The sequence below is a fragment of the Hemicordylus capensis genome, chromosome 1 (genome assembly GCF_027244095.1).
Source record: "Hemicordylus capensis ecotype Gifberg chromosome 1, rHemCap1.1.pri, whole genome shotgun sequence".
In the NCBI taxonomy this organism is placed as follows: domain Eukaryota; kingdom Metazoa; phylum Chordata; class Lepidosauria; order Squamata; family Cordylidae; genus Hemicordylus; species Hemicordylus capensis.
Window position 1 is genome coordinate 440,936,382 of NC_069657.1, and position 144,179 is coordinate 441,080,560.

The window sequence follows — 144,179 nt, forward strand, 5'->3', positions numbered from 1 at the left end:
CTATCATCCTGGTTTTCTGCTTTGCAGCATGCTAGAGCAACAGGAGGGGGAAGAGAAGGAAAACTCACAATTGTCCTCATTACTACAGCCAGGGACTGTCAAGAAAAGGGAAAGTGGAAGTATATTTTGAGGACTGGAAGCTGGCACAGAGGGTGTTTGGAGGACAAGGTAGCTAGCAGGGATGGAGGAGTGACCCAATGAATATCTCCAAAGAAGATTGAAGAGCATGCTTTTCCTTTGATATGGGTTCTTCTCCAAGTGCATGCTTGTGGAAAGTTCATCATCATGTCTAATCTATGATTCTCAAATTGCACTGGCCTAGAGTAGATACTCAAGGAACCAACTTCTGTGCACTCATCTTCATTTCACCCCAGTCTGTATATAAAGAATTATATACATCGAAAAGGAAAAACAACCTTGAATCATTTTATTAAAATTGGGGTTTTTAAAATTAACTTTTGGGCTGAGAAGCCAATTATTTCATTGCAAATCAATGTTGTGACATGTCACAACAATGGTTGTAATTTTAAAAAATAAGGTGGGGGAGGGATGTAGGGGAAATTCTGAGGGGCAAATTGCTTTCCCATCTCCTTTGTAGCCATATAGAATCCTAGCTCTAAACCTCCGCTATAACGGAGAAGAACTAGGGCATTTTACAATGTAATTTTGTTGGGAAATAGTTTCTTCAGCAAATAGGTCCCAAGCATTTGAACCTGATATGAGTGGTTTAATCCTATTAAGCTTGTTTCCCACATTTATAGCAACAGCAGCAGCAAACAGAACAGGGAACTTGTGTCATTAAAGTTCCATGGATGCATTCAGTGCTGGAATCTTCACAGACTTTGCTATTAAGGATCCCAGAGAGACAGGTCACAGAAGAGAAAGCGTGCTCTGTTTTTTCTCTCTCTTTCTCTTTCTCCTCCTGATGTCCTTATAAGGCTGAATATGAAATTAGACATATTGTTTGGAAGCAAACCTTGCACATAATCAGCCAATAAGTAATAGGCCTCAACTGTGAAACTACCTTTGGGAGAAACACACAACGCCATGGCTATGAAGGCTGAAGCTTATAAAGGCAAAGAGCTTCTCTCTCAGACAAACCATAAAACCACCAGCAAAGCACAAAACTAGTGATACCAGTCAGGAAGGATGGGGAAGTTTCCTCTCATCTGAAAATAGTTTATTTATTTAAAATATTGATTTTCCACCATTCTGCCAGACAGATTTCTGTAGATGCTAACAACATGATTAAAAAACAATCAATTAAAACAAATATAAATAATTACACAAATTGAGAACCACCAGCCAATAATACAAAGAGAGACTGGCAAAAGAGTTAGTCAGTCAGGTCAAACACTGTCCAAAGCCTGAGCAAACAGCAATGTTTTTCATTTATGCCTTCTAGAACTTAATAATATAGGCACCTGATGGATGAATTTAGGAAGAGCATTCCAAAGTCTGGGATCCATAACAAAAGAGACCCTGTTTTCATAGCCATTCACTTATGGAGAAGTTGGAGGATTGGCACACTGCCACTGTTGAAGGCCTTAATATACAGGAAGGTTTGAACTTATTGGATTATTTTTCAGAGTGCGGACCTTCTTCCCCTCCATAGGGGTGGTGGCAGCAATATTACTATATGAAACATGGAGAGGAGAGCTGGTCTTGTGGTAGCAAGCATGACTTGTCCCCTTAGCTAAGCAGGGTCTACACTGGTTGCATCTGAATGGGAGACCAGATGTGAGCACTGCAAGATATTCCCCTTAGGGGATGGAGCCAATCTGGGAAGAGCAGAAGATTCCAAGTTCCCTCCCTGGCTTCTCCAAGAGGCCTAAGAGAGACTCTTGCCTGGAACCTTGGAGAAGCTGCTGCCAGTCTGTGAAGACAATACTGGGCTATATAGACCAATGGCCTGACTCACTGACTCAGTATATGGCAGCTTCCTATGTTCTTAAACATCACTAGATCCAGTTGAAGGTCTGTCATGCCAATGCTGGTTAATGATGAAATCAATCTGTACTGATGTACTTCAGAATGGATGTATTAAGGCACATTATAGACAAACCTACCTATGTCTGTCTTACCAGCATCCTGACTGGCAAGCGGATGCCACATCTCCCTTGGGGTTGGCCTCAGAGTAGCCACTGCCAGATTACGACACCGAAAGCTTGATGGACTGCCACTAATTCCGGCTAGCCCAGGGCTTCTCAACTTCATCCCTCCTGCAGATTTTGGCTCGCAGTTCCCATAATCCCTGGCTATTGACTGTTGTGGCTGGGGATTATGGGAGTTTTAGTCCAAAAACAGCTGGAGGGTTGAAGCTGAGCAGCCTTGGCCTAGCCTCTCTCCAGTGGTCCTAGGCTCTGCTCTCTCGCTCTCTCTGCAGCCCTTATCCTTGGCCGCCGCCATCTTAAGTAGGGAAGGCTTCTATCTCTGTCCTGCTGGACTCCACCCTTTCCCCATCACCGAAGCCTTTATTACCTCCTCATACAAACCCGTTCCTTTCCCCCATGTTCCTGAAGGGATGACTGCTTCTTGCCTGCACTGCCCCAGCTCCCTGTCTCCTCCTTCTGTTCCTGCCCATCCACTGTCTTCAGGCCTGGGCCAATTATCCTTGCCACACTGAGAGTGTCTGATGCAGCTTGGCCCATGTCGTCAGGCACCACCAGCATGGACTCCTTTGGGCTGTTTGGGAAAGTGTCCTCCACACCTGTCACCGCTGCCGGGGCTGCTTGTCCCAGATCTCGGACCTTCCGCTCTCGCTCCCTGCTTGGCTTTAGCTCCTTCTTCCTGAGCAATCCAAGAAACAGGGCACCTGGAGAGGAGGCTGGTCTTCACGACTTACTAGGCCTTTCTGGACCTGCATCAAATTTCAATAAGTTTTCTCCTTCAGCAATCCTCCCCAAAATCTGTAGGGACAGACACTTAGACACTTAGAACATAGTCTACTTATGTTCAGCATCTGTTGGCAGGTCTAAGGAGGTGTGTGTTTCAGTGTAATGAAGGGCTGGCCTTTCCAGGAAGTGGGCTTGCGGGGATAATAATGCCACCCTCCACCCCCGCTAGTGCCAACGCACCTGCCTGCCTCAAATAATCAACTGATTGACAATTTGTTTATAACCCACTTTTCAGCCAAGCTTGGCTTGCAAAACAGCTCACAATTGAATGGCACACTATAATGGCACAAATGTACGATAAAGGTGCATGGAGATATTTATGGCAGTCTTCTGGTTCCCAGTAATTAGAATTAAAGAATCTTTGAGTTGGAAGTGACCTAGGGGGTCTTCTAGTCCCACCTACTGCTCACTATGGAATCTGCTACAGCATCCCTTACAGTTGACCATCCAGCCTCTGTTTGAAAACCTTCGGTGAAGGAGACCCTATCAATTGATAATAAAGTCCAGAGTAGGGAATGTGCATTTCGATTCGGGTACAAAATGTTTTGTGTCCGGAAATGGCACTTTCGGACATTTTGTATACATACCGAAAATGAAAAATGCCATAACAATGATTTTTGTACCCAAATCAAAACAACTCCATTTCAGAAACGAAGATTTGTATTTCATTTTAAAAAATTGCAAGGGCTAGCAGTTTCCAAGAGTCTCCCTTTAGTTCTTCTGCTGATGTCTGTTTGAATTTCCCGCCCTTCAGGCCTGCAGATTGGCAGGCAAAAGCAGGGCCGGATGCGGCAGGGAGGAGTTTCTGGAGCGGCAGGGACAGGGACTCAAGGAGCTTGCCGGCCAGAGCCTGAAGAACTCCTTGCTTGTGTGGGCGGCAGTGGTGGGCACGGCAGCAGCAGAGGAAGTGGATGGCGGGGTGAGGAGCCATGGGCCTTGGCAGAGGAGGCGGGCAGGCAAAAATGGAGGGGAGGGGATGAGGGAGCCCAGTGCCAGGGTGGCTGCTCAGTTCCTACTTTTGTGCTTGGTGGGGGGGAAGAGTGCAATAGTTTGATACTGTTAAGAAATGGACCTGGGGAAGGAGAACAGAGGGAACACTGCTGGGACCCATGTCTGAGAATTTGGCCGCAATTCGGTTTCGGATTCCGAATAAGTCGGTTCCGAAACTGAAAACTGGTGGGTTCAGGGGGCTGCATTTTGGACCCTGGCCGAATTGGGGGGAGACTTCGAATTCGGCCGAAAATGTAATGAAAAAAATCTGAAATGCACAACCCTATTCCAGAGCTCACGTTCTTTCCTTAGATGAAGGGGCAGAAGGAGCAATCAATGGGATATAGAAGCTGGATGCACACAACCCATCATTGATCTACCACGTCTTCTAAATGTAGAAAATTACATACAATTTTATCCTCAAACTTGGCTGTACAATAAGCCAAGAGTGAAACAGGTGGTGCACTAGAGAAAAGCAAACAGTCTCCCAGCTTTCGAGTTTTCTTTTTAAAATGGAAAACAACCATGGGAGGCTACTAGTTTGAGTGGAGAAACAGCCGGTGGGGAGGTTGCTTAGCTTAATGCTTTCCCTTCCCACCATGTTGCCTCAAAATCACCCTCCTCAACTGCTTTTCTCCTTACAATAGGGGGGAAATGGAGAGCTCATATCTCTCCCCACCTCCTCACCATATAATACCTGTAATGTGGGAGTTGGTGCAACATAGGAAGGGGAATGGGGATGTTGCTCAGTGGTAAGTTCAACCCATGGAAGGTAAGGCCTCAGAGACCCTTGTCTGAATCACTGGAGAGCTACTGTAGGTCAGTATAGACAATAATGGTGAGGTAGCTGGACCAATGATCTGACTTAGCATAAAGAAGCTTCATATGTTCAGGAAAAGAATCCATGTATTAGATCTTCTCTCCTTATAAATGGAACAGTTAGTTAGTTAGTTAGTTAGTTATCAAATTTGTAGATCCTCCCCCAAACTGCCATCTGTGGGCAGTTTACAACAATATATAACAGATTAAAAATGAAAACCTTGAAACTATTTTAATTTTTTTTTAAACCACTCAGGTTTAAAAGCTTGGGTGGAAAAATAAGTCTTTAGGGACTTTTTAAAAGAGATGGGGGGGCTCTTATTTCAGCAGGGAGCACATTCCAGAATCTCGGGGCCACAACAGAGAAGGTATGTCCCTGTGTGTAGCCCTCAGATGAGCTGGGGGCAACTGCAGAAAGACCCCTCCAGATGGACGGCAGGACTCAAGGTGAAGAAGATGTTCTCTTCAGTACCCAGCACCTAAGCTGTTTAGGGCTTTATAGGTAATAACAAGCACCTTGCATTTTGCCCAGAAACTTATTGGCATCCAGTGTAGCTCTTTCAACACAGGAGTAATATGGTCTTTCCAAGAGGACCCAGAGACCAACCTGGCTGCCACATTCTATACCAACAGCAGTTTCTGGACTACATCCAAAGGCAGCCCCACATAGAGCACACTACAGTAGTCATGTCTGGAGCTTACCAGCATATGTACTACTGTTCTGAAGTTGTTTATCTCAAGAAATGGACACAGCTGGCATATCAGTCAAAGCTGATAGAAAGCATCTCTGGCCACCATTTCAGCCTGGGACACCAGGGAGAGGTATGGATCCAAAAGCACTCCCAGGCTGCGTACTAGTTCTTTCTGGGGAAGTGTGACCCCATCCAGAACTGGCAGATCAAAATTGTCTCCCGAGTTCCAACCCCACACAATAGGTACCTCCGTCTTACTTGGATTCAGCCCTAAATCATTCCTCCAAAACCATAAAGGGTGTCTGTTGAGACTGAAGGAGTGTCAGCAGAGAAATTTTGGAGCCTGGACCTAAAGGCCTTTGGAGCCCCTCTCCCACTGCAAGTTAAGCATCATCCCTCAAAACACACACATACACACACACCATGACAAACACAGTATTTTTAACGCATGGGGTATATTTATGCAAATATACAGTAGCGGAAACATTTCAACGCACAATGGAACATATTACCATCCTCCAATTTTCTTTCCCCACTCCCCGCTCTGTCTCTAAAGCACCCGGCACAGTCAGAGGTCCACCTAGGTAATTTTGGAGCCTGGACCTAAAAGCCTTTGGAGGCACCCTACCCCTGTAAATTAAGCATCATCATGTTCAGCCGGGCAACCACACCACCTGGGACAGACTAAAGAGGATTTGGGAGGCCCCAGGGGCTGTGGAGGCCCTGGACTTCGGCCCCAAAGTCCAGGGGTAAGAGTGCCTCTGAGTGTCAGTGCTTTCCTAATTAGATACTTTATAAGTTATAAGTTTATACTCATGATTCAGTTAAAACCTGTGACATGTGATGGGAGGACACATTTAACATCAGATGGAATACAGAAAACAGATTGCACAAATACATCTTTCAGTTTGTTTATACATTTTTGCTTACAAAAAAAATTAGCTGTGGACAGATTTATACCTGACTTGAACTGAGAAAAATCCATAAGTTTGTATTAATGATTCATTCTCCAAAAGTTCCTTTCAGTCAACTGATAACACATTCCACCTAAAAGAACCATTTAGGTAATCTCTCATATACCACAGTCAATATTTTAATCCAATTTTACTCTAATCCAATTATTGGATTCAAATAATTGAAATATATAAATGTATTCCCATCATTCTGGTTAGATCCCAGTTTCAAAAGAGAAAAGAGCTGTAATGTAGCACTGTCCCCTTTAAAAATGAAGAAATGTGTTGTTGAGGCAAATTCTGTCTCACAATAATTTGAGACAGACTTGGTTTGCATGCATGAAGCATGTAGACAAAATATAGAATCCTTTCCCAAATCCTGCCAAGGTCATTCACACAATCAAAAACTGTGTTCTACTGGGTTTGGGAGCTGTGTGTGCTCCCAATTTTTAGTTGTGTAGAAGCAAGGGGGGAGGAAAAGCTACCCAGGTTTTCCTCCTATCTTGCTTCCACACAAACAAAAATTGGGAGCACACACAGCTCCCAAACCAGGGTAGAACACAGGTGTAATTGTGTGAATGACCTCACTACATTGTTCTATGCAAGAGGCTTTCTTATATGGCTGAGAATCAACTGCAGTCTGAAGAATCCAGGAATAGCTGCATTGAAATATTCTATTGATCACATAGCTCAGCTCTAATGATTGCATTGAATGGTTCTGTATTGAAAGATTCTGCTGATCACATAGCTCAGTTCTAATGATTGCATTGAATGATTCTGCATCAAATGATTCTCTTGATTACATAACTTCTGCTTCCTTCTTCAATAACTTGCGTACTTGAGACAGTCACTCAACCTGAAGGGAGAAGAAAAGTTTGGAATTCATGAGACAGTAACTATTGTTTCCCTAGAAAATTTATGATTGGATAAAACCTATTTGTCATTACTCGTTGTCAAAAAAAAGACGTGAGGGAAAAGGCATGGAACCAGATGTTATTCTCCAAAAATATAAACAACTATAGATTTTCCAGACTGTCACACAGAGGAATTGTGAAGGCTCTTCTATATCTATCACAAATACTGGCACAACCTGCCAGCACCAATGGAGATGGCAATTAAGTGCTAGCTAAATGAAGAAGCACCCAGTTCCTCTCACTGATGCATAATTTAAACCATTAGAAAGTAAGATTGTCATTACCCAATTTTTAAATAAAATGACTTGCTCAGACAGATGGATTTTGTTCAGCAAATTAGCCTGAGGTTCATCTTTGTCACTCTTATAATGGTGACAGCAGCATATCCCAGCTTCCAACAGATATAGTTAGAGTAGTTTTGGGAAGGCAGATTATTTTTAGCAGACTTTTGTGCATCATCATCATCATCATCATCATCATCATCATCATCATGCATTTAGCATAGTAAGTTCCAAGGCAGAGATGAATACTAGGGGGTCAATCAATCATTTTATTTACGGCCGTAAGCCAAACAAAATTAAAACTTTAGACAGTTACCATAGATAAATATACAGCTTAAAATAACTAAGAGATGAATACTAGGGGTGTGCATTTCGTCTTTTTATTATTTCATTTTCTGCCAAATCCAAAGGGCCCCCCCCAATTCAGTGAGAGTCTGAAATCAGCCCTCCCGAAATGCCCCATTTTTTGTTTCAGAGCTGACTTGCTCCAAATCCGAAACTGAATTGCAAGCTATCATTTTCCCCACCACTTCCCCACTCCCTTCCACCCCAGTCCATTCCCCATCATTCCGGAGGCCCCCGTCCTCCTCCCACCAGCTGCTGCGCTTTTTCTCCCCGCCATTTTCACCCGCCCACCCGCCTCCTCTGCCAGGGCCTGTCGCCACCTCCTCACCCAGCTGTCCTCCTCCTCCGCCACCTCTCCACCAGGGGTGTGCCTGCTGCCGCCACCTCACCATCCAAAGTAAGGAACTCTCGGCAAGCTCCCTGCCATTCTGGAAACTCCCTGCCACTCTGCCACACACCCGGCCCTGCTTCCGCATGCCAATCTGCAGGCCTGAAGGGCAGGAAATTAAAACAGCCATCAGGACTCAAAATTCAGACTGAGGAGAAAGACTTTGCTCGATTGCAAAATGGAGGTACAAAACATTTTTCGAAAAGCAAAACTTTCGGTTCCGACGCAGGGTCCTTTCAGTTCGGATACAAAGATTATCATTATTGCATTTTTAATTTTCAGAAGGTATACAAAACATCCAAAATAGCCATTTTCAGTCACAAAACATTTTGTTGCCAAATCGAAATGCACAAGCCTAATAGATACTGCCTTTCTTTCTTCAGCAAAGTTACTGCTGTAGTAACTGTAGGGACTCTGCCTGGAGGCACAACTTATGAACTACTCATGAGGTTATTCAACATATCTTGCAGTGGCATGCCCACACCACTCTGTACAAGGCACATTATGCACAGAAATATTATATCCTGCTCAGGGCTGCACTACAAGCTTCTCAAAGGCCAGAGACGCCTCAGGCCCAGGACAGCTCCCAGGATAAGCAGTTAGCACCATGGACAGAGATCACCAGGAGCTGTGTAATGCAAGAGGGGGATGTTGCTGCAGCAGTATCTCTCAGGAGACTGCTGGGTTGGTTAGACTGCTGCTAAGGCAGGGTGATTCAGCCTGCCCCTTCCACTGGCAAGCCTTAGTGTTAAAGGGACTTTTCCTGATTTTGCAGGCGCATGCTCTTGTGATGTTGGGGGGGCCTCTGCCACGAACATGAGTCCTCAGAGGAACTTAGAGCACATGGCAGTGTTCTTTGGTTTTGGTGGGGTGCTGTTTGGAGATTCTCTGGTTCAGCCAGTGTGGGGATCCCAGTGGTGGGGAGTCACTTTAGCATCATTCAGATGTTAAGAAAAAGAGGTACTGTACTTGTACAGTATCTCAAATGGGGCCAGAACTCACGCTTACAGGGGTGCTTGCCTGAAGAGGTAAATGAAGAGGAAAATGGGAAGCAATGACCATCATAGAAGTAGTGTTTGCCCCTTCAGATGAATGCTGCTGTAAGCATGAATGGTGGGCTCAGGGTGGGTGGGGGTGAGTGATGGGACTGGGGCAGGATTTCTGGCCCCATTTGACATGCTGTAACAGGTAAAGCATCTCTTTTTCTTACCATCTGAATGAGGCTTTGGGACCAGGTGGCTTATGTTTCCCATTTGGTTTCTTCCTCTGGATTCTCCATCCCATCCCCCGCCTGGGGGTTTCTGGGGTCCAGGATTATGGCAGATTATGAATGAGCAGGAGCCTGGGCTAGATTGTGGAGAAATTTCTCCTCAGTAACAATTTCCCTGAACATCAGGGTTTTCAGGTTTCCCCCAAAGAGTAACTGGATTTTTCTCCAAATTTCAGAGATCCTTTCCACTGAGAAATTGACATTTTCTCCACGTTTCAGATTGCCCACCCCCACCCCCACCCAGGAAATATCAGAGAATTTCCTCTGGTAGTTTCTCTATATCACCTGGCTTAGGACTCTGAAGGAAAAGGCAGGTGATGGGCCAGAAGCCCAGCTTGAAGGAAATGGTGGAATTAAGAGCAGGAATTAAGAAACAAACAAAAATCAGGCAAGGATTGCAGGGGTATGCTAGCGAACAGATGAATGGAGGCACCACACTCTTTGTTTACAGAATAGTGGATGTCAAGTGGTTTGTGAGAGTGCTGTATTTTCTGGGGAAATATCTTGTTTTCTTCTTGGGTGAATCCCTTATTGTTCCAAGGTCACACACACACAGAACTTGTAACATCTGGTGGATGGACAGGTTCAGTCATCATGCTCAATGGTAGCACACATTCTGCACCATCTGTGGTTCATCTCCTACCTACTTGTAAGTATTTACAGGTAGTTGTATGAATCTGCCCATTGTTCCCATGCACACCTAGTGGGAGGAATATGGGCAAATATTCTGCACAAACAGCAGGGAGGATAGTGAGAAGCGTAGTCTGCTTTTTCACCTGACTCAATTCTTTAAAGCAGGGGTTCCCACCCGTGGCCATTGTGGCTGAGGTTAATAGAAATTATAGTCCAACATCTGGGCCTCCCTGGTTTAAACAATGGAAAAGCAACCATTTCTTCACACCAGTTATACAAAGTCTCCATGTGATAAAGCTTGTCTACTGCCCCTAAATTTTGACAATATGTGCTTTAGCAACAGATTTGAAAGTTGCCCATTCAGACGCCAGCATTTTGCAAGTTTATATCCATCTAGGCATTTGATAAAGTTTTCAGGAGCTGCATAAATCTCAGTTCCTTGTTCAGTCTTCTTTGCTCCACACTACAGCGATCAATGTTCCCTCTAACAGGGATTCCCAGATGTTGTTGACTACAACTTTCATAATCCCCAAACACAAGCCAATGCAACTGGGCTCACAGGGCTGTTGTGGAGGATAAAAGGTAGTCCCACATATGGCACTCCATTTGTTGCTGCTGCCAGTTTCATGGCACCAGAAGTTCTGCTGGGGAGGCACCATTCTCCCCAGAGTGTCTCCTGGAAATGAAGTGACATGGTGATGTACTGTTGTTTACTGCAAGAATTCTGGAGGGAAAATTATTTATTATTTATTAATATTTTCTTATATACTGCCTCCTCCAAAGACTCTAGGCGGTGAACAACAATACCAATAACAATTAATTAAAATAAGGAGGAGGAGGAGGAGGAGGAGGAGGCCTGGTGAAACAGGTGAAACAGGTGGGTCTTAAGAAGGGCCTCAAAATCAGCCAGGGAGGGGGCTGAATGAGGGGGGAAATGGCAGCAGTCACCAGGAGAAGTTACCAGTAAGCCCCTAATTTCACTGAAAATCACCAAAACACCCCCAACACCATTTCATTGATGGGGTTGGCTTAGCACTAGCTCATGCTAAGTAGGTTATGAGGCACCTTTTGAATGGATGATTCTTTTATATTTAGCAAGAGGCAAGAGCGGGATATAAAATGTAATAAGTAAACAAATAAACAAACAAATGGAAATATTCATCCCCACATACAGCATTTCTCCAGTTGTTGTGGTTGGTGTCTTTCTTCTGTTTCTTTTCAGAATGTGAGCCCTTTGGACAGGGAATCATTTTCTTATATTTATTTGAGATGTGCAAATCAATTTGATTTTGAATTGGCCATTTCTATTGTTTTGAGCTCAAAACAAATCACCTTTAGAATGAAGGGCCTGTTTCAAGCTCGAAACAAATCTACTCCATTTCAATCTAATCAATTTGAGTGTTTTGAGCACCATTTTGAGGCCCTTTTTCTGGGGAGTGCTGGTCTACCAGTTGAAGTCAGCAGATATACCAGTCTTCCAAAGTGGGCCAACACACTAAGTCTAGAGTGGAGGGCTGGTCTACCTGCCAATCAGTAGACTAGCTATACCTGGAAAAATAAGATCATTGGTCTACAAATTAGGGTCCAGCAGGTAGACCAGCCCTTCGTTCCAGACAGCATGTCAGCCTGCTTCGGAGGGCTAGTCTACCCACTGGCCCCAATTGGTAGACCAGCTCTCCCCAGAAAAATGGACCTCAAAATGGTGCTCGAAACACACAAATTGATTTGAGTGATTCAAGGTCTTGTGGTAGCAAGCATGACTTGTCCCCATAGCTAAGCAGGGTCTGTCCTGGTTGCATATGAATGGGAGACCTAATGTGTGAGCACTGCAAGATATTCCCCTCAGGGAATGAAGCTGCTCTGGGAAGAGCAGAAGGTTTCAAGTTCCCTTCCTGGCTTCTCCTAGATAGGGCTGAGAGAGAGATTCCTGCCTGCAGCCTTGGAGAAGCCGCTGCCAGTCTGTGAAGACAATGCTGAGCTAGATAGACCAATGGTCTGACTCAGTATATGGCAGTTTCCTATGTTCCTATGTTCCTATGATCCATCAAAACAGACAGCATTGGCTACTGTTTCAACGAATTGATTTGAGGATTTTGTAATTCATTTCGAGCTCGAAACGAATAGCAAAATTCATTCCATGCACACCTCTAATCTTTATTCATTTTGCTATGCAAACCACATTTGAGAAGTTTTTGTTCTTCATCATAACTGGTTGCTGCAGGAATCAGCAGAGATTACCTTTTCATTTAAAAAGAAAAAGAAAATTGGAATTATTTAGCCACCAATTTCCAAAAAGGTTACTTTAAAAAATGCTATTATTTTGGAAATATTTTCTTGCCCTTGAAACTCCTATGATATTTCTCCATAGTAGGAACCTCTGATTGTACCTCAACATTTTGTCCCAGCAGGTAATGTTTGGTGGGAACTCAATCCCATTATAATCTTAATTTTTGCCTATGAATAATGCTGATTTTAGTGCATCCTGGTCTTTTCATACTTGTGGCAAAGCAGAATGTGAACCAGGGGGCATAACTTTAATAGGGCAAGGGGAGACAGTTGTCTGGGGGCCCACTGCCTTGCCCCTCCCGGAGGCAGATCACATGACTGACTCCCCCAGCCACACGCGCGCCCGGGCTACCTTCAGTTGTATTCATCCTCTGAAATTGATGTGAATGTTAAGACTTGGAGCTACCAGAACAGCACGTCTTTCTCTAGTACCATTAAATGACTTGCATCATCTACAACGTACAAAACCTTTTTGAAAATAATTTAGGATGATCTTCTATTGTGGCACATAGATTATATAAGGGGCCCATTTTAAAATCTTGTCTCTGGGCCCACTCCAACCTTGCTATGGCCCTGGCTGTGGGCCACCTCCAGCTTCAAAGCCAGGATGCCTCTGAGTACCAGTTGCAGGGGAGTAACAGCAGGAGAGAGGGCATGCCCCCTCAACTCCTGCCTGTGGCTTCCGGTGGCATCTGGTGGGCCACTGTGTGAAACAGGATGCTGGACTAGATGGGTCTTGGGCCTGACCCAGCAGGGCTGTTCTTAACATAGGAAGCTGCCTTCTACTGAGTCAGACCATTGGTCCATCTAGCTCAGTACTGTCTACACTCACTGGCAGTGGCTCTTGGCCCTATCTTTGAAATGCCAGGGAGGGAACTTGGAACCTTCTGCTCTTCCCAGAGTGGCCCCATCCTCTAAAGGGAATATCTTACAGTGCTCACACATGTACTCTCCCATTCAGATGGAAACTAGGGAAGACTCTATGTAGAAAAGAGGACAATTAAGAACATAAGAATAGCCCTGCTGGATCAGGCCTAAGGCCCATCTAGTCCAGCATCCCATTTCACACAGTGGCCCACCAGATGCCTCTGAGGAGCCCACAGACAAGAGGTATGTGCATGTCCGCTCTCCTGCTATTGCTCCCCTGCTACTGGTATTGAGAGGCATAGTGCCTCTGAGGCTGGAGATGGCCAACAGCCATCAGACTAGTAGCCATTGATAGACCCGTCCACCATGAATCTGTCTAAGCTCCTTTTAAAGCCATCCAAGCTGGTGGTCATCACCACATCCCATGGCAAGGAATTCTATAAATTAATTATGCACTGTGTGAAAAAGTACTTCCACTCGTCGGCCCTCAATTTCCTGACCCTTTTCCGCAGGTAGGTCAGCAACATTTCCTCTCAGCTAGTGTTTCAGAATGGGGGCATAGCTATAGGCAGATTATGGGAGAGCCAGTGGAGGTGGATGCCTATGGCAGCAAATATGCCCCCAGCACTGTTTTTTTAAATCAATAAATATATTTACATTTGTGTTTTTTGTTCCTTGACTCTTACTCGTGGGCACCAAGGGACAGGGACGGTAGCAGCAGCTGGAAGCAGCTGGCGACCACTTCAGTTTCATGGGGTGACCCTTGGTTCTAGTGTTGTGTGAGAGAAGAAAATTTCTCTCTGTCCACCCTCTCCACTCCATGCATAATGTTATACGCTTCGATCATGTCTCCTCTTAGTTGCCTCTTTTCCAAGGTAAAGAGCCCCAGATGCTGTAGCCTAGCCTCATAAGGAAGGTGCTCCAGGTCCCTGATCATTTTGGTTGCCCTCTTCTGCACCTTTTCCAGTTCTACAATATCCTTAAGATATGGTGATCAAAGCTGTACACAGTACTCCAGATGTGGCCACATCATAGATTCGTATAAGGGAAGTATAATATTCCTGGCTTCCTGAGCCAGCTCGGAAGGGCAGTATAAAAATCGAATGAATGAATGAATGAATGAATAAAATTATCATTTTTATTTTCAATCCTCTTCCTAATGATTCCTAGCATGGAATTAGCTTTTTTCACAGCTGCCATAAGAACATAAGAACATAAGAACAGCCCTGCTGGATCAGGCCCAAGGCCCATCTAGTCCAGCATCCTGTTTCTCACTGTGGCCCACCAGATGCTGCTGGAAGCCACAGGCAGGAGTTGAGGGCGTGCCCTCTCTCCTGCCATTTCTCCCCTGCAACTGGTTCTCAGAGCCATCCTGCCTTTTGAGACTGGAGGTGGCCCACAGCCCTCTGACTAGTAGCCACGCACTGAGACAACACTTTCAACTAGCTGTCCACCACAACCCCAAGATCTCTCTCCTGGTTAGTCACCAACAGCTCAGATCGCATCAGCGTATATTTGAAGTTGATGTTTTTTGCCCCAATGTGCACCACTTTACACTTGCTGACATTGAACCTCATTTGCCATTTTGTCGCCCCCAGTTTGGACAGATCTTTTTGTTTGTTTTTACATTTTATATCCCGCTCTTCCTCCAAGGAGCCCAGAGCGGTGTACTACATACTTAGGTTTCTCTTCACAATAACCCTGTCAAGTAGGTTAGGCTGAGAGAGAAGTGACTGGCCCAGAGTCACTCAGCAAGTCTCATGGCTGAATGGGGACTTCATCATCAATTTTATTACAGCCATTGGCCAGCAGAAATAGAAATAACAAACATATCCAATACAACAATGCTAAAACACAACAAAACAAAATACAGTCATTCATAAAAAATTAGTTTAAAAAGCATAAACAGCTCCCACAGTTAAGCACTTAATTGAGACCTTAACCTAATGGCAATATAAAAAAAAATTGCTACAATTTTTGTAATAGAATGGGGACTTGAACTCGGGTCTCACCGGTCCTAGTCCAGCACTCTAACCACTACACCACACTGGCTGTTCCTCACAATCTGTTGTGGATTTCACTACCCTAAATAGTTTAGTGTCATCTGCAAATTTGGCCACTTCGCTGGTCACCCCAACTTCTAGATCATTTATGAACAAGTTAAAGAGCTCTGGTCCCAGTACCGATTCCTGTGGGACCCCACTTCCTACCTACCTCCATTGTGAAAACTGTCCATTTATTCCTATTCTCTGTTTCATATCATTCAACCAGTTACTGATCCACACATGAACCTGTCCCCTTATTCCATGACTGCTAAGTTTACTCAAGAGTCCAAACCAGATCTGAACTGGACCAGTTCGGCCAGCACCCTTTTGAACGCCGCCCCCCCCCCGCCTCAAACCCAGGCCACACAGAGGCCTAGCAACCTCCCAAATGGCCGCCATGCTGGGGTGGGGGGAAAGGCCAAACTCCCAATGGGCCAGTTTGGGACAGGAGGGAGGGAGGGAGGCAGGGGGAGGGGAAACCTCCATTGACAACACCACCACCACTGCCTCGGAGAACACCCCCAGAGGAGGTTAGTTGTTGTTGTTGTTGTTGTTGTTTTAAATTGAATTTTTAAAAAACCCGTGAACCCCCCGAACGGGCTGGTGGGGGGAATATGCTCCGGTCCAGGGTCAGACTGAACAGGGGGTGGTTCGGTTCAACCGCGAACCATCGAACTGAACTGGTCTGACATCGAACACGTTTGCCCACCCCTACTGTTTGCAACACACCTTTTCTGCCACTGAGCTATGGCCCATCCCTAAGTAATAAGCAAGTGTAACATTTGCTATCCCCTCATACCCCCAGGCTCCTGGAAATGAAGAATCCATCTGGAGGGAAGAGAGAGCAGCGAAAACCACTCACAACCTTCACTGGCATGGGGGCTGCAGGGGACGGCTGGAGTACAGTAGTTAAACTCCAGCCTATTTATTTATCTATTTTACATTTCTATTCCACTCGCCCTCCAAGGAGACACATAGATATGTTTATCCTCACAACAACCCTGTGAGGGAGGTTAGGCTGAGAGATAAGTGACTGGCCTTGAGTCACCCAGTCAGTTTCATGGCTGAATGGGGAGCTGAACTCCGGTCTCTCCAGTCCTAGCCCAACACACTAACTACTACAGCATACTGGCTCTCTATTTGCATCTCATGGCCCTGCAGATAATGTCAGCCAGCATCAGCATCATCACCACCACCATCAGCATCTAATTCCATAATACAAATACATAAAAAAGAACAGTAAAACATGAGAATGGTAGGAAAGGATAAGAGCACAAACAGCTGTCAAAAAGTAATCAACAGGGGAAGACCAACCTACATAAAAACATGTCTTCACTTAAGGCCAAAAGTGGGGAAATGGTGGACTTCTTGATGGGGCATTCCATAAACTAGGGGCTATGGCAGAAAAGACCCTGTCTTGGGTCACTGCCAATCAAAGTTTTGAAAAAGATGGAACCCTGCTGACAATCTCATAGCTCAGACAGGTTCATAATTAGATTTTTATCCCATTTTTCTTCCAAGGATCTCAGGGTGGGATACATAATACCTGCTTGCAACCCCATGAGTTGGTGATGGGTCTAAGGTTACACACGAGTTTCATGGTGAGTGGGGATTTGAACCCAGGTCTCCCTGGTGCTAGTCCGAATAATACATCACACTGGGTCATGTCCTCTTTCCAGTCCTTAATATGAAGACCTTCACAATGGATACATAACTATTTCAGTTCCCTCTGAACACTCTCCTCTCACACATACTGAAACTAATACAATAAAAAATGCATAACTGCTAAATTACTGAGCTCTCATTTAAAGCTTTTGGTCTTACTGCAGCTTGGATCATTTAAGCTTTATTAAATAATTTCGAAAGTTGGAGCTATTGACATGAGAAAATAATTGGGCCCAAGGCGAAAAGGAAATTAAAAGGACAGAGACAGGCACACCAATAAAAGGCTATGAAGTCTTTGGCAATCTGGAACAAAAGAGAAATTTCCAGCCTGGATGTTCAAAATTCATGTCTTATTAGCAAGGAGAAACAGGGAGGTAGTCAGAGGAGATAAATGTCTCTGAATTTGTGGAGTAAGGAGAGGGATTTGTGGAGTAAGGAGGGCTATTAAATATCAAGTGAGTAAACCAGGGGTTAAGAACATAAGAACAGCCCTGCTGGATCAGGCCCAAGGACCATCTAGTTCAACACTCTATTTCACATAGCGGCCCACCAGATGCCACTGGAAGCCTACAGGCAGGAGTTGAAGGAATGCCCTCTCTCCTGCTGTTACTCCCCTGCAACTGGTACTCAGAGGCATCCTGTCTTTGAGGCTTGAGGTGGCCTATAGCCCTCTAACTAGTAGCCATTGATAGACCTCTCCTCCATGAAGTTATCCAAACCCCTCTTAAAGCCATCCAGGTTGTTGGCTGTCACCACATCTTGTGGCAGAGAATTCCACAAGTTGATTATGCGTTGTGTGAAAAAGTACTTCCGTTTGTTGGTCCTAAATTTCATGGCAATCAATTTCATGGGATGACCCCTGGTTCTAGTGTTGTGTGAGAGGGAGAAAAATTTCTCTCTATCCACTTTCTCCACACATGCATGATTTTATAGACTTCTACAATGTCTCCCAGCAGTCGTCTTTTTTCTAAACTAAAAAGCCCCAGGTGTTGTAGCCTTGCCTCATAAGAAATGTGCTCTAGGCCCCTGATCATCTTGGTTGTCCTCTTCTGCACCTTTTCCAGTTCTACCATGTCCTTTTTTAGATGTGGTGACCAGAATTCTACATAGTACTCCAAGTGTGGCCGCACCATAGTTTTGTCCCCAGATGTTGTTGGACTGCAACTCCCATTGTCCCCTGCCACAATGTTTGAAAGTCATTGTGGCGGGAGTTGTAGTCCAACAGCATTTTGGGACTGAAGTTTGAGAACCCCTGGGTTACAACTCTCGGCCAATGCTATCATGAAACAGGATGAAGCAAGATGCTGTAGGTGGTATATGGTGGGCCCGTCCTCAGGGGCAGTATGGTAACCCACCCTGAACTCCCTCAATAAATTCAGAGGAAGGAGGTTGAAGCAGCACCAACCATCTTCCCCAGTGGTGATTACAGAGGGGGCCAAGGGAGGCAATTGTCCTATTAAAGTAGCTTCATTCATTCATTTATCAATCATATTTCTCATATTTCTGTACTGCCTGATATATACATCTCTAGGCAGTGTACAAAATCTAAAAACAGGACAAATGTAAAACAATATAAAAACAGTTAAATTCACAAAACAAAATCATCTCAGAAGACAAAAACTCATTGAATAGTTTTAAAATTCCAGTTAAAAGCCTGAGAAAACAGGTATGTCTTGAGGGTCTTCCTAAAAGCAGAGAAGGAGATGCTCCCATTTCCACAGGGAGCATATTCCAGAGCCATTTTTCTTTCAGAAATGTCACATATTGGATTTACTGTAGCTTGTCCCTTCTGTGTCCCCCTCATTTCCCCTCCATGCCACCACTGTCTAGTAGGTGATAGGTTATGGGAACTGTATTGCTTTTTTAGCTTTTGGTTTTTAAAGTGAATACACTAAGGTTTACTAGCACACTGTTTTCTCCAGAACATTGCCACTCCTGCTTTCACACCTGATGGGTTGACTATTCTTGTCTCATTTACAGAAAAAGAAATGTTAGAGCTGCAACATTTGATTGATTAATAGTCTAAATGAACTGAACAAAAACCTTTTGATCAGTTAAAGGTAAAGTGTGCCATTGAGTCAGTGTCAACTCCTGGCGACCACAGAACTCTGAGGTTGTCTTTGGTAGAATACAGGAGGGGTTTACCATTGCCTCCTCCCACACAGTATGAGATGATGCCTTTCAGCATCTCATCTTCCTATATTGCTGCTGCCTGATATAGGTGTTTCCCATAGTCTGGGAAACATACCAGCAAGGATTCGAACCAGCAACCTCTAGCTTGGTAGTCAAGCCATCTCCACGCTGTGGGTGACCTAATTCACTGATAGTGCTTTTGTTTGTTTTAAGTACGTGTTTTTAATACATGTTCTTATGAAAACTGTAGATATTACATTCTTTGAGAGGCACCCCACTTTTCCTACCACACAGGAAGGACTACCTCTTCTAAGATGGTCCCTGCTACATCGGGGCATCCATCTAAAAGTAAAGAGAGTGGCTGATATTCCCTGCAAGATTCCAGCACCCTGCCGGGATGCAAAGAGCTTTGAGATGAGTTTCATTTCTTCATAGGAACACAGAAAACTGTGACCATTGGTCCATCAAAGTCAGACCATTAGTCCATCAAGCCCAGTATTGTCTTCCCAAGTTGGCTTCTCCAAGGATACAGGCAGGAATCTCTCCCAGCCCTGTCTTGAGATGCCAAGGAGGGAACTTGCAACCTTCTCTTCCAAGAACATCCCGATACTCATTGCAGGGGAGCAACAGCAGTAGAGAGGGCATGCACATACCTCTTGCCTGTGGGCTCCCCAGAGGCATCTGGTGGGCCACCATGCGAAACAGGATGCTGGACTAGATGGGCTTTGTGCCTGATCCAGCAGGGATGTTCTTCTCCCCTAAGGGCATATCTTACAGTGCTCACATGCAGGGTCCAATTCAAATGTAAACCATGGTAGGCCATGCTTAGCAAAGGGGACCATCCATGCCACCACAAGACCAGCTCTCCTCCCTAGACCAGCTGGGTAAGAGACGTTTTCATCCTACCTCAATCAGCAGCCCCTCCTCCTGTTAACAAGCAGTAACTTGCAATGGCTCTGCAAGGTTTCAGGCCATAGTCTTTCCCAGCCTTGTCTGGAGATGCCAGGGATTGAAACTGGGACTTCCTCCGTGCAAAGCTGATGTTCCACCATTGAGCTACAATCCCATTCCCAACATGATCTGTCCAGGTTAAACACTTAATTGCCCTTCATTTCAATGGGAGACTTAAATATATTGTCAGATTTCTCCCACTGACATCCATGGGACTTGAAAGTGCTTAATACTGACTCAGTGTTCCTACAATAATCTTTGTTAAAGCTACAGTGATGATTCTTTCTTTAATTCCAGTGGTTCTTGTACACTGAGCCAACTGTCTCCCAGCCTTTTATTATATTAGAATTGAGCTACTTTTTACACATTAATCCATATTTTCTCTGCTTGAGAAATGCCCTTAGAAATAAGAATCTTTGTCTCAAATTGCTGCTACCCTAGATGAAATCACAACACTTGATACATTTTTTTAATGCTCTACATATTTTAATAGGTTTCTGACTATGGAAAAAAAAATTAATCTCCTCTACCAAACACCTTTTTACTGCTGTTTCACTTTTTCTTGCAATATGTTTAATTTCCCAGTAGCAATTCTGCTTAGTTAATATACTACCAGTGTAGAATTTATATTATAGCTCTGGAGTGGCTCTTTGCCAGCAAAATAATTTCTCTGCTAAAAATCAGCTAACGTGGCTTGACAAAAGGAATGAGATGATGGCTTTGGTTTTTTAAAGGGATTTCTTTTGTGTATATAGTTGGGTTGAGTTTAGAATACTTATATACTGGATCCTGTAAAGTTCTGTACTGAGTAGGGCTGTCACTTTACTAAAGAAATCTTAATTTCATTTTTGGACAAGTTTAAGTCAATTCACCGGTTTATAGATTACATTTGCAAAAGATTTCATACCAGTAAAAATAATTATTCTGAAGGAAAAAAGATGGTGGCTGACACTCCCTACAATCCTCTGACAATGGAAGGTGCTCTGTGGGGGTGCAAAAAGCTTGGAAATTAACAGTGTTGCTTGCTTCTTTCACAGCCCATTAGCAGTATGAGGGGTGCTTTTTACTGCTTTCCCCTTTCTCCTAAAGAATTATTCACTTACAGGAATGTGTCCCTAAGCACAATGTGACCCTCAAGGACACATTCCTGCAAGCCAGAGTTGTACAATGCAAGCCGTGGACTACAGCTCCCATCATCCCCAGCCACATTGGTTGATGGTCAGGTATGATGGGAGTTGTAGCCCAGCAACAGCTGGAGGGCCGAATTATGCAACTCTGCTACAAAAGAATAAACCTTTGAGGGAGGTAATCACAGCTACCTCTCCCTCTGTTGCTGCTGGCCTGTGGAAGAAGGAAGGGAGGAAAGCTGGTCTTTGGTAGCAAGCATGGATTGCTCCCTTTGCTAAGCAGGGTCTGCTCTGGTTTGCATTTGAATGCAAGTTCAAATGCCCTGGCATCTCCAGAATAAGGCTAAGAGAAACTCCTATCTGTAAACTTGGAGAAGCTGCTGCCAGACTGTGTAGACAATACTGAGCTAGATGGATCAATGGTCTGACTCAGTAGAAGGCAGCTTCCTATGTTCCTATGTTCCAGCTGCTGCTTCCCACATGATCACTTCCTCCCCCTCCGAACTTGGCTTTAAGCTGTAGACTATCAGCAAAAGGAAACATGCACTGCTCCTGATAATCATATGAACCAGCCTAGTGCATTCTGAACTAGATGGACCAATGATCTGACTTGGTATAAGGCAGCTTCTTATGTTCCTAAACCTTAGACTAAAGGTAAAGGTAAAGTGTGCAATCAAGTCGATTTTGACTCCTGGTGTCCACAGAGCCCTGTGGTTTTCTTTGCTAGAATACAGGAGGGGTTTACCATTGTCTCCTCCCGTGTAGTATGAGAAGATGCTTTTCAGCATCTTCCTATATTGCTGATGCCCAATATAGTACCAGCAGGGATTCGAACCGGCAACCTGCTGCTTGTTCGTCAAGCATTTCCCCGCTGTGCCATTAGGTGGCTTAATCCAATCCTTAGACTAGAGACTGCTATTAAGTGCTCTTAGTGGGACTGCTCAGAAGAGAAGAGCCCAGTGGGGCACCTAGGTAATTTTGGGCACCCGGATCTGAAGGGCTTTGAAGGGGCCCCCCTCGCCACGAGGTCCCCCCCCCACTTAATTTTTTTTAAAAAAAACAAACCTCCATCCTGGGGGGACTCCTGGGGGGACTTTGTCCTGGGGAGCTGTGACACTCCTTTCCATTTTCACTGCCACCGTGTGCACAGCTGGGGGGTGGAAGGGGTAAGCCGAGCAGGCTATGTTCACTGATGGCTGAAGAGATACCTGTACACTCGTCCATACCTGCATTCAGTATAATATATGAATATGAACTGTACCTGTGTACAGATCCGTACCTCTGTGTACTCTGTACACTCATTGTTTGGATGTCAAATATTTGAGTTAACCCCTGCTAACCCCATGTTAACCCCTGCTAACTTGGCAAAGAGGCACCTTTTAACATGGTGATTCTCTTTTATTAAGCAGGGGGAGAGTAACTGACCCTATCCACCCCCAGCACAGTACCTCCAGTGACTGTTGCTGGTGTCTATCTTTTTAAAAAAAAAAAAAAAGATTGTGAGCCCTTTGGGGACAGGGATCCATCTTATTTATTTATTTATTATTTCTCTGTGTAAACCACCCTGAGCCATTTTTGGAAGGGCGGTACAGAAATCTAATAAATAAATAAATAAACATAACACATGCATAGGGTTCCAATGGCTGCTGTTTGTCCCAAGAGAAAAGCTCCTATTAGAACCAAGAAGTTGTCCTCCTTTTCCAGGCCAAAGTGCAACTGTGAGGGCTCTCAATGTGAATCTGATCCATTGTGAGGACAAAAGGCTCAAGCTCCCTTACCACAGGCCCAATCCAGATTGGTACTTCCTGAGATGTTCCAGTATCACAGTTGAGTTCCAGTCTAATGCAGTAACGTCACTCACAGGAGGTCAAATTTGATTACCTTCCCTACCCCGGAAGGCCTCCATGTCACTTAAAAATATGTGCCTGATGGTTTCAAGACCGTCAGGGGCGTATTCTCAGGTGGCACAGAGAAGCTCTGCGGGGAGTGTTGGGCACTGAAGTTTGCCCCTCCCCTGTAAGCCTGGAATACATCTGCAGCACTTGCACTTCCCAGGAAGTACCAGTTAGTCAGGATGTCCACCACTTTTAACATTTGGAACATAGGAAGCTGACATATACTGAATCAGACCATTGGTCTATCTAGCTCAGTATTGTCTTCACAGACTGGCAGAGACTTCTCCAAGCTTGCAGGCAGGAGTCTCTCTCAGCCCTATCTTGAAGAAGCCACAGAGGGAGCTTGAAACCTAGATGCTCTTCCCAGAGTGGCTGCATCCCCTGAGGGGAATATCTTGCAGTGCTCACACTTTTTGTCTCCCATTCATTTGCAAACAGGGCAGATCCTGCTTAGCTAAGGGGACAAGTCATGCTTGCTACCACAAGACCAGCTCTCCTCTCCATGTTTGAAACATCCATTGTGCAGGCCACAGCGTGCCAATAGCTGCCTCATAGTTTGCATATATTTGCCCAGCTTTTTCAATGACTTTTAATGCGCAATAAAAGTTGCTAGTGCTAACCTGAGGATGATGTCTTACATCGAAACGTTTGCTAGAGATATACATATCATGCAGTATACAAATATGATAAATAAATAAATAAATTTTGTTACATCTGTGGTTTAGTTTTTAAGTTTTAAACTTTTGAATGTTTTTAAACTTTTAACTTTTATTGTGCATTAAAGAAGGTCATTAAAAAAGCTTTGTGGTGTGGAAATGTGTATGGAAATGCATATTTCATCGCCCTTATACCTTCTTATATTTGCAGGTTCAATTTTCTGGAAACTCTTATTTCCAATACCTTTTGTTAATGACTAAAGTTAGTTTAGCTACTTAAAGCCTGAGGTCTTCCTTCTGGCTGGAACCAATTTTTTTTTTTTTAAGCTGTGGGCTCTTCTTCTCTTGTTTTCTGCCAGTCAACAGTGATCTATGATCCTCATGATGAGGTGACCCGTTTCCTTTGCCTGCAACCGTTCTTCAGTCTCAGTTCATTTGAAGACTTTTACCTCAAGGGTATGTTCGGCATTAGCTTTACAGTTTAACGATTACCGCACTTGGTCTCCATTTCCATTAGGTGTGTTCAATGAGTTTCAAAAGCCGAGTTGTCATCGTGCAGAATGCTATCTAGAGCTCCAAAAGCCATTAAGAAAACTCAGAGCAATGCTTTCCAAGTCCGGATTTCCAGAGGCAGTGAACTAATTCCCCTCTTTTTGACTGAAAAACACTTAACTGCCACAGATCATAGAATTAGATTCAAACTTCTGCTCCTTTGAAATTTAATCATAGCAATATACAGTGGAGTCTGAGAAAGTCCTCTTTGGAAACTGTCACAGCGAGCAGTAGATGCATGGCAGGTGGGCAATTCAGATCAGGACCATAACGCTGACAGCATTCCTTCCATCTAGCAAGTGAGCAGATATAGAGAAGGCTAGGCTAGACCAGGGATTCTCAGTGTTGGGTCTCCAGATGTTATTGGACTTCAACTCCCATAATCCTCAATGAAAGGCCACTGGGGCTAGGGATTATGAGAGTTGAAGTCCAATAACATCTGGGGACCCAACGTTGAGAATCCCTTGGCTAGACTCTTCTGCCCAGATTGCTGGGCCCTTGTAAGTTGTCCAAGGGTGACTTGCACTAATGATGACCTTGGGGAGAGCATTTAAAGCACAGGCAACCCACCACCAACACTTTTATTCTTTGCATTCTATGGCTATTTGTTTAGCATATGTATATATGATCCAAAACTCACATCTCTGGTCAGTTTACAGTAGAGCAACACATATTAAAACAAATTTAAAACATTAAAACAATTTAAAAACAATGATTGTTTATTACTTATTATTTATTTATTTATTTATTTATTTATTCATTCATTCATTCATTCATTCATTCATTCGATCTATATGCCGCCCTTCCAAAATGGCTCAGGGCAGTTTACAACAGGATAAAAACAATTAAAACCAGTTAACAATTAAAACCAAAACTATAACAGAATAAAACCGATTTAAACATTCAAACAGCTAAAAACTCTGGAAAACCAGGGCAACCATTTAAAACAATTTAAAACAGTTTACAGTAGTTTAAAAACCCTGGAAGGCCAGGCCAAACAGATAGATTTTAAGGGCTCTCCTGAAAGACAGTAATGAACTCAAATTATGGATTTCTGCTGGGAGTGCATTCCACAGCCCAGGAGCAGTTACAGAGAATGCCCGCCTCTGAGTCACCACCAGACGAACCGGTGGTAATTGGAGATGGACCTCCTCAGATGGCTTTAACGTGTGGTGGGGATCATGCAGAAGAAGGCACTCTCTAAGATGAATTCTATGGACCGGGTCTCACGATCAGTGAGACCCGGTTTAGGGCGCTGAGCGGGCATGGAGCCCTGGGAGGCTGGATTGTCCGCCCACACAATGGCCAGCTCTGAGACGGAGCCGGCGGGGGCTGGGGAGCTCAGGGGCCGCGCGGCCCCCGGAAGCCCCAGTATGCCCTGCGCGAGCGCGCAGGGCATACTGGGGAGACCCCTGAGCCAGGAGGCTGCTTTTAAGCCTCTCAGTCAGGGGTCTACTCACAAGTAGCCATGGCACGGAGCTGCGCCGCAGCTACTCACAAGCAGATAGTCCGGTTTTGCGGAGTGCTCGCTCCACAAACCCGGGCTAAGGGGCGGGCTACAGGAGCAGGTTTGCCGCTCCAGAACCACTGGGCTCAGCTGCGAGCCCGGTGGTTCTTACAATCACAAAAATCGGGCTAGGAAGCCCGATTTTTGTGATCGTAAGAATAATCCCTATGAGTCCAATTAGAAGCCTGGATGAACAAATGTGTCTTAACAACTCTTTTAAAAGCTGTCAAAGATGGGGAGGCTCTTATTTCAGCAGGGTGCATTCTCAAGCCACAGGACAGCAATGGAGAAGGCCCATCCCTGAGTAGCCACCAGATAAGCTGGTGGCAACTGCAGATGGAATTCCTCTGATTACTTCAATAGGTGGTGGGGCTCATAACAGAGAAGAAGCAGCCAAGTTGTAGAAGCCATGTTCTCACAACATATCCAGGGTGGGTGAGCAAACGCACAAAGGGAAGAGCAGAATCATGCAGACAGCCCCCTTAAGTACACATGTTTACTTGGAAAACATGCATGGCATCAAAGCGTGGACAACTTCATAGATGTACAGCTCTCTACATGATAAAGCAGAGTTCCCAAGGTCAAGAAAAGAATCTTGTATGCATACAATTTACACTGAAAGGTGCCTCCCGCCGCCACCCTCAGCGGCGCCCAGACCATTCGCCACGGCCATCCACTGAATGCACACACATCTCCCCTCTGCACCCCTTCTCTCACTCTGGACACATTGTGGGATTAGGGCCTATGTCCTAGAAGGGCTTTGCCAAGTCTTGGTTTAGCATATAGATCAGCAGTGAAAAAGTAGATTGAAAAGTCTGAAATCTAACCTGGAGAATCTCTTCAAAGGGTTACATAGTTTAGCAAAGCAAGGTAAACTTCATATTTCATAAAAAGCATGTTCTAAATTGTATTTTAAAAGCCTATGAAGAATTGTATTTTAAAAGCCTATGAACCTCAGACTGCCAATGGTTACAAATTATGAGTCTTCCATGATTCCACACGTTCAGTGCTAGTAAGCCTTTAAACAGCCATGATTCTGAGGAGTTAAAACCAACCCTATTCACTATACAAAGTTTGCAGCTCACAAGATGTCCACAATGCCCTGCAAATGTGTAATACGCAGTGCATACACAAGGCAAGACCATCTTGTTCACATCCATCACTTTTATGTACTTTTTTTAAAGAAAAGAATCGTCATCTTTTAACTGATGCCAGGTCTCTTACAGCTGATGTGAATGGGCAAAGTAAGCAAAAGGCTTCAACTCCCACCATGCATGCATCATAAATTCCTAATGACTAGGAACTAAATAAATCCCATCGTGCATGCAACATAAATCAGGAGTCTGTGCGTGTGAGCCATCCAAATCTCCAGGCTGCTGACATGCAACAACGCCTATTTGGAACGCTCCTCCAACAAGAATTCATAAATGCCCACAAATCTATGTTCTCTGAAAAACTGCTTGGATTGCAGATGTTTACCCCACTTTCTTGTAAATCACATAATTCAAAGGAGGAAAAGTCTGTCCTTCTCTTACATCCCTTTTCATGTGACTGGAGGTACAAACGCACACATGAGATAGGCACATTTATATTTGTGTACACACACACACTCATAAACACATACAGCCTCTGACTGACTCATTCATGAGGATGCCAATATTGTTAGAGTACCTCCAAATTAGAAAGCTGAGATTTGATATTTGTCACTGTTGATTTTATCATCATTGTCATCATCATCATCATCATCATCATCATCATCATCATCATCAATATACTGCTTTTCAGCAACAACCAACAACAACAGATCTCAGCTAGGAACAATAAGAGAGTCTGCATTTTAAACACAACATTAAGAAACAGGCTTAAAACATACACACACACACACAACATATAACATATATATACTTAAAAGGTGCTTCTTCACCCCATTAGCAGGGATATGTTGTGTGGGTTGGTGTTTTTTTAACAAAAGACAGACACTTCTGCTTTTAAGCCTTTTTTTAATGGCATGTTTTAATGTTTTTTAATGGCATATTTATCAGAATGTGTAATTTGGACCCTCAGTAAGCTTTGAGGGGTCTTCTCTGGGGAAGAGCCTTTGCATGCAGACGGGACAAGTTCAATCCCTGGCATCTCCAGGCTGGCCTGAGAAAGACTCTGGTCTGAAATTCTGGAGAAATGCTGCCAGTCAGTGTAGACGAATGTTTCTCAAACTTATAGCAATTCCTCCCGAACTTTTGAAAAATTTAAGTATCTTAATTTTTCAGTGGGTTTTGTTTTTATAGAAATATGTGCCTTATGTCGGAAGAAGGGCTGTGTATATTCATTCATTCATCCATTCATTTGATTTCTATAGCGCCCTTCCAAAAATGGCTCAGGGCAGTTTACACAGTGAAATAACAAATAAATAAGATGGATCCCTGTCCCCAAAGGGCTCACAATCTAAAAAGAAACATAAGATAGACGCCAGCAACAGTCACTGGAGGTACTGTGCTGGGGGTAGATAGGGCCAGTTACTCTCCCCTTGCTAAATAAAGAGAATCACCATGTTAAAAGGTGCCTCTTTGCCAAGTTAGCAGGGGTATATAGGGTTGTGATTGGGCAGCATGGGTGAGGTTGCCACGTTTTACACCTTTGAGTATGCACCTGGGCTGGAAGTGACGTTGGTCAAAGGTAGGGCAGTTGAACCCAGGCTCACACAGAGCAGGGCAAGCCTAATTATTGCTGAGTCATTGTTTTGAGAGGAGGAGGGGCAAGATAGAGAGATGGGGAAAGGGGGCAAAAGAGAGGAAGACTAATTCTAGACAGTACCCAGCAGCAAAGGCAAGCAGGTACTCTTCTCTTGATTCTCCTCCCTGGGCTTCTTTGCCCTCTCCCTCTCCTCTTGTATTCCCATGCCTGGGGACAGGACTGTAGCTAAGTGATAAAGTATCTGCTTTGCATGCAGAAGGTCCCAGGTTCAACCCCAAGCATCTCGAGGAAGGGCTGGGAAAGACTCTTAACTAAAACCTTGGCGAAGCTGCTGCCAGTCAGTGTAGGCAATACCGAACAAGATGACCCAATGGTCTGATCTGGTAGAAGGCAGCTTCCTATGTTCCTGTATTTCACATACCCCTTGGGGTACGTGCCGTGTCCTGCATACTGAGACACTTTGGGGTAGAAAATACTGAGCTATACAAATCAATGGCCCAACTTGGTATAAGGCAGCTTTTCTATGAGGCTGTTTACATGAGCAGGCCTATCTGGGCTTGCACAACCCTACAGAGGTAGGGCTGCTTGTGTGAAGTGCTAGGATCACGGCCGATCCCAGCACTGCGCTGCCAGGTAGCCCAGGCATTTCTCCTGGGCTATTACCCAGGTAGAAGGGTGCAAGCATGTCCTTCTACTGGGGATCCCAGCCATGTATCTGCTTGAGCTGCCTGTAGCCCAAAGAGACACAGAGCTGGGCACCTAGAGTGCCCAGCTTGATGGAGAATCCCTCAGTGTTCCATGTTTCTTGCACAGTGCATTGTGGGATTTCTGGAGGCCAGGAAGCATTTTGCCAGCCTCCAGAACAGCACACCACTTGCCACAGGGGTGATCGTGTGAGCAGTGGCATGGTGGCAGGATCAGGAAGATAGTGTGGGGGAAGGTAGGTATACTCCTGCTTTCTCCCCAGTCCTCCCTAGCCATCAGGGATTTCAGTTGTGTGAGCGACCTTTATGTACATCAAGAAAGGAACCAATTTCTTTACAGACATCCCCATGCCAATACCAGAATACTGGCCATGCATACGTAACCTGGCTTTTCTTGGCCTAAATGTAATGCTCAACTCTAGCCACTGCACCACACTGCCTCTAAAATGGTCATGTAAGCAAATGACCATGAAGACACTAGGACCATGAAGACACCAGGCATCAGAACAGCCTGCTGTTTCACAGACTGTAGATGCCAAAATACATTTTGAATTTTGTTCGGATATTGTCCAACAATTACATTTTCCTAATATACTGTAAACAAAAGAACAAACCCCAACTTGATATTTAAACTGCGGGATGACAAGTAAATGACTGCAGCATCCAACAGAAAGAGAGAATTCATCACCACGTAATCTGGGGAAGCTTGGCCAGCGATCTTTGGTATGAGAACAGAGACTTTGGCCGTAAGTTCTTCTTTCCCAGGGGCAGAATCACCATTGTGTAGGAGGGTTCAAACAACCTGGGACACCTATGAAAAGGGCCACTGGTGCCCACATTGTGAGTGACATCATGTGCATTGCATTTCGCGGGCTGGATTCATTTATTTTCTTTTTTATCTCTCGCTGGAAATAAATGTAGGGAAATAAACAGAGAAAATAAGAACATAAGAACAGCCCTGCTGGATCAGGGTCATGGCCCATCTAGTCCAGCATCCTGTTTCACACAGAGGCCCACCAGATGCCACTGGGAGCCTACAGGCAGGAGTTGAGGGCATGCCCTCTCTCCTGTTGTCACTCCCCTGCAACTAGTACTCAGAGGCATCATTCCTTTGAGGCTGGAGGTGGCCTACAGCCCTCCGACTAGTAGCTGTTGATAGACCTCTCCTCCATGAAGTTATCCAAACCCCTCTTAAAGCCATCTAGGTTGTTGGCTGTCACCACATCTTGTGGCAGAAAATTCCACAAGTTCATTACGCATCGTGAAAAAGTTCTTCCGTTTGTTGGTCCTAAATTTCCTGGCAATCAATTTCATGGGATGACCCATGAAAAAGGGGGAATAAATGCCAGAAATAAGGGAGAAATGCAGTCAGCCAGCAAATGATGGCTGGAAATGAGCTCAGAAGAGTCCACCCAGGCTCCCCAGATCATGGGCCACACCCCCTTTGTGTGTGACATCATGCACACAGGTGTCACATGTGGGGCCACCAGCAGGAGGAACATTGGCCGCCCATCCACTGGCTATGTCGCTGCTCTTTTCATCTGTGAAATTTTGGAAAGCGTGGGCAACACAGAGCACAATGACATCAGATCACATTTCTGAAGTGAATAAATATTACCAGAAGACACAGGTGTGGGAGGGTGACAGCCATGCATTTGATGCATTCTGATATTTATGTATTTGGAGATAAAATTAAGAGTTCATGTATTAAAGCGAAATAAAACCCTCTTGGTGGACGTGAGTTCATTCTTCACTTTGATAAGCCATTTTGTTCAAGATGCCACTGGAATCAACGGCTTGATTTTCTTTGTTTATCAACAATCTCCAGGTTGCAGGATATGAGTCAATAGCTACAGCACTCACAACAGTGGCAAAAAAATCTGTGTATTTTTTTAAAAAATAATAATATCCAGGGATATGAAAAACTAGCAGCTTGTTTTAAAGCTGCTTCCCTCACAAACACCAAGTAATCTTATGCCAATTTAATGAAGAGTTTATTCAGAATTAATCAATTTTCTCCTTTCTCTCCCTTTCCCTTTCTGATTGCATCCCCCACACTCCCTACAGGATCTCCACTGGGACAAACTTCTAAAAAACAAAACATAAAAGATTACTGAATAGAATACAATGCAGCTGCAATGGAATAAGTAGGAAAAGGAGCCCTGGGAAATTGCCAATGAAAACTATTAGGTTGCAGTCCAAAATGGGAAAGGTAGGAGAAAGCCAGCATTAAGCGTAATGGCTTGTATAGATTTTTGTTTTGATGTAGCCAAACGGAATCGCTGCATTTAATCTCTGAGCTAAAGCTTTAGTTCCTTCTGCTAAATATGTGTATGCTTTTCAGTACAGGAAATCCTTCTCGTTTTGTATGGAACAAAGATAAGAAGTGACTGTCAAGAAAGGTGAACCTGATGACAACATGAAATCTCCATTTTCAGCAAAGAGCTCATCAAACAGATACCAAATGTGCATTTTCTTGCAGATGTCCATTAGGCGGCTTCTAAGCATGGCGTTTTGTACAATTGAATTCAATCGGGAGAAGACACTTTCCTGCATTTATTTACTTGCTGCAATAAATTGGACAACATGCTGAATTATCCATCTCCTTTCAGGCTAAGAGAAACTTCATAATATAAAAGGAACACACAGCAATTGCCAGGGATCTTCTTTCAAAACTTTGGCAATGAGAGGAGCTGGAGATGAGATCTGCCTGAAGCAGCCCAGTTTTGCCAGAAGCCAAGTCATCACACCCGTCAAAAAAGAAAAAAGAAAGAATTTTTGAGAGAAATGAAACCTATATTGAGAAAAGAACTCAGCTGAGTGGTACGTGTTTTGCATGCATTAGCTCCCAGGTACAATCCCCAACGTCAAGAGATAGAAAGATCTCATGGGTATCTCAACTGAAACACCACTCTCTGCTTGCAGCTCTGGAGAATTGCTACCAGTCAGAGCTGCAAATACTGGACTAAATAGACTAATTGATGACTCAACTGGCAGCAACTTGATACACATTGAAGCAATTCACACGTGCAGACAAAACCAGGCTATGGAAGCCCAGCCGGATTTTGCATGCGCATGTGTACCACCAGGATCGGGCCCAACCCCAGTGGCACCGCGGCAGCAAACCCGCCGACAAAGCCACTCGCCAAAATGAGGTCAGGAGAGGGAGTGCTCTTATTTTATTGATCGTCTGCCAGCTGTGGCTGCTTGCAGCCACGTCTACCAGACTGAGGTGATCGTGGGGAGGGGGAGGGGGGATCCCCATAATGCACCGTGCACTCACACGATTCATGATTGGAGCTCCAGGGGGTGGGGCGATGTGTCACGCTCATCTGTGGGGAGGTAAGCTCTTTAGGAGTTCCTCCCTGCCATCTTGCCCTTTCTTGGCTCGTTGTTGATACGAAGAACCTGGTAGCACAGATGTGTATCCAGGGAAGGGGCTGCAACTGAGTGGAAGGCATATACTTAGCCAGAAGTGCACCAAGGTAATTTTGGAGCCTGGACCCAAAGGCTTTTGGAGCCCCCCCCCCCCCACACACAGACGCTATTCTCACCAGCAGCGAAAATGAGTTTTCACTGTGCATGAGAACCTCCAGGAGCCATGTAGCTCCCGTCAGCAGCACAGGGGCGAGCCCTCTTAGGTAGCGCACCGTGTAACCCAGGTTTTCAGTGCAAGCACTCCCCAAAACTGGTTGTGTGTCTGCCGTGGCTACTTGCAGCTGCAGTGGGCACACTCGGGGGGGGGAGAGGGGGGCTCCCCATATTTATTTATTTATTTATTTATTTATTCATCCACTTATTTATTTATTTATTATTTGATTTGTATATCGCCCTTCCAAAATGGCTCAGGGCGGTTTACAGTTAAAACACACCACTAAAACAGTAAAGGGCTAAAACAAATTAAAAATAATATAACAATTAACAATTTAAAAACATTTTAAAAACAACAATTAAACAATTGCAGGGAAGAAAAACCCCAAAATCCGGTTATGAATTTTAAAATAAACCAGAAATTAAAACTCTGCACTGTGCACTCGCATGGTGCATTATTAGAGCTCCGTGCGCGGGGTGCCTCGTGGCGGCACTTCCGTGCACCCGACCCCCAGAGCGGCCAGGTGAGCCGTGGGTGGCCCGCAGGAGAGCTGCCACTCGTCTGGGTGGGCGATTCACCCACCCAGGGATAGGTAAGTGATCATATGCGGGGAGGGTGGGGGAAACCCACTCTCCCCACAGACCTCCTTTCAGCACTTCACACTGCTCACGTGAAGAGCCTCAGGGTATTTCAAACACATTTTTAATGTGACCACACTCCCCGGGACAGACTAAAAAGGATTTGGTGGCCCCCAGGGGGTGTGGAGGCCCTGGACATTGGCCCAGAAGTCCAGGGGTAAGAGCACCTCTGTACTTAGCATGCAGAAGGTCCGAGGTTCAGTCCCTGGCATCTCCAGGTAGGGCTGAGAAAAATCCCTGCCTGAGGCCATGGAGAGCTACTGCCATTCAGAGTGGAAAATACTGAGCTAGATGGACCAATGGTCTGACTCAGTGGATGACAGATTCCAATGTTTCTATGTAACCATCTGCTGGCCTTCATGCCAGAACTCCTCACTGAAAGCTGGTGTAGCAAAGTGACTTAGAGACCGAACTAAAAACCCGGACTTTCCTGACTTGATATCTAGTTTTAATCTTAATGAGTTTTAATCTGGTTTAAATGGTTTGTTTGTTTTTTTAATGTAAATTTTTTATTATGTGTTTTTTATTTTAACGTATATCGCCCTGAGCCCTTTTAGGAAGGGCAGTATATAAATTGAATAAATAAATAATAACAAAATAAATACATACATAAATAAATTACAATTACATTTTAAATTACAATAGCATACTGTCTGAGATTTATTTTTCCCCCTAATATACTGTATCTACCACCAAAAGAACACACACCAGCAAAATGTTTAAACTGGAGAAAGACAAGCTACATTTAAAAAAAATCTTTTTCTGCGTGCTTGCTCTCTGAGAAAGCTCATCAACATTGAACCAATTTCAAACGGAAGCATTGATAACTGGGGCAAAAAGTCTCACAAACATGTGGAGTGTCACTGGCTGACATTTGGACTACCCTGAAGAACCTCTTTGAGTCAGGCACTCTCACACCCTTCTAGCAGAACTCACAGGAACAGTGTAGAGGCAGTCCAATGTCATCTGGACAGTCAAGAAGCTATAAGAATCCAAGTATAACACAACTTGGTCTATGGGATTGTCCTGCCAATCCTAGAGTTGCTGTGCCACTCAAAACCATCAGATTTCCCACTAGTTTTAATAGCTTTATTTTTTACATCCAGAACATGAGAGACATCTTGTTGCTCTTGGAGGATTTGAGATACTAAGAACAAGATGTTGTGCTGCTTACTCTGGATTGGCTGAGGGAGAAGAATCTCTCCAGGTAAATTCCTATTCAAGTAACCAACTATTCTTGAGTAATTCAATGGTCTATAGACTAAAGGCTCTAGACAACTGCACAGAATTGTGGCCAAACCATGCAACAATAGTACATAGTGTTCTCAATAGCTAATACCTAACAACATGACTCCCTAGTATGCATGCATTCTAAGCTCATGATGCCCTTGTGGCAAAACAGGGAAAGGTTCTCCATACCTTGTTGAATTAGTGAAAGTCAGACCCATACTAATGTCCATCAAGTCAAGTTTTTTATCTCTGTTTCTCCAACCATTTCAAACATTATCATCCAATTTTCAGGCAAGAAAACCAAATTTCTAAAAAGAAATATGCACAAAGCTGTGTGCAGTTCACGTATCTATACTGCCCACACTCACTTGTCTTTTGCGTTGTTGTTTTGTTGATCGTATTTCTTAATTGGAACTTTAACTAATATTTCTATCCTGATCTTCTTTAAACTCTAGAGCTTATTCCTGAATGTCAGACCTGTGCAAAGGGACATCTCATTATGTGATCTAGAAATCCCCACTATGATTTTGCCATATCCGGATTCATATTGCTCAGCTGAAATGAGACCATTGTCAACAGCCGACTGGGTTTTAAAGCGGACAATAATCAGTTGGGTAAATTGCCATTTGTCGTCTTTTTTGGACTTAACGTTCTCTGGGACCAGAAAAGCCCATCAGCAATCGGCTTGGGTGTGCTACACCCTGCTTAATTGATATAACAATCAGGCCCTCTGTGGTGCTTATGGAGCAGAGCTGCAAAACCTTGAAAAAAGCAAATGAATATCGACTTGCCGGTGATGGAAATGACGCACCTCTGGAGGATTCCTGGTGTTAGCTGAAGACAGAAACTGAAAAGTAATGACACCAGAAAGCATGCTGTGAATGAAAAAGAAGAAGCTGCAAGCTATCAAGGAGAGAATAGAAACTGTTGCTAAGTGGGAGGTACATTTATCTCACCTTTCACACCAAAGGAAGAAAAAAGGAATGGTTCCCTTTGGGGCGGGGTGGGAGGACCATCCTCTCCAAAGAAGCAGGGTAATCAATGCAGAGATGGTGTCTGTTGCAATGAAACCAACGTGGATTTATCACATTGTCTTGTTTGGAGTGGGGGACACCATCGTGTTCAAACCTTAGTAGCTACATGGCAGGGTGCTACATTGTCTGGGGGTTGTTTGAGGGTTTCATTCAAGAGAGAGAAAGGATCCTAGACACTGAGGCCCGACACATGATCCATTTGTAGAGCCTCACTGGATTCTGCAGGGAGATCAGGCTAGCACTGGGCAGCTGTATCGGCTACCCACACAACTACGGATTCTGTCATGGAGCCAGTAGGGGCAGCGGGGATCGGGGGCCGCCTGGCCCCCAGAAGACACAGGATGGCCCTGCGTGAGCATGCAGGGCATAGTGGGGAGACCCTCAAGGCTGGGAGGCTGCTTGTAGCCTCCCAGTCAGAGATATACTCATGCGTCGCCATGGAGAGGAGTTGTACCACGGCAGCACACGATCTGTAAAATCACTCCGCTAACCTCATTTTAGAGGAGGGGTTCCTAGGCAGGCTAGCCGCCATTGAACCACTGGGCTCACCCGCAAGCCCAGTGGTTCTCATGATGGGGGGAAACCGAGCTGGGCTCCCTTAGCCCAGTTTCTCTCCATCGTGAGAATCGCCTCATTGTAGGACTTGTTCTTATAATCAATTGAATCTAGGTTTAATGTGGGTTACCAACTTTGAAGTGATTGTGTGAACCCATGCCAAGGTGGGAATCTTGGGTCATTAACCACTTTGGCATGGTTTCACACAATCCATTCAATGTTGATAACTCATATTAAACTGAGATTCACACAATTGTGAGAGGTCATTCAGACAATCAAAAACTGAGGCGCTTCACGCAATTAGTGTGAAATGCCATCGGTTTTGTGCAGTGTGCTCTCCCCACGGGCAGGGAGCTGTCCCTGGGTGGCTGAATCAGGCTCCCACACGATTGCCAGTTCCGTGAAGGAGCCGGCAGAGGTGGTGGAGATCAGGGGCCGTGCAGCCCCTGGAAGTCCAAGGATGCCCTCCGCAAGTGCACAGGGCATCCTGGAGAGAACCCTGAGGCCAGGAGGCTGGTTGGAGCCTAGTGGTGGGGGTCTCCTCAAGAGTCGTCATGGTGCAAGCATCTCACAACTGTAAAAACTTTAATGGAGCAAGCGCTACTACTTTGCTTCCACATAGTCACTTCTACCCAGATTTTCCTCTTACCTTGCTTCCATACAACTGAAAATTGGGAACACACACGCTCCCAAAACCCAGGTAGAACATAGTTATTGATTGTGTGAATGACCTCATTGTCAGATAATCAAAAGGGGAAACATGCCTCAACTCAAACTGGACCAGTTCTTCAAGCCTGAGAAGCTAAGTTCCGGCATGTGTATATGTTCAGTATCCTCTGCCATGAAGACAGATGCAAAGGATCCTATGGGCGTTTGGGGCAGGGGTGTGCACAAAACTGGCTAGCCTGGTTTGGTTTGGCTCTGAATCAGACCTGAAATGGAGTGGGCCAGTTCAGTCCAGCACCCCCTTGAGCCCCCCTGGTTTGGTTCAGTCTCGGAGGATTCAGGATCTTTTAAAAAAATGTACTTACCCCCTTCAGGTGGCTTCTCTGAGGCCATGCGGGGTCTCTGGAAGTTCCTCCTCTGGAAACCCTGACACATAGGGTTGACCTAGCCACGCAGAGGCCCATTAGGCATGCATGGCAGCCTCCAAAATGGCCCTGCCATTATGGGGATGAGTCCTGGAACAGGCTGAAGACTGCCCAAACAGAATGATTTACAACATAATGGAGGCTGGCAGGGAGGATTTCCAGAGACCCCCTCGTGGCTTCAGAGAAGCCCATCCCCCCCGGAGGAGGTAAGTACAAATAATAATAATTCTTTTTTTAAATTAAAGATCGTGACCTCCCCTGAAAAATGGCTGGTGGAGCGTCAGTTTGATATCGGTAGGAGGCACCCATCATGCCTTACCACCCAACCCACTTTGGTGTCCCTAGGAGCTATCCATGGGGAACATTGGGGTTTTTTGAGTTACCCCATTGTTCCCCATGGCTGGAACAAGCTGCACTCATAGAGTGCAATGCATTTTGCAACTCTCCCTTGAAAAACTCTGTAGAAGCAAACAGTAAAAGGGAATCTGTTCCTCCCAACACAGAACACACAATTCAAACACAATCTAAAAATGGCCAAAAAAGAATAACTGACCCAGAATTCACTGCCAGCCACAGTACCTGCGCTGCAGAACATCACTGGCACAAGTTGCTCTCTCTCACACAATTATGTCTCCTTACATTACTTCCTAGCATTGCAAAAGCTGCCACAGCAGCCTCTTACTTAGCAGTAAGCATAGCAATAGACCAAACTAGATCAACTTCAGCCACATTTTGACTGAGTACACCTTGCAATGCAGGTTGCAGAGCAGACCAGAGCAGTGAGTGAAGCACAAGTTAGCCTCAAGGCCAGACATGGAACTCATCACACACAGAGAGCTGCCAAGGCACTGTCCATTGCTCTCCACAACACTATTTCAGAAACAAAACAAACCACAACTCAAGGTTCTCTCTGCCTCCCAATCCGTTTGAATACATTTTGAAATCCCCTCCAAAAGTGTTTCCCCTCCCTCCCCCAGCCAATGGGGGCACAGTTTCCCATGACAACATCTGAATTCTATGATAACAAGCCAACCAAGAAGCAAGGAGATCACAAGCCAATCAGAAGCTAATGCCAGAAAACCAATCAGCAAGAGAAAAAGCAGGCCTCCAAAATGGCGCTTGGAACATCAAAACATTTTGATCAAAACAGGAATTGTTCTGCTCCGAGCTTGAAACAGGCCCTTTATTTAAAGGGTTTAAAGCTCAAAATGGCTCATTTTGAGTCTAAACATTTAGACATTGAAACGTTCTGCACATCCCCATCCTCAAGGTTTCAGGGAGAAGTCTTTCCCAGCCGTACCAGGAGATACCAAGAATTGAACCTGGGACCTTCTACATATAAAGAAGATGCTCTACCACTGAGCTATGACTCCATCTCCCCTGCAATGTACTTTTGGAAGAGAATTTTTTTAAACTGCACATTTAATGTCTGGTTGTACATTTTTTAAAAGGCCTGCTTCATTGAGATTCAAAGCCAAGAAGATAAATTTGATTTGTAATGGCAGCAAAGGTGATGGGGGGGGCAGATTCTCTTTAGAGTAATCTCGCCAGTCTCCCAGGTGAGAGGTTCCCACCTTGGTCTCCAGATGTTGTGGGACTACAACTCCTATCATCCCCAGGCATAATAGTGTACTATTGTGGCTGGGGCTGATGGGACATGGTCCAACAACTTCTGGGGATCAGTGTTCCCTCTAATAAGGATTCCCAGATGTTGTTGATTACAACTCCCAGAATCCCCAGCTGCAATGCCTTTTGATTGGGGATTATGGGATTTATAGTCAACAACGTCTGGGAATCCCTGTTAGAGGGAACACTGCTAGCAACCAATGTTTGGGAACTCCTGACCTAACCGCTCCTGCACTAATATAACCACCGTGTAAAAGTAAAACATCATCAGGTACATCCCATCATCAAGCACAACCCAAGCTATTTGTACTACCATGATACTTCATTAATACAAACATTGCAGGCTAATTAGGAATACACTCAAATGTACAAATGAAGCCAATCCCCAAAAAGTGACTGCAAGTCAAGAAGACAGGTTTTGTTTAGCAACTGGTGTGATCCAATTAGATGCCTACATATTTGTTTTCTGTTTGTGTTTAGTAAAGTGGAGAAAGGTGCCATTTTGCAAAACCACACTTGCCTTCACAACACAAGCCATTAGCGCAGAAGCATCATACACAGCACACCCTGTTGATTCTCAAAGAGGCAGCTTGTTGTTATTGTGATTGCCTTGTAGGTCTTGCTTGCTAGAGTAGTTATCTACTCTGCAGGATTCATTAAAGGCCTGCTTTATAGGAATACAGGAATCTGCCTTATACCAAGTCAGTCCATTGGTCCACCTAGCAAATCTTGTCTACACTGGGGCGATTCACATGATGCCCTGGGTGGGCGGGGAAGGCAGGCATGGGGAGAAATCTGCTTTCACCTAACAAGGAGGTTCTCTTCGGCGCACCTCCTTTGTGTCCACATGGGCAACCCTGCTCCATGCTGCTCAGTGAAGCATAGAGCAGGGTGGAGGAATCTGGGGCTGGAATCTGTAGTTCCGGCTTCCGGGCATACCTCAATGCAATGTGCGGCATGCATGTTGCATTGGGGATTCCCTCCTCAGACGGGTGCTCTATGTGCCTGTCTCTGTGACTTCTCAGGCTGCATGCAGCCCAAGGAGTCACGCAATACCTGGTAGCCAGGTTACAGGTGAAAGAGCACCCTTGAGCTCAGCTAAAATCCAGGTTCATTAAGGGGGTTAGGTGGACAGGGAGCAGAAGGATCTGCGAGGATCGCTCTGTTAACCTCATTTAAGGGAGGGGGATTTATTGTGGCTAGCTGCTGGGAGCCACACAGCTCCCATTGCAGCACACAATCGCCCCAAAGTGGGCTGGGCTCCCTTAGCCCACTTTTGATCATGGGAATAGTCTCTCTGTGTTTCACCCAAGTTTGGGAGCTGACTGCACTCCCAGTTTTCAGTTGTGTGGAAGTAAGGTAGAAGGAAAACCTGGCTAGCATTTCCTCCTACCTTGCTTCCACACAATCACTTCTAACCAGGTTTTCCTCTTACCTTGCTTCCTCACAACTGAAAATTGGGAGCATACACATCTCCCCAATCCGGGTGGAACACAGTTTTTGATGGTGTGAATGACCTCAATATATAGAACATTTTAACTAACAGTCTGAAGAAACAGGTATATCTTAAGAACTTTCTTAAAGATAGCCAGAGATGAGGAAGTTCTTATCCTGACAGGAAGTGCATTCCAAAAGTCCCAGGTGTAGAATCTAGAGGAAAGAGTTGTGGTGTGCAAGGACAAGGCAGTGGAGTAGCATCAAAATAATTAATGGTTTATTGAAATAGATATTGAACCTTTTCTCACGAACCATGAAAAGGGTTCATGGGCAGATTGTGGGGAAGGTGGGTTAAACCTAGCTCCCCTGCAGACAATCATCCTCCCTTACCTGGGCGGGCAGATTGCCCACCCAGACGACCAGCAGTTCCGAGGGTCGGGGTACTGGGATGTGCCACCTCATGTCTCACCACCCCTTGAAGCTCTGATAATGCACTGTGTGAGAACATGGTGCATTATAGGAATTCCCCTCTCCTCCCCAAGTGTGCCTGTATCATACTCAGACATGTGCCTGATTAGTGGTGAGGGGGATGAAATGGAAAATTTTATAGCACTATATTTTACTGCCGCAAAAACTTCTAAAAATGCAGATGTTATCAAGTAATGCAGTGCAACGAATGGATACCTATACAATATCAGGCAAATTGGGCCGTTTCAGAGTTGTAATTAAGTTTTTTAGATTATTATCCCTAGAAAGTGTTTGTTTGTGCACACACAAACCCACTGATTTGTAAACACAGAATAAAATAAAAGCAAAATACCCATAATAATCCAACCAAAACATCAAGTTATGAATACATCTGATTTGCAGTGCAAATCAAATCCAAACCAAAGCTGAAATTCTTATTTCATCTTGGACGACAAGTGAAAGCAAAACTAAAACTGCAATTAGTTCTGCTTTTACTTCAAGGAAATTCACAGAGCAGTATCTTCTTTCTTTTGCTGAGCTGGGTAGAAGTATTTGCAGAAAACACTATTGTGTATTGTCTTTAAACTTGTAAAAGTATTCCAATAATTATTTCCACATAAACTTTTGAATGCATCTATTTGAATAGAAACAAGAACATATTTCAGCTGAAATACTTGCAGCAATTAGGAAACTTTTGACATATTTGTACAGCACATAAAATTAACAAGGAGTACTTTGTTAATTTTGTTTACTAAAAGAAATAGATCCAGTAATCATGATAAATCCCATCACAATATCTTTAGGGCATCCGAAAACCTTCAGGAAAATGTTTAGAAAGTTTTGCAATTAATGACTTTTCAGAAAACCTACATCACTGCACTTGGTGGTCTTTAGTCAGTCAAGGAGTACAAGATCGTGTGCTTTCTGTTCAGCTAGGTGTCCATGATGGCTTGATCACTTGTATTCCTTGTCAGAGATACAGTGGCATAGCTAGGGGAGTGAGGGCCTGTGTTCACCCCCTGTCCCTGGTGGCCTTGCTGGGATTTTCGTGGGCGCACCTTCAGCACACACACCAATGACACCCCTAAATGTGATGTCACATGCAAGAGGGTGTGGTCAGAGTGCCAAAGGGTCCATACGAGCTCATTCAACTGGGAGCTCATTCCCAGTTGGTGTTTTTCCTTTCTCTCACTCACTCGAGCTTGTAGCCCTTGGAACTCATTCCCAGCCATGTTTATGGCTGTGTGATTCATTGTTGGGGGCAATGAACTTGCCTTGGAAATGAGGGGAGGATTCACTAGGGCGAATCAGGCAGCTCTCAGGAGCTGGATGGTTTGGGTTCTTTGAACCTGTCCGCACTATTATAGCTCCACCTCAGGTACAAACGATGACCGAAGGCCTACCAAGTGCAACATAGTGACCTGCTTTAGGCTGTTTCCACTGCTCTGACATGTGGAAAGCAGTACCTGTGAAAGAGCCCTTAGACAACCACTCTGTCATGGACATCCTGGGCTCCTAACTACAGTGAGGATGAAACACAACATCTTCAACAGAGAAAAACGGAATGTGGAGACATGCAACAGCCTCCTCCCTCCTGGAAAAGATGATTGTCTTAAAGATACTGGGTGACAACCACACTAATGATGTGCTAGAACAACAAAGTTGTGCATACACAAGAAGCCTTTATAACTGAGTACATGCTAGGAGCTGTGCAATCTCTTGCGCTCTCATTGCACTTGTGCAAGGGTTGTGCTTTTGCAACAAGGATAGTGAAACAGGGGCTGCTATCCAGACTAGTGTTGCAGTAGCATAATGGGATAAGTTCTGCACCCCTAAGAAGCTAACGGGGCAGTGCAAAGTTGTGGTGACCCCAATGTTGTGCAACGACTAATGGAGGATCTTCTCTGGGACACATCTAAAGTTGCGCAGCAAGATTGTGCATTTTGCAACATGTCGTGTGCTAACATCTTTCACTCGTGCAACAGCTAATCTGGAACTCACGTTCCTTTCATTGCACAATAACCTTGTCCTATGTCCTTGCATTAGTCCTTGCATCTGGAATACAAGCTCCCAATGTAACAGAACTAGGCGGCAAAGCATCTTTTCACTAGCACAACATGTTTGCACCAGTCCAGCCCTCATCTCAATGGATGTCAGTCCCTTTTGATTTTCTTCAATTTTGCCTTAAACCTACAAATTCAAGGCTCACAGTTGTCATACTAAGGATGGCTTTATACAACATGCCAAATGTGAAACCACCAGTTCCGGTCCTGACATATTGCCCAAACCTGCCAATATCAGCTTATCAATGTTGTGTTCCTCCCACCACTTGACATACATAACCTTCATTTCAAGTTGGGTGGCGGATTTTGGGTGAGGAGGGAACCCAACCCTGGCAACCCAACATGATGGATTTGGACGACATGCTGGGATCAGAACTCACAGAAGTTCTGCTTTCACCATGTTCTATGAAGCCATCCTAAGCTATGATTTTAGTTTATGCATAGATGATTGAACTAGAATAATCATTGGGTTTTCAGTGTTACTTTCAATTGTTTTAAGCCTCCTTGAGGGCCCCTGATGGGCCAAAGGGGCAGGTTAGGAAATTTAAATATATCTAAAGTAATAAACAGTATCATACGCCACCTGAAACCCAGGAAGAGAAATTTGATGTCTAGACTGTACAGCTCATCAAGAGAAAGGGTGTTTTTTTTAATTAAAAATAAGATGTTGCCTTCTTTTCTCTCACAGCTGAATGACAGCTGAAAGCTCAAAAGGGCTTTTCCACCAAATGCTCAAATCTTGAGTAAACAGCTCTTGAGTGTTTTAAGCCACAGCTGAAATGAAAGGTCTTGCTCCTGAAAAAGCAATGTTTAAGCACATTTTCTCAATGCAGAGAGAGAGCACAGCGATGTTCTCTGCCAAAATCGCAAGGAACATCTGGAAAACAAGCATTCAGCATCTCTTCACCACACATATCTATTGCTTTGTTTGTTTGCTCCATTTATTTGTCTTCTTTCCACAAAGTGGTGGAGGCAAAGGGTAGTTAAAGTAGAATCATAATTTGAAAACAGAAAACTGGTTTTAAAACACAGAAATACCAAAGCAACAAGGTTAGATTAGTAATTATGCTAAGTAATAGTAAAATTAAAGGTTGTTGGATGAATGACCCAGATGAATAATTATTAGTATTAAAGTCAAGTTGTGCTGTCGAGTTGGTGTCGACTCCTGGCGACCACAGAGCCATGTGGATTTCTTTGGTAGAATACAGCAGGGGTTTACCATTGCCTCCTCCCATGCAATATGAGATGATTCCTTTCAGCATCTTCCTATATCGCTGCTGCCCGATACAGGAGTTCCCCATAGTCTGCAAAACACACCAGCGGGGATTCGAACCAGCAACCTCTTGCTCCCCAGGCAAGTTACTTCCCCGCTGCGCCATTAGGTGGCACTATTATAATGATTAGCATTAGTATTACTTATTAGTGGCTTACTTATCATGCGGTGCCCCACTGGTGGAAGAATGGGGTGTGCACCAGGCATGTAGCTAGGGGAGAGTGGGCGCATGTTCACACCTCTCCCTGGTGGCCCCTTGTGCATGTCAGCCCTATCCTTTGCATATGACATCACAGGTAGGGGGCATGGCCAGAAGCCAGAAGGGCCTCTGGAGCCTAATCCCCCTGTGGGCTTCCTTGTGAGCTGGGTGTTTCCAACCCCAGCACAGAATCTCCCCAGTGGCTGGTGTTGTTGTCTATGTTATCTTTCTTTTTAGATTGTGAGCCCTTTGGAGACAGGAAACCCTCTTATTTATTATTTATTTTTTCTATTTAAACTGCTTTGGAAACTTCTGTTGAAAAGTGGTATATAAACAGTAGCGGTAGTAGTATTTTCTTCATTCTCTCCCTTGCTCAGAGCGAGGGAGAGAATGAAGCAAATACTCCACCCACAATGAAGCTGACTGGGAATGAGGCCAAGCTGGTGCTCGGGCAAGGGGCAAACCAAACAGCTCACAGGAGCTGGCCAGCTCGAGTGCTTTGAACCCATCTGCCCAATTACGGCTCTGTCCTTGTTATGAGTGTTGTTGACTCCATGCGGCTGCAAAGCCTGTCAGTGCTGCTAGTGAATGTGGAGAGCCTCTGTGGTTCCTGAGGATTTTATCATAACGGTAGCACCAATTTGCCCAGCCTTTCCAATGGTGCTACAGCTTTGACACGAGCCTTGGAAGCCACGGAGGCTCTCCACACTAACTAGTCAAACAGACAGGCTTTGCAGCATCAAGTCAGTGAGCACATTCCACTGGCAACAGTAGTGTGTTAGCTACTATGGTATTAATATTAACATTCAGACTTTACTACCACAGTGGGTAGTCTACATTGGGCTATCCTTGTATGTAGACCAAAAACTGCAGCTGGTACAGAATGCAGCAGCCAGGTGGGTGTCTAGGGTTACCCGAAGAGATCATATTACACCCATTTAAAAAGGACTACACTGGCTGCCAAAATATTTCCTGGAGAAATACAATTTATTACCTATAAAGTCCTGATTGGCTTGGGTCTGAGGTATTAAAAGAGAATGTGTTCTTCTTCATGGCCATTCCTTTATGGAGTTCCCCAGGGTTCAGTTCTTGCCCCTCTCCTCTTTAACATCTATATGGAGCCGCTGGGTCAGGTCATTTCCCAGTTTGGGGTGAGATTTCATCAATATGCTGATGATACTCAGCTGTATATTGCCATCCCAGACCATTCTGGGGATGCTGTTTCTGTGCTTACTCGATGCCTGGAAGCTGTTAAGGGCTGGATGAATCAAAATAAGCTCAGACTGAATCCCACTAAAACTGAACTACTTTTACTCAGCCCTCATACAGCTGGATGTGAACCTTGTTCTAGATGGGGTGCCGCTGCCCCCGTAGGAGCTTGTATATGATTTGGGGGTCCTTTTGGCCTCGCACCTCCTGCTTGAACAGCAGGTGGAGGCTGCAGCCAGAAGTGCCTTTGCCCAGCTCCATCTGATTCGTCAATTACACCGTTACCTTGATCGGCAAGCATTAGTGACAGTGACCCATGCCCTTGTTATCTCCCGCCTAGATTATTGTAACGCCCTCTATCTAGGGTTACCTTTGAGGACGACTGGAAAGCTACAACGGGTCCAGAATGCAGCGGCTCGTTTACTTATGGGTGCCAGAAAATATGACAGGGTAACACTTCTCCTGCAGTCATTGCACTGGTTGCCTGTTTGCTACCGAGTTCAATTTAAGGTCCTGGTTTTGACCTTCAAAGCCTTGCGGAGTTTGGCACCTGTCTACCTACAGACCCACCTCTCCCATCCAGTTACATCCCGTCCGGTCAGATGTGCTCAGAAGGCCCTTTTGTCGGTCCCCGATTTCCATGAGGTTTGGGGTGCTAGAACCCGTGAAAGGGCCTTCTCGGTTGCTGCCCCACTTCTCTGGAATTCCCTTCCCCTGCAGATTCATTTAGCTCCTTCCTTGTTGATTTTTAAAAGGTTATTGAAGACTTTTCTTTTTCGCCAGCCTTTTACCCTGTAGTTTACCTATTTGCTCCCCCCCCCATTTTCTTTTTTGTTAGTTACTTTAGTTTTATTTAGAATGTAATTGTAATGCTGTCTTGTTTTGCATGTTTTTGTACACCGTCCAGAGTCTTCGGAGTGGGCGGTATATAAAAAGTTTCAAATAAATAAATAAACGAACCCCGCTGCCTATTAAGATCATCTGAGAAGGTCTGGTTGTGGTTGCCACCATCTTGGTTGGTGGCAAATTGAAACCAACCCTTTTCTAGGGTTGCCCCTGGACTTTAGAACATGCTTCCTAATGAAATTAGAGCCTCCCCTTCTCTGGATGTTTTAAGAAGGACCTGAAGACATACCTGTTTAGTTAGGTTTTTAGTTTATAGTTTTAAAATTTTACGTTTCAGAGTTTTCATCTGTATTTTAAACTGTTTTATTTATTTATTGAATTTATATACCACCTAACATCAAAATCTCTAGGCAGTGTACAGACTTAAAACATAATATAACATAAAACATTTTAAAATCATGAATTTTAAATTGTGAAATTTAAAATAAGTTTTGAATTGTGTGAAGGTTTTAACTGTTGTGTTTTTAGACTGTGAACTACCCTGGGACTTGTGTATATAGTGGTATAAAAATAAATTAAATGAATAAAAATATTAATACTACTGTAATAGTAATTATATACCAATTTTCAACAACAAAAGTCCTCAAAGTGGTTTACATTTAAAAAGGTAATGGGGAAGAAGAAGAAGAAGATGATGGCTCCCTGTCCCTAAAGGGCTCACAGTCTAAAAGGACACACAGCATAGGCACCAGTGACAGCCACTGGGAGCGATTCTGTACTGGGGTTGAATAGTTCCAGTTATTCTCCCCCTGCTAAACATAAAATAATCACTACTTTGAAAGGTGCCTCTCAGTATAGTTAGCAGAGGCTGTCCACAAGGTTATTGGATGAATGACCTGAGAGCTGGTGTGGAGTGTGGTGTTTATTATTTATTTATTATTAAAACTTCTATACCACCCTCCAAAAGGCTCAGGCTCAGTAAAAAAGCTCAGTATTATGATCAGAGTGTCAAACTTGAATCAGGAGGACCCAGGTTCTAATGCCTGCTCACTTTGAAGCCCATTGGGTAACCATGGGATAGTCATTGAGGTCATTCACACGACTGGTGTGCAGGCGGGGAGGCTGGGTAAACTCACCTTTCCCCCAGACAAGTGCTGGACTCTTGCTGGGAGTGCAGACCATGCTCCCAGATGATCCTCACTGCATGCTGGAGTGTGGCACTCTAGAGGCTGGGACGACATGACCCAGCCATTGGAGACCCCACAATGTACCACGAGACATTTGTGATGCACTGAGGGATTCCCCCAGGAGATGGGTGCTCTACCGGCCTGTCTTTGTGTCCACTGGGGCTAAACATAGCCCCAGTGAACACATGATCCCAGAGCCCAGGTCAAGGGCCCACTCACACCCTTAATCCTGGCTAAGAGCTGGGTTTGAAAGTGGAGCTTGGCTGTGCTGGCCCACCAAGATCGCAGCTGCCATTCTACTTCCCTAGCCTGAGTTAGGTTGTGTATGAGAAGAGCTTCATTATCTCTCAGCCTAACCTATTTCTCAAGGTGATAAGGGTCATGTATGCTACCCTGAGCTATTTGGAGAGAAAAGAAGGTACAAACTATCATTAATATCCATTGGTTGGTAGGATCCCATTTCTCTCTAGAATATCACAGGTATTTCTTGTGTAAAGTAGTTTAGGTGGGTGTGGGGCAGGGGAACCCAAGATGACACCAAGTATAGAAGGAAAAAACGCTCTGAGCCATTTTGGAAGGGCGGTATATAAATTGAATTAATGGATGGATGAATAAATAATTCCAAGTCCAACTGTATTTATTTATTTATTTATTTTCAAAAATCTTTATTTAAAAGGAAAGGAAGAGATAACATAAAATAAACAGATACAAAACAAGAAAGAAACAGCTCCCTATTTGCTTTTACATCCCCTTGGATTACATTTTATACAAATCTAAATCACGACAGCATATCACCCATCAAGTAATAATTAACTAAAGTAGTATCAGTAACCACTGTGAAAATGTTTAAGACCTTATTAAAGAAAACTAAATTTAGGATGCGGTTACAAACCATGTACAGTATTATAATACATGAATGGTTGCCATGTTAGAGTAAAACTGTCATTGGACTTATTTTTTATATATGAAGTTATCTTGGACATGGATATATATTCCCATAATTTAACTTGCCATTCCTCTAGAGAAGGAATTAAATGTGTGTTCCAACAAGAAGCATAAAGTATCCTGGCTGTGGTTATCATATACAACATCAATTCAGTATATTTTACAGGTATATAAGGTTTCGTAATACTTAACATAAAAATGATTAGTAAAAAAGGAACGTTATAATTCAGGATTGGTTGCATCCCATCAGTGTATTTATACATTGTTATTTTTACAAACAGCTATTAAACAAGCCACAGGTTTCTTTCATTCATTGCTAATGATTTCATTAGTAAGATTTCTTTCACTTGCACTTGTCTTACTGTCATCATATTTCACATATTCAATTGTATTTATTGAGGTGAAATGCTCCTTAACACTATCCTATGCAAAGAACGCTATAAGGGAAAATGTGCAAAACAGCTGCCAAGCTCCACTAACAGGCGCTCTTTCCAATATCAGTCAAAAGAAAGAAGAAAAAAGTTGAATCACCCAGGAATTATCTCCTACAGAAGTGGCAACTAATTGGAATGCATGCTCCTGTCCATATTCTACCACAACCAGTCATGCTTAAATACATTTTTGAAGCATGACCAGAGTTGGATCAGGGCAGAAGAGAATGAGTTTGAATATATGCCTTGAGTGAATCCTGCAAATGGGAAGAGGTTTTATTTAAAACACAGAAACACCCATCTACTCTATCAGTTTCAACCGGTCACCTGTTGAACAAATTATGTTGGAAACAAAGCAGCAAGGCTATTTTCAATAAAACTGTTTACAAAAGGAGTCACTGCATACCCAACACTAACAGAAGTCTTAATTCTCCCCTTTAAATCCACTGTCTGTCTGATTTCATGCCAAGGTTTTAAACTACAATTATGAAGTGACTACCCAGTGGCTGAACATCTGAGTACCAATTTTCAATAATTACTGTTTTTAGCATTATTTATGAGTCATCTTTGGACTTTATTCCGACACACCAAAACGTAAATCACTCCCCTAGGCCTGACCTCAGCGACAGAGTTTAATTATCGGGAGTTAGTTGTAGCAACCAGTCGGATGAAGAACCATTCTCCATGCCCGGGTAAGGCTAAACTTTCACGCCCCTTTAACGGAGTTGGCTAAAACCTAGCTAACCCTGATAAATTAAGCAATCTTTGGAGAGCAAGGTGTGGCATTTAGCGATCTAAATGGATCGACCCTGGTTCTATGAGAACTGTCAAGCCAGATATTAGAAAGAAATATGTGCACATGCCCGTATGTACACGTAAAAATTTGTACAGCTATGCACTTGACAGAGCCTGGCGGGAAGGATGGTAGATTTCATTTCTCACTGGGACCATTCAAACACAAGAGCATTTCTACACAAGATGCCCCTGGGTCAACTGTTTTTAAAAACAGACTGGCAGGGTGGCAGCATAGCTCCTTGACACCCCAGTGCCTCCTTGGACCGGAAGTGGCTGGTGCGCGTGTGTATGGCACACTGCTGTCTCTATGGTTGTGGTTTGAAAACTGGTGCAAAACTGCGGTTATAGCTGCATCAGCAGTTGGATTCAATGCCTCGGTGGCACAGCCTCAGTTGTCAGAGGCGAACCTTAGAGATGACCAAAGGTTTCAATTGGAGTTTGGTGAGGCCAACCAGAGGTAGCTTTCGGGACTTAATCGCAGTTTCGCACACTCTGGGTGTAACAGAGTTACAATCTTGGCCAGGTTTAACTGTGGTTAGCCGTTATATCTGAATGCGGCCTATGTAGGTTTATAATTTGTACCTTTTTGTAAACAGGTATTTGAAATTTATCTTTATGTGTGCTTAGCAAATTCATATGTACAAAGAAACTTTAAATGCTTATAAGCACTGGCATTAGGATTTGTATTTATTGCAACCACTGGTGGAAATACAGTCTCAGAAAAATATAGAGACTTGAACCCTAAATCAGCTCCCACCCACCACTTCTTGAGTAAGAAGAGGGGTTAGATTTGCATGACCTGCCAGTAGCAGCCACCAATGAAAATGAGAAAACACAGGGCCATGCTGCCAGGATTTAAGCCCAACTTGAATAGATATTGCAGAGGGAGAGGGAGAACATGTCACAGAGCTGCTAGCTGGGAGGGCACTGACAACATGTACTTTCATCCTTAGTTTCCAACAGCTGCATGAGGATTTTAAAAAAATGTAAATGGATATCGGTGCAGGAGTGTGGTGCATTGAGTGATCCTTGCTGCCCAGTTCTGTGTCTGTGTGGGCTGCCTGCACATACACGACCCCGAACCTGGGGTTAAGGGTGTTCTTGCACCTTTAAACCCAAGTTATTTATTCATTCATTCAATTTTTATACCGCCCTTCCAAAATTGGCTCAGGGAGGTTTACAAATTAAACAAAAACAATTAAAACCAATCAACAATTAAAAGTTATAAGATACCATAAAACAGTTAAACAATAAAACCGTTTAAAAATCCTGAAAAACAGGTACATTTAAAAAAAAACCCTTTACAACAATTTAAAAACCCTGGAAGGCCAGGCCAAACAGATAGGTCTTAAGGGCTCTCCTAAAAACCAATAAAGAGTTCAAATTATGGATTTCTGCAGGGAGTGCATTCCACAGTCCAGGAGCAGCTACAGAAAAGGCCCGCCTCTTGAGTCACCACCAGACATACTGGTGGTAACTGGAGACAGGCCTCCTCAGACAACGTTAACATGCGGTGGGGATCATACAGAAGAAGGCGCTCTCTGAGGTAACCTGGGCCTAAGCCATTCAGGGCTTTAAAAGTAATAACCAGCAAATTTCCAGTTAAAGCCTAGTTCCAGTTAAAGCCTGGGGGAAATTCCTGGGCTTGGGATTGATCCCAGCACTTTCCAGCCTGGGATTGACTGATTGTGTGAACAGCCACCCGGGGCTTGTTAAATACCTTTGATTTGAACAAGCCACAGTTTGTGGAGTTTAGATGAAACAGAAAACTGGGCCGTGTTATAAACAACAGCACAAAGCTTTTGGATCCCTCAGCTAGTGCATAAAAGGGAGCAGAATACTTGAGCACAAGCACAGGGGTGTTGCTATAACTGAGCGGACAGGTTCAAAGAACCCAGGGCACTGAACTCCTGAGGCCCTCCAGCTCCATCCCTCCCTATTTAATTCATTATCTCCCTCACTCTGAGGGGCCACCAGGGTGTGGGGCAAACACAGGCCCCCTCTCCCCTAGCTACGCCCCCAGGCACATGCCAGTTCATACAGGTAACCATAAATGGGACTCATTGATACATCTGTAGATGCTTGTGATAGCAACATGAATTGTCCCCTTTGCTAAGCAAGGTCTGCCCTGGTTTGCATTGGAATGGGAGACTAAATGTGTGAACACTGTAAGATATTCCCTTTAGGGGATGGGGCAGCTCTGGGAAGAGCACCTGCATGCATGCAGAGGGTTCCAGGTTCCCTCCCTGGCATCTCCAAGTAGGGCTGAGACCTCTGCCTGTAACCTTGGAGAAGCCGCTGCCAGTCTGTGCAGTCAATACTGAGCTAGATGGACCAATGGTCTGACAAGGCTGCTTCAAGTGTTCCCTATGAGCTCTGGCTGACCTTAACAAATACTACTGAGATTGATTAATAGCACTCCAGACAAACTGCTCCAGTGAAGGGTTGCCAATTTGTTAATCATGTTTGGAAGTGAATCAGTTTATATCTGCCCAGTGCTGCTCTGGAAAAGAACCACATACACACACACACACACACACACACACACAGACACACACACACACTTGTGTCCATTGATTCTTCACATGCAGACAATGTGATCTGAAAATGTCACGTGCTAAGAGACACACCATATGTTCATGTCTCTGCCCCACCAACAAAGCAGAAACCTTGGGTTGCACAATAGACTTAAATTAATGTGTCAAACTACCTGACAAGCTTTTAAGCGTGCGTGCGTGCGTGTGTTATATTTGTGCTTTCCATAGCCAACCTGTCACCCTTGATTATGTTTTGCCAGGTTTTTCCCCTTACCAAGATGGTTTTGTTTATTAAACCCCAAATACTAGAGGCAGTTTGCTGTTGCAGCAAATTGCTTAGATATTTATTTGGGGGAATTTATTTTCCATAAAACACATAATGGAAAGTAATTTAGATCTGTGTTGCAGGCATTACTTGCAAGAGGAAGAGATATCCTAGTAATATGCATTAAAAGCGATAAACTCACCCAGGCAGAGAGGATACATGCATGAGGAAAGATTCTTTGGTGCTGATCACTGCTAAGGAGCACTGCTCTGTTTTCCCCTAGAGTAGAGGTTCTCAACCTTAGGTTCCCAGGTGTTTTGGACTACAACTCCCATCACCTGTTGCAACAGCATTCAACCACTGTGGCATTTGGGCATTTTCAACCATTTAGGGAGGAGAGCTGGTGTTGTGGTAGCAAGCATGAATTGTTCCCTTTGCTAAGCAGGGTCCACCCTAGTTTGCATTTGAATGGGAGACCACATATAAGAGCACTGTAAGTTATCCCCTTTAGCGGATGGGGCTTCTCTGGAAAGACCAGCTGCATGCTTGCGTGCAGAAACTTCCAAGTTCCCTCTCTGGCATCTGCCAGATAAGGGGCTTGTTCGAATTCAATCCAAATGTAAACCAAACCACAATTTTTGGTTTGTGTACACCCTTGGGGCAAGGTGCTCATATTTGCCACCCTGTGGCACAGGCACTGCTTGAGCCATCACCTCACCTCGCCTCATTAGAGAGCCACCCATTTAAATGGATACACCAGGGAGTGAACCTAGAACCTTGTACATACATAGCATATGTCATGTGTCTTCCCGTTAGATGCCCAACAAATGGGCATGAACAATGGAGGTTAAGCTATTTGGGAGTGTACCTTCTTGGAAGTCACTGAGGTGGGTCAGTGAGGCCCACCTCGAGAGGGTTAGCGGGGAGAGCGGGCTTAGTCCCGCACATGAGCAGGCTGCAGCCTAGGGTGGCCAGATTGGCTACCCACACAACTGCTAGCTTCGCCACGGAGCCGGTGGGGGGCTGCAGGCATCAGGGGAGCATTCTCTGCACAGAGCATGCTGGAGAAATCCCCGAGCCGGGAGGCCATGGCAACACACAATCCGGAATCCCCGGTTAGCGGATCGCTCACTCCGCTAACTTGGGCTAAGGGGAGGGCTGCAGAAGCAGGTTACCCGCTTTGAGGCAACCAGGCTTGCCTGTGGGCCTGGTTGATCTCACAGTCCGCTAAAATCGGGCTAGGATCCCCTAGCCCGGTTTTCACCAGTCATGAGAATAGCCTCATTGAATGACTCCTCCTAGGGATCTTGGCCCTTCTATCAAACCCCTTCTCAAAAACTACCTTTTCCACATAACCTCTGGCTTATCTTCTTAATTCTCTTTCCTGATTGTAACCAAGCTTTAAGTGCATGTGATGCCATGGCCTACATTCTTTCCTCCCTCTCCCTGCCTTTTATTTCCCCACTGTCTGTTTTACTGGGAACAGAGGCCTGTCTGTGTTTCGACCTTCCCAAGGAATGCCTCTCCTTCCCACAACCGACACATTTTCAAAATTTTGAGTGTGACACTCAAGTGTCACAGACACTTGATAGATTGATTGTGATAGATTTAAACTGGTTTGTTGTTCCTTTCCCCCCATAGAACTTTGTGAACTGTAGTTCAATGAAGGGTAGTCTAGGGCAGAGATGCCCATTTTGCTACCCCAGATGAGTGAAAATACTGAAGGATGACACTTTGCCTCCACCTTTGCAAGTGGCAATTATGACATCACCGGTGGTTTCTCCATTATGATGCACTCATTGTCTCCTTGGTGAGGGCTACAGCTCAGCAGTCAGGCTCAGTGGTCTGGAGGATGCAGGAGAAGAAGCAGCATCTTTCAAAGCCAACTTTGTTCTCCTCCTCCTATCCCAAGAATAGATGGGATAATCATGGCAAAGCAGTTGTGCTCTTTTTAAATACACAAATGAGTGGTAAGGCTGCGAGGTAATAAGTATCTTTCTGTTCTAGAACAGGAATCTGTAACAGCCACAGGTGGCTTATGTAGAATCCAAGGGAAAGAGTTGTGGTAGGCAAGGACAAGGCAGTGGAGTGGAATCAGGAATATTAATAGTTCAATGAAATATTATGTACAGAGAGGCAAGTGCAGACTGCCTTCAGTGCTCTTGCTGCTGGCTGTTTGTTAGCCCCGCCTCTACTCCAGGACCGGAATACAAGTAACTAAAGCCGGTTAGGGTTAGGGTAACCCTAACACCATTAAAAAGCTGGCCTGGATCAAGGAATGGATTAACCAAAAACACCACAATTTGGAACCAAGTGATCCAGCAGATCAAGCAATTATTTCAGCATCTTTAAATGCCAAATTCTCTACCCCTTTTCTTTAGAACATTTATATACCAACCAAAACTCTCTGGGTGGTTTACAGTGAAACACCACAAATTTAAAAAAAAACATTAAAAATGTTTGAAACATTAAAACAATTAAAAACAATGATAGATTTTATGAATCTAATTAAAATCTTTGTTTGGCTCTGTAAATTTTGCAAAGGCTTAATTCCTGAGACAGTAGGGGGAAAGATATTGCCTTTCCTGAAGAAGTATCTGCACCCTGGAAGTAGACCAATTTGAGCAGGAAACTACAGATAATAAGATAACCTTCATTTTGGGAATCATCTAGAAAAGCTAAAATTATCATTGATTCCACCAAGGTTAAGAAAATAAACTCATATCAAAAACCATGATGCAAGATAAGGAACCTAATGTTTTGCACTGATTTAGAAAATGGGAAGTGAAAAACATCAGATAGTTACATCACCAACCCAGAGGTAAGTGCTTTATCCTAAAGAAAACAGCCATTTGGTTTCTTTCCTAGATAATGAGAGGCAACACCATCACAACATGCTTTATTAGCAGGAAATGGCTTGGCTTGAAATGCATGGTTTTGAGTAAGTTTAAGAAAGCAACAGAATCATAACAAAAAGTCCAATGATACACATCATTGCACTGTCTCTGGTAGAAGGAAGTGTAAAAGATCACAGGTGGTGACCATCAACATGAAGGTAAGTTCTTAAGAGGTAAGTCCTTTCATATCAAAGAAAATGGCTACTTGGTTTCTTTTCTGGCCCACTGGCTTTTTCAAACAATTCACAGAAGACATCTTTCATGGTTAAATGTTGATCTGACCATTTTGATTACTGTTTTGCAGATTGAAAGGTAATTTTCCAGTTTACAAGGAACTGTAATCTATAGGAACATAGGAAACTGCCATATACTGAGTCAGACCATTGGTCTATCTAACTCAGTATTGTCTTCACAGACCTGCAGTGGCTTCTTCATTGCAGGCAGGAATCTCTCTCAGACTTATCTTGGAGAAGCCAGGGAAGGAACTTGAAAACTTCTACTCTCCCCAGAGCAGCTCCATCCTCTGAAGGGAATATTTTACAGTGCTCACACTTCTAGTTTCCCATTCATATGCAACCAGCTTAGCAGACCCTGCTTAGCTAAGATGACAAGTCATGCTTGCTACCACAAGACCAGCTCTCCTCTCTTCCTACTGTATCTGTTCTCTCAAGATAAAGAGTGATACTTCCCCAAGGTAAGAGAAAATTCACCTCTGTCTTGCATAGGAACAGACTTTTGCAGAAAACTGGAAGAGGGACAAATTGCAGGAAATGGTTCGACTTGAAAAGCATGAAGCAATTCATGGCTTCACACAAGCTTAAGAAAGCAACAAACCCATAACAAAAAGTCTGGTGTGAGTCTACAAATGGGGTTGTACCATAGATTTTTATATGGGCATAATCAGATTAACAATGTAATTTTTGATCCTTTCTCTAATGGTCCCAAGAACAGATTTTCCCTTTTGACAGCTACTGCACACTTGAGTCACCATTTCTACCGAGCTATTCACCACAACATCAAGATTTCTTTCCAGGTTAGTCACTGACAGTTCACATAGCAGTAATAATTTTCTCCTTCACAAAATATCTGCACCAACTGATATGAAATTCTATATTAATTATGCAAAGTAAATGTATTCATTAGCTTATTTTGCATACTTTCTTCTGCTGGCCATGGAGGGGAGGCATTTAAGGACACTCAGGTCCTACCACCTGGAAATCCTTTTCAGTCAGCCTTCATGCTTCTGAGATATTACCAAGGTCATGTACCTTGGAAGTAAATCTGATCCTAAGACTCGGAATAGCAAGCCTAAATTAGTTTAACAGTCAAAATTGCCCTTGCTCCCAACAGACACTGGAACGTGTAGTTCTATAAGGGTGTTTGCAAGTCTTTAAAATGTGCCTCTGATCCTCTCAAGCACAGCTTCCAGAACATCCTGCAGGGGAAAGCTATTGCAGTTAAACTGATTTAGGTGTACAGTGTAGACATGCCCTCTGGCACTGTTCAAGGTAGTGACAGGATCCAGTGTAGAAAATGAGGATGTAAGCCTGCTCTTTGGAGCACCCTAGAATGGTTTGTGAATTTCTACCCATGTGCAAATTACTGCAAGAAATGTTATTTTTCCAGGGATGCCAATAATAAATGTACTGTAATCATTCAAAATGTCTTTGCTCACCTCTGACCCAATGGATTTCAGCATTTGTGTACTTATCAATACCCATATGACCAACCAAGATGAAAATAATTTTGTCATATAAAATGTCCCAGTGGACAGACTATCAAAATCTGTTATGCTAAGGAAAGAATACAAATATAGTGTGAGTTGTTCCATGCCATGCAAAAATATCCGAGCAAGGAAATATTGATATGTCTCCTAATGCAAAATGGCAGGAAGATACTAAGCTAGAATTTTAAATGGAAATACTATTTTAAAATTAATCACTTTGATTTGAAACCCATGGGACTTGCTTCCATAACATGTTTAAAACTAGGACATCATAGGAACATAGGATGCTGCCATATACTGAGTCAGACCATTGTTCTATCTAACTCATTATTGTCTTCACAGACTGGCAGTGGCTTCTCCAAGGTTACAGGCAGGAATCTCTCTCAGCCCTATCTTGGAGAAGCCAGGGACAGAACTTGGATCCTTCTGCTCTTCACAGAGCAGCTCCATCACCTGAGGGGAATATCTGACACTGCTCACACTTCTAGTCTCCCTTTCAAATGCAACCAGGGTGGACCCTGCTTAGCTAAGGGGACAAGTCATGCTTGCTACCACAAGACCAGCTCTCCTCTCCTTATATAATTAAGGGTTGGATATATACGGTGGTGGATGGTGTGAATTAGAGGTGTGCATGAATCATTGTTTGCAATTTGATCCGACCTTAAATTGAATCACAAAAATTCAAATCAATTTGTCAACCCAGCCAGCCATTGCCAGCCAGTTTGACAGATCAAATTGAAAATGTTCTCCAAAAAATTGTGATTCGCCTACAGGGAACAATGGGGAACTTGGATCACCCTATTGATCCCCATGGGTTAGTCCTAGGAACACCAAAGTGGGTTGGGTGGTAGGTCATGATGGATGCTACCCACCATCCAACCCAAAAAAGAAAATGTGCAGGCAGGAGATTTTTTTGTATATAAAATAAACATCTCCAAAACCCACATAGGATCCTATGGGGGTTTAGGTTAAAAAAAAACAACAATTTTAAATGACCTGCTTGCCCATTTCTTTGATGGATTGGGTGGTAGGTAGCACCCATTGCATGTACCATACCACTTTGGTGTCCCTAGGACCTACCCATGGGGAACAGTGGGGTGATTCAAGTTCCCCATTGTTCCCTATGGGTAAAACAAGCAGAATGCAGTGCACAAGTTTTTGCAACCCTGCCTTGAAAAACGCCACCACAGGACAGAAGCAGCACACACAGTCCCTCCCAACACAGAACCATACATTTTGCCAAACATACAGCTCAAAGATGGCTAAAATGTTGCCAGCCACAGTGTCTGCATTACAGCAACATCACTAGCATAAGTTGCCCTCTCTCACACAATTATGACTCTGTCCTCATTTGCAACAGATTCCACCGCAGAGCGGCACCCTTAGCAGCCAGGAAGAATAGCCATTAGCTCAACTACAGGAACATCTTCAGCCACATTTTGACTGAGTGAGTATACCTTGCAATGCAGATTGCAGAGCAGACCAGAGTGGTGGGTTAAGCACAAGTTACTCTCAAGGCCAGGTATGGAGCTCAACTCATAGCAACCACACACAAAAATTACATAGAGAGAGAGAGAGAACTTAAATGCCACTATCTATTTCTCACCACAACACCATCTCACAAACAGACCAAACTGAAACCACAACTCAAGGAAGGCAGGCACCCAAGTTCTGCCTTTCTCAATCTGAAATCCAGCAAAATGGTTATAGCAGCACAGCATATATACGTAGCACAGCATATATACAGTACTGAGAGAGAGAAACCACAAGAACAAGCCTTCCTTAATTCCTTCCACCTCTCCTGAAGTATGGGCTCTTTCTGCCTCCCAGTCCCTTTGAATACATTTTGAAATTCTCTCCTTTTTTGTCCCCACCTTTGTCAGTCTGAGATCCAGCAAAACAGTTATAGCAGCAATAGATAGTGCTGAGAAAAGAAAAGCACAAAAGCGAACCCTTCCTCCTGCCCTGCCCTTATGAAGAAGAGCTCTTCTTCATAAGGGCTCTCTGTCTCCCAGTCTCTTCGAAGACATTTTGAAATTCCTTCCAAACATGCCCCCTCCCTCCCTCCAGCCAATGGGGGCACAGTTCCCCATAACAACACTGGATTTGAATGACAACAAGTTAACCAAGAAGCAAGGAGAACTCAAGCCAATTGGAGGCCAGTGCCAGAAAACCCATCAGTAAGGGTGGAAAGCTCACCAATATGGCTGCTCAAATCACATGAATCAATTCAGGTTGAACTGGGACTGATCGATTCGACCTTGAATCAGCACCTTAATGTAAGGGGTGACTAGCTAAGGATATAAGTAGCTGGTGTCTACACCAGTAATGGCTAGGCAACCACAATATTGACTGAAGCATCCCTTGTATCCATGGCCATCTCTAATGGTTACCTGTAAGCATAGGAATCCCCACCCCTGCCTCACTTCCGATCACACCATAGTTGTCAATTATTCCCATTGGAACATAGGACCATAGGAAGCTGTGTTATACTGAGTCAGGCTATAAGTCCATTTAGCTCAGTATTGTCTGCACTGACTGGCAGAGGCTTTCCAAGGTTTCAGGAAGAAATCTTTCCCATTGCTACCTGGAGGTGCCAGGAACTGAACCTGGGACCTTCTGCCTGCATAGCAGATGCTTTAACACTAAGCTACAGCCTCATCTCAGACCACTTCATCAGACACTGCTGGATATATATGTGCAGATGCAGCTGCTTTGCTTTGATTCAGAGCAGTGATCCATCTTGTCCAGTGCTGGCTACTCTGTCTGGCAGCAACTCTCCAAGACCTTGGGTGGAGCTCTTCCCTCCCCAGTCTTTCTACTTAATATCCTTTTAACCAGAGTTCCTGGAACTGAACCTTATACATGCAACCTTACTTTGCCATGGAGTTACAGATCCTTCCACAGATGCTAACAAAGAAATGTAACTAGAAACATAGGAAGCTGCCTGACAGAGTCAGACCACTGGTCCACTCAGTATTGTCTACACAGACTGGCAATGGCTTCTCCATGATTTCAGGCAGGAGTCTCAGCCCTATCTTGGAGACACCAGGGAGAGAACTTGGAACCTTCTGCGTGCAAGCATGCATCAAGGATGGATGCAGGTGCTCTTCCCAGAGTGGCCCCATCCCCCGAGGGGAATATCTTACAGTGCTCACTCATGTCTCCCATTCAAATGCAAACCAGGAGGGACCCTACTTAGCAAAGGTGACAATCCATGCTTACTACTACAAGAGCAGCTCTCCTCCATGACTAGGTCATGGTGGGGACAACTGGCAGTTGCAGTACAGTACCTCCATGTGGTAAATCTGTTAGCTCGGCTAACCCAACAGGATTTACAACCCCTTCAGCTCTCCCCCTGTGAGTTAAACAGAAAGTAGCAGCGAAGTTGCACAAAGGAAAATGAAAGACTCACAAAGAAAAATAGTAGTAAAGGAATAAAGTCCACTGAACTAAACTAGGTAACCCCCTCTATGATAACTGAGTAATAACTGAAAAGAAAACAGAGCAAGGAATTATTTATTTATTTATTTATTTGATTTATATACCGCCCTTCCAAAATGGCTCAGGGCGGTTAACAGAATTAACAGAACAAGGGACAACTGGAACTCGAAAGGTTGAGGAATTCTAAATAGGAACATGTTCTGCGGTAAGCGAAAGTTGCTGACAGCAATCTGTGCAACTAACAGACTGCTTAATATAGGGCTCAAAATAACCAGCAGCCAATCAGGCTTTCCTGAGTCAGCACTTCTACTTCCTCTCCTGTGACAGCCTGCACCTGTGTGTCTCCTATTGAGCCTTCCTCTTGAGACGACTTCTCAAGACAGGCGAAATCCCCGCCTCCTCCTGATCAGCCTCCTCTGCCCTCATGTCTGGCAGCTGTTCCAATTCCTCAGCTCCAGAATCTGTTCTCCCTGCCAAATTCTGTTGCTGTGCCTCTGAGCCTGCACTCCCAACCGAGTCCTCCAGTTCCTTCTCTGACTCTTCTGAGTCAGAGGTCTGAGCCATGACACTCCAGTGTGTGATTCTGGTGTCTATCGCATGTTTCATTTTAGATTGTGAGCCCTTTGGGGTCAGAGATCAATCTTATTTATGTATTTATTATTTCTCTATGTAAACTGCTTTGGAAACCTTTGTTGAAAAGCGGTATATAAATCATTGTTGTACCTTTCTCAGTCCACCACAGATTTAATTTTTTAAATATTGCATGGCCTTTGGGGCAAATCTGGCCTATATATGAATGCACACCCACCCACCCCAAAGTAAAATTGCTATCTGAAAAAGCTTCAGGAAAGGAAGCAACCTCATGACATTTACTGCTGCTTTACTGAGAAAAAATGGCCACTCCCTGTAACTATAGGTCATCCCCATTATGGCTGAGGATGATAGGAATTGTATTTGAACAATGTTTGGGGATCCAAGTTTGACAATGCCTGCATTAACAAATGTCTTAAAAGACTGGCTAAGGAGACTGCTTTTCCTTTTCATTTTATTTATTTATTTTTCAGTCTTTATTTATTGTTCAGCCTTTCATAATGTATCTCGGGGTGGGGGGTGGGGTTTACAAAAGTTAAAATGCAACGAAATTTCATAAAACTCCCATTTAAAGCCTTAAAATCAGTTGAACAGTAAAAACCATTAAACATCAAAAAACAGAACCATAAAAAAATAAACACAGAAGGATTTACCTCCAGATGCAGCACAGAGTTAAAGGCTTCAATTCCTGGGAATTGCTCAGTCTTGGCTCACCCGATGCCCTGACTCTGCACTTCAGAGAGGAATATTTTTGCCACTAAATATGTTCTTACAGTATTAGAATCCAAATTAATGAACTGGAAATGGAGGATCCTGGGAGGTTTGCTTTGTCTCAGTTCTACTGTGCACCCTTTCAAGCCGTGCTGCCTGATGATTGGTCCTTGGGGCATCATTTGCTGAATAAAAAGAAAACATCAAGGCAATTATAATGTCCTTAACAAACTACAATCAAAGAACAAAGTGGCGTGCAGGATACAGTCCCCAGTGAAAGACATTCTCGCCTTCATTCCAACCTCTTCTTTTCAAATCAAAGATGAACTCTTTTTTTAAGGCACACTGAAGTGGTTTCATTTTAGATCAGTTGGGGAAAGTACACTGGAAGTGGATAGGCATTCCTTTTTACTGCAAAAACAACCGGGGCAGTGAGCGGGGTGGGGGGGGGGAGTGTCGCAATGCAAGTTTTAGGTACACAAAGGAACTGCAGGCAAAGTTTAGATTCATTCATGAAAAGGATGCCTTGGGCCCATCTGTATTCTTACCAAACTAGATGGGAATACTTGTGTGACCCCAGTTCTGTTGCCAGTTAGGACACTTCCTCACCAACATCGCATCACACTTTCTATTCTTAGGCTCCACTGGAGGTCACATAGGAACATAGGATGATGCCTTCTACTCAGAGCATTGGCCCATCTAGCTGAGTCTTGTCTATACTGAATGGCAGTGACTCTCCAAGGTTTCAGGCAGGAGTCCCTCCCAGCTCTAGCTTGAGATGCCAAGGAGTGAACCTGGGACTTTCTGCATTTAAAACCTTAAAATCAGTTAAACAGTAACAACAACCACCACCAAAAAAAAAGATAAACAAAAAGCGAGAAAGCTGAGAAACCTGGCAGGCTCCAAGGGGTAAAAGCCTGAATAAAGAAAAAGATGTTCTTTGTCCTTTAAAAGTTGTCCTTTAAAAAAAAGCAGCTACAGATGTTAAAGAGTGGAGATTTATTTGGGAGAGCATTCCAGAGCCTGGGGGCAACAACAGAGAAGGCCCTGACCTGCGTGCATGGCAACTTAGCCTCTCTCAACGTCAGCACATGGAGCCAAGTCCGCACTGACAACCTTGTTGGGTGGGCAGAAACTCCTCCGAGCACGTGGTCCTTCAAATATCCAGGGCCCAAACGATTTAGGGCTTTAACGATACTAACCAATACCTTGAATTGGATCTGGAAACAAATTGGCAACCAGTGGAGCTTTGGGGAACATAGGAGGATACTGCCATATACTGAGTCAGACCATAGGTCCATCTAGTTCAGTATTGTCTTCACAGACAGGTAGCAGCTTCTCCAAGGTTGCAGGCAGGAATCTCTCCCAGCCATATCTTGGAGATGCCAGGGAGGAAACTTAGAACCTTCTGCTCTTCCCAGAGTGGCTCCATCCCCTAAGGGGAATATCTTACAGTGCTCACACTTCAAGTCTCCCTTTCATATGCAACCAGGGCAGACCCTGCTTAGCTAAGGGGTCAAGTCATGTTTGCTACCACAAGACCAGCTCTCCTCCTATTCTTTCGAATAGGTGTAATGTGCTCCGAGTGAGTAGTCCCAGAGAGAACCCTGGCAGCTGCATTCTACACTAATTAAGATTTCCAAATATTCTTGTTTTGCTGCATGTGAAACAAGAATAAACCTGTTTACTGCATTGGAGCTATACCAATGGCCATATTTGCAGCATTCATGCCTCTATTATTCATTCATTCATTCATTTATTCGATTTCTATACCGCCCTTCCAAAAAGGCTCAAGGCGGTTTTCACAGAGAAATAACAAATAAGATGGCTCCCTGCCCCCAAAGGGCTCACAATCTAAAAATACACATAAGATAGACTCCAGCAACAGTCACTGGAGGTACTGTGCAGGTGGTGGGGAGGGCTAGTTCCTCTCCCCCTGCTAAATAAAGAGAATCACCATGTTAAAAGGTGCCTCTTTGCCAAGTTAGCAGGGGTTTACATCAACCTGACCGCCCCTTCCTTCAATCCCATCTTCATTTTTTACCTTGTCCCATGTCCTCTGGCTCCACCCGCTCTATGTCTTCACCTTCACTCCAGAGCCTTACTGTCACATCTTCTGGCACTGATTCAATCCACAGCCAACCATCAGCTCCTGGCAGCCTGGTAAAAGTGCTTCAATGGAAGCAGAGGGGCATATCACCACCCAGCTGTTGCCCCAATAATCAGCCACATGAGGCAACCATCCCCTCTTGCCTTATTTGTTTTATTAATCATTTACTTACTTATTTATTTATTCATTCAATTTATTTATCGCCCTTCCAATAATGGTTCAGGGTGGTTTACATCAAAAAAAACACAAACCCCAATTAAAATGAATTAACAGTTTAAAACAAACGATCAAAACAACATGGAGACAATTAACAATTAAAACTTTTAAAACATTTAAGAACTCTGGAGGACCAGGCCAAACATCAGGCCCAAACGTAGGGCAGGGCAACCGGGGAGGTAGCCCTGGGCCCCACATGTATAGGGGACCCACTGTGCCAGCGAGTGGCAGGCAGCCTTGCAGACGGCCTGCACGTTTGGCTCCTGGTGATGGCGTGTGCAGCGGCCACTGCAGCTGCCTGCCACTGCCATGTGTGCTTGCCTGAGGGGGGGAGCAAGCCCCGCGCGCCCTGCGCCTGAAGCAGGGGGTGCACCTTCGCTCTGAAATGGGACAGCATGCTCCGTTTCAGAGCAAATACTGGCAGTACTGCATTCACAGCATGGCAGGGAGAGCAGCTCCTGGCCAGGGCTGTGCTCGCAGCATGGCCAGCATTTCGGGGCGCATAGCCCCATTTCAGAGCAAAGCCATGCCCCCTGCTGCGTCTGACGTCAGACGCTGCTGACATCAGACACAGGGGGTGGGCCCTTTTGCCCCAAGCCCCACACCCACCAAGGGACAGCACTGCCAAACATTTACAACAATTTAAAAACCCTGGAAGGCCACGCCAAACAGATAAGTTTTAAGGGCTCTCCTGAAATCCAATAATGAGGCACCTTTTAACGTAGTGATTCTCTTTATTTAGCAGGGGGAGAGCAACTGGCCCTATCCACCTCCAGCACAGTCCCTCCAGTGACTGTTGCTGGTGTCTCTCTTATGTTTCTTTTAGATTGTGAGCCCTTTGGGGACAGGGAGCCATCTGATTTATTTATTATTTCTCCGTGTAAACTGCCCTGAGCCATTTTTGGAAGGGTGGTATAGAAATTGAATTATTATTATTATTATTATATAAATAAGGATTTCTGCTGGAAGTGCATTCCACAGCCCAGGTGCAGCTAAAGAGAAGACCTGCCTCTGAGTTACCACCAGATATTCTGGTAGTAACTGAAGACGGACCTCCTCAGATAACCTTAGCGTGCAGTGGGGATCATGCAGAAGGGATTAGGAAAGGGCCATGCTGCCTGTACATTAATAATGGGAAAGAATAAGTGAATCAGTTCCCCAGAAACTGGAGGTGAGGACACTTTGCCCTACAGCTATTTTTTTTAAAAGGATTGATTATTTTATGCTCCCCAAAGAAAGCTCCCCAAATCAAGCGTACTTAGTCCCTGTTAATAACAGATTTGAAGTGCTGGCTGCAGTCTCTTCTAGTCCTGTTGAAGAACTCATCTTGACTGAGAATGTAGGAGAGAGGATATATCCTCAGGTAAACAAGTTAAATAATGATTTAAAGGTCCCTGAGAACTGGAAATACGATGGAGTTCCATAAATTGATCCAGGTCACTCTTTCTCAATTGACTCTGGTTCCTAATAAACTGGCACACATTTCTGGTTCAATTGATATATGGGAGAAAGGAGGAGGTGTATTCATAGAAATGGAACCCCATTTAGGGTGGAGATAAATCTGTTTTCCGCTCCTGGTGACCACAGCCTTTAAAAATCAATCCTGCTACTATCTGCCTAGCCACCTTAAGTGGTGCAGCAAGGAAATGCTTGACTAACAAGCAGGTTTCTGGTCGAATCCCCTCTGGTATGTTTCCCATACTATGGGAAACACCTATATTGGGCAGCAGCGATATAAGAAGATGCTGAAAGGCATCATCTCATACTGCGCAGGAGGAGACAATGGTAAACCCCTCCTGTAATCTGCATAGCTGATCCTGAATTCTGTTTCTTGGTCACACTACACTGTAGGAGAACATTGGGCTCTAGCATTTACATATCTATATCTATATATTGCTCAATTGATGTATGTGTGTAATTGGAAATGAGGAGAGAGAAAGAGGGTAGGTTCATACATAACACCAAGATATGAAAGGAGCCTGAAGTTGGTGTTGCACGTGATCATATATCTTGGTTTATTTATTACATTTCTAGACCACCCCACCCATAGGCTCTGGGTGGGGCACAACAAGTTTAAAAAACATGGAAACAAACACCATTTAAAATGCACTACTTAAAAGAATATAAAACCAATTTTAAAACAATTCAGAACCAATTAAAACTAATTTTAAAACTTTAAATTTAAAAACCTTGGAAGGCCAGGCCACACAAGTAAGTTTTTAGGGCTCTCTTGAAGGCCAACAATGAGCCCAAACCACAGATATCTGCTGGAAGTACATTCCATAGGCAAGGAGCAGCTACAGAGAAGGCCCGGTTCCGAGTCGCCACCAGACATGCCGGTGGTAACTGGAGACAGACCTCTCCAGATGACCTCAATGTGCAATGGGGATTATACAGAAGGCAGCATGCAGTAAGCCTGGAGGTTACCAGATGATGCATGACTGTTTTGAGATCATTCTCTTCAAAGAATGGATGCAGCTGTTGAATCAGCCGAAGTTGATGGAAGCATTCCTGGCCATAGCCTCCACCAGAGATACCAGGGTGAGGCCTGGATCCAAAAGCACTCCCAAGCTGTGTACTTGTTCCTTCTGGGAGAGTGTAACCCCATTCTCAGCGATGAGTTAATGATATTAACTAGGCCATCTCCAACAATTAACTTGCTAGACAGAAGCAGCCAGTTGGGGCAAGGATCCAGAGAAAAAGTGGTAGGCCACACCATCCCAATCAATTTGTCCACGTTCTCAGGCATCACAGATTGAAACTGATCCAATCTAATACTACAAGAGGGATTGGTGGACACTAACTTAATAGACTTTTCAAAAACAGTGAAGTCCAAGTCGGCCTGACTACAAGAGATTGTGTCCACAAAGAACCCTTTAAGAGCATCACAGCAGACCAAAGTCTCCATGGACTGGTTCAAAATGGAAGGAGCCTGAATCAAACGCCTCACAACCCAGGACAGCTCTGTGGAATATGAACCTGCAAAAGCAATGAGTGCAGACCAGAATTGTTTTTTTGGCCACATGCATTGCTTCCACATAAACCTTCAAATGGGCTCTATGCTGTGTCCTGTCAATTTTGAGCCGAGTTCTCCTCCACTTGCAGAATCTGAAGCAGCAAGGTAAGCAACTGGAGTGCAACTCCTCTGTATACCAAGGGGCCACTTTTAAAGCAGGTCAGAAGGGACACTTAGGAGCGATTGTGTCTACTGACTTGGTGAGTTCCCTGTTTCAGGTTTCCACCAGGGCATCGACAGAATCACTGGCAACACCAACATTAAAACCCTCCAAGGCTTTTTGGAATCCTACTGGGTCCAACAGCCATCTTGGGCATACCATCTTAATAGGTCCTCCACCCCTGCAGGGCTGGATTGTGGCCGTGAAGCCAACCTTAACCAGATAGTGATCCATCCATGACAATGGGGAAACCACAGGATCCACCGCTCACGGAACACCCTCCGATCCGAACAAAAGACCAAATTGAGTGTGTGGCCGGCAACATGAGTTGGTCCCTCCCGTACCAGTTGGGATAGGGCCACTGTTGTCATGGCCTCTATGAACTCCTGAGCCACACCAAACAAATTAGCCTCAACAATGGATATTGAAGTTTCCACTTTCCAGCACTAAGAGTCTGGGTGACTCAAACACCAACTCTGAGACCAGCTCCATCACCTCAGGGAGTCAGTAGGGTGGACGGTACACCAACAGAATCCCCAATCTATCCCTAGTTCCCAGCCTCAGGAAGACACACTCAGTATAAGTTAACTATAGCCAGCGTGGTGTAGTGGTTAGAGTGCTGGACTAGGACTGGGGAGACCCAAGTTCAAATCCCCATTCAGCCATGATACTTGATGGGTGACTCTGGGCCAGTCACTTCTCTCTCAGCCTAACCTACTTCACAGGGTTGTTGTGAGGAGAAACTCAAGTATGTAGCACACCACTCTGGGTTCCTTGGAGGAAGAGTGAGATATAAGTGTACAAACAAACAGTCACACAGGGGCCTTGGCAAGGGAGATGATATTCTTATGGACCACAACCACTCTACCCTTCCCACTCCACGTCCCCTAGCCTGCTCCACAACAGAGTAGCCTGGTGGGAGAAGCTGGGCCCAAACGGGGCCACTAGCCTCTCTCATCCAGTTATACAAGCCAGGTTGGCTCCCTCATCCATGATCAAGTCATGGATGATTTCAGTCTTGTTCTGAACTGACCTGGCATTGCAAAGGAGCAAGGCAAGGTTCTAAGCATAGTTTAAACTGCTCCCCAAGGCCAGAGAGCTGATAGGGCAGTCAGGAGTGGAAACAGTTACTAACTTATTAGTTTCCCTTCCCCTGTAATGGCCAGCTGCTCCACCAGCACCAATTCTTCTATTCCCCACAAAAACAGTAATAACTGCCCCACAGTTACCAGACACACACCTTGCATCACCCTGCCTAAGAGAACCCAAACACATTACAACAAAAGGCCTGGCATGACCCAATAAAAGGAGGATTAACAAACTTTAACCCAGATCTCCAACCCCACCTTGGTATACCACCCCCACCCCAGTCCCACACTAAAGGCCAGCCCCTTTTGGCAGCCAGCTTCACCAGCTGCCTACAGACAATCCACCAACTACACCTCCAGCTTGCCTTCTTCCAATTTATGCTTCCACAAACTCCAGAAATCTCCCCTCTCATGAGAGATCGCTGGTTCTCAGGGACAGGTGGAATCAGTCAAGCACTCAGGTAGAAGGCACAGGTGGGACAGGAGAGCAATCAACCTGCAAGCAGCTGTTCTTCAAAAGGTCTGGGGCTGCAAAAACAAACCTTCTCAGTAGAGTCAGGAATGTGCAGGTATGGAGAGACATCTGTTGTTCATCATGAGAGGCCAGGGAAGCTGACAGAATTTAACTTCCCTCCTCTTCTCACTCTCTCTGGCCTCCCAAAAAGGCAAGGGTAGCAAAGCTGAGCCAGAGGTATGACCCTGACTGCACTTCCCAATGAGATCCTGGATGCTATTCCAGCCTGTCTTGTGGGGCTTCACAACCATTGGTCCCAATGGCAAAGGGGGGCAGGCTCACCTGGAATGAATCAGAGGTCCATGGACAGGAAACAGGGGATAGGCATACATGAACAGTTTTCACAATGCAGGGAAGTTAGAAGTGGGGTCCCCCAGGGATCTGTACTGGGACCAGTGCTTTCCCCTTTATTCATAAATGATTTAGAACTTAAGGTAAACAGTGAGGTGGATCTGAGCTGTTCGTGACTGACCAGGAGAGAGCTCTTGGGGTCCAAGTGGACAGTTCATCAAAAGTGTTGATCTCCAGCCTCAAAGGCAAGATGTCTCTAAATACCAGTTGCAGGGGAGCAACAGCACAAAAGAGGGCATGCCCTCAGCTCTTGCCTGTGGGCTTCCTAGAGGTATCTGGTGGGTCACTGTGTGAAATAGGATGCTGGACTAGTTAGGCCTTGGGTCTGATCCAGCAGAGCTGGATCTTATATTCTGGTGTGGGTTGTAGCACTTGGTTTGGCAAGCCAACTTCAGATGGCCAGGAAATTTAGGACTAACAAAAGGAAGTACTTTTTTTACACAGAGCATAATTAAACTGTGGAACTCTGCCATGAGGTGTGGTGATGGCCACCAGCGTAGATGGTTTTAAAAGGGCCTTAGACCAAATTCATGGAGGACAGGTCTATCTGTGGCTACTAGTCTTGATGGCTATAGGCTGCTTCCAGGTTCAGAGGCAAGATTTATTATTGGTTGATTGATTTGATTTGTATACAGACCTTCCAAAATGGCTCAGGGCAGTTAGTCGTACTAAGATGCCGCAGAGTACGAGTTGCAGGGCCGCAACAGCAGGAAAGGGGGCATGCCTTCATCTCTTGCCTGTGGACATCTAGTGGGCCACTCTGCAAAACAGGATGCTGGACAAGATGGGTCTTGGGCCTGATCCAGCAGGGTTGTTCTTATGTTCTTTCCTTGTTTACACAGTTTAAGGCCCCAAATGAACCTCAGGTTCTTGCCTTTGCATGGGTTCAGTGACAGGCATAAGAGTTACCAACTTTGCAAGTAGGTTTCGTGTTGTGTATGAATCTACCCAGAGTGGTCAGCTCTCTTCAGACACTTCCACCTCTGCATATAATAAGCACATGATGGGGCAGCAGGGCAACAATCATTAGCAATGCCCACACACCAATGAGCCCATTGGTTGCACACCCCCAAATATCTGTACATTTGGGATTCATCGTCTGCAAAGAGCACCACTGAGCAGCAGGAGGTTTCCTTCACAAGATTTGGAATTCTGCCCAGCCAGGGTTCTAGACTGCATGGAGGAACCCTCCGTGCATTCAGCACTGTCCTGTGCAGAAAAATGTGAATATACCAGTGCCTGAAGAGTGTGGCTAGAGGGTGCCTTGATGTGAGGGGTGTGGAATCCTGCCTTCCCCCATGCATTTGCTCTATGTGAGGGGTCTGAAGAGAGTTAAGGTGTTTGCATAATCTAATAGCTCAATAGTACCCCAGCATGGTTTTATGAGGATGAATGATCATTGAAGATCACCAGGATGCAGAAAATCAAAATTCAGCTCAAGCACATCCAAATAAAGGCTGCAAAAATATGCAAGAGATTTCAGTCTCTTTTCCTGGCAGAATTGACTGGGATGAATAATTCACTATGGAGATGCCCAGTGGAGGTAAAAAAAAATTTTTTTAACCCTTTATGAGAATGAATTATAGATGAACACTCCAAATAGAAATGATTTAATGCCAATGCTGGAGTCCACTTAATGAAATTAGCCAGAAAACAGTTTAAAAAACAATGTGTGGGATTTTTTTTGATTTTTTGCATAAAGGAGGATTTGCCCTGTGAATCTCATTACTGGAGGATACTGTGAGGTCCAGCAGAAATAACTCTGTTCAGTAAAGGATTTGGCAAATAACAGTGGAGAGAGAGAGATTCAGTAAATTATCTGTTATTTGTCAGATGATGCAGCTTCACGTCCCTAAGATACGTGCCAGAGTGAACAATAGGGAGCAGACCAGCTCTTAATACCCATCTGGCTTCATGGGATGAAGCCGATATTGGCTGCAGGCTACACAAACAATGGATACTAATCAGAAGGGCCAAATTTAAGTGTACAATAGCTAAATTCACAATAAATCCAAACACACAATAACTAAAGTTCTGAATTGAGCTCTTGTGATCTTCTAGTCCTGATCAGCAATGACATGTAGAGCTATTGCTTCTGAGCACAGCACAAAACCAGTGGGTTGAATTTACAAGGATGCAGATTCAGGCTGGAACAGACTACCTGGCAGAATGGAGCTTCTCCTTCCCCACCGGTTTTCAAACAGAGGCAGGACAGCCATCTGTCAGGGATTCAGTAGTACAGGGGCTCCCAACTTTGGGGTTTCCAGACATTGCTGAACTGCAACTCTCATCATCCCATAATAAGATAAAACATAAGATCAGCCCTGCTGGATCAGGTCCAAGGCCTATTAAGTCCAGCATCCTGTTTCTGACACTGTCCCACCAGATGCCTTGGGGAAGCCCACAGGCAAAAGATGAAGGCATATCCTCCATCCTGCTGTTGCTCTCCTGCAACTGGTATTCAGAGGCATCCTGAGCCTGGAGGTAACCTGAATTTCTCCACTAATTTTGAGTGAAATTTCTCCACCAATGTTCAGCTCAGTACTAGTTATAGCAGGAGATCTTACTGGGTCCCCAGATTATGTTTGGACTACAACTCCCATCATCCCCATACACAATGATGACCATATACTCCCCTACCCCAATGACCTTGGAGTTTTGGCTACCACTCCCATAATCCCCTTTATGATGGGAGATATAAAAGTGTCTGCAGACTCATCTTTTTACCCAGGCCTTTTAACTTTAGCTTTTTAACTTGTTTTAACTTTTAGATTTATTGATTTGTTTTAAACTGCTTTTAGCATTTAATTGATTTTAATGTTTTGTTTTTGTTTTGTTGTGAACTGCTCTGGGACCTTGAGTTGGGGTGGTATACAAATATGTTAAATTAATTAAATAAATAATATAGCTGAAACTCTATCTGGGGACACAAGGTTAGGAATCCCTGAGTTGCAGTACTACATAGGACTCTTAAAACTGTATAAAGGGTGCTAACCTCTTTAGCCATCAAGACTAGCAGCCAATAATAGACATGTCCTCCATTTGTCTAAGCCCCACTTAAAGCCATCCAAGCTAGTGGCTATCACTACATCCCATGGCAGAGAATTCAATTGATTATGTGCTGTGTGAAAGAGTACTTCCTTTGTTGATCCTAATTTCCCTGGCAATCAGTTTCATGGGATGACCCCTAGTTCTAGTGTTGGGAGAAAAATCCACAGCCACAATGGCCAAAGTCCATGAGAGTTGTAGGTGAACAACATCTGGAGACACAACACTGGGAACTCCTGCTGCAGCACATTCATATAGTGAGCAAAGTGTTGGAATAGAGAAGGTCTTGGAAGAGACCTTGAAGAAATTTGTAAGGAAGGAGAAGCATCACTCTGCCAGGTAGTCTCCTTCAGTCTCAACTCTCCCATTCTGTGATTCTTTGGCATGTTAGCAGAGCTCATCAGTTGAATGAAGCAAGACCTGAAGGGCCAGCAACACTGGCTCCATTCATGGTTTCTTGACCATGTGAGCCACAATGTAGGCAAAAGCCTTGCTTCCCCAGACAGAACAGCATCGAGAGCACTGGGAGAGTTCTCTCCTTAATCCACTTGGCCGTTTCTTGGCACGAGGGGTAAACTCTGTCAAAACTTCTGTTGCTATTCACACTGGAAGAAATGGGTTTAGAGAGCCCTTTGCCCAAACCTCAGGTTTAGAGAGAGTGGCAGAGGTGCATAATCAAGGGAAAGAGCCTTGAGCTCAGCACCCTAAATCAGTGGCAGAGGAAGACAGCTGGTGACCTATGTTCCTCCCACCATGGCGCCCCACCACCACGCCCCCTGTGTCTGACGTCAGAAGATGCTGCATCTGATGTCAGGTGCAGGGGCTGGTATTTGCTCTCAAATGGGGAATGCGGCCCTGTTTGTGAGCAAAGCCACACACCCTGTGTCTGATGTCAGATGCAGGGGATATGGCTGGGGTGCCTGGCACAGCCTCTGACAGGTGGCAACCGGGTTCTTTGAACCTGTTCACTCAATGGTGACTCCACCCCTGCCCTTTATATAGTTATAAGAGTCCTCTATTGTGCTGAAACTCAGGAATTACTAATCTTGTGTCCCCAAATGGTATTTTGGCGATCTCTCCCATCATGGTGATGATGGGAGTGGTAGACAAAACTCCCCAAGACTGGGGCAGGGGATTATGTGGTCATCATTGTGGGTGGGGATGATGGGAGTTGCAGTCCAAACATATTCTGGGGACCCAGTGAGATCGCCTGCTGTAACTACGGTAGTACTGAGCTGAATGTTCGTGGAGAAATTTCACTCAAAATTAGCGAGGTGGGAGAAATAAAGGGAGCTTGTGAAACTAGGATGATTTGGGGCTGGGGGGTGGGAAGAGAATTTCTGCAACAGTTTTGTGGCCAGCTTACACTAGTTACTGGTGACACCTGTCCCTTTTTTTAAAATTTACAATTTTCCTTTTACTGCCTTTATATAGCCCATACCTATAGTAGCCCATACCTATAATAGCCCATACTTATGTAGCCCATACACCAGTAGCATTAGTGGAAATAGCAGTAGAGGTCTTCTGATGAAATTTCTGTTCCAGAAATTCTCAGGCCCCCCTGAAAATTGCTGAAGCCCTCCTACCAGCTAGTCAACAACCTACATGCTGCTAAGAGAATTTCAGGGTGGAAAAAAGACTATTAAGCCAGCATAGCCCTGCCCACTTGTACTGGAGAAATAGCCAGTACCGAAGTATATATCTCACTTTCAGTAAAGCATTTTCATCCTTGTTTTACACCTTGTACATACTGAAATACTCTCACTCTCTAGTCAGTTCTAATTAACATAATGCATATATTTGCCCTGGTTTTCATTTAAGCAATATTCCCACTAGGGATAATGCCCAATTAAGGTATACATTTAGATTCCATAACTTTAATGTAATGCAAAAATTCAGAAATGTCTTGCTGGAATTATACTTCTTTGCACTGCCAATTTCTAGCTAGTTCTTAAAAGGTTCATCATACTAATCTGACACAAGGATTAATTTAGAGGCAGAATTGGTAGAACAGTGTCATAGCTCCTACCAGAGCCAGAGGGGGAGGAGAGAGTTCACTGGAGTGAATCCTCGAAAGTAAGGGGTTGACAGTAGGCTGCCACTATCCACTTTATTTTAATGTGGAGAAATCCATTCTCCATATAAGATTTCTGAGGGGTAAAGTGGAAAAAAAACCCTCCCTAGAAGGGGCTGAGCATTCCTAGGCCTCCAGAGGTGTGTGATTAAGGCAGACCCAAAATGAAGAGGACCATACTTCACTGACAAGGGTTTATTATTAGATTAAAAGAAAAACAAGAGTATGCAATAAGAGCACTTGTCTCTTCATAAAGAGATGTAAGTTTTGGGCGGTATAAAAATGTTTTGATAAATAAATAAATAAAAATAAAGCAGATTGTAAAAGAGAGACATTTTCATTAACCAGGCAACTCAGATTCAAGCAATACAATAAAGGAAAATAACTTCCCTCGCACATCTAACTGAACTGGTCCCTATCTTACTACTCACAGGCAGGGATCTTCTTGCTGCTTCTAGGCTGTGGCCTCCCATTTCCCCAGCAACTTCTCAGCCAGCTGTTTCCTCAGAGCACTCGTGGGACAGAACAAAACAAAAAGCAGAAGAAAGATTTATCTTCTTCTACTGGTGGCTGTGAGTATAGTTCCTGCCCAGTCCTATGGTTTGGGCCTTCTTTAAAGGCCCAGCCTCCTAGCAGTTGCTCTAAGTGAGGCCTAGTACTCCCTCAAATCCTTGCCATCACTACAAACATTATTGCAGCTACAGTTGCTCTCGCAGGCTTAGCAGCTCACTGCACCAATTCTGGCATGTTGAATTTGATGAAGCAGCAATAAGAGAAAAGTGTTAGCAGATACAGGGCTTTAGCCATGAAATTCATAGCCTGAGGCTAGAACCTGGCTTTCCAATCTCCCTGGAACTGTGTGCTCAGTCCTCAGAGTGCCCTCTTCAGGCATGAAAGAGAATAGCAGTGTGTGGCATCGGACTTTGGATTGGTCAGGCCTGCTATAAATAAAAGATGTACTCACATGCGGCCAAGACCAGGCTGTGGCTGCGCATGAGAACCCATGGGAGCTGACCAGCTGCCAGCGATGCCACAGTGGCAAACCCACCCACAGAGCCTGCCACTTAAAAGGGGTGAAGAGAGCAAGCACTCCCTTAGCCCCGTTTACCTGATTACATGCAGTGCCAACTGCTTTTAGCCAACGCTGTGGCAGTGACAGGTGCCCACCAAATCTCCTGATGATCTCTCCCAGTGGTTTCATGCAGATGTTAAAAAGCATTGTTGATAGAATGGAGCCCTGTGAGACTCTATACAATAGCTTTTTGCTTTGAAGAGCAACAGTCTCCAAGTGACACCATCTGGAATCTACCCAAGAGGTAGGAGCGGACTCCCAACCCCCTCAGGCGTTCCAGAAAGATACCATGGCTGATGATACTGAACGCCACCAAGTGTCATGATCCATAGGTCTAAACATTTTCCATCTGAGGCAGACCCTGAGATCGAGTCCCATGATTCTGACGAAAAAGCAGTCAGCGAATCCCCCCCCCCCCGCAGCCCACTCCAGGTCCTAAGAGATCCTATATCCCTTGAACCCCCTCCTCAGGCTGAGGATGCCCTCCAGGACTCAGAGGTCCCTTTATATCCTGCACCTCCCATTTGTCCTAAGGAGGCCCCACTACCCTCTTCTTCCTCCTAGTTCAGAAGAGCAAACGGAAGCCACACCAGTCCCAGCACTAGTGCTTTGGTTCTACTTAAGTCAGCGATTACAGAATAAGGCATGGGCACCTTACGCCTGCTGCTGTACAGACAGAGCGGAGTGGTTCCACACTTCCCCTTCATAAGCACTCAGTTTGCAGCAGAACTTGCTGAAACAACATTGTTGCCAAGCTTTCAGCCTGCTCTTTGTGCGTTATCTTGCTTCCCTGCACACCTGATCTCCTGGTTTTCTGACCCTGACTTGTTATTGGACTTGCTTTATCTTACTCCCATGCAGACCTGACCTTCTTGCTTTTTGATCTTGGCTTGTTACTGGACCTACTATATGTTACTCCTACATAGACCTGATCTCTTGTTTTGGTGACCTCTATTGATTTATTTTATTTTATTTTATTTCTATACCGCCCTTCCAAAAATGGCTCAGGGCAGTTTACACAGAGAAATAATAAATAAGAGTTACGCCCCACTTCCTTGGTGAGTCCTTGCTTATAGACCAGCACTGCCCCATCCTGCAGGACACGATATCTGAGAGGACCAACAGGGTCACACGCCCCCTGTCGATTCCTAATTGGAGATCATCCATCAGGCCGACCAAGGCAGTCTCCACCGCATAGCCTGCCCACAAGCCAGTTTGAAATGGGTAGCTTGGCATCATTCCCTGCAATATATATGGATTGAGGAAGGGGTTTCGCAGCCAGCAGAAGGCATGCCGCAGGAGGAGCAAGCAAAATCTGTTGCACCAGTTCAACACTAATCTAGAACACACGGTCCTGACTTTGTGGAACTAGCTAGTGCAACATGCCTGCACTAGCGTGACATGTTTTTAGCTGGGATGTCAGCCAATATTTTTCAGTATCAAGCCATTAAAATCTCCTGGACTGTTGTTAATAGTCACATGTAGATGTATGCCCATTCTTGGAGACTCCTGTTCTGGAGGGCTGGGAACCATCCACAGCACTGCAATATGTTTGTTTTGAACAGCCATTACCTGCAATGTTTGTTCTTTCTTTCTTTTTACAGGACTTTGGCAGGGTAAATTATTCAACACAGATACACATATTGAAGATGTGTTATGAGCCAGAGGTCTGTAATTATGTGCATATTTTCAACATTCCTAACATTTTTAGCATTAACAAGCCACAAAGAACATGCAGGTGTCACTCACTGTGCATGGGAAAGCATGCTAACGAAGCGCAGCTTAACTCCCAGAAGTCTTTGTTTCCTTCTTTCCACATGTAGTTAGCCTTACTCTGTACTTTTGTCTGTTGAACATTATTGTTATTTGGGAAATATTTGGATTTAGGCTTCTTAGTTATTGGGTGATGGTCATACATTAAAGAATAACTCTGCGTGATATTTCTGGTCCGTCTCCACTAGGGTTTGTTAGCTTTTTGCCTTGATAGTTATATCTCACCATTCTAAGAAAAAGCATACTCAAGGCACCTTATAATAAAAACGTATTTTCCGACAAATTAAAACAACTTCAGCAATAAACACTAAAAAGGACAACAGTAGACACAGCATCATTTTTAAAAATGACGGCAGAAATAATCTAAAAACGCATAATAAAAACAGACCACCAGAATAGAACAAATTTAAAAGCCCATTTCTAAGACACAAAGAGGGGCCAGACAAACTGGCCTCGGGAGGAGATTCAATTGTTTACATTTGATTGATTGATTGATTGATTGATTGATTAAGTGCCATCAAGTTGGTGTTGACTCTTAACAACCACATAGACAGATTCTCTCCAGGATCATCTGTCTTCAGCTTGGCCTTTAAGGTTTCTCAGTGGTGCATTCATTGCTGTTGTAATCAAGTCCCTCCACCTTGCTGCTGGTCATCCTCTTCTTCTCTTTCCTTCAACTTTTCCTAGCATTATGGACTTCTCAAGGGAGCTGGGTATCAAATAATGTGTCTGAAGTATGATAGTTTGAGCCTGGTCATTCGTTTACATACCACAAGTAAAAAAAACCCTTCCCTTTTGCCCTCACCAACTGCACTTCTGTTAGTGACAGAACAGGAAGTCAGGCCTAATAAACTTATCTCAGTTTTCAAGGAGCTGCATATGGGAGGAGCCAGTGCTGAGATGCTCTTGTGAAGGGATAGAAGGGATAGAATTGGGTTTTGTGGCTAACATCCAAACACTGTGCTAACACACCAGCATTTTCCAGGGAGGGGTAAATTTTGACTATCTTCCACTCCCTCTGCATTCACCTGTGTCTGCCAAAACTATTGGTCTGAGGGTCACCCAGTGTTCAGGGACATGGTTTCAGTAATTACAGGTAGCTGCAGAGGGAAAGGGTAATTGTCAAAAATCAACCATCCTCTGTCGCATGGTGGAAAATTCTGGCACATTGGCACAATGTTTGCCTGGATATCAGCCTGTGTTTGGTTGTGTTACATGTCTGAAAATTATTGCCTTGAGGGGAAAAGTGAGAGTTTTTAGTTAAACATTTTCAATTTCAATAAGTCGTTAAAAAGTGAGCCCTGGAAACAGAAAGGAAGAAAAGAATCCTAAAATGCTAGGCAAAATAGAAATGTATACTGTCCTCCTAACTGCTTAAATTTTGGAATAAGCATGTCTTTACACAATATATGCCAGAGCCAGAAAGCCAAATCAGTTAGAGATCTGGAGATAGCCCACATCACAGAAAAGAACCAAAAAAGAATTGGAGGAGCTGGGACAAGAAGAAGCTGAAACCAGGAGCCACTACATAGAACGGGCCCAAAAGTAGACAACCCATGAAAACTGAAAGGAATTGGTTGGTTGGGCAACATGACTAAAAGTGGGAACTTTGGGATAAGTCATCAAGTGATGAATGCATATGTGTGAAGAGGTTCAAAACAGGCATAGTGGGCTTGACAGCAGGCCAGGAATATGGGGGGGGGGGCATTGGGGAGGAACATTGGGGAACATTGCCTGTTCCCCCCCACCATAGCCTGCATGCCCACAATGGCCATGCCCTTGCACCAGTGCCAGAGGCATACCGACAGAGGGGGAATGGCCAGCACTGGGCTGAGGGACACATAGCCCTTCAGCCCTTGCCAGCTGGATAGTGCTTTGTTCACTGGCCGAGTGTTGTTTCTCTCCCTCTGGCTGGGAGTGGGTGAGGGGCCGCACATCACATTTGAGTGGCCGCACATCACATTCCCAGCTTTGTTCACCAGTTGGTTTGCAGGAGAGGGGATGAGGGGTTCTGTGGCACTCTCCACCAGACCCCAGCAGCCCAGGGACATTTGTTCTACCTTGTCCAATTGTATCTACACCCGTGGGACTAGGTCATAATTACTGTATGCATTGCATGCTCTAAAACAGGACTTGGCAAACATGGCCCTCCAGCTGTTGTTGAACTACAACTCCCAATATTCCCGAGCACACACACAATCCTGGCAACTGGGTTAAGAGCTCACGCCCTTAACCTCGGCTAACAGTTAGGCTACAAAGTGGGGCTTGGCTTGACGGGATCTGCGCAGATCCTGGTGTACCACATGAGCCGACTAGTCCAGGCTAGGCTGCTCATGAGAACAGCCTTAATGACAAGTTGATACTGACCTTAATTTGAAATGCTGGGACATCATACCTTAAAGAGCAATTAGCATTGTTTTAATCTGGAGGAAATGGTTTGTTCTGCTGCTGTTTTTGAATATGAAGACTTATATGTGTGCACCATGGCTTTGCTTCTCAATTCATCTCTATGCCTTTCAAGTATCCTAGCAAGCAGGATGGCTCCTGTTTCCTTGGGAGCTGAGTCAGGCCATATGATATCAGCTGTTGCTATGGCAACAAGGGAACCGGGGAGAAGAGAACATGTCTGAATGTGGAGAATTGATCTCAGGTAAATTAGCTGTTTGCTCCTTGAAAACTGGTGCTGTGTGCTAACTTGGGGAGGGATAATAAAGCACCCAATTTTAATTACTTTGCAAAACGATCAGTCTTCATAAGTGCGCAAATAATGTACAAGAATAATGCAGATTTCGTCTAACAAAACGGGGAGAGAATAGCTTTGTTTTATTCCCCTCAACCCCAGAAGCCAGTTTTGTTTAAAGAAATATGCACTATCGTACATTATTATAACTCATTGTGCATAACAAAACTGGTTAAATCAGACATCCTGTAGATTTTCAGATGATGAAAAAATTAGAGTCCTTTGTGTGGAATACAGTGTATGGTCACCGAGATTTCTCTAACAGTTGTCTAATTACAGGGCAATGCTTTAGAAGCTAAAACCATACTCTCCAACAAATAAAAACAGAGACATGCTTGTGTAGCCCCAGTTTTCATAAGAATTCTACTGCTGAATCCTTCCTGAAACCTCTCCTCCGAGTTTAAAATGATGCCCATTCACACGTTATGTTCAACACTTGTACAATGAGTGTACAGTGTAGACAGGTAGAGTCATTCACATGTTACTTTGAATGGAGGTACAAAAGTGCACTTTGTACCTTTACCATGCATTTGAAGGGCCTGTATTTTAGGTTCAAGTTTAAAATGAACACAGGTACAGTCATTCAGACAAACACATGTATGAGTGTACAGACATCTGTACACTCATACAGCATAAGGTCTGAATTGGGCTATGCTGTCTGATCTTTCAGTTACAGACAGGTCTAGGGAAATATCTGTACAGTTACTTGCTTAAGTCCTTATAAGCAGAACAGAGCCTAATGTCTGCTTCTGCTTCTTTCAACATGGTGACTCTTACTTAGGATCTCTTCCCATGTGCAATGAACTTGTTTTGCATCTGACTGTCAGTTCATGGTTCCAAAAGGATGTAGTCCAGTGTCCCCTGTAACAGGAATTCCCAGACACTGTGGACTACAACTCCCGTCACCCAAAACCAAAGGCTATTGTAGATAGGGATGATGGGAGTTGTGGTCAACAACGTCTGGAAATCCCTGATACAGGAAACACTGGTGCTGTCTATACTTTAGCCCTATTCACCCATTATGGAGCACTCCTGCATTCATGCTTACAACTTGAAAAGTGGGGAGGAAGCCCTGCCCATGTTACCGCCTTGAGCCCAGTGTGCACACTTAGCATGTTGTATGTCTGAAAAGGGAAGCGCAATAACAGAGCCAGCGTGGTGTAGTGGTTAGAGTGCTGGACTAGGACCGGGGAGATCCGAGTTCAAATCCCCATTCAGCCATAAAACTAGCTGGGTGACTCTGGGCCAGTCACTTCTCTCTCAGCCTAACCTACTTCACAGGGTTGTTGTGAAAGAGAAACTCAAGTATGTAGTACACCGCTCTGGGCTGCTTGAAGGAAGAGCGGGATATAAATGTAAAAATACAAAAAGTGTGATTGCTGGGATTTCTGTAAGCAGCAACCTTGATCCCCTGAGGTTGCTGCTCATGGAAACACTGGCCATCACACTTAGGTTGCTTCCAGAAGCGCACCTAGGTAATTTTCGTGCCTGGACCAGCCCTTCTGTGAGAGCTCCCCCTACACCATGAGACCCCCGTGCTGCCACAAGGTCCGCCCCCCCCCCACTGCGAGGCCCCCCTCAACTACTTTGGGGGGCTTCCTGCTACGGCAAACCTACATTTTTAAATCAAAGCTGCCGTGCAGCTGAGGGGTAGTTACCAGCGGAGTGAGGTGAGCAGTTGTCCTCCTCCCCACCCTGGCAGTGGGGGGGGGGGAGACCGCTGGGCATGTCCTTTTTGCCCAGCAGCCATTGTGAACTGCAAGGTGCGCCTGCACAGTTCACAACAGCCGCTGAGCTGAAAGGACGTGCCCAGTGGTTGCTCCCGCCAGCGGGGTCGGGGGAGGAGAGGAGGACAACTGCATGGCTCACACACATACACACACCGGCAGCTATCCCTCAGCCACGTGGTGGCTTTGATTTAAACACACACACAGGTTAGCTGTGGCGGGCAGCACTGGACGGGCGTGGGGTAGATGTATGAGGGGGCCCCTAACCATTTGGAGGCCCCCTGGACCTTGGGGGCCACAGACCGGGTCCCCAAGGTCCGGAGGTTAGAACACCTCTGGTTGCTTCCCACTTCAGACAAACAGCATGGTACGCGTGAACGCTGGGCTCAAGGGGTTGAGTGGCAGTAGTGAGATGGTGCTTCCTCCCCACTTTTCAAGTTGTAAGCATGAATGCAGGAGCACTCCACAGCGTGTGAATAGGACTTTTGAGTGGCTGCAATTTTGAAACAACATAGCAGACTGGCAAAAATAGCCGCCACTGGGGGCTGCTAGGACTCCCTCCCATGTGTTGTGAACTTGATTTGTATCTGATTGTAAATGAAAAAGGCATTAGAGGGGGACACATGGACAAATGCACACATGTTGTCTTCCCTTCGGAAAGTGAGCTAAAGATAACTTCAGCAGCGCATGAAATGACAAAAATGAGCACTCCCTGGTGCCTTAGTTCATGAGCATCCGTGCAAAACCTGTGCATTAGAGACGAGATGCATCTGTCCTCTCAATCAGAGACTGAAGTTTGAGAACTCTGGGGGAAGGAGCTGAACTCTGAAGGAAGGCCACTCTAACCACTAACAAGGCTATTGCACTTACCTGAACCCAAGACTAGGCTTTCTCCCGAGTTCTTTGATGTGAGAAACCAGGGGGTCATGTTAATTTCAGAGTCCTCTTCCTTCTGGGTAAGTATGGGTTTAACCTGTATTTAACATCTATTTGACACCTATTTTTAAGGGGCTCATCTTAAATTCAGAGTCATTGGGGCCATTCGCATGCCCTACTGGGCAGGCAGGCGGGGAGAAGGCTTCCCAAACTTTGCCTTCTCCCCAGACAATCATTGCTTTGTTGCAGGAGACGCTCTGAACTCCTACAAGACTGGCCCTGCTCTGTGCAGGGTGGATTGATCTGAGGCCCGGACTTGTTGTCTCAGCCACCATGAACCCCACAATGCAGTGTGCAACACGTGTAATGTATTGGAGGATTTCCCCAAGAGATCGATGCTCAGTCTAGACGCCCATTTCTGTGTGCGGCTGAAACGGAAGCAGCCGGTTCTTACAAACAAGCAGGTAGCCGGGGGTAGGAGAGCGCACACTTCCTAAACATCAGCTAACAGCCAGAGTAAATAGCAGGGCTAGGAGACACCCCCACCAGGATCGGGCCCAATCCCAGCGGTTCTCACATGCAGCCTAACCTGGGCTAGGCGTCCCTAGCCTGGGTTACGCTGCATGTGAGAACAGCCCCATCTTGTATTGGGATAAATACGGTAATAAAGTTTTAACAAGGGCATGGCCTCAAGGCATGTGGTGTAGCTACCTTTCAGAAGTTAAGCAGGTGTATGCCTGGTCATTGCATGGACAGCAGACCTCCTGGGAATCCCAAAGAAGGAAGGCGGGCTGTAAATGAATGATTGTTTAAATAAATGTATCCAGTTACTACAAAATTGTACTAATCATTATTTTTGCAAGACAACCAGACGTTGATCAATGCTGACTGTTGCATGTCGGCTGTCAGGTACTGTCAAAAACAGGCTTGCTACTGCTGCCTATCAACTGTCAATTACTGGCAAAGTTTTACCACTAAGTGTCATACTGGCAAATATTGATTACTGTTGTAAAATCATTGGATATCCAGTGCAGATGTTGAATATCAAAATATTCCCGGAATATTCACACATTTTGAAAATACTAGAAGAAGATTTGCTAGTAAAAGTGGCAGAGAAAAATGGGGGGGACGACGACTAAGTTTATACTCATAAAAATGTTAGTTCCCCCCGCAAAAGTCCCACTAGCACCAATGGCCTTTGTCGTTTCATCATGTGAAGCTGCCTTATATGGATTCAAACCAGGGGCTTTCATGAGGAAAGGTGAGTAAGTTGCCTCAGGTGGCAGGTTATTGGGGTGGCAGCAGGGTCACAAGATGCCCCCTGCCACTGCCATCATAGCAGCTCTTTGGGACTGATCTAATGTTTTTGAGCCTTGCAAGAAGCACAAGGAGAGAAGAGGAGGCTACCGGCAACCGTCCCTTCTCTTTGCCCCCTGCTATGCATTTACAAAGCTTGCAAGGGGTTGGTTTTGAACAGGGTCTAACCCCCACCAAGGGCATGGGGCAAGGCAACATTGGCACTGAAGTACCTTGAGCCACCCCCTGATTCAGACCATTGATTGATTGATTGATTGCTTTTATTTGATTTGATTTCTATACCGCCCTTCCAAAAATGGCTACATTAAAACAAAACTAAAATCAATTCACTATTAAAATCAAAAACTGTAAAAACCACATAAAGCCATTATTAAAACAAAACAGTTTTTAAAACCCTGGAAAACCAGGCCAAACCTTTATGGTTTGAAAACAGTTTGAAAACCCTGGAAGGCTAGGCCAAACAGATAGGTCTTAAGGGCTCTCCTGAAGGCCAATAATGAGGCTGGATACCTGACCGGATACTGGGACCAAAGGAGAGCTTGTAGGGAGAATGATTTGTTGTCAAGCAGGGTCTGCCTTGGTTGCATTTGGATGGGAGACTACATGTGAATGCTGTAAGCTATTCCCCTTAGGGCAGGCGTGGGTAAACATGGTCTTTCAGATGTTGTTGAACTACAACTCCCATCCTCCCCAGACACAAATGTGGCTAGGGATGATGGGAGTTGCAGTTCAATAACAACCGGAGGGCCAGGTTTGCCCACCCCTGCCTTAGAGGATGAAGTCATAGCTCAATGAAAGAACTTCAGCAGGCTTGCATTCAGAAGGCCCCAGGTTCACTCCCTGGGATCTCCAGGTAGGTCTGGGAGAGACTCCTCCCTGTAAACTTGGAGACTCGCTGAGCTAGATGAATCCATGGCAGGCGCGGAGGGAGCCAAGCGGCAGCCCAGGTTCTGCCGCTGTGGGCCCCCCAGCCCTGCCCCCTGTATCTGACGTATGACGCAGGGCGCGCTTAGCTACGCCTCTGCATCATATGTCAGATGCAGGGGGCATGGCTTCGCTCCCAAACAGGGCTTTATGGCCCCGTTCGGGAGTGAAATCAGACAGTGCTGCATTTGCAGCATGGCCGATTTCGTTCCCAAACGGGGTCACACGGCCCCGTTTGCAAGCAAAATCATGCCCCCGTGTCTGACCACAAATGCGGGGGGCATGCGTCCCCTGATTGGCAGAGGCCCGGGTTCTTTGAACCTGTTTGCCCAATAGTGGCTCCGCCCCTATCCAATGGCCTGATTTGGTGTAAGGCAGCTTTCAGTGTTCCTCCTTGAGATCTTTCTAAGTGGAGATGCTAATAATGGAAAGTGAAATCTTCAACAAGCAAGGCCTGTGCTCTGTCACAGAGTGATAACCCCTCCCCTCCCAGGTCCATTGCCTTTAGGATTTGGATGCTAATGGAAACTGGTTTGCTGACATCTCCCCGACAGGATAATGAACTATGTGGCATGGCCTTCTTGCTGAGGAACTAATTGAATGTCTTTCCAGCTCCTCAACATTCCATGGCCAAATTATGGGTCACCTTATCACTTACAAAATGATTAACAAACTGAAGATTTATTACTGTACTCACACCACTTTACAACTTCGTATGAATGTTTGTGCCATGTCCCGGAAACCTTATTATCTTATTTATTGCTGGTACCTCATAAATACTGTGCATTAATCTTGCTCGGAGCTGTCAGGTGACAGTTAGCTTTTTTCCATCTCAGTTTGTGTGGCTGTAATTAGGTAACAGGAACAGCTGATAATGGAAACAGAAATGCCATTAATTGTAGGGTTATTTTCTCTCTGCCAGACAGCCAGTCATGGCAAGTTAGGTAACTTTATCACCTCTCAGTCCGAGATAGAATCAATAAGTTGCTAGAGCAGCCGACCACCTGCCATAATGTATTGGTATGTCACAGCCCTTGTATTAATGCATACTTATACAGGGACAAAGCTGCTTCAGATCAATGAAAGAAGGGAATGCTCTTACTATCTGCATGATGATGCATTATTTAATCAGGATTTATCTTTCTTCTTTCAAAGCACAGGGGACAGCTGATAGAACAGACCTTTTATAGGACTATTCTAGATAGGCAGAAGAGCTGGTCTTGTGGTAGTAAGCATGAATGTTAGGGATGTGCAAAAAATTTCGGGCACAGAACGATCTGTGCCCGAAACGAACAATTTGGGGTGATTCGGGGCCGAACCGAATCACCCCCGATGTCCCCCGATATTTTTCGGGCACGAGCCGAATCACCCGAATTTCGGGCACGAAAAATTCGGGTGATTCGGTTCACAGTTGATTTTTGGTGAATTTTGAAAGTTTTAGTGACTTTGGGGCAGTTCGGGGGCATAGCATGGGATCTGGGCAAAAGGAGTGGGGTGGGGTGGTAGTGCCTAATGGGTGCAGGCTACCACCCCCATTTCAGGGGGATTGGGCAGAGGGCTGATTTTTTGAGAATTTTTGAAGTTTGGGTGTCTTTGGGGCAGATTGGGGGCAGAAAGTGGATCTGCCCCAAAGGACTGGGGTGGGCTGGTAGATAGTGCCTAATGGCTGGAGGCTACCACCCATCCCCAATTTAAGAGTGATTGGGCAGAGGGGGGAATTCTGGTGAGTTTATTTTTATGAGGTTTGTCTTCATAAGGTGAAGTGTGCTAAATGGATTACTTCCTCATATTATTCATAGTAAAGGAAAGTGTGAAAAAGTGAAAGTGGGGTCATGAGAGTTGTTTAATTGAAAAAAATCTCATTTGCTATGATAGAATGAGAATTCACACCTCAGAAGTTTTTTCTGAGGTGTGAATTCTCATTCTATCATAGCAAATGAGATATTTTTCAATTAAACAACTCTCATGACCCCACTTTCACTTTTTCACACTTACTATGAATATGAGGAAGTAATCAATTTAGCACACTTCACCTTATGAAGACAAACCTCATACAAATAAATTCACCAGAATTCCCCCCTCTGCCCAATCACTCTTAAATTGGGGATGGGTGGTAGCCTCCAGCCATTAGGCACTATCTACCAGCCCACCCCAGTCCTTTGGGGCAGATCCACTTTCTGCCCCCAATCTGCCCCAAAGACACCCAAACTTCAAAAATTCTCAAAAAATCAGCCCTCTGCACAATCCCCCTGAAATGGGGGTGGTAGCCTCCACCCATGAGGCACTACCACCCCACCCCACTATTTTGGGGCAGATCCACTTTCTGCCCCCAAACTGCCCCAAAGTCACTAAAACTTCAAAAATTCTCAAAAAATCAGCCCTTTGTCCAAACCCCCTGAAATTGGGGTGGTAGCCTCCACCCATTAGGCACTACCACTCCACCCCACTATTCTGCCCCAGGCCCCACTTTCTGCCCCAATCTGCCCCAAAGACATGAAATTTTCAGAAATTTACCAAAAATCAGCCCTTGGCCCAATCCCCCTGAAATTGGGGTGGTAGCCTGCACCCATTAGGCACTACCACCCCACCCCACTCCTTTTGCCCAGATCCCATGCTATGCCCCAGAACTGCCCCAAAGTCACTAAAACTTTAAAAATTCACCAAAAATCAGGATTTTGCCCAATCCCCCCGAAATTGGGGTGGTAGACTCTACCCATTGGGCACTACCACCCTACCCCAAAATTTTGCCCCTGGGCCCCTTTTTACCCCCCCCAAATCGATTCGGATTCGGATTCAGATTAAATCCAAATCCAAACCGAATCAAGGGTGATTCGGGTGACCCAGATTCGGGCACAAAACAGAACAGGGGTGATTCGGTTCGGGTCCGAGCCGAATCACCCGAAATCCCAAATTGCACACCCCTAATGAATGTTCCCCTTTGCTAGCAGGGTCTGTCCTGGTTTGCATTTGTATGGGAGACTACATGTATGAGCACTGGAAGATATTCTTGGATTTACATAAGAACAGCCCTTCTGGATCAGGCCCAAGGCCTATCTAGTCCAGCATCCTGTTTCACGCAGTGGCCCACCAGATGCCTCTGGGAAACCCACAGTCAAGAGGTGAGGGCATGCCCTCTCTTTTGCTGTTGCTCCCCTGCAACTGGAATTTAGAGGCATCTTGCTTCTGAGGCTGGAGGTGTCCTATAGCCCTCAGACTGGAAGCCATTGATAGACCTGTCCTCAATGAATTTATCTAAACCCCTCTTAAAGCCATCCAGGCTTCTGGCAATCACCACACCACATCCTGTGGTAGAGAATTCTACAAATTGATTATGCATTATATGAAAAGGTACTTCCTTTTGTCAGTCCTAAATTTCTTGGCAATCAGTTTTGTCTGATGATCCCTGGTTCTAGAGTTATGGTGTGGGGGATTCTCTCTCTCCACACCATGCATGATTTTATAGACCTGATGTCTCCCCACAGTAATCTTTTTTCTAAACTAAAAAGCCCCAAGTGGTGTAGCCTTGCCTCGTAAGGAAGGTGCTCTAGGCCCCTGGTTGGGTAATCTTGGTTGCCCACTTCTGCACCTTCTCCAATTCTATTTCCTTTCTGAGGTATGGTGACCAGAACTGTATGCAATACTATAAATGTGGCTGTACCATAATTTTGTATCAGGGCATTATAATATTAGCATTTTTATTTTCAATCCCCTTCCTAATTATTCCAAGCATGAAATTGGCCTTTTTCACAGCTGCCACACATTGAGTCAACACTTTTAAAGCATTTTCCACCACGACCCCAAGATCTCTCTCTTGGTCAGTCACTGACAGCTCAGATCCCATCAGCATAAATGTGAAGTTGCGGCGGGGGTGGGGGCTGCCCCATTATGCATCACTTTTCATTTGCTTACATTGACCTGCATTTGCCATTTTGTCACCCACTCACGCAGTTTGGAGAGATCTTTTTGGAGCTCCTCACAATCTGTTGTGGATTTCACTACCCTGAATAGTTGGGTATCGTCTGCAAATTTGGCCACCTCGCTGCTTACCCCAACTTCTAGATCCTTTATTAATCAATTAAAAGGCACCGGCCCCAGTACAGATCCCTTGGCGACACCACTTCTTACTTTGCACCATTTTGAAAACTGTCCATTTATACCAACCCTCTGTTTCCTGTCATTTAACCAGTTACAGTAACCAGTTACACACATGAACCTGTCCCCTTATCCCATGACTGCTAAGTTTTTTCAAGAGTCTTTGATGAGGAGCTTTGTTGAAAGCTTTTTGGAAGTCCACGTATACTATATCAACTGGATCACCTTTACCCACACACCTGTTGACATTGTTCTCTATGTCAATGCAATCTATGTCAATCCTTGTTTCCTTTGAGAATTGCCCAGCGGAAGGCTTTGACCACACCACAAAATGACTGGCTAGGCCAGCTATAAACAAAGCCCAGGCCCGTATTGATGCAGTGCTTTTGAAAGCAGGACATGGAGGCCCCAACACAGTCCCAAAGACCCTTGGAACCCCAACCAGCAAGAGCCCGAGAGGAGAAAGGCTCAGACACAGGAAGGCTCAGGAATGGGAAGAGAGGTGAAAGAAAGCTGCCTCCAATGCTTCTTCCTCAGGCCTGTAAGTAATAACCAGCACTTTGTAATGACCAGCCTCATAATGTGCAAGTTACTACAAGTTGCTGGTTAATGCCGATAAAGCCTTGAATGGCTTGGGCCCAGGGACCTTCTTCTTCATGAACCCCGCTGCCTATTAAGACCATTGGGGAGGTCCAATTGTTGTTGCCACCACTTGTTTGGTGTCGACCCAAAACCGGGCCTTCTCTAGAGTTGCACCAGGGCTCAAGAACACACTCCCAAATAAAATCAGAACCTCTCAATTTCTGGCTCTTTTAAAGCGACTTTTGAAAACACACCTAATTTATCAGGCTTTTAGTCTATAGTTTTTAAAAGTTGTATTGATGGTTATTTTAATTTGTTTTATAGGACATTAGGTTTTAATTGTTGTTGGATTTTAATTGTATAACTGCCCAGAGATTTTATATGGGGCGGTATATAAATGTGATAGATAGATATGAGTACGGGAGAAATGACCCTGGGCCATGAGGGTCCAGGGGGCCACCAAGGTGCCCCACTTTCCCCAGAGTGCCCCCTTGCTCCTCCTACTCCATTTTTCTTTCACCTGCTGCACTTCGACTGCCCACCACCACGGAGGCTAGGCGTGTTGCCCCACACCAGCCATGCCTCTTCCCCCTACATCAGCATGCTGATGGACTCATCTAGCCAGTGAAGAAAGTGCTTCACCAACCGGAGTGGTCAAGGGGCTTTGTGTTCATACCTAGCACCGGCCACACACCCTATGTAGGAGGTCATTCACACAAACAAAAACTGTTATTCTACCCAGGTCTGGGGGCTGTGTGTGCTCCCAATTTTTGATTGTGTAGAAGCAAAGTAGGAGGAAAGCCTGGGTGGAAGTGATGGTGTAGAAGCAAGGTAGGAGAAAACCCAAGGTTTTCCTCCTACCTTGCTTCCACACAATTGCTTCTACCCAGATTTTCCTTCTACTCTGTTTCCAATCGAAAATTGCGAGCACAAACAGCTCCCAAAGCCAGGTAGAACAGTTTTTGATTGTGTGGATGACCTCAGTTTATGGTTCTGTTATTATATCAGGAGCACCATATTTCTGAATCCCAGGATCTGGTCTGAGAGCACCTGACACAGTCATTGTGCTGAAATAAAGCACATATGGATCTGGTCAGGGCCTGGATGGGTGGCCACTTGAGAACCCCAAGTACACTTGCTTTGCATTCCATGATGGAAGAAAAGTGGGATCTAAATAAATAAATATTTGGCAAAATGTTGTCCAACATTTTCCATCCCTATAATACATGGGTTCCCAGCATTTTTTGAGAGGGTGGGTGAGAGAAGGGGAGAGATTGTGAGAGAGAATGAACATACATTTAAAAGTTACAGTGCTGAGGTGTGCTATTTTAGTCACTGGCTTACATCCAGACTAAGATACTCAAGCATACTCCCATTGAAACTAATGGGACAAGTAAACTCGTCCCATTAATTTCAAAAAGACTGCTATTGAGAAACTTAATCTGGATGCAAACAAATTACTAGAGGAGCCTGTCTCATAACTGTAACATTTAAATGTGTGTGTGTAGACACACATATACATGAAAACACAAATTTAAGTGTTACAGTTTAAGCAGTCTGCTACAGCCACTGGCTCACATCCAGAGTAGCTTACTCATGAGCACACTTACAAGTTTACTTGTCCTATCAATTTCAATGGGAGCACTTAATGTTCATTTTCTGAAGCTTGTCAGTCAGGCTGAAGGGAGGGGTATACTGAGCTTCAGCACATAGCCAGCCACTCAGGAGCAGAGGAGGAGAGTCTTCACCTACCAAGGAGCCCTCCAAGTACCACTAGGGGTACTGTAGCCCCCTGTTGGGAACAACACCCGCATCCCAGTTGAGCAGCCTGAGGCAGGGCCTTCAGCACGACTCATGACCAAAGTAGCCTTGAATAACACAAAGCATTTTTGCTCTGCATCAAGACTTGCCTGCAAACAGGAGCCACAATCACTGAGCAGCTCCAGCAAAATAATTGCCGTGCAGAACAAAGGCCGCGTTTAGTGCCAAAGCACAGTAACATTGAAGAGTTAATGCCGGAACTTCAGAGAACCTATTATGATTCTGTGAAATGTCACAACTTCTTTGCAGTCTGCGAAACACTTTATTTCCTTTTCCTCCTAAAACATCATTATGCTTCAGTAGGCATCGCAGACTTCAAAGTAATGGAATGAGATCAACATCGCCGTTCTTTTCAGCCAGCGTCACTTTTCGCCTCAGAGAAATTGATCTTTTTTTTATGAGAAACTGCTTTAAATACAGCGCTCTTCTTGCGGTAACTTAGCATTTTATATTTGCCATTACGTTTGCTTGCATTGCAGAGAGGCTGAAAAATGCAAGGCCTAGTTCTCAAATAATGCAAGAGGTGTGGGTGGGGCACAGCCATCTGTGTCCCTACATGTCTTGTGAACATGGGCCACCAAACCCGCAGGAGCTGCTGCCGCCTCGTCCGCCTGGCCTATGTGGGCCTTCTTTGCTGCTGCCGCCATTGCCTCCTCCCTCCACTCACTGTCACTGACTCTGCCTCATTCCTCCTCTCACTAGCCCATGGCTATGAAGCTTCCCACTCTTGCAGGGGCAGGCAGTGAGGGGCTGAGAGAATTTCTTGCTGGCGATGGAAAGAATCCCTTGCATCCCTTCCCCTCACCCACTGCTCTATGAGCCTGGCAGGCAAACACAGCAGCAGGAGGAGAAGGAGAAGGAGAAGAGAAGGAGAAGGAGAAGGAGAAGGAGAAGGAGAAGGAGAAGGAGAAGGAGAAGGAGAAGGAGAAGACAACTGATATTATTATTTAACATATTTGTATACCACCCAAAACGCAAGTCTCCGGGCAGTTTGCAACAAAACAAAACAACAAGGGATGGCAGCAGGGGCTCCTTCTACCCTGCCGACAGCCTCCCAAGTGATGCAGTGGCCTGTTTCGGGCCTTGTATGGTGGTGCCATGGCTGCAGCGGTAGAGGATGATGGAGGCAGCGGTGGGGGCCCCTTCCGCTCACCTGCTGGCTTCCCAAATGATCAGGCGTGAATGACACTTAGGCCAGTTTGGGGCCTCTGCTCATGCACGTGCAGCCTCCTGGTCATTTGAGAGGCCAGCTCAATCAAGCCTGAGCCACCCAGGGCAGCTCAAATCCACTCCGGATTCAACCTAAACGGTCCAGACATTCTGCTCACACATCCCTATCCAAAAGGGAGCTAGTCCATAGGATTGCCACATGCCTGGTATTAAATTGGCTTTGCTCGGGATATTTGGCCAGGAATCACTTTGATGAAAGAGATGCATACGGATAAGGAGAGCAAACAGCAGCTCTGGTGCAGATGGAGTCCAATGAACCTGCCTGATAGCGGATCAGACCATTCATGCAAGGGTTCCTAGACCTGGGTGCCCAGTTGTTGTTGGACTGCTACTCCCATTATTGCCAGCCACAATGGCCAGAGAGAGTTGTAGTCTAAAAATATTTGGGGGATCACATTTGAGAAGCCTTGCATTAATCCATCTAGTCCAGAATGGTCTATTCTGCATGGCAATGGCTCTTGAGATCCTTAGAAAGAGGTCCTTACCAGCCCTGCTACTTGAACTCCATTAATGGAAGATGCTCCTCTTAGATCAAGAATGTGTTGAGATCTTCAAGGAGCATGCAGTACCTTTGGATTGAAATTTATTTATTTATTTATATTTAAAATATTTCTATACCGCCCAAAACTTGTTTCTCTGGGCGGTTTACAATTAAAATCATTAAAAACATTAAATCAATTAACAATTAAAATCATTAAAAACATTAAAAACCCAGTATTAAAATTATTAAAACTATAAATCTATTTAAAAGCCTGGGTTAATAAATGTGTCTTCAGTGCCGTTTTAAAGGTTACCAGAGATGAAAAGGCTCTTATTTTAACAGGGAGTACATTCCAAAGTCCAGGGGCTGCAATGAAGAAGGCCCATTCCCAGGTAGCCACCAAATGAGTTGGTGGCAACCACAGACGGACTTCTCCAGATGATCTTAACAGATGGTGGGGCTCATGGTGAAGAAGATGTTCTCTTAAATACCCAGGGCCTAAGCTGTTTAGAGATTTATATAGGTAATAACCAGCACCTTGTAATTTTCCCAGAAACATATCGGCAGCCAATGTAGTTCTTTCAACACAGGAGTAATATGGTCTCTCTTAGATGACCCAAAGACCAACCTGGCCACTGCATTTTGGACCAACTGCAGTTTCCAGGCTACATACAAAGGCAGCCCCACATAGAGTGCATTTCATTAATCCAGCCTAGTTGTACCAGCATATGTACAACTGTTTTGAGGGCATTCATCTCAAGAAATGGACGCAGCTGGCATATCAGCCAAAACTGATAAAAAGCACCTCTGGCCACCGCCTCAACTAGGGACACCAGGGAGCGGTTCGGACCCAGAAGCACCCCCAGACTGTGTACCTGTTCCTTCCGGGGGAGTGTGACCCCATCCAGAACTGGCAGATCAGAACAGTCTCCTGCGGTCCAACCCCACACAATAAGTACCTCTGTCTTATCGGGATTCAGCCTCTGTTTGTTATCCCTTAAGATGCATTCTATTGAACCAGACCATTGTTTCCTCTAGGGTGTGTGTGTGTGTGTTCTGAGGTAGTGGACCAATGGTCTGGCAGTGTAAGGAAGTTTCCATGTGTTGATATGTTGGTGTTAAATTGTGGCTCAAATACTGACTGGCAGCAACTCTCCAGGGTTTCAGGCAGGTTTCCTTTCCCCCCAGCCCTACCTGGAGATTCTGCCAGGAACTGAACCTTGGACATTCTGCATGCAAAGCAGAAACTCTTGCACTGAGCTACGGCTTCTTTCCCAAGTCCAGAACAGCTGCACAATGATAGGTGTTTTTTAATGCATAAAGCACAGAGGGAATAGGCATCAGACAATTCAGAAGGGAAATAAAGGCACAAAATTGCATTCTAACTTCTGTCCTCTAGCTCTGAACTGATATTAATTTGCAGCAGTGGCCCTAAGACTTAATAATAAAAGTTGCTAAGCTTAGATTCAGAGGCTCACATATCAGTGTCATTATATGAAGAGTAAACCCTGGGTTGGGTATTCTCTCTCTCTCTCTCTCTCTCTCTGCATCCGCACATAAAGTGGAACCGAGGGTCCAAGGGACCAATGTTTCTGTCCTCCCCCCCATCCCCCAGTGCACTGACCTGTCTACATTCAAATGTATTGCGTGGGACCTGAACTGCAGTCAGGGAGACTGCAGAGAGGAAGGGGCATTGGCTGCGCGAGTGGGGGAACTAGCTGCTGGGCTTGACATGAAGGACAGCCACAGCAGCCAATCAGAATGGAGAGAGGGAGAAGCTTCCTCCCTCAGCTCTGGTTTTGGAGAATCCTCTGCATTCAGACTTCCAGCAGGTGGCTGCTAATCACAGGTAGGAGCAGCAAAGTTTACTACAAACCGAGGGTTGAAATTGGAGTTTGGGGAGGGAAACCTTGGGTTGCTTTTCCAATGGTGCAGAGGCTCCATGCATTCAGGAATAGAAGAAATCCAACCTTTACCCCATTTAACTCCGATTTCCCATTACATCTCTCTCTCTCTCTCTCTCACACACACACATACACACACACACCGCATAGGCAAAAGGCTCCCTTTTCCAAGCAACACTTCTGAGACACAGAGAGGCTTTTTTAAAAAGATTTTTGTCCCAATCAGGTGTGAAGACTGGAGCTTAGCTGTACTTATACATTTTGACTAGCCAATGAAGGATTTTGCTTTGAAGCTGGGCTGTGCCAGGTCTGGTGTTAATTATCAAAGTCAGAGGAGGTCACCAAAGGAACTGACACCTATCTAAAGGTGATGATGCTTAATCATCTCCATTTACTGAACACCAAAGTCTGTCACGGGGAGGAAGATTACTGAGGTATTCTGGAGACAATAGGTGTGTCACCAGTCCCTTGATCATGATGAGGTCAGCCTGCTCTCAGGGCATTTGGGGGTCAGTTTTAATTTGGAGATGGTGAGTGTATCAAAACTGTAGCCAAAAAGCCTCTCCCATCAAACATGTACTCACAGAATGAGAGTTTCCAAAGCTGCTGAGGCAGAGAAAATGAGCTTCAATCAAGCACTGTAGATATGCCTTCTACATTCTGGTAGCCCTCACATCAGCAGCTCAGCAAGGTAACATTCTCAGTGCTGTGCCTTGCTTAGGGAGGGATTTGTGGAGGGGCAGCCAGTGAATAATGCCTGGGTTCCATGCAACATCCACAGGTTATGCAAGCCAAGGGAATAAGCTGCTCCTAGGATTAATTCTCTACAATCATTATCAGGCCTGCATAACCTAGGAACATAAAAGCCCGGTGGGATCAGGCCAAGTCCCATCCAGACCAGCATCATCCCTCATGCAATGGCCAACCAGATGCATCTGGAAAGCCCATAAGTGGGAGGAAGTGGGAGCCCTTGGAGCTCCCCCAACATCTGGTTTTCAGGGCCATGCCACCTCTGATCCTGATGGAAATATATACAGTACCTCTTGCTGTCAAAATTAGTCAAAGCATTACTACCACTACCACTACGGCCACTATGATGACCACGACTTCTTCTTCTGAGGATGATGATGATGATGATGCTATTTACACACAGTCTACCAGATGTTATTGGCTGGATTTGGTACTTTAATTATCCGGCCCGTGCCAAGGGTCTAGGATAACTAAAGAAAATTTAAAGATATTGTCATAGTATTCATGCTGTCCCGAGTAGTGAGGCCTTCTGTAGTTGATGTGTTGTAATTTTATTGATGCCCAAGGTGTCAAGATGATGTTCAAGTTATTTTGGTACTGCACCAAAGGCACCAACAACTATTGGCACCACTACTGTTTTCTTTTCCCAAAGCCGCTTGATTTCAATCTGATTTTATTTATTGTTGTTGTTGTTGTTTACACAGTCAGTCAGGTGTTATTTACTGGTTTGTTTTATCCAGACATCGCGTCCTTCCCAAGAACCTGGGATGGCTGAATTTTATTGTCAATATTGTTGCTGTTATTATAGATATTGTCGCAGAATATAGGCTGTTCCCAGTAAAGTTGCTTTTTGTAATTATTATATTACAGAAGGACCGATCCAGAGGACTGGGCAGGAACTACACTCACAGCCATCAGCAGAAGAAGAAAAAGGTTTGTTCTGGTTTTTTTGTTTTGTTCTGTCCCAAGAGTGCCCTGAGGAAAAAGCTGGCTGAGAAGCTGCTTCTCAGGAAATGGGAGGCCACAGCCTGGAGGCTGGAGAAAGCAGGTAGATCCCTGCCTGTGAGTAACAAGATAGGGTGCAGGTCAGTTAGACATGTGAGGGAAGTTATTTTCCTGTATTGCGTTGCTTGAATCTGAGTTGCCTGTTTAATGAAAACTTCTTTCTCTTACAATATACTTTCAGAAGAAACAATTATTGTTCTTGCATACTGTTGTTTTTCTTTTATTCTACTAATAAACCCTTGTTGGTGAAGTGTGCTACTCTCCATTTCAGGTCTGCCTTCATCACATACCTTTGGATGCCTCGGACTGCTCAGCTCTTGCCTCCTATTTCCCCAGCAGCTTCTCAGCCAGTTGCTTCCTCGGGGCACTCCAGGGACAGAACAAACTATGAAGAAAGCTTTCTCTTCTGCAGCTGTTGGCTGTGAGTGTAGTTCCTGCCCAGTCCTTTGGATTGGTCCTTCTGTTTTGATTTTCCTGGGCTTTCCCCCTTATTAGGAAAGGCCCACCCTCCCAGTTGGAGCAACTGAAGCCTAGTTCTTCCCTCACTACAGTGCTGAAGAGACTTATTACAATAGGGATTTCCCAAGGACACTACCCATTTTTTTAAAAAAAGTGTTTTCCCCCACCCTCTGTTTTCCCCCAGACCTTCACATCTCTACTGATGCCTTCAGACATTATGCAGTTCCTAATAATGTGATTTGAGATCATGTTAGATGCACATCTTGCATAATCATGTGGGGAGGAGGGTAGGCTGCAATCCTAAACACACCAACAAGGAAGCAACCACCAGTGAACACAGTGAAACTGACATGTGAGTAAACAAACATGCATAGGATTAGGCTGCTGTATATTTAGGATGCTCACACATCCAGGATGTGCATATGTAAGCAATCCCACTTGCTTCTGAATGGCCTCAAAGCCCTTTGCTGCTAGCATTATTTACCTTGCAAATGACTCATCCTCAGATATAAAAGAAAGTGCTGAACTTGCTATCTCTATCCTTTCATTTTTTACTGCCAAAAGGCCAACCTGTCATGAATGCCCTGGAATCTGCTAGAAGGGCATCTAGTATGCGGAACTAATCACAGTTCTTTTAAACACAGACACAAGCACATAATACAGAAAGGTATCATACCCTCATATTTGCTTAAGGAACAAAGGAAAAGTAATCATACACACGGACTATCAGTCTATGGCTTTTATTTCCCTGTTTACACCCTAGCTTTCTGTTTCAAAGGAAACCATCAAACCATCACAACAAAAAGAAAATATACACAAAAACAAGTCATACAGTAAAATCATCACAAAATAAACTGAAGAAGAAGAACTTAATAATGCAGCAGCATTATAGCAGCAGAGATAAGAAACATACCAAAAGGAAAAAAAGTTCCCACAGCAAATCCTCATCCCTTAATGTCCTCCAGAACCAAAAAAAAAAAGGCTTAAACTTGTGCACCTATAAGGCACATACTGTACCTCCAAGAGAAGAAAGAATTCCAGAGTCTGGGTGCAGTGGTTAAGAAGGTCCTATCCTACACAGTACCAGCCGAGGTAGAGATAGAGGCAAAGGTAGGTAGAGGCAGAGCAAAAGAGGAGAGCTGTTCTTGTGGTAGCAAGCATTAATTGCCCTCTTTACTAAGTAAGGTCTGCCTAGGTTTGCATTGGATGGGAGACTCCATGTAAGCACTGTAAGATATCCCCTTAGGGGATGAGGCCATACTCAATGGAAGAGCATCTGTATGCTTGCATGCAGAAGGTCCCAGTTCAATCTCTCGGTAGGGCTGAGGCATGAGAGAGAGTGCCCCCTGGACAAGTAGTCCCCCCCACCACACACACACACACACACACACACTCCTCTCCCTCCATTTATGAACGCATCAGGATTTATTTCTTTGAAAACATATTCAGGATGAGCAGTGGCGTTCTTTGGACCGGACTTCTGGGCCAAAGTCCGGTCCTCCATGGAGAGAGGAGCCTCCAAATGTCTCCCTGGGGCTAGATCACGTTCCTCCAGCTGCCATGTGCACAGGCCTCAGCGTGAGCCATGTAGTGCTCTTGGGTCAGGGGTCTCGAAATGGCAGTGGCACCCACGCCACCTCCATAGGCAAATAGCTGGACTGCTCACTGCGGGGACCTCCAAGTGACGGTAATGCTTCGCAGCCAGCAGGGATGGGGCCAGGAAGTTATCTACAAGCCCAGCAGCCATGTGCTCACTGGTGGCAACACCATCACCAGAAAGGAAAGATGCGCTGCATACTACAGCATGGTCCAGGTGCTCCGCCGCCATCCCCCGCCCCAACAATTATCTTTCTTCCAGCACAGGGCCTGGCAAAGAAGAGAGATCAGGGAAGGAGGAAGTTAGAATGTCAAATCAATGCTGGACACCCCAAAGGGGCCACTCCTCTCCTCTCCGTGCCTTGCTGGCCTCCATCACGCCCAGCAGCAGCAAAAGCCCCCCACTCTTCCCCCAGGCAGGCAAACAAGCAAGTGGGTGAGCCGTGAGCAGCCCGAGGCAAGGGATACATGCTGGGGTTTTCCAGCACCTCTTCACAGCTGCTGCTCCAACTCGGCCACGGCACTGGGCACGCAGCAGCAGTCCAAGTTCCAACTAAGGAGGAGGCAAGGAAAACCAGGCGGCAAGGAAAAGCCAGTTGGTCCTCAAGCCGGGAGTTCATTCATCATGGGTGGGGGAGCCTCCCCTGCGACAAGCCCCCACCGCTGGCCTCTGCTTTCTTTGCTGACAGCTCCTCCATGCCTGCACAAATGCACGCTGCTCATTGCAGAATCAAGGGAAGAAGAGAAAATAATATTTGGGGGGATAAGCAGGGGGGAAACACTTTATTCTTGGGGAGTAGCGCATCGTGCTGGACTGAGGCACAAGCTAAGTCAGCTGCAGCTCCAGCCTCCCCTTCTGAGGAGCATCTGCTCTGAGCTCTGAATACCCAAATCAGACTCAGTTTCCAACGGGACTTTCCCCGTGCAAAGCTTTTCTGCCTGCAATGCCTCCGGCCTGGAGTGTAAGTACTAGGGACCAATGGATTGTTTGTTTAACAATGTCTGCCGGGGCTTACACAGCTCACAGGAGAGGGGGCAGCAAATTCTCAGCTGTCCATCATGGCAGCCCCTTGGAGCAGCAGCAGGGCAGGGGGAGAAGGAGGGCAAAATAGTAAAAGGAAGGCATGTGGGGTGGAGAGTGGATGGAGGAGGAGAGGAAGGTGAGAGCAGCAAAAGTGCCATATGCTGGTCTTGTGGTAGCAAGCATGACTTGTCTCCTTAGCTAAATAGGGTCTGCCCTGGTTGCATATGAAAGGGAGACTAGAAGTGTGAGCACTGGAAGATATTCCCCTCGGGGGATGGAGCCGCTCTGGGAAAAGCAGAAGGTTTCAAGTTCCCTCCCTGGCTGCTCCAAGATAGGACAACAAGATTTTTTTAAGACAATAAGATTTTTTATTGAACCAACAAACTACCAAAGCATACAGTCTGTTACCAAAGCACAGTTATATACAAAGTGGTTGTTTGTACATGATATATATTCAAAGATTTACACACAAGGATTTGGTAACCAACAGGGTTATAAAGTATATGCAGGCTGTACTGTAACTCGGGGTGGGGGGGCAGCAGGATTTCAAGGCACATCTGGTAATCATGGGGGTGGGGGCTTACGTCCAACATCCATTTCCACAATTTGTCCCATTGCCATTTAGAAGAGATACACTTGTCTTTCCGCACATAACCATACAGACTTTTCCAGAAGAAATTTATTGTCTTATCCACGTCTTATCTCTTGGTCACGTCTTCCCCCCCTGTTCCTATGCAGGAGCATTGCTTAAATGACATACAGGTTTACTAACCTAATTACAAGAAGGGGAATATTCCAACTCCATAGTATGAGGGCACCTGTTCTGTCCCATTTCCTTGAGGGCTTCTTTCTGGGACCCCAAAAAGAGGTTCTATCGCTCAAACCCGAGGTTAGTTCTTCCCAAGTCTGTTTTTCCAAATCAGACCTCTCTAACAGCTTGCTTACTCCCTGCTACGCTCTTTTGGCTACCACACACTCTTTTAAGAAATGTGAGCGGGTTTCTCTGGATGGCTTGCCTAGCTCACTAGCTTTCTGTTTGCAGGTGATTTGGGGACACTCTTGCTGGTCCTCTGGGAGCCATGGGCTGAGAGAGATTCCTGCCTGCTACCTTGGAGAAGCCACTGCCAGTCTGTGAAGACAATACTGAGTTAGATAGACCAATGGTCTGACTCAGTATATGGCAGCTTCCTATGTTCCTAATGCAAAAGAGGGTGGGGGTGGGTGAGTGGCAGGCACCAAACCAGAGGCTTCCCGGACTGCCTGCAAGCTGCAAATTTAGACTCTCCCCTGCTTGCTGCTACTGCTGTTTCTGCAGGGATTTATTTTCATCCCCATTTAGTTCCTTGTAGATTTGGCACTTGCTGAATCAGTGTAGCAATTTTGGCAGGTCTTTTCTGCCTGGCCCTTGGGCTCGTGCTTTTTCTTTGCAAAGCTCTCCCTGGCTTGCAAGCAGCAACAGCCCACAGAACCCTCTGTCCACCCTTCTGTCCCAGAGACAGAAATTTGGAGTGGTGTACAAATAGAAATAGAATGTACAAATAGAATAGAATAGAATCAATCAATCAATCAATCAATCAATTCTATTTCTATTGGTACACCACTCCAAATTTCTGTCTCTGGGAGGCTTACAGCAAAATAAACAAAACAGAAATTAAAAACTTAAAACAATTTAAAGCCACATGTCTAGTTAAAAAGCTTGGGTGAATAAATGTGTCTATAAAGATTTTTTAAAAGTCTTTTTAAAAGTCTTTTAAAAATATATCAAGGAAAAATCCCTGTTACAAGGAACTCTGGTGGTCACCCATCCAAATGCAAACCAGGGCAGACCCTACTTAGCAAACTACTTAGCAAAGGATACAATTAATGCTTACTATTGCAAGATCAGATCTCCCCCCAGATTTGTTCTGTGTTGATTAATTGTGAATGTCAGATGTTTCCAAAGGCTTGACAGTGGTTGCTATGCTGCCGAACAGATTGCTTTACCTCTCTCTGAGAATCTCTGCATGTGGTGTTGATGATGGTTAGATTGCAGGGGTGGCCTCCAGGTGATGATGGCCTTTAGGTGATGATGCTTAACTTTCAGGGGGAGCTCCAGCAGGGTGGGGGCACAAAGACCTTTAGGTCCAGGCTCCAAAATTACCTAGGTGCACCATTGAGGATGAGAGTGTTAATGTGAAATATACTCTTATTTCTGTTACAAAAATCCAACATGTGGGACACAGCTCACTGAGCCAGAAATTCAGTTTTCCCCTTCTGTGCCCCCCTTAAAACATTTTTTTGGTGGTGGTGCTGCCACTGCTGAGAAAGACTTCTGCCTGAAACCCTGAAGAGCCACAGCCAGTCAGTGTAGACAATTCTGTAGACAATTGTTTGACACAGTATAAAGCAGTTTCTTCTCTTCCTCCTTCAATCAGTCCCTCAACCATTTAATATCCATCCCCTCTCCCCATGGGACCCTGGGAACCATGGCTAAAGGATCTCTCTAACCAAGTATTCTCAGTGCTTCCACTCAATTATCATTCCCAGTATTATTTAAGAGAAGCCATTGCAGTTAAACTGGAATAAAACCAATATGAATTGGTAGTGCAAATAAGAGATGAGTAATCCCTGCACTGAAAAGCTCTCTTTCCAGTTTGCTAAGATGCTACAGAGACTGTGGCGGTGCAGATGACAATTTGTGCCAAAATAGCTGCCATTGTGTAAAAGCAGTAAATTACCCCATGTATTAGAAAATCTTCCCAACACTAGCTTTGTTTTTTGAATATGCTGCTAATCCATCTTTACAGCATACATGTCAGAACAAAACAATTATTCATCAGTACATACAGGCATCATTTAGGATGCTCTTTGAGTCCAGGTTCAACTCTCTGACCTTAACTGTTGCACTCTTAAAGCTGATTTTGAAATCACTCTATGGGTGAGAGGGAGGGGAAAGAGACCCATAATCAGAGGTGCATCTAGGTAATTTTGGAGCCTGGAGCTAAAAGCGGAACAATGCCATACTCATGTTCCTCATTCTGGAAATTGGCTAAAATACCTGCTCGGACTTTGTAAAGAAGTAATTTCTGGGTGGCAATGAAGGTCCTTTGGACACAGGCACAGAAAACACAGATGCTTTTGGAAAGTAGTATGCAAGTAATGGGCCACATGAAGCAAATGAATGAGAGTGAATGCTGGTAGGTCATTTTTCCAAAAGAAAAGACAGGCAGACAGACACAGATGTACAAATACACAAGTACAAAAAAAGATATGGTGTTGGTAGGCCAGCGGGCCTTTATAGGGGAAGGGAATTCAGAAATTTTATTGCTGTTTCCCCTTCCAGCAGGCCTACCACCTCTTTGATTCTGAAGAGCAATGCCACCCACCAACAGAACCTCACGTTCATGCATTACTCTGTAATGCCCGGTCAGTTCAAAAATAAATCTGTGATAGTCCATGACTTGATTATGGATGAAGGAGCTGACCTGGTTTGTATCACAGAGACCTGGTCGGGAGAGGCTAGTGGTCCGATTTGGTCCCAGCTTCTCCCAGAGAGTTACTCCATGGTGGAGCAGGTGAAAGGATATGGCTGGGGAGGTGTGGTGGCTGTGGTCTATAATAATGCCATCTCCCATACCAGGATCCCTGTCAGGGATTTGGCCTATATTGAATTTGTGTCCCTAAGTCTAGGGACCAGGGATAAATTGGGACTTCTGCTGGTGTACCAATCACCCTACTGCTCAGTGGAGTTCCTAATTGAGCTGATGGACCTGGTTGCTGAGTTGGCAATGGAGTTACCTAGGTTGTTGTTGGTGGGGGACTTCAATGTTCATTTCAGGTTGTTGGGAACAGCTCAAGAGTTCATAGTGGCCATGACAACTGTGGGCCTATCCCAATTGGTCTCTGGACTGACACATGATGCTGGTCACACACTCAATTTGCAGCCTGAGGATGTGGACAAGATCCTGGGCAGTGTGCGGGCGACTTCGTGTGCTCTTGGCCCTTGCCCTTCATGACTAATAAAAGCTGCCAGGGAGGGGACAGGTAGATGGTTGGAGGTGATCGTTAATGCTTCATTAAGGGAGGGCAGGATGCCATCGTGCCTTAAGGAGGCGGTGGTAAGACCTCTATTTAAAAAGCCCTCCCTTGATCCCCCCAACCTGGACAACTATAGACCTGTGTTTAATCTCCCCTTTTTGGGCAAGGTGATAGAGCGTGTGGTGGCGTCCCAGCTGCAGAGGGTCTTGGATGATACGGATTATCTGGACACTTTTCAATCTGGCTTCAACCCCGGATATGGGACTGAGACTGCCTTGGTCGCTCTAGTGGATGACCTACGCCGGGAACTAGACAGGGGGAGTGCGTCTCTGTTGGTTCTGCTGGACCTCTCGGCGGCGTTCGATACCATCGACCATGGTATCCTTCTGGGCCGCCTCTCGAGTATGGGAATCGGAGGCACTGCGTTGCAGTGGTTTCGGTCCTTTCTTGAGGGGAGGGTTCAGAAGGTGGTGCTGGGGGACTGCTGCTCGGCCCCGTGGCCGTTGGCCTGTGGGGTCCCGCAGGGATCGGTCTTGTCCCTCATGCTGTTTAACATCTACATGAAGCCGCTGGGAGAGGTCATCCGGAGATTTGGACTGAGTTGTCAGCAATATGCAGATGACACTCAGCTCTATCTCTCCTTGTCATCTGATCCTAGGGAGGCGGTGGATGTCCTGAATCGGGGGCTGGAGGCCGTGATGGGTTGGATGTGGGCTAACAAACTGAAATTGAATCCGGATAAGACGGAGGTACTGTTGGTCAGTAGGAGAGCCAATCGGGATGAGGAGATTTTACCAGTTCTGGATGGGGTTGCACTCCCCTTGAAGGAGCAAGTACGCAGCTTGGGGGTACTACTGGACCCGGCTCTGCTTTTGGAAGCTCAGGTGGAGGGGGTGGCCAGGGGTGCCTTTGCACAGCTTCGGCTGGTGCGCCAGCTGCGTCCCTTTCTCAAGAAGGCAGATCTGGCCACGGTTACCCACGCCTTAGTCACATCGCGGCTGGATTACTGTAACGCGCTCTACATGGGGCTGCCCTTGAAGAATATCCGGAAACTGCAGCTAGTGCAAAACGCGGCAGCGAGGGTTTTATCCGGAGCTGCCCGTTGGGAACATATCACCCCCATTTTGAAAGAGCTGCACTGGCTGCCGGTTCATTTCCGGGTCCAATTCAAGGTGCTGGTTTTGACCTTTAAAGCCCTAAACGGTTTGGGCCCGGGGTATTTGAGGGACCGCCTGCTCCCAAGGGTTGCTGCCCACTTGACAAGGACATCTGAGGGGGCCCTGCTCCGGGTGCCGACAATGAGGGAGGCCCGGCTGTTGTGCACTCGGGACAGAGCCTTCTCTGTTGCTGCCCCCAGACTCTGGAATGCTCTCCCAGTGGCCATTCATTCCTCGGACTCCATCACGGCTTTTAGAAAGTTTTTAAAGACTTGGCTTTTTACCCAGGCTTTTACATGATCATTTTCTACTGCGGCTTCTCTGTGTTTTTATTTGTTGTATTTGTTGTATTGTTTTTATGCCTGTTTTTATATGTTTTTATACTTTTAACATTCTGTTTTTATTGTCTTTTTATTGTATGTTTTTAACTTTTGTAAACCGCCTTGGGGTTATCTTTTTAACGAAAGGCGGTATATAAATGCAAAAATAAATAAATAAATAAATTTGGTCTTTTGCTCTGATCAGGATGGTGTTCCGTGGGTGGGGACTCCTGTCATTTCCCCATTGCCATGGACAGATCACCATCTGGTTAAGGTAGAACTTACAACCACAATGCACCTCTGCAGGGGTGAAGGACCTATTAGATTGGTCCGCCCAAGGAGTTTAATGGATCCAACAGGATTCCAAGAAGCCTTGGAAGGGTTTAGGGTTGGCTCTGCTAGTGATTCTGTCGATGCTCTGGTACAAACAGGGAATAATGAACTCACTAGAACAGTAAAAACAATCACACCTAAGTGTCCTCTCCGATTTGCTTTCAAGATAGCCCCGTGGTATTTGGATGAACTACAGGAGCTGAAACGGCGAGGTAGATGACTAGAGTGCAAGTGGAGGAAGACTCAGTGTGAGTCTAATTGGACACAACACAGAGCGCATTTGAAGATCTATGCTCTGGCAGTGTGGGTGGCAAAGGAACAGTTCTTTTCTGACTGCATTGCTTCCACAAATACACATCTAGCTGAGTTGTCTAAGGTTGTGAGGGGGCTAGTATTTACCCTTTCCCCTTTGAATTTAAACTTGGAACTATCAGTTACTCGCTATGACGTTTTTAATTACTTTTTTTGCGAATAAAGTTTCTCATATTTGGGCCTAGCTGAATTCCACAGTTACTGCAGAGTCTACTGTGGAGGTGTCTACAACTTCAGCTAATACATCAGCTACGTCCATTTCTGGAGGCAAATGACCTTAAAACAGTGGTACATATGCTGGTAACTTCCAGGCTTGACTACTGTAATACATTCTATGTGGGGCTGCCTTTGTACGTAGTCCAGAAACTACAATTGGTACAAAATGCGGCAGGCAGATTGGTCTCTGGGACAACACAAACAGACCACATGACACCGGTTTTGAAAGAACTGGACTGGCAGCCAATATGCTTCCGGGTGAAATATAAAGTGCGGGTTATTACCTATAAATCCCTTAACAGCTTGGGTCCAGGCTATTTAAGAGAGCGCCTTCTTTGTCATAAACCCTGCCAACTGTTTTGGTTGCCACTGGCTTGTTTGGTGGCGACCCAGGACTGGGTTTTCTCTGTGGCTGGCCCAGGGCTTTGGAATATGCTCCCTGCAGAAATAAGAGCATCTCCTTCTCTGTTTGTTTTCAGGAAGACCCTCAAGACTCTCATGTTCTCGCAAGCTTTTAATTGGAATTAATTTTAATAATTTTAATAATTTTTAATAACTGTTTTATACTATTGTTTTTATTGTGCCATGTATTTCGATCTGTGTTGACTTTTAAATATTTTAAATTTTGTGCACTGCCTAGAGATGTACATATTAGGCAGTATAAAAATATGACAGATGAATGCATGAATGAATGAAATAGTTCACTTGAACATGAGTATAAGAAAAATTAGGCTAGTTCACATGGTCAGAAATTGGGTAGGACAAGGCATAATACCCAGGTCCAGGAACTGTGCATGCTCCTGTTTTGTGATGGCGTGACAGTGAAAACAAGATAGGAGGTGGAGGAAGTGATCATCAGCCAGTCTCCCACTTGGCAAGAGAGCTCTGTCATACCCAGCAGCTGTACCCAATTGTTTAATGAGGCAGGAGGACACACCCACATGATCACTGCCTGCCTATCCTATCACTGCCATGATCCTGGACCATGGATCACTGCCATGATCCTATCTTGTTTAGTTGTATCTAGTTGTATTTTGGTTTTTCCATTGCTTCTCTCATGTCTGAATCACAAGTCTAGAGTCTTCCTGGCAGAGGAAGGGACCTGCAGATTACAAATCACATGGCAAGGTTTCCTTGCTCCAGACTTCTCAATACAAGGAAGGCCAAACTGGCTTTTCTTGTCTTGGTCAGCTTTGAGCAGGAAAAGACTAGGGATGTGCACAAATATTTTTTTCCCCAGTTCGATTTGTACCCAAATTGAATCACCCCTGATTTGTTTTGGGTCCAAATCTGGCCAGCTAGCACAGGGGCGATTTGTTTTGTCCACAAATCTCCCCAAACAGGTAGATTTGGGTAGAAATCATTTTGTACCCAAATCGATTCGCACAGACAGCAGGCGCAGGCAGTGATTCTTTCAGAAGCAGGAAGGGGGTGAAAAAAAATTCTCTTCTCTTTTCCTCAATTAGGAAAGCAGGAACAAAAAAGCAGAGAATCCACTCCAGGCAGCAGGCGGGCAAGGCAAAGCAAAGCAAAGCTCCTCTGGCTCTCGTGCACTCTCTCTTCTACCACGAGGCAGAAAGGCAGAATGGTGGCTGGCTGCCTCCATAAGAACATTTGAAAATCCCTCTGAACTCCCCACAACCTTGTCCCTTCTTTGACCCTTCCCCTAGCCAATGTGGGGTTAATCACCCTGGCAACACAAGGTTTGGATAGAAACGAGCCAATCTGGAACCAGGGGGGAATCACCAGCCAATCGTTGCACACTGTAAGTCACCTATCTGAAGCTTAGGAGTGTGGGATTTTCAAAAGATTTCCCGACACAAAATGGAGACTGCAAGAGAGATCACCACAAAATGGAGGTCTGAATCTACAAGTTTTTCAGGTTCGAAATCTGGCTTTGTTTTGTCCACATATTGCCCCAAACAGGTAGATTTGGGTACAAATAGTTTTTTACCCAAATTGATTCGCACATCCCTAGAAAAGACTCATGGAAACTGCTAAATTGGTAAATGATCAGTCAATAGAGATTTTCAGCAAACAGGAATGTTCAGTCAATCACATAAAGCACAATGGCATAAAGCAGTCTTGGGTAGGGACAGCTCCATGGATACTCCTTCAGATACAACTTCTCTTTGATCAGCTTTCCACTGTGAGGTCTGGGCCATGCACTCAGAGACCAGTTGGAATACTGGGAAGAAAAGGCACAGTTCTGAAGAGCAGATTGTTCCCAGTGGATGGAATTCGAGGTAAGTAGCCTAGGCTAGTAGGCCTTTATTTTCAAATTTGGTTTCCATTTAGTGTTGACAACTCCTACTGAAGTGATTCTTGGCGGATTCCACCCCCACTCAATGTTTTTCACAATATTAACTCTAGGAAGAGCCTGCTTGCTTCTCAAAGCAGTTTACATTGCAAAAGGAATGAGAAAATGGTTTTTTGTGTCCCCAGACAGCTCTCCCCAAGATAGACTGTGGGTTTAAAAAAGAACCAAAAAAACCAAATCCCGATCAATGCTTATAACAGCAGTGTACACAGATATTTGCATATTGTTTGTTTTTATAAGCTTGCAGTAGAATAAAATATCCTCCTTATTTTGCTGTTATGCAAAGGCTTATAGACACAAAACTGAGAATCACACATTATTGGTCTCCCTCACCAATAATGCATTATTTTGTGGTCTGTTCTTTCTTGTATCAAAATAAGATTTTGTAAAATAATCATGGGGAATTTTTTAAAAATATGCCCATTTGCCCTGTCATTGAAGTGCTTGCTTATTCTTAAATCCTTAAAAAAAAGGGGGGGGGAATAAAACCAAGTATGGTTAGAACATAAGAACAGCCCTGTTGGATCAGGCCCAAGTCCCATCTAGCCCAGCATCCTGTTTCACACAGTGGCCCACCAGATGCCCCTGGGAGCCTAGAGGCAGGAGTTGAAGGCATGCCCTCTCTCCTGCTGTTACTCCCCTGCAACTGGTACTCAGAGGCATCCTGCCTCTGAGACTGGAGGTGGCCTATAGCCCTCCGACTAATAGCCGTTGATAGACCTCTCCTCCATGAAGTTATCTAAACCCCTCTTAAAGCCATCCAGGTTGTTGGCTGCCACCACATCTTGTGGCAGAGAATTCCACAAGTTCATTATATGTGGTGTGGAAAAGTACTTCCATTTGTTGGTTCTAAATTTCCTGGCAATCAATTTCATGGGATGACCCCTGGTTCTAGTGTTATACGAGAGGGAGAAAGTTTTCTCTTTATCAATTTTCTCCACACCATGCATGATTTTATAGACCTCTTATCACATCTTCCCACAGTCATCTTTTTTCTAAACTAAATAGCCCCAGGTAGTGTAGCCTTGCCTCATAAGAAAGGTGCTATAGGCCCCTGATCATTTTGGTTGCCCTCTTCTGCAACATTTCCAGTTCTACAATGCCTTTTTTAGATGTGGTGACCAGAATTGTATGCAATACTCCAGGTGTGGTCGCACCATAGTTTTGTATAAGGGCAATATAATATTAGCAGTTTTATTTTCATACTGCTAACATTATATTGAAATATTATATTAGCAGTATGATATTATATTGGCTAAAATTATATTGATTTGAAATCAGAATGGTGGTCAAAATGTATTTGCCTATATTGTCAACAACTTGTTGTCTTTTCCAACTTGATAGATCTTTTGGCAAGATAATCCTAATCTGTTTTTGTTGTTATCTTTTGTTGAGGAGGAAGTTGTATTTGTCTGAGAATCTGAATAACGTCTTAACCACACTTAGTGGTATTCAGAGGTATACAGCTCCTGAATTTAGATGATTCACATTATAGCCATCATGACTTAACAGATAGTGAAAGACCTCTCTTTCTCTATGCATTTGTCTAATCCATGTTTCTATCATCTAAACTGTGCTAAATTGGTGTGTGCGTGTCCTTGGATGGACCTGCCAGTAGGGGAATTATGGATCCTTAGGAGAGTGTTGAATTAAGAATTTCTAGCTGGGCCAGGCACAGAGTATCTGTGCCTCTTGTTTCCCCCGCCTGCCCACTGCCAATTTCTTTTCATGCCTGCCCACCCCCGCCAGTTTCTTCCCCGACCTCCCGCCGCTGTGCCCCCCTGCCAGTGTTTCCCCCGCCACTGGCATTGCCAGTTCCCTCCCCCCCCCCCCCCCCGCCGCCGCTTCGCCTGCTTTCCTCTCTCCCTGCTGGCACGAACTCTCATGAGAGCTGCCACAGATGTGATTAGCAATGGGTATGCCTTAGAGAAATATACATAGAGATGTATCCTTGAAGAGGTTATGGATCCATAGGAAGCTACCTTCTACTGTATCCTTGTTTTTGTATTTGTGTGTACTATAGGAGAGACTTTATCTTTGGGAAATATGGGAACTGGTGTTCAATAAAGTGAATAATAGTAACTATATTAAAATTTTGAGTACTTCATAGATACAGTTCCATGAACCATGATAAAAGTACTGGGAAGTAGGTTAGTTGGGGCAATGAAGTTAAGTGATAGCAGTTGGCCACCTACTGTACTAAGTTTATGCAGATGCTATTCTTTTGAATAAACCTTTTGAATCTTTAAGGGCTTCTCATTGGCAGACAGTGGTTATCCAAAAGTGTTCACCCACCACCCCACAAAAAGGATGTGTGTTGTAGTGGCGGAAGTTAAAAACACAAACATTCTTTGGATTCACAAACAATAACAATCCCAAAAGAATCCAATAATGACTCAAAATAAATATTATTTTTAAAAAATCAGACTTCCAAAAAATATATACAGTGGCACATTTAATATAGATCATGTAGTGGTGTGACAAAAAACCCAAATTGGCCCCACCCACCTCATACTTACCCAACCGCTACTGATTAGAGGACTGATGGAATTAATAGAGTGCCATCTATTTATTTTATTTATATCCTGAGTTTCTTCTATGAAACTCAAGATGACATAAACAGAGTTTCCAGGTTGCCTCCTACTGAGGCACTAATTGCACCTAGACTCACTAGGCTTCAGCATGGTAGCTGCGTCATGGGCCTTCAGGCCACGGCCTGTCCTCGTCAAGTCCTTCAAAGCTTCTGGACTGGTTTCTCAGTTTGAGCAGGTAGCGTTTGAGCTGCCCTTAGATGGGATATCCTTGTTTACCATCTTATCCACCTCTTTGCTTTGCAGCTCAGCTACCCACCCAGTCAATATCTGCATGCCTCCAGACCAGAAACCTTGATAATTTGAGAGCTAATTTTACCTTTAACCAATAGGAAGGGGAAGGTTTTGCGAAATATAGAGGCCATTCACATGACCCAAGTGGCCTTACCCCAGATGATAGGAATCGCAGCAAGCACAACTTGTCCCCTTTGTTGAGCAGGGTCTGCCCTCATTGCATATGAATAGGAGACTACATGTGTGAGTACTGTCAGATATTCCCCTTAGGGGATGGAGCCACTCTGAGAAGAGCATCCGCATGCTTGTGTGCAGAAGGTTCCAAGTTCCCTCCCTGGCTTCTCCAAGATAGGGCTGAGAGAGGTTCCTGCCTGCAACCTTGGGGAAGCCACGGCCAACCTGTGTAGAGAATGCTGAACAAGATGGACCAATGGTCTGACTCAGTGTATGTCAGCTTCCTATGTTCCTATGGGCTCCACCACTTACATGCCCACACAACTAGCATGGTAGTAGACTCTCAAAGTGGGATTGGGAGAGAGAAAGAGATACGTTTATTCAGTCATTGACCAGCAAATGGGATTGGGAGGAGAATGTCCTCCTGTATCCCATAATGCACCACACAAGCAATGAAGAGGCAGCCCGTGGCAGTGTGGCAGTACTCTTCTCCCTGGCCTCACTTTCCCCAGCACTCTATGACCGCCACTTCTGCCATTTTTACTGCTGCGGTGCTCCAGACCAGGGATTCTCAACCTTGGGTCCCCAGATGTTATTGGACCAACTCCCATAATCTCCAACCAAAGGTCACTGGGGCTAGGGATTATGGGAGTTGAAGTCCAATAACATCTGGGGACCCAACGTTGAAAATCCCTGCTCCAGATGACCACAAAACAGATGGACTCTGTTTTCCTCTGTTTTCCTCCTACCTCACTTTTTACCTGAGTTGCCAATCTGGGCTGCCCAGGTCTGGAGAAGCTGTGTCAGGAGGTCTCCTAGGCAGCCCAGACAAACTGAGCTGCCTGGATTAATAGCAATAGCACTTACATTTATATACCACTCTATAGCCAGAGCTCTCTAAGCGATTTACAATGATTTAGCATATTGCCCCCAACATTCTGGGTACTCATTTTACCGACCTCGGAAGGATGGAAGGCTGAGTCAACCTTGAGCCCCTGGTCAGGATCGAACTTGTAACCTTCTGGTTACCGGGTGGCAGTTTTACCACTGCGCCACCAGGGGCTCCTACTCTCTCCTACCCAGGTAGCTTGTGTTGTGAGAATGGGTTCATACAATACCAAAATCATATGCCACTGGGTGGATTTGCCTTACCAACATGAAGCTTCACTTAGACCTCAATTGCGGAATCATGACACAGCATGACAAGGACCTTTGGGTGCCCTCAACAGAGGCTACTTTATTTATAAGAGGAGACCAATAAAATTTGTAGTAAGGATTAGTGGTTTTCATAGACAAAATGCATTCCACCTCTCTCTGTCTCACCACCACAGCCCCTCTTTCTGCTCCCCAACACAGTCAACTTCTCACTCACAAGCAAAAAAAACACCACACCCCTGCTTAACAATGAAGAAAGGACCTGCACTAAAGTTATAGGCTCCATCTGGCTAACCAGATGGTGGCAGCATTTTGATGGTGGCACTTTCGGCCAATGGTCATGGGTACGCAAAGTATCTGTGGTTCCTTGGAGGTCGGTAGTGACCTCTGAGGTCATTTTCAGCCACCATTTTGCTTAAAAGAGCCATTTTTTTTGCTTTTCTGTTGGGGGGGGGAAGGATTTGCCCTGTGATTTTTCTCATTAAAAATGGCCAAATTGGGATTGCTGGACAGATGGAGATCCATGGAACATAGTACAGGGCTTTCTTTCCATTATTTTTGCCTTTTGTGCGATTTTCAGATCTTTTCTTCCATGCAGAAACCTAACCTCTCCCACCCTCAATTCCCGTTGCCCCAGTGCCTTGTTCATTACCTGTGGAACTCTGCGGGAATGGAATCCCCGTGGATAACAGGGTACACTTGTAGACAAATATTCCTTATCGTGATTGCAAAAGCATAAATTTCAATAACCTGCCTCTGATCTTCCTAAGTGTGCTCTCAGCCTCAAATTTTGCTCCTATTTTATTTCAGTGGGGGATACTTGAACTACTTCAAAAAGTTGTGGGGGGAGGGGGGAGGGGTGCACCAAGTCCCATTATAAGCTGTGGGAGTCTCTTTTGCTTGTGAGCTGAAGCTATTTAGAAAGAACTTAATGTGTTTTGTCCCACAATGAGCATTTAATTGTACAGGAAGCATTTCTGTATTAGCACTGAAAATCCACATTAAGAAAGAGAGACTTCCCCACAGAAGCAAAAGTGGGATGGAAGGGCGAGTGAACAACATAATAAACAAGCAATTTATTTTGCTTATAATAATTTCCTGAAGCCCTCTTGTGAGTGCTAATTATGAAAATCGGTCTCTCTCACACTTGCATCTAGTTCTGCCTGGTTACTTATACCCTGTAGTCAAATTAGAACGAGGAGTGTATGACATCACTGTCAGCTGCCATGGCAACTCTTGGGTTGCCCCCTGATGATTCCACAGTTTGATCAAGGAGGAAGCTATGAGCAAGGAATACTGTGAAACACAAGCAGGGTTTTAAGCATCGGTGTATTATTACTGAATTATTATTACTAGTACTGAGGTCTCCAAATGTCAATGGATGCCAGCTCCCTTCATTTGGCCAACCCAATGGCCAAAGATCATTGTAACTGGGGAAGATGGGAGTTGTAGTTCAACAGCTTCTGGGGACCCAAGGCTGAGAACCCCTGTACTAGTAGGATTTAGGCTCTTTCTCCAAGGTTGAGGTCTCTGTCCCATATCCCCATATTACAGCACTGCACAACTTCAGCCCTCCAGCTGTTTTTGGACCACAGCTCCCATAATCCCTAGCCACAGTGGTCAATAGTCTGGAATTATGGGAGTTGTTGTTCAGTGTCTGCAGAAGGGCAGATTGTTGAGGGGTGTGAGGAGAAACATTAACATCCTCACACAACAGAATATGATCTGGTGTTAAAGAAGTTTCACTGAAGAGATTATCTGGAGATAGTGGGTTAAGATTTAAAAAAACAGATTTATTAAGAAACTAAAACATGATATAGTGAGAGTGAGACATAGAATAGCATACACAAACAGGCACTATACAACATCTGAACAATTCTATTTGACTCTTAAATGACCTATTAACATGACTCATCATGCCTCTTGTGGCCGTAAGAGGTTGCTTCAGTGCTAAGAGAAGTACTCTAAAATTCTAACGCAGATGCCATATTTAGTCTCCTACACACACTCAGGTGGCATAGGAACTGTTTTTCCATGACATGATCCCACACCACTCAAAACTCTGTGTGAATATTCCAATTATGTTGAAGAGGCCAGTCATGTGGGTCTCTCCCACCCAATTAGCACTTTGGTAGGCGGGTGGATACCAATGAGATAAGAGAGCCATGTCACCAACCCCGCCCACATGGTTGTGATATTACCATATGCCCCCAAGAAGCGTGGGATTATACCATGAGGAAGCCTGGCTCCCAGGCAGCTGGGGTGAATATGTCAAAGAGCATCCTTGAGTTACAATGCAGTAAAGCAAAGAACACTACACTGTATGTTAAAATCTGATTCATTCAGAATATGCCAAAGGTGAAACTGTTAAGCTGGTCTATACTATTCAGTTTTAAAGCTGAGTGTACATTTGTTCAGTTCACACAAACAAGCAGCATATCTTCTCTCCATGTGACCATGTCCTGAAGTGCCAACTGCACTCCATGACTCTCATAGACATCAGATCAAATCAAACTTTATTACGGTCACAGACCAGCATAAAGTACATTTTAAAACCTAAACAACAATAGATTTTACACTCTAAAGCGCACTACTATCATAAGATGATTTGAAATATACAATAAGAAATATAAAAGACACTGAAATACATTGCTAGCATATAACTGATTTTAAAAATAAAATATAGGCATAAGACTGCACCAAAAATCTAGCTATGGCTAGAATAAGAGACATACTAGACTCTGGACTACATTTTACTACTAACTAGCATACAATGATTTAACTACGGCTGCAATAAGAAGCATAAGAATACACTGGAACCATGTAGCAGTACCCTAGATCACATTGCATGCTTTAAAAGAAAAGATTTTAAAAGATTTAAAATATATAAAATCATGACAGTCATCGCTTAAAATAATAAGAGCTAATATGCGTTAAAAGGATATCATATAATATAAGGACATAAAAGGTACACAAAAATATAATTAAAATTTAATACAGGCAACCAGGAATAAACCAGTAAAGTAGTAGCCTGGAAGTTATGGGTCTATAGGTTGTTGGGCTGCCACACTAAGGCAGTAGCCATGGCTGTACTCTGGTTCATAGAAGTGGGCTCTGGGCACGCGTGGGTTATATCCACATAGACTTATCTTCAGGATTCACAGGCAGCTTCAGAGGGAAGGAGAGAGTGGCAAGAATGCCCCTTCCCACAGTGTGCATTGCTACACCAGAGCCAGGGGCGTAACAAGGTTGGCTTGGGCCCAGAGACAAGTTTTTAAAATGGGCCCCCACGACCACCTGTCATCCATCACCGCCTTCCTCTCCTTCTCCTGGCCCAATGTAGACTCTGCTAACTATCCCAATTAGTTAAAAGGTGTAAATTACAGCACAGCAGAACCAGATTTATTGACTGCCTGACTCCCTTAGACTTGAGGCGGTTTACATAATTAAAACAACAACAGTGGGGTGGGGGAAAACACACACACACACCCCTAAAAGCCTGGCAGAATAGATAAATTTTCAGACGTTTCTTAAAGGACAGAAGGGAGGGGCATTAGGAATCTCAGGAGGCAAGGTATCTCAAATAAATGTGAGGCTGGATGGGATGGGATACAGAACGGGCAGAAAGCAGATTATAATCATGCAGGAAATGAAATGGCCATGAATGGAACCTTGCACAACTACTGACCTTTCTCCAATTTGGGAGAGCTAGGAAGAGAGGCTTCTTCTCCTTCATCATGTATACTTTTAAAAGACCCATAGGATCTCATGTGCCAAGGACAGGTCTGTAATGTTTGAGTGATTTCTCCACTTTCTTACCTAAATTTGCATGTTAAGTGATTAAGAGTCAAAGAACAGCCTTGGATGTTAAAAGGGGGTTGATAAACGGAGCCAAGGAACTGTGAAAAGCACACGCTTGTCACTCTTCTCTTGTGTGTGCCTCCCCACTTCTGTTTTCCTAATGGGAGGAGGAAGGGGGAGTGGAGCGTTGCAATTAAAAATGAATAAAGGCCCTTTGCGACACTCTGCTTCCCCTTCCTCCCCCCCCCCATTAGGGAAACAGAAGCGAAGCCTGGGCGGGTGGGCAGCCATAATGCCCCAAATAATGAATTAATATGCCCACTCCCACTGCCAGACATGCAGCGGGCAGGCGGGGGGGGGAGTGGGCCATAATGCCCCCAAATGAATCAATGCCAACACGAGCAGCACTCTAAAGCTGCCATAGCTCCTCCATCTCCATAACAGAAGAACTGAATTTCTTAGAAGTGGCTGGCTAGCCTGTTGGCTGGAGAGGATACAATTGACCTCCTCTCTTCCTTGCTCTCTTCGGCGTCCAGGAAGCAGAGCCAAACCGCCCAATCATGTGCCTGCCTTTCCTTTCTTTATCATGTGGGGTGCCGCTAGCCAATGGATGGGGAAGGAGGAGGAGCTGACAAGGGGAAAGGGTGGGGATGGGGAGGAGGGAGGGGAGGAGGGCAAGGAAATACGGCGCGCTCACATGAACATGGAGGAATTTTTTAAAAACAACAACAACAAATAATTCAAATCGAAGGAGCTGCGGCAGGCGCTGGGTGGGGGGAGGCACGTGACATGTCTCTGGAGGGCCCCCCCAGGGGCCAGGGCCCCTAGACAGCTGCCTCCCCTTGCCTGATCATATTTACGCCCCTGACCAGAGCTTCAGTAGTCTAGATCAGGGTTTCTTAATCTTTGGCCGCCAGATGTTGTTGTACTACAACTCCCAGAATCCCCAGATATGGCCTTTGTGGCTGGGGATTCTGGGAGTTGCAGTCCAACAACATTTGGGGGCCCAAGATTAAGAAACTCTGGTCTAGATGTCAGCCTCTGATTGAGAGTTTGACACCCTTTCAGTTGTTGATCATGCAAGGTTGTTCTTTATGTAAAAGAAGGGTCCCCAACCCAAACTCCCTAGATGTTGCAAGACCATTGTAGCTGGGAATGATGGTATTTGTAGACCGCCAACATCTGGGGACCCACAGTTAATGCCTCCTTCCTCCATAAGAAGGTGCCTTATACCAAGTCAGATCACTGGTCCGACTAGCTTAGTATTGTCTACACTGACAGCTTGGGAACCCCTGGTCTAAAAATATATGAAATTCTTTCAGAATTGAATGCACCAGATCCTTCAGTTAATATGAAATGGGAAATACTTGAATGTGACCCTCACAAATAGACCAATGACAAGAATCTCTTCACGTTACATGGAGGTTGGGTTTAGGGTTAATTACTATTAGAGATGGTACTATACAACTACTTGACTTCATAAGATGTATCCAACAATTACTGATGTACCCTGGAGATGTCAAAATCATGGGGGTTCGTTTCCTCTTATCTGGTGGGATTGCCCCATTGAACAGGGACTTGGGAAGGGCATTTTCGTAGTTATCAGGGAGATAATTGGGTATGAACTTTCATTCCACCCAGTTGTTTTTCTTCAACATTGCTTTGATTGTTCTGTGAGGAAAGAACATAGGAGATTAATTGCCAGTTTGTTGACAGCAGCTAAGATACTATTAGCCCAAGCCTGGAAGTATCCTCAATTGCCTTGCATCATCATCTGGAAATGAAAGCTGTGGCAAGTTATGCTTATGAACAAATTGGCTGCATATAATGAGTTGTGTGGGGGGGGGGGGAGATCCTGTTCAGAAATGTGTGACAAAAGTAGACACCATTTTTGCTATAGTGGAATGGAACTGTGCTAGGGAAAATGTAAGACAGGAGGCCCTTTCCTTGATCTGAATGGGCATAAATAGCCATTGCTTTTTATCCAGATAATGTTGAGAATATTTTTGCTGTATTTTTAGTTCATATTTATTTTGTATATTCATTTCTAACATATCCTGTAATTAAAAATAAAAGAGAGACTACATGTTCTCCTAACATTAACTGCAGATATTCAAAATTTTGCAAACAATTTTCATGAGATTTCCCTCCCCTCTCCCTCCCCTATTGTTGCTTTCAGCTGTCTATCCATTGCTAATGGCTGGCATTCAGAGTCAACTTGAGACAAATATACCACAAAATATTCTGGAATATTTCTCATGGCGAATATGTGAGGTGGGAAATTCCAAGAATAGCCTGTTGTACTTCCAATTATTCTTAGAATATTCTCCCAATAATTATCATGCTGTGGCTTTATTTGCAAATTAAAAATTAATCTGCACCTTTTTGCAAATCAATTCCCAGCCATAAAGCTTAGCACTAGGATTAGTGTGTCTCAGCAGGAGAGGTAGAATCATGTGTTCTCTAAAAAATACAGTTTGTTTTAAGATATGGAAGTAAGATTTTTTAAATTAATCAATTTGATTTTTTAATTAATCTGAGCATGGGATTGACACAAGGTCACCTGGTTAACTTAGTGGTTAAGAAGGAGTATTTGACATGGGTTCTTTTCCTACTGCTCTGTAGACCGTGGTGTGACCACAGTCAAATTTATACAAAGAGATTGGTACCTCACAACTCTTAAAAATCCTATTATTTCCTGCGGGTCCCCAACTGTGGGTGGACTACAATGCCCATCACTCTATTGTCTATTGCATCAGGGCATAAGAACATAAGAACAGCCCTGCTGGATCAGGCCCATAGTCCATCTAGTCCGGCATCCTGTTTCACACAGTGGCCCACCAGATCCCACGGGGAGCCCACAGGAAGGCGTTGAGGGCATGTCCTCTCTCCTGCTGTTACTCCCCTGCAACTGGTATTCAGAGGCATCCTGCCTCTGAGGCTGGAGGTGGCCTATAGCCCTCTGACTAGTATCAATTGATAGACCTCTCCTCCATGAAGTGGAGCATGATGGGAGCAACAGCCAGTGACCCAAGCTTGAGAACCTGTCTTTTGGGATTTAAATCCTGCTCTTTCTCCCTGAAGCTCCCTGCAACACACACACACACACACACACACACACACACACACACACACACACACACTTTCAAGGATTTTTAAAGCAAACTATAGCAAACCTCCAGCCACCACCTCACCTCAAGCTTCCCACATTGCTTCACCTCAAGCCTCCTGCCATGAAGGTGGGAGGTGAGGCAGGAGGAAAGGCAAGGTGGAAGGCTGCAGATGAGGGGAGGAGGGACTATCGAGGCTCGAGGTGAAGCTGTAGGTGAGGCAAGGCAAGAAACAAGGCTGTAGGTGAAGCACAGCTAGGCTGAAGGTGAGACGTGGTGGGAGAGATGTCGCAAGACAGGAGGCAAGGCTGGGTGGGAGGCACAAGGCTGGTGGTGCACATAGGAGGCTCAAGGCGAGGCTGGGGGTGAGGTGAGGCAAGATGAGAAGCGGGAAGCAAGGCAAGGCTAGAGGCAAGACAGGAGACTGGCAGTAAGGCAGGAGAGGTGTGGCAAGGTGGGAGGCTTAAGGTGAGGTGTGAGGCTGGAGGAGAGGAGAGGCAGGAGGCTGGAGGCATTGCGGGAGGCTGAAGGTGAGGGGAGGCTGAAGGCGAGGCATGGCAGGAGGCTGAAGGTGAGGCTGGGGGCGAGACATGGTGGGAGGTGAAGTGTGAAGTGAGGTGGGAGGCAGGAGGCAAAGAGTGAGAGGCACTGCAGGATGGGAGGCACGAGGCAGGCAGGAGGTGAGGCTTGAGGCAGGAGGCTGAAGATGACTGGAGGCTGAAGGAAAAGCTGTAGGTGAAGTGGGGTGGGAGCCACGAGGTGAGATGGGAGGCTGGAAGCTTGAGGGGAAGAGAGGCGGAAGGCCTGAGGTGAAGAGATGTGAGGTTGGAGGTGAGGCAAGACTGGAGGCTGGAGGTGAGGTTTTGCTATAGTTTGCTTTAAAAATTCTTGAATAAAGTGTGTGTGTGTGAGAGAGAGAGAGAGAGAGAGAGAGAGAGAGAGAGAGAGAGAGAGAGAGAGAGAATACTGCAGGGAGAAAGGGCAGGGGTTTAAATTCCAGAAGATGGGGTTCTCAAAGCTGTGGGTCCCATCATATCCTGATGTGATGGATGATAGTGTGATGGGCACTGGAGTCCAGCCACAGCTGGGGATCCACAGGGAAATAATAGAATTTTAGAGCCATAAGGTACCAATCTCTTAGTATAAAGCTATACTAAGTGGTATACACCACTGTCTTCAGAGCAACAGGACAAGAACTTAAGTCAAATTCTCCTTTTCAACCACTAAGCTAACCAGGCAGCCTTTTGCCAATCCCATGGTCAGATTAATCAAAAATCAAATTGATTATTAAAAAAATATTCTTACTTTCATACTTAACACAAACTACTTTTTTTAGAGAAGGCATGACTCAGCCACACCCACTGAGAGAAGTGAATTCCAAGTACTAACCTGGTAATTGCTGGTAATAATCATCTTCCATTTATATGGAAAAGTGGACAGATTTAACCCTTCACAGAACCACCTTTGTGGCCTGAAGCAATAAGGTTTTACAAATTCAAATGTGGGCTGTCTTTGAGAATATCCATGATTGAGAATTTACTGATGCAGTTTGATTCTTTTAACAGTTCTTTCCTGCTTCAGGTACAGAATATTTATTTTTTTAAAGTGGATTGTAGGTGCCCTCCCCCCGCAATCTAAATTCAGAACAAGAAAGCTCCGATGTAGTGAGAAAGCAGCCTAACTGTACTTCCACACTAACTGCACTGGTTTCAGTGGGCAAGCAGCAATTGTTGATGCCTTCTTTGCCATCTGAAAATATGTCCCTGAGGGTTATGTAGCCCTCAGCAACATATTTTTCGCTGGCACAAAGGGCTTCCTAGGAAAGGGGAACACATCAACAATTTCTGCTTCCTTGATGAACAAGATCTGTTGGTTGGGAAGTCCTGTTAGGCTGCTCTCTTGCTGCACCAGTGTTTGCTTGTTCTGACAGTAAGCTACTAATGTTATTACATCTGTAACATCCATAATTTGAATTCTTTATTGGAATTTAGGAGAGCCCTAAAGACCTACCTGTTCGGCCTGGCCTTCCAGTGCTCTTAAATTGTTTTAAAGGGTCTTTGATGTTTGTGAACCACCCTGAGCTATTTTGTAAGGGTGGTCTAAAAATCAAATCAAATCAATCAATCAATAAATTTGTACCACCCAGATCCTTTGGATGGGGCAATATATAAATGTAATACATCATCATCATAATTTGGGAAACCAAATTAAGATAGGTGAAACAGGCCTTAGCAAATTTCAATGCAGGAGAGAAGAAAACCATCTTTATGCAAAAGTTGGGAAGCAGCTTCTTTGGAGTGGAAACATGCACCAAACTCCCTTGGAGGATGATTGGAAGCAGTATGCTTTTACATACAAAGGACTGTCTCATTCTCTGCTTGACCTATCACACATCTCTTAATAAAAAGAAGCAAACAAATTGCTCTTCTACGGTCATGAGGAGCCCTTGGATGCATAACTGCTTTACCAGCTATGATACTGCTAAACGCAACTTCTGCCATATTATTAAGCAGCTATAAGCACCCGAACTACATAATGGCTCCTATGAGGCGTATTATGAAACACAAGGTGAAAACATTATAGAAAATTGCCTTTAATTTATTCATAGTTTTGTGGATTGGAAGGAACTGTTGAGGAGGTAGATTGAACCGATGCAGATTATGCAGGAGAGCTGCGGCCAGGGCATAGGGAAAAGCGAAATGTTGGAGGATACATTCGTTGGTTCTCCATGGTGGCTGATCCATCTATCGAGCAGTTAGCATGCAATAGGCAATATATTGCAGTAGGCAATAACATGCAGTATGATAGAAAAGGAGTGCTTTCCTTGCATGTAGAAGATCTTAGGTTGAGTCTCTCACTCGGGTCAGCAACCTATGATACAGGTGCCAAAAACACACACATAGTGATTCTGAATGGCATTCACACTACTAGGAATATTGGCAGCATTGATGCTCGCTGCCTACCTCTGGCTGGCTTGTTGCTGCTTGCTGTAGCAGGCAGCGAACAAATGAAGGAGAGCTGGTCTTGTGGCAGCAAGCATGAATTGTCCCCTTTGCTAAGTAGGGCCTGCCCTGGTTTGCATTTGAATGGGAGACGACATGTGAGCGCTGTAAGATATTGCTCTTAGGAGATGGGGGCCATAGTAGAAGGATGTCTGCAATGCATGCTTTTATGCAGCAGGTTCCAAGCTCCCTCCCTGCATCTCCAAGATAGGGCTGAGAGTGACTCTTGCCTGCAACCTTGGGGAAGCTGCTGTCAGGAGCATAGAGAAGCCCGTGTTCACCCCTCTCTCTGGTGGACCCCAGAGTGAGGAGATAATGAAGAAAATAGGGAGGGGTGGAGCTGGGGGCCTCAGGAGCTGGGGGGCCTGGATTCTTTGAACCTTTCCACTCAATTATAGCTACACCCCTGGCCACTGCCAGTTTGTGATGACAATACTGAGCTAGATGGACCTCGGTAAAAGGCAGCCTCCTATGTTCCAGGATCAGCGGTCGAAGTCTTTCTGTCTGTGCCAGCTGCCTGCCTCTCTTCCTTGAAGTGCTTTGAGAAAATGAACACACGCGTGCGAAAGAGAGCCAGCACAGGCAGCACAGGCAGCGAGATAGCACTGCCGGGATCCTGCATGTCCACCACCCGCTACAGGAAGCAGTGACATGCCAACTAGAGGCAGGCAGCTGGCATCATAGTGGCTGGTCTTCCCCATATGCGTGCACTCTTTCTCCTCCGTAACTCAATTCTGTGCTCTGTCTTCACTGTTTCCACAAACCTCCAGGTCTCTGCTGCACCCGCCACCACCGCCCAACTGCCCGGCACCCCGTCTCCCCCTCTCCCCAGCCAGGCCACCACCTCCTCCTCCTCCTTCTCTTCTTCCCCCCTCCCTCCCTTCCCCCCAGCCAGGCATTTTAACTCTGAAAGCCCGCCACTGTGCAGTGCAGTTGGATGGTGGGTGGCAAGCTGCTTCCACCTCCCCTCCTCTCAACTGCAAGGGCTCTCCTCTCTGCAGCCCGTTTCTGGCTTTTCTCTGTACGTCTATAACGTATATAAATGTTTGTCATCTTAGCAGTCGTAGAAGAGAGGCAATGACAGCATGGCACTCCAGCCCGGTTGTCAGTCCAGCAGCTGAGGACCTGGCCAGTGGTGTGGGGTGGGGCACTGGACTGTCCTCAGGGCCGGCCAAGCAGAGCAACCACCCCAGGCCCCACTCTTTGGATGCCCACTAAAGCTAACTGGAAGGGGCCCCTGCACTGGCTGATTTGCCCCAGGCCCCGCACCCTGCCACTGCTAGGGCTCTCTAATGACACTCCGGTGTCACAATCTGGCTGATGCAGGACACTAGGCTCACGGACTAGCGAGAAAGGGATGCCAGCTTCGCTGTGAGTGGCACCTCTCCTCGAGCTGCCCCTGAAGACTTGGCACCCTGCTTCAGAAAGATTACCAGCCCCTGGGAGTTATTCACACATGCCTTCATGCCCCGGGGTATCCGCTTCGCAGCAGATTCACAAGATGTTTAATTTGGGGATTAAATTGGACAATCCACCTGGGGTCAGCTGCTCTCCGAAATCCTTGCGGTCTTTTTCCTGTGTGTGATCCTACAGCTTGCTCAGAGTTTTTCCCCCAACTAATCACAGGTGAGAGACCTTTTCTGTTTTTGTTGTTAGTTAGTGAGTTTGATAGAGGGAGCAAGAGGGAGAGTGTGCGGAGTGAAATTGGCGGCAGATGTCTCTGGAGAGGAATGTGCCCCTCAAGGGTGGGGAATGGGAGGCGATGTGACACTTAGCTAGGCACCTGTTCATTACTGCTGCTGCTGCTGCTTCTGAGCTGTCCTCCTCCCTGTGGGAATGAACCACAGCACCTTCTTGCCGGAAGAGAGGGCACCGGAGGGTTAAGAAGCAGTCATCCCAGGTGGCTTGTCATGGAGAGATGGGGCTGCTGAAATTCACTGAAGCTTTTGTGCAGCTTTCTTTCTGCTTCTCTCTATCTGTGCTACTGCAAGGGGAGAAGAATGAGGCTGGGGAGAGGAGGAGGAGGAGGAGGAAGCTTCATGAAGGAACTTTCTGCTTGTGATGCACGCATAGGCATGCATCCTGGCTGGACAAAGATCTATTATTTAGAGCTCAGAGACTTTAGTGGGAAGAAGCAGCTGCTCCCCCACTGATCCTAGGGAGCAGCTATCACTCACTGTGCTTGATGGAGCATCAGTTCTGCCTCAATAGATCATAAGTCCCTGTCTGTCCTTTAAGACCAGGTTTGGAGGTTCTTCTCTGCTGGCCACTGCCCACAATGATGCAACAGGTGGCTAGCAGGGAGAGAAGCTTTTCCGTAGTGGTCATCCCTAGGGAGACCCACCTGGTGACCTCTTCATATGCATTTAGGCCCCAGGCTAAATTGTTCTTTGGGGCATCCCGCCTGTAGGTTCCTGCTGGCTCTTTGTCAGTTTTATTGACTTTACATGTTGCTGTATTGTGTTCAGGGATTTTGTGTTTATTTTTTCAGATAGGTACTGTTGTTTTAGACTGGATTTTAATGTTGACTATTTTTCTCCTGATTGTAAACGACCCCAAGGGCTTTTGTTGGTTGGGTGGTATACACATTTAATGAATAAATACAATTGATAACTATGTTCATATATGCATGTGGTAGGGGCAGATCATCCATGAGGTGAGGGGAGATGAGAGCCTCAGGTAGTGCCTGTATCATGGGGCAATGAGTGTGGGCATCCCACACACACCCCATTGCCCACAGGCATGCTGCATCTGTCTGCCATGCCAACACCATGCCCTGATTCCTTGCTGCCCCAATGCCCTCCCTTCCAGTTCCCCACCCCACCTTGTGGCCCAGCCTGTCCTAACCCCTGATACAGTGAGAGGGATAGGGCCAGTCCCACCTCCTTTGCCAGCTCCTTTTCATCAATCTGCAATCTAAAACCCTGGTGTGTCCAGAAGGTAAGATGGCCAGGAGGTGAGAGGTGAGGCAGGGTGGCACAGGTGAGGGGAACAGTGCTCAAACTGGTGCTGACATGTGGTGATTTATTTTATGCTTCACAAGTGCTGATCTTCTCTTTGGAAGTTTATGACTTAGGTGCAAACACTTGCTGAATACAGCAGTCTCCATCACTAGCAACTTAACAGTGCCCTCTGTGTGGTCATGGGATCCTGTGCCTTGGCCCATGGTGCGGGGCGGGAGCGGGAGAGGAACAGGAATAAAATTGGCCAAAATTGTTAGGGGATTTGAAGAAAAATTGTTTTGTTTCCTTGCTCTGTTTGTTTCTATTCTTAAACACTTCATTTGTCCAGTTATTAATTAGCCATTTTTGGAAGGGTGGTATATAAATCAAATAAATGAAATAAATAAATAGAATTACATTCATTTTTGTTATATTCATATTCATTGAGGAGGGGGCATTATCTGTAGCTCAGCAGCAGTGAAGGTTTTTCATTATTAAACATATTTTACATTCAAACAGGCAGCAAAGGTACAATATTTGTGGGAGTTCCCAGTTCCATTTTGTTTTCTCCACAATGCCCTAGATGTAGCATAGGAGAAACTATAGTGAGAGCGTGGCAGCTGCCAGTGGGAATGGCAAACAAAAATGTTGTTTGCAGGGGTGGGGGAGCTAACATCTTTCCCCACAATCTCCTGCAACAATAGATCTGGAGTATTGTGAAAAAACAAAATGGTGGCCACTGGAAAAAAGAGCTCTGTGTCATAAATCTGTTAGCTTGGCTAACCCAAGAGGATTTACAACCCCCTTCAGTATTCAACCTGTGAGTTAACAGAAAGTAGCAGTGAAGCGACTCAAAGGAAAATCAAAGGCTCACAAAGAAAATAGTAAATGAATAAAACCCCTGAACTGAACGAGCTACCCCCCTCTAACAATAACTGAGTAATAACTGAAAAGGAAACACAGAGCATTGAATGAAAAAAGAACAAAGAACACCAGAACAAGGAATTAACAGAACAAAGCAGGAAAGCACAAACAAGGGCAAACTGGGACTCAGAAAAGCTGGGAATTCAAAATAGCACACGGTCTGTGGTCAGCAAAAGTTGCTAACAGCATCTGAGCAATTGACAGACTGCTAAATATATATGGCTCAAGAGAACCAGCAGCCAATCAGGCTTCCCTGAGTCAGCACTTCTGCTTCCTCTCTTGTGATCTCCTGCACCTGCATGACTCCCACTGAGCTTTCCCCTTGAGGCGTCTTCTCAAGACAGGTGAAATTCCAGCCTCTTCCTCATCAGAAATCATGTCTGGCAGCTGTTCCGAATCCTCAGCTCCAGAGTCTGGTCTCCCTGCCAAATCCTGTTGCTGTGCTTCTGAGCCCTCACTGGCAGGCGAATCCTTCCATTGCTGCTCTGACTCTTCTGAGTCAGAAGTCTGAGCCATGACAGTTGGAAGTGAAAAAAAGTGTTATTTTATAAAAGAAAAGTGTGCTACCTTCTCAGGTCTACTTCTCCTCTTCCCAGGAGAGCCATTGGACATAATGGCCATACTGTTGCACAACGTTTGCACCATTTTGCATTTGTGCAATAGTGCACTTCCTGCACAATAGCGTACTTGCGCAACTGCATGAACATTACATTGAGAAGTTCATGTAATATTGCCCAATATGTAATCCAGTGTGACCAGAACTGTGGACAGCTGCAATCTTGATTTGCCCCAGGAACTTCTTTGCTCATAGTTTACTTTCTTAGCTACCATGTTGCTACATCAGCTCTTTTTTTTTGTTGCATTGCAAAGTGACAGATATCACCCAAAACAAAACAAAACCCGCCAAAAGCATACTCTAGTCTAGTTGTCTGTAATTCCTGTGCCTCTGAGCCCTCACTAGCTGGTGAAACCTCCCATTCCTGCTCTGACTCTTCTGAGTCAGAAGTCTGAGCCATGACACTCTGTCACCATCTGTTTAAAGTGTTTAAAAGGGCTCTTTTAAGAAAATAAAAGCCCACACATACGGTAAGCCTGCTTTTCAATGTAAAAGAATGGAGTTCTGAAATGAAACAAGTGACATGTGCCATTTATTGCATTCAGACCTCTAGTTATAGGCATTTGTTTCAGAATGAATAAAAAATGAACTGAACAGGACCAAACTATTTTGCTTCTTTATTCATTCTGAAACAAATGCACACAAGTAAAAATTATCTGTGTACTCCCAAGTTTTCAAGAGTGCATGCTTGAACAATAGGATATGGTTAGTAATGTGGTTCACCAATTATTCTGACAATGAATTCTGGGATGCTGAAATTTTCAAGTAAGGCTGGATCCTACAGCAACGGAAGAGCTACAACTTAACAGCAAGATGTTAATGGCTTGCTTATACAATTAAAATTCAGTGGGATTGCTTAGGGTTTCTACCTAGACCTGCTCTGCACAAAGAGCAGGTGAGGTCGTAAACCTGGACGTAACACTAGAGGTGCAGAAATCAGCAATTGAATATTTTCCAGGAGCATGGGGGACGGGACAACACACCTGCACTTTGGAAACTGCACATTGGAAGCTGCCATATACAGAGTTGGATCATTGGTTTGTCTACCTTAGTATTGTTTACTTTGAATCTCCAATGTTTTAGGTAAGAGTCTTTCCCAGCCCTACTGGAGATGCCAGGGATTGAACCTAGGACCACACAAAGCAGATGCTCTACCACTGAAGAACAGCCCCATCCTCAAGACAAGCGTCTTTCCCCATCTCTACCTGGAGATGCAGGAATTGAACCTGGGACTTTCTACATACAAAGCATGCACTCTTCTACTGAGCTGCAGTGCCATCTTGAATACAAGGGAAGAATTCTCCCATAGCCTTCTCAACTGCATGTCAGTTTCTTGGTTTTAGTAGGTTTTTTTTGTGGATCAGAGTGCAAACATGCACCCAGAGTGCAAGCATGCACCCTGCACCAGCTGTCTGAAGTGGCAAATCCAGGCTTCATGCTACTGCTTCATGTGTTCTTTGGGTACACCCAAGCTTGAGCTTCTGTGTCTGCACTGTAAACCACCTACCTGCAGGTTTTCCTTACCTGAACTTGCCCAAGTAGCTGTGGTCCATTCTTGACTGCTGAGCCCAAGACATAAAGCAGCCTAGTACATGGATACCAATGTCCCATGAATTGATGCATATGCAAACAGATCATAACAATACAAGTCTATCACAGTTGTTTACATGTCAGGTGACTTGCTCATGAATAAGTATTGCCTCCTGGTTCAATATTAGCAATTACATACATGGATTACAACTCAACTGCCATACCACACATAAGCATGCATTTTGAGAATGATAAAAAACGCCAATTCATTTAACAGCTTTTTACTGTCTTGACTCAGCAATTATAAATTAGGGCCTTCTAACATAGTCACTGCATCTTAAAGCACTCCATACCATTGGGTGTCTACTCTGAAAAAGCAGGGTCACAGAACCGTTTCATAGTAGGGATGTGCAAAAAATTTCGGGCACAGAACGATCTGTGCCCGAAACGAACAATTTCGGGTGATTCGGGGCCGAACCGAATCACCCCCGATGTCCCCCGAATTTTTTCGGACACGAGCCGAATCACCCGAATTTCGGGCAAAAAAAATTCGGGTGATTTGGTTCATGGTTGATTTTTGGCGAATTTTTAAAGTTTTAGTGACTTTGGGGCAGTTCGGGGGCATAGCATGGGATTTGGGCAAAAGGAGTGGGGTGGGGTGGTAGCGCCTAATGAGTGCAGGCTACCACCCCAATTTCAGGGGGATTGGGCAAAGGGCTGATTTTTGGCAAATTTCTGAAAATTTCATGTCTTTGGGGCAGATTGGGGCATATTGGGGCAGAAAGTGGGGGCTGGGGCAGAATAGTGGGATGGGGTGGTAGTGCCTAATGGGTGCAGGCTACCACCCCAATTTCAGGGGGTTTGGACAAAGGGGTGATTTTTTGAGAATTTTTGAAGTTTTGGTGACTTTGGGGCAGTTTGGGGGCAGAAAGTGGATCTGCCCCAAAGGAGTGGGGTGGGCTGCTAGATAGTGTCTAATGGGTGGAGGCTACCACCCATCCCCAATTAAGAGTGATTGGGCAGGGGGTGAATTTTGGTGAATTTATTTTTATGAGGTTTGTCTTCATAAGGTGAAGTGTGCTAAATTGATTACTTCCTCATATTATTCATAGTAAAGGAAAGTGTGAAAAAGTGAAAGTGGGGTCATGAGAGTTGTTTAATTGAAAAAAATCTCATTTGCTATGATAGAATGAGAATTCACACCTCAGAAGTTTTTTCTGAGGTGTGAATTCTCATTCTATCATAGCAAATGAGATTTTTTTCAATTAAACAACTCTCATGACCCCACTTTCACTTTTTCACACTTTCCTTTACTATGAATAATATGAGGAAGTAATCACTTTAGCACACTTCACCTTATGAAGACAAACCTCATACAAATAAATTCACCATAATTCACCCCTCTGCCCAATCACTCTTAAATTGGGGATGGGTGGTAGCCTCCAGCCATCAGGCACTATCTAGCAGCCCACCCCACTCCTTTGGGGCAGATCCACTTTCTGCCCCCAATCTGCCCCAAAGACACCCAAACTTCAAAAATTCTCAAAAAATCAGCCCTCTGCCCAATCCCCCTGAAATTGGTGTGGTAGCCTCCACCCATTAGGCACTACCACCCCACCCCACTCTTTTGGGGCAGATCCACTTTCTGCCCCCAAACTGCCCCAAAGTCACCAAAACTTCAAAAATTCTCAAAAAATCACCCCTTTGTCCAAACCCCCTGAAATTGGGGTGGTAGCCTGCACCCATTAGGCACTACCACTCCACCCCACTATTCTGCCCCAGCCCCCACTTTCTGCCCCAATATGCCCCAATCTGCCCCAAAGACATGAAATTTTCAGAAATTTGCCAAAAATCAGCCCTTTGCCCAATCCCCCTGAAATTGGGGTGGTAGCCTGCACTCATTAGGCGCTACCACCCCACCCCACTCCTTTTGCCCAAATCCCATGCTATGCCCCCGAACTGCCCCAAAGTCACTAAAACTTTAAAAATTCACAAAAAATCAGGACTTTGCCCAATCCCCCTGAAATTGGGGTGGTAGACTCTACCCATTGGGCACTACCACCCCATCCCAAAATTTTGCCCCTGGGCCCCTTTTTACCCCCCGAATCGATTCGGATTCGGATTCGGATTAAATCCGAATCCAAACCGAATCAAGGGTGATTCGGGTGACCCAGATTCGGGCACAAAACAGAACGGGGGTGATTCGGCTCGGGTCCGAGCCGAATCACCCGAAAATCCGAATTGCACACCCCTATTTCATAGATTACTTCTAGCTGTGCACTCATGTAAACATACACCAGGAAGGTGTTCCTTAGCCCATGCATCTGTAGGATATAAATATTTGTTGCATTCAAGCCTGACCTTTTTACACGTAGTTTTAAAGCCTCTTATGAAGTGCCCTACAGAAAACTTGGTAAGGTAGATATTGTGATAAGGGCATGGCTCTGGATAATAGTGATGGGTGAACCAGTTATGACCCCATTGGGGACAGAGCTGTAGTTCAGTGGGAGAGCATCGGCTTTGCACACAGAAGGTCCAAGGTTCACTCCCTGGCAGCTGCAAGTAGGGCTGGGAGATATTCCCGCCTGAAACCTTGGAGAGCTTCTGCCAGTCAGCGAAGACTGTACTGAGCTAGATGGACCAATGGTTTGACTCAGTAAGTATTAAGGCAACATCCTACATCCCTGTGTTCAACTCTCCCATTCAGGCTATAAAATTTGCTTGTGAAAATTTCCCCTCCCAATTTAGAAAATAGTGTTTCCCCCCTTCCAAACCTAACTCCAATTCTGTTTCAGGAACCCTGTTTCAGGACACCTCCAATTCTGTTTCAGGTACCCTCACCGATCTCATTGGGAGTGCGAAAGAGTCAATTATATCCCTCCCACAAAACCCCACAAATATCCAGCACTTGTACCCCCACACCTGCCTGCCCACTTGCCTCTCCACTGATTTTCTCATTACACGAATGGAGGGGTGCCTTTCTCTTCCCACCCATCCCCCATGACTCCTAGCATGCTGCAATGATTGTGTGCCAGGCCCAAGGGGTAGTGAAATTTCCTGAGCACTTCTGACCCATGTCAGTAATACTGGAAACACGCTAATTCTTAGCACCCTTTGCCTCTTGCAGGTAGCAAGGAAGGAGATGAGAGAGATGGGAGAGAAAATGGGGAGATGGAAGAGAGATGCTGCCAGTGCAAAAACAATAAGAAACTGAAAGGGGGCTTGGAGGCAGTGGGACCGGACAGTCAGGCAGAGGGACAGGGAGGGCATACATTTCTCTGCAGCTCAGACTGAGATCTGAGTTGCAGAAGAATCTTAGACGATTCCTCGTGGTTATATTGCATTCAAGGTGAGCATTATGAACTTGCCCTCCAAGAGTTGTCAGTTTGGTGGCATTGCTACAGAGGACTGATTTGACCACTAGGGATCAGAGGATTTCCTCCATTCCAGCCATTTTCTGTTTCCCTGGTTCACTCTGTCCTTCTTTCTACACCCCCTGCATTCCAGTTTCCCTAGGAGAGTGGTTAAAAATAGTTCCAGAGTTAGAGCCTGTGCAGTTTGCTTCAGTTTTCAATTCCTTCCGTTCATTTGTGAATGTTTTCCTTCTCTACATCACCAATGTGCACTGCACTTTGATTTAAAAAATTGCAAAAGAAAAGCAGCTTCAATATGATTGTACACATGATTGCACCAAGATGATTTTTATGCGGTGCTTTACCAGTGTGCAGGAGTACATGTGCACATCAGAAGAAGACCAGGCAAAAAGAATGTTGGTGCAATCATACATACTAACTGAACCCACATAGAGCATTTGTGTGCTAGGACTTTGTTGCTCTCTTGCCCCCCGCCAGAGCCCCGATTTATTGCTCAGTGTCAGCCACCCACTCTCAGCCGCCCTTCCCACTCACTCACTCACCCCCTTCCTACCGCTCACTTGCTCACTCGTCCACTCCCTCCCCGCCACTCGCTTGCTCACTCACTCCTTGCTTGCTCATTCGCCCACTCCCCACTGCTCGCCTGCTCACTCACACACTCTCCCCCTCCCCACCACTCACCCACTCACTCGCCCCCTCCCCACCACTCACTCGCTCACTTGCCCCTCCCCGCTGCTTTCCCACTCCCTGCTGCTCGCCTGCTCAGATGCCCCTCCCTGCTGCTCACCTTGCTCTCCCTGCTTGCTCTCTCACTTGCCCCCTCCCCACCAATCAACTTGCCCTCTCCCCACCACTCGTTCACTCACTCCTTGCTCGTTTGCTCATGTTCCCCCTCCCCGCTGCTTGCTCACTCACTTGCCCCTCCCTCTTGCTTGGTTGCCCCCTCCCCGCTGCTCACTCACTCTCCCCCTCCCCACTTACTCACTCGTCCCTCCTCACTCACTTGCTCACTCACACAGAACCAGTATGGTTCTCCTTTTTGAACCTGTTCGCAGTGCCAGTGTTTGAGCCAGTTAGGAGGCTGGGGGGTACTTTACGGGGTAGGGAGGGTACATCTTACTTGCCCATCCCTGCCCCACCACTTTCCCCCCACCAGCGCTCTCCCAAAAAGTGTGGGCACGGGGCTGCAGCATTCCTCCTTACAGCCCCATTCAGTGTCGCCAAGCAAATGGCTGACACGCTTTCACGTAACTGCCCCCCCTCGCCCATCCCTATTTACTTCCAGTTTAGCAGTTGTCTTCCAAAATATCTATTAAGCTGCAGCAAGAAGCCCTTGCACTTTTAAGCAGGACCTTAAGTTTCAGTCTAGTCACCACAGCCAATAAGGTTTTTTTTATTTAAATGGAATCACCTTGTCCACCTTTTGTCTCTACTCTGGTGTTGCATTTATTGGTTCTTCCCAGAAAAGTAAAATGCATAGGATTCCAGATAATAATGATACCAAAAATGGAAAAGAAGCTAGATATTTCCTAGCATCTTTGTATATTTGCCACTCTTCCCATTGGTGTTTTTATTGACACTCCAGGTAATGAAGTCATGAAATTATTATAATTTGTATGGAATCTATTATTGACTCATTGTGCTGCATACTTAATCAGATTTACCTATACTGATTCTTTATGTAGATCCCAAGACCAAAAAATGACTCTGTTTTATCAAGAAATAAGCCATCTCTGATCTACAGGCCATATTATATACCCTTAATAAACCTAATGAGCAAGGAGAATGTCATCTCAGCCACACAAATCCACGTGACAATTCTAGAATATTCAAATTGGTCTTTCATTACCACTTGGCTGAAGTGACATTTTCAGAAATGTTGTTATCAGGAATCCTTGGAGTCGTGTTTTTATTATAAGTGGGAAGCACAGAAGTAGAGACAGGAGGGGATAGTGCCATCCAATTTAAATAATGAAATGCTTACTTGTGGGAGTGGACAGACTAAAATTGCATGTCCTGCCTACAGACGCCAGTGCTTTTGGCTGCAATTTAATAGACATTTTCAAAGATAGTGGGTAAGTTATTAGCAAGCAATTTTACCATTTGAAGAGAGGCTTGATTGAACCAGTGGACAAATCATAGCATTTAGCTGACCTATGAATTTTATTGATCCGTTCATTCATTCATTCATTCATTCATTCCCATTTCTAAACCACCCAGTCTCAAAAATTAAGGGCAGTTGGGGATGACATTTAAAACAATGACCAAATAAAAGCAACCAAATAAAATAAGTTAGTGAGGCTATTCTCACTATGAAGAGAAACCAGGCTAAGGGTTTTTAGCCTAAGAATCCTAAGATGCTTAGAATTCTAAGAATTCTAAGATTCCCAAGCCTAAGAATCCCTCCCCTAAAATGAGGTTCGCAAAGCTCTCGCCCTGCTATTCCCGCTTGACTGATCGTGTGCCGCCATGGTGCGGCTTCGCTCTATGTCGTGGTGACACATGAGTAGACCCCTGGCCGGGAGGCTATAATAAGCCTCCCAGCCTCAGGGGTCTCCCCAGAATGCCCCGCGCACTTGTTTGGGCCATACTGGGACTTCAGGGGGCTGGATGGCAGAGCCGGTAGTCAGAGCCGGTGGTCGTGTGGGCGGCCGATCCAGCCGCCCAGGGACGGCTCTCTGCTTGTGTGTGGGGAGAGCGGGCTAAGCCCATTCTCCCTGCTGAGCCCGGTTAGGCTCCACACATTGATCATTGTCGAGCCTCAAAATACTATATACTGACATTTGCTAAAATAGCTATTACACCCCCCAGTCCCATATTTTTCTAACCCAGGAGTTCTTCACTGTGGATTCCACACAGTGTGGATTCATCACCACACAGTGTGGATTCATCACCAGGGCCAGATGGCATCCATCCAAGAGTCCTCAAAGAACTCAAATGTGAAATTGCCGACCTCCTTGCTAAAATATTTAACTTATCCCTGAAATCGGGCTCTGAACCAGAGGACTGGAGAGTAGCAAATGTAACACCGATTTTCAAAAAGGGATCCAGGGGCGATCCGGGAAATTACAGGCCAGTTAGCCTAACATCCGTTCCGGGCAAATTGATGGAAAGCATCCTCAAGGATAAAACTGTATAGCACCTAGAAGAACAGGCCCTGCTGGGAGTGAGCCAGCATGGCTTCCGCAAAGGTAAATCTTGCCTCACCAACCTTTTGGACTTTTTTGAGAGTGTCAACAAGTGTGTGGATCAAGGTGATCCAGTTGACATAGTCTACCTGGACTTCCAAAAAGCTTTTGACAAAGTTCCTCATCAAAGACTCCTGAGGAAACTTAGCGGTCATGGGATAAGGGGACAAGTACACGTGTGGATTGCTAACTGGTGGAAAGACAGGAAACAGAGGGTAGGTATAAATGGAGAGTTTTCACAATGGAGGGAAGTAAGAAGTGGGGTCCCCCAGGGATCTGTACTGGGACCGGTGCTTTTTAATTTATTCATAAATGATCTAGAAGCAGGAGTAAGCAGCGATGTGGCCAAATTTGCAGATGATACCAAACTCTTCCAGGTAGTAAAATCCCAAACGGATTGTGAGCAGCTCCAAAAGGATCTCTCCAAACTGGGGGAGTGGGTGACAAAATGGCAAATGCGGTTCAGTGTTAGCAAGTGTAAAGTGATGCACATTGGGACAAAAAACCCCAACTTCAAGTATACGTTGATGGGATCCGAGCTGTCGGTGATGGACCAGGAAAGGGATCTTGGGGTTGTGGTTGACAGCTTGTTGAAAGTGTTGACTCAATGTGCGGCAGCTGTTAAAAAGGCAAACTCCATGCTAGGGATCATTAGAAAGGGGATTGAAAATAAAACAGCTAACATTATAATGCCCTTATACAAAACTATGGTGTGACCACACTTGGAGTACTGTGTACAATTCTGGTCACCACATCTTAAAAAGGACATTGTTGAACTGGAGAAGGTACAGAAGAGGGCAACCAAGATGATCAGGGGCCTAGAGCACCTTTCTTACGAGGCAAGACTACAACACCTGGGGCTTTTTAGTTTAGAAAAAAGACGTCTGCGGGGAGACATGATAGAGGTCTATAAAATCATGCATGGCATGGAGAAAGTGGAGAGAGAGAGATTCTTTTCCCTCTCACACAACACTAGAACCAGGGGTCACTCCATGAAATTGATTGCCAGGAGGTCTAGGACCAACAAACGGAAGTACTTTTTCACACAACGTGTGATCCACTTGTGGAACTCTCTGCCACAGGATGTGGTGACAGCCAACAACCTGGATGGCTTTAAGAGGGGTTTGGATGACTTCACGGAGGAGAGGTCTATCAATGGCTACTAGTCAGAGGGCTGTGGGCCACCTCCAGCCTCAAGGGCAGGGTGCCTCTGAATACCAGTTGCAGGGGAGTAATGGCAGGAGAGAGTGCACGCCCTCAACTCCTGTCTGTGGCTTCCAGCAGCATCTGGCCGGCCACTTTGTGAAACAGGATGCTGGACTAGATGGGCCTTGGGCCTGATCCAGCAGGGCTGTTCTTATGTTCTTATTCCCAGAAATTGTTGACCTACAGTTCCCATCATCCCCATCACTGTGGCAGGAGATGATGGGAGTTGTTATCCAATAACGTCTGGGGACCCACGTTTGTGAAACTCAGGATTAACCCAGACTATTCCAAGCTATGTCAAGCAAAATCTAGACTAGGAATTTTTAAGGACTGGTTCAGATATTACTGAGAAGAGAAGAAAATGTAAGATTAAGTGATTCATCTTTCTGCCTTCCCAGCTTCTGTTCAGAGCTTGGCAAATCAAAGCCCTATTTAGACATTATTTGATTAGGCAAATCAAAGCCCTTTTCAGTTTGGTTTTTATGTAAACCACCTGGAGAAGTTTAATATCAGGCAGTGTATACATCCAATAAATAAATAATCTTTTCTGTGCATACAGGTGTCTGCACATGTTTGTGTCGTTTTATGTGAATGACTGGACATGTGTTCATTTTCTAAGTGGTCTTGAGTATAGGCTTCCTCAAATGCAGGGTACAGCTAGGAAGCACTACTGTATGTGTATTGAAGCTAATGGGCATGTTCAGACGCAATGAGGAAGCTCAGTTGAATCAGCGCATTCTGTGTTTTTCCATCCAAATCTGCCTCTAATACAACTGCAGTTCAATCTGCCCAAGCTCAGCTTTGGAACCAACTTTTGTAGGAGGTTTGTTTACCTTAACTGTGGTTGAATTCACCATTCTGTTGTGTCCGACCTGACTCCGGTGGTTTATTCTCGTCTTGTTGCAAGAGGCACAGCATAGAGCAGCCAAGAAACAGCCAGGGATTGGGCGAATGGGGTGGGGGAGAAACCACCAGCAGGCAAGACAAAGCACACCGCTGCTGAGCGTCCGCAGAGGGAATTCTCTGCTTATTTTTGGAAGCTTGGTGAGAAACTTCCATGGCTCCACTTTGCATCCATCAGAGCCCAGTGTGTGAATAATTATAACTGTAAAGATCTCTCTGTGTGTTGGCATTGTAAAACATTGTAAGCGCATTGAACACAACATGTGAACATGTTATCTTTCAAAAGAAGATAGTTTCCTTGTTGTGAGTCAGCCATATAAAATTCCTCTCCACATGTCCTTATTATTATGGAGCTCAAATGTTACCCTGTAGCTTCACCACCCTGTTCACATGTTGTGAAGAGAGGGGGCATTCCAACTGTTTGAGTAATGATACAAACAGGGGTAAGCTTCCTGGGGGCAACCATCACATTCCTCATTGCTGATGCACTTTTTATCAATGTATGTTCAACTTCCTACCCAGAAGATAGATAGATAGATAGATTTATTTATTTATTTATTTATTTATTTATTTATTTAACACATTTGTATACTGCCCAAAATGCAAGTCTCGTGGTAGTTTGCCACAAAACAATAAAAACAACTGATACAAAGATTAAAACATTACAACGATTTAACATTTAAAATGTTAAAACTATTAAAACCACAATTAAAACAATACCTAATTAAAAGCCTGGGAGACAAATGCGTCTTGACTGCCTTTTTAGCCTGCTTTCCAGTAGGCTTATGAGATCACCCGGCCTCCTGTGCGTGTGTCTGTGTCCGTGTGTCCCCGCCCCCCATCCTTCAACTTTGCAACACCTGGACCAATATGAACCAAATTGGGTACGGTTGTAGGGAGACATAGGGACACCTCAACAGCTTATTTTGTGATGATGTCATCCACCCTGATCCAAGATGGCAGACACATAAACCTTTGAGGTGCAAGTGGGCTAAATTGTGAACCGCCTAACCAATTTGAACCAAATTTGCTACAGATGTAGGAACACATAGGGATGCCCAAAGGGTGTGGTGTGTGAGGATGTCATCCACTACAATTCATGATGGCAGCTGCATGAACATCTGAGGCTCAAGAGGGCTAATGTGTGGACTATCTAACCAATTTAAACCAAATTAGGTACAGTTGCAGTGAATGACATATAGGGACACCTCAATGGCATAGTTTGTGATGATGTCATCTGCCCCAATTCAAGATGGCGGATGTGTAAACTTTTGAGGCGCCAGTGGGCTAACTTGTGAACTGCCTTTCCAATTTGAACCAAATTTGCTGCAGCTGTAGGAACACATAGGGATGCCCAAATGGCATCGTGTGTGATGATGTCATTCACTCCTATTTAAAATGGTGGCTGCATGAACATCTGAGGTGCAAGCGGGCTCATTTGTGGAATGTCTAAGCTATTTGAACCAAACTGGGTACAGTTGCAGTGAGTGACACACATGGACACCTCAATGGCATAGCTTGTGATGATGTCATCCATGCCAGTTCAAGATGGCGGACACATAAACTTTTGAGGCGCAAGTGGGCTAACGTGTGACCCACTTAAATAATTTGAACCAAATTTTCTGCAGCTGTAGGATCATAGGGACACTTCAATGGTGAAGATTGTGATGATGTCATCCACCACAATCCAAGATGGTGGATGTGTAAACTTTTGAGGCGCAAGTGGGCTAACTTTTGAACCACCTAACCAACTCAAACCATATTTGCTGCAGCTGTAGGGACATATAGTGATGCCCCAATGATGTAGTTTGTGATGATGTCACCCACCCTGATCCAAGATGGCAGATGCATAAACCTTTGAGGCACAAGAGATCTAACTTGTTGTTCTTGATCTGAACCAAATTTAGTCCAGTTGTAGAGACAGTGAAAGGAAAGTAGGCTGATTAGTTCTTACTAGAACAACTTGTTAAATGTTGTAAGAGATGGGGAGGCTATTATTTCAGCAGGAAGTGTGTTCTAAAGCCTCAGGGCAGCAATGGAGATGGCCCATCCCTGATTAGCCACCAGATGAGCCGGTGGCAACTGCAGATGGACCTCTCCTGATGATCTCAGTGGGTGGTGTGATTCATAGTGAAGAAGGCTTTCTCTTAAATATCCAGGGCCCAAGCTATCTATCTATCTATCTATCTATATGTCATATTTTAATACCACCTGATATGTATATTTCTAGGCAGTGTACAAAATTTAAAATATTTAAAAGCCACAAATTAAAATATATGACAATAAAAACAATAAAATAAAATTATTGAAACAAGTTTTTTAAAATTATGAAAATTAATTCTAATTAAAAGCCTGAGAGAACAGGAGAGTCTTGAGGTTCTTCCTGAAAACAAACAAAGAAGGAGATGCTCTTATTTCTGCAAGAAGCTTATTTCAGAGCCCTGGGGCAGCCACAGAAAAAGCCCCTGGGTCACCACCAAACAGGCCGGTGGCAACCATAACCGGACCTCTCCAGAAGATCGTAACAGATAGCAGGGATTATGACAAAAGAGGCACTCTCTCAAATAGCCTGGACCCAAGCCATTAAGGATTTAGGGCTTGATACAGTAGGTTATAACCAAAACCTTGTATTTTGCCTTGAAACTTTTCAGAAACCAGTGTAGATCTTTTAAGATAGGAGTGATATCTTCTCTCCAAGATGACCCAGAGACTAACCTGGCTGCCGCATGCTGGACCAACTGCAGTTTCCGGACTGTGTACAAAGGCAGCCCCACATAGAGCACATTGCAGTAGTCAAGTCTGGAGGTGACCAGCAGATTACTATTGTTCTGAGGTCATTTAGCTCAAGAAACGGACATAGCTGGCGTATCAGCCAAAGTTGATAAAAGGCACCTCTGGCCACTGCCTCAACCTGGGACACCAGGGAGAGGTTTGGATCCGGAAGCACCCCCAAACCACATACCTGTTCCTCCTAGGGAAGTGTGACCCCATCCAGAAGAGGCAGATCAAAATCATCTCCTGAGTGCCAACCCCATACATTAAGTACTTCCATCTTATCTGGATTCAGCCTCAGCTTGTTACCTCTCATCCAGCCCATCACTGCCTCCAGGCAGGCATTTAGGAAGTTTATGCCTCCATGATGTTGACATGGAGAAAAAGATTTGGGTGTCATCAGCATACTGACAACACCCTGCACCGAATCTCCTGATGATCTCTCCCAGCGGTTTCATGTAGAAGTTAAACAATATTGGAGACAATACGGAGCCCTGAGGGACACCATACCGAAGTTTAGTTTTTGAAGAACAACAGTCCCCAAGGGACATCATCTGGTATCTGCCCGAGAGATAAGAGTAGAACCACTGCAAAGCAGTGCCTCCCACCTCCAACCCCCTCAGACACTCCAGAAGGATACTATGGTCGATAGTATCGAAAGCCACCGAGAGGTCCAAAAGGATCAACAGAGTCACACTTCCTCTGTCAATTCCCAACTGGAGATCATCCATCAGGCCGACCCAGGTAGTCTCCACCCCATAGCCCACCCGAAAGCTGGTCTGAAACAGGTCTAGATAATCAGTTTCATTCAAGATTGCGTGGAGTTGGGAGGCCACCACCTTGTCACTTAGCTTGCCCAACCATGGAAGGTTGGAGACAGGCCTATAGTTGCTCAGCTCTGAAGAATCCAAGACAGGCTTCTTCAGAAGTGGTCTAATAATTGCCTCCTTAAGGCAAAGAGGCATCCTGTCCTCCCTCAGAGAAGCATTTATGATCTCTACTAGGCCTTCTACAACAACCTCCCTGCCAGATAGTATTAGCCATGTCAGGCAAGGGTCAAGAGAACAGGTGGTAGGCCGCATTGCTCCAAGCAGCTTGTCCACTACCTAACGAGTCAGGCTGGTTCATATATTAGTCCCAAACTCCCCATTACATATTGGGTACCACCAAGCCATCTATTCACCAAAAAAATAGAGGCTGTTCTCACAAGCAGCCAAGACCAGGCTAGGGCAGCTAAGCCTAGGTTTGGCCACCTGTGGAAACCATTGGGAGCCACTCAGCTCGCGGAGGCACCTTGGCGGCAAACACAGCTAAGAAGCCAGGCACTTAAATGAGATTAAGGGAGTGAATGCTCCCTTAACCCCTTTCAGTTTACCATGTTTCAGCACCGGCTGCTTTCAGCCAGCACTGAAATATGACTGGCACCCATTCATCACTGGGGGGGGGGGGTGGCACAATGCACCACACACTTGTGCAGTGCCTTGTGGGATTTCCAGGAGCCAGGATGACACATCCCAACCTCCGCACCTCCATGCTGCCAATGGCAGCCTCAGACATTCCGGGTGCACGAATTGTGTGCCCAGCAACTCCACATTGCTTGTCTGCAGGGAAGTCAAGCTACTGCTGCTTTCCCCACCACCCAACCTCAAGCCCTCTCATTCAGTCATGATAAAGGGCTCATAGTCTATTAACCTAACGTGTACAGTTTAAAACCAGCTAGCACGGTTGGTTTTTTAAACCCTTTACCCAATTGACAAGCCTATTCTAAAACAACTGAAGAAAAACTTGGGCACTGAGTTAACGTCTGTTAACTTTAGGTGATGAAAATAGTGTTGATGCAGAGACATTTGAATTTGTGAACTTAGTGAATGCCAACACAAATGACAAAATCCCTAATAAGTTAAAGGATGCACCTGAACAAAATGTACTGGAAAAAGGATCCTGGTCAGCTGATTTTCAGTGCAATCCTATGCATGTATACGTGAAAGTAAGTCCAAATGTGTTCAGGGGTGCTTACTCCTGAGTGCATGCATTTAGGGTTGGAGTCTCCACCAAAGATTGCCCTATCGCTTGCTGGCAAATCAAGGCTTGTGAGAAATTTCTAAAGTTTAAGGGGCTGAAAGTACAGCTCCTGAAGTCCAAAAGCCGTATTGCTTTAGCACTACTATGTTTTTATCAGTACGGATTGGGACGCCACTTCAGCTGGGCCATGGAATTATAGGCCTGATGCATTCTGGGAAACTCCCGCTCTGCTAAGCTCGTTTCCATCTGTGTAGGCCTAGGGCAGACCCAAATATAGGAAAGTCCCTACCATATAGATTGACAAGCTGGTCAGACAAAGCGACCTTCTTGCTGCATGAGCTAGAATCTGGAGGGAAAGGATCATTTATTTATTTATTTCATTTAAAAAAAAAAAACATAAGATTGAATTTTGTGCTCTTGGCACCTGCCACGAACGCAGCCGCTTCTGATTTGCATCGCGAGGCAGCAGAACTATTTCCTTTGTAATTACGTGGACATCAAATTGACTGGCAGGAGGAAACGGGCTGAGCTGCTTTGTGACAGCACACCTGCCTGCTTGGGCTGCGGCAGAATGAAGATCTGTCACTGGCAGTGGACACTCGCTCTCAATCCTTAGCTCCCCGAAAGCTGGTTGCCATGGCTACAACCTAAAGAGTGCCTTTGTTCGGTATGAGGCTAAATCTTGGTGCTTTGGAAGCAGAATTAGGATAACACTGCATTCAGGGGAGGGAAATCTTTGCCATGCAATCTGCCAACCCAGACATCAGATCCTTGTTTTTGTTTTGTTGCTAAGGATTCATAAGTCCAGGCCTTCCCTGTGCTCCGGAGCCAGGTGTGGGACTATGCTAGACACCTTCAGATGTCCCCTCCAAAGCAGGGATAATGCAATTGGCCCAAGGCAACCTCACTCCTGGGGTCATGTTTGCTGCACCAATTGTACAGGTTCCTGCAGTGCAGGCAGGCGAGGGACCAACACAGGGCAAACAGATGCTGCCTGCCTTGCAGTGACCTTGCCTTGCAGGAGAAGAGCTCACACAGTCATCCTCAAAAGTATTGATGCTCTTTCTCGGCACAGTAAACAAGGAAAGGTTTAAAACAGGACTGCACAACTGGGGCCTGCCAGCGGTTGTTGGACTACCACTCCCACCATACCCAGCCACAATGGCCAATAGACAGGAATGATGGGAGTTGTAGTCCAACAACAGCTGGAGGACCGAAGTTGTGCAGCCCTGTTTTAAAAGGAAACAACATTGTCCTGCTTGAACCAAGTGGTCACTTTCAAGCCTGTTTCATTTGCAAGGGTGGCTCCAGGGAGAAGGTAAGCCCGGGGGGTGGGGAGAGCATCCCTTCAGTAAGTAATTTAAGTCATTCCTTGCCAACCATGTTTTTACTAACCGTGAGTATCCATGAACCGGAAATGTTTTGAGTATCCACAAACTGGAAATTGTGTTCGGTCTCGCCAACTATGACCCGAGTATCCACGGTTGGGGAGGTATTTTAGTGGTGGGTTTTGTTATTTGGGGGAGTTCAGAGGTTCAATCTGCTCATTCCTTTTACTGACCCTTGCTGAACCTTGCCCACTCCTCGCAATTTGAAGTGCCTTTGAGTGATTTTGAGGGGTTCAAAAAATTTCCATAGGTTCAATCTGCTCATTCCTCTGCGTGACGTTTGGCGATATTAAGGGACTTGTGGGGGACTTTTGCCGGGTGGATTTTTCCTTTATATTTTGGTCTTTCCTTGATCTCAGTTCTCCTAACCCTGTTTCCCATTCATTCCAATGATTCACCAACCACAAATTTCCCAAACCCCTGAGTTTTGCTGGAATGGAAACCTCATGGTTGGCAAGGGATGATTGTACAGGAGAGCCTTGTTATTCGTGGAACTACTATTTGCGGTTCTGTGTATCTGTGGGGTGTCTCATTGACACACTTTTTCAGTATCCACAGATACAAAGGGGTT